Source organism: Lissotriton helveticus, chromosome 7 (assembly GCF_964261635.1).
Source record: "Lissotriton helveticus chromosome 7, aLisHel1.1, whole genome shotgun sequence".
NCBI lineage: Eukaryota > Metazoa > Chordata > Amphibia > Caudata > Salamandridae > Lissotriton > Lissotriton helveticus.
The window spans coordinates 1,929,649,403-1,929,793,581 of NC_136068.1; the positions used below are offsets into that span (position 1 = coordinate 1,929,649,403).

At 46.9% G+C, this 144,179-nt stretch overlaps 2 protein-coding genes across 3 annotated transcripts; one reads left to right on the forward strand and one right to left on the reverse strand.

The window, feature by feature from the left end:
* Window positions 1-19,430: 19,430 nt before the first annotated feature.
* LOC144770914 (uncharacterized) lies at window positions 19,431-92,075 on the reverse strand. Of its 2 annotated transcripts, none has more exons than XM_078655730.1 (9): window positions 92,035-92,075; window positions 88,462-88,588; window positions 66,774-66,884; window positions 62,700-62,810; window positions 58,693-58,803; window positions 54,684-54,794; window positions 36,928-37,050; window positions 35,648-35,746; window positions 19,431-21,293 (listed from the first exon to the last, which is right to left on the reverse strand). In XM_078655730.1, the coding sequence occupies exons 2-9, from the start codon at window positions 88,493-88,495 to the stop codon at window positions 20,599-20,601; spliced, it is 1,395 nt and encodes a 464-aa protein (XP_078511856.1). In that variant the 5' UTR covers window positions 88,496-88,588; window positions 92,035-92,075; the 3' UTR covers window positions 19,431-20,598. The 2 variants fall into 2 exon arrangements, with proteins under 2 accessions (XP_078511856.1, XP_078511855.1); XM_078655729.1 differs by lacking the exon at window positions 92,035-92,075 and adding an exon at window positions 91,861-91,989.
* Window positions 92,076-92,334: 259 nt separating this feature from the next.
* On the forward strand, window positions 92,335-120,125 carry LOC144770916 (uncharacterized). The gene is made up of 2 exons (XM_078655732.1): window positions 92,335-92,499; window positions 116,280-120,125. Exon 2 carries the CDS (start codon window positions 116,518-116,520, stop codon window positions 117,520-117,522), a length of 1,005 nt encoding a protein of 334 aa, XP_078511858.1. The 5' UTR covers window positions 92,335-92,499; window positions 116,280-116,517; the 3' UTR covers window positions 117,523-120,125.
* Window positions 120,126-144,179: the final 24,054 nt, after the last annotated feature.

Here is a 144,179-nt window from a genome sequence, read left to right on the forward strand (position 1 = left end):
GGAAACGGCAGAATCATTGGCTGGGTGACCTCGCGCGCTCTATCAGGCACAGAAGACAGTGAGCCCTGAAAGCTAATCAGAATTGAATATAAACTCTGAGAGAAACTGGGAGCATCAGGGAACAAATATTAATTGTTCGCCACTACAACGTAGGTTATCATTTTTAATTATTAAGGAATACGCCGATGGAGCATAGATTGTTGGAAGGGGTGTGATATGCGCAGTTTTTAGAAACACGTATTTTAAACTGCATGTCGTTTTCAGCGTTCCCCTGGGTAATTTATATAGATGAATATTGATCTTGTTGAAGCAAATCTAATTTTAGCTGATCGCTTTTAAATGTAAAAAATGTCATTCTGTCGATGTTTGTTTTGGTTTACTTGGCTCTAACAGCTGGTGGTTGAATGATGTCAGTCCTCTGGGCGCACACACGGCTGGGGGCAATTGCTGAACGTCTTCGCATGCAGTGACGAACAGCCTACAATATCGCCAGTGTCTGTGGGGAGGTTGCTTGCATTCTCGGGTCTGTGCTGAGCACCCCCACCTGCTCAGAGGCCCCAGCTGACGTGGTGCTATCTACTGTAGTCTGTCAACAGGCAATGTCAGGCCTAGACTGGCTGTAACAAATGAAACCTATTGAGTGCAGTGCAGTGAAGGGTGAGTGATGTCTGTGTGAGTGCAAGTTGAGCAGTGTGCCTGTGTGAGTCCAGGGTGAGTGATGTCTGTGTGAGTGCAGGGTGAGCAGTGTGCCTGTGTGAGTCCAGGGTGAGTGATGCCTGTGTGAGTGCAGGGTGAGCAGTGTGCCTGTGTGAGTCCAGGGTGAGTGATGCCTGTGTGAGTGCAGGGTGAGCAGTGTGCCTTTGTGAGTCCAGGGTGAGTGATGCCTGTGTGAGTGCAGGTTGAGCAGTGTGCCTGTGTGAGTGCAGGTTGAGCAGTGTGCCTGTGTGAGTGCAGGGTGAACAGTGTGCCTGTGTGAGTCCAGGGTGAGTGATGCCTTTGTGAGTGCAGGTTGAGCAGTGTGCCTGTGTGAGTGCAGGGTGAGTGATGTCTGTGTGAGTGCAGGGTGAGAAGTGTGCCTGTGTGAGTCCAGGGTGAGTGATGTCTGTGCGAGTGCAGGGTGAGCAGTGTGCCTGTCTGAGTCCAGGGTGAGTGATGTCTGTGTGAGTGCAGGGTGAGCAGTGTGCCTGTGTGAGTCCAGGGTGAGTGATGCCTGTGTGAGTGCAGGTTGAGCAGTGTGCCTGTGTGAGTGCAGGTTGAGCAGTGTGCCTGTGTGAGTGCAGGGTGAGTGATGTCTGTGTGAGTGCAGGGTGAGCAGTATGCCTGTGTGAGTCCAGGGTGAGTGATGTCTGTGCGAGTGCAGGGTGAGCAGTGTGCCTGTCTGAGTCCAGGGTGAGTGATGTCTGTGTGAGTGCAGGGTGAGCAGTGTGCCTGTGTGAGTCCAGGGTGAGTGATGCCTGTGTGAGTGCAGGTTGAGCAGTGTGCCTGTGTGAGTGCAGGTTGAGCAGTGTGCCTGTGTGAGTCCAGGGTGAGTGATGCCTTTGTGAGTGCAGGTTGAGCAGTGTGCCTGTGTGAGTGCAGGGTGAGTGATGTCTGTGTGAGTGCAGGGTGAGAAGTGTGCCTGTGTGAGTCCAGGGTGAGTGATGTCTGTGCGAGTGTAGGGTGAGCAGTGTGCCTGTCTGAGTCCAGGGTGAGTGATGTCTGTGTGAGTGCAGGGTGAGCAGTGTGCCTGTGTGAGTCCAGGGTGAGTGATGTCTTTGTGAGTGCAGGTTGAGCAGTGTGCCTTTGTGAGTCCAGGGTGAGTGATGCCTGTGTGAGTGCAGGTTGAGCAGTGTGCCTGTGTGAGTGCAGGTTGAGCAGTGTGCCTGTGTGAGTGCAGGGTGAGTGATGTCTGTGTGAGTGCAGGGTGAGCAGTATGCCTGTGTGAGTCCAGGGTGAGTGATGTCTGTGTGAGTGCAGGGTGAGCAGTGTGCCTGTGTGAGTCCAGGGTGAGTGATGTCTGTGTGAGTACAGGTTGAGCAGTGTACCTGTGTGAGTCCAGAGTGAGTGATGTGGATGGGTGAATGTTGGCTTAGTGATGCGTCAGGGAAGGGTGAGTAATGGGTCTATGAGTGCAGGGTGACTGTGCCTATGTGAATACAGGGAGAGAGATGTATCTGTGCAAGTGCAAAGAGACTTGTCTGGCTACTCCCAGAGATGTATTCGCCAAGCCACCTCTTTCTCAAATGTGCTTGAGACTGCACCATTTGCCCACTCTTTTTTCAAAATGTTCTCGTGGGAGAACCCCCCGAATCCCCCATAGGTGGTTCGGCCTCGCTTGCTGCACTCGCTCGCCACAGTGCAGTATTTACGCTCCCCCCACTTTCAAATGTCACGAGCCGCCTGTGGTGGTCACTTCGTTTGGACCCTGAAATGAAGCGGGCTGCTGAATGGAGGACGGATTTGAGGGGGAGATTTGGGAAGGGCAGTCAGAAGACAGTTAAAATATTCTAGTCTAGAGAGAACTTGCGATTGGACCAAGGTTTTTAGGTCATTCTCCGGGAAGAACTGACGAATCCCCCATAAAAGGCGCAGCTGATAACGTGCGCTCTTGGCCATGGAATTGATGTGTGAGATTAGGTTGAGTCTTTTGTCAAGTATGACACCTAAGGATTGAGCGCAGTCCACAATGATGGGTTTACTGTTGAGTAACTTCAACTGATCCATCCAGAATTGAACAGGAGGCGGGGAGAGAGAGCTAGATATGAGGAGGAATTCCGTTTTGGAGGGATTGAGAATGAGTTGGTGAACTAACATCCAGTTGTGAATAGAGTTGAGAGTAGAGTGGAGTAGTGAGAGATCATGAGAGGAAGAGACCTTGAAGTAGATTTGGGTGTCATCCGCATAGAGATGGTAGAGGATTCCAGATTTGCTTAGCAGCTTCCCTAATGGTTCCAGATAGAGATTGAACAGAGTGGGAGCAAGGATAGAACCTTGAGGGATGCCTTGACCAACCACCAGTGGAGACGAGAGACTGTTTGCTATCTTGATCATTTGGGATCTGTCCGAGAGGAATGAGGCAAACCATTTGAGTACTGTGCCTTCCACGCCCATTCTCTGTTGAAGAGTGTTAAGGAGGGTGTTGTGATTAACAGTTTCAAAGGCTGCAGAGAGGTCAAGAAGAATCAGAAGACACGATTCCCCCGAATCAAGTATATGCAGCGCATCATCGATCACTCGCAGCAGGGCTGTTTCGGTGCTGCAATTTTGAATAAAGCCAGACTGGAACATGTCAAGGAGATAATTGTCCATAATGTGTTGGGAAAGTTGTTTTGCAACACATTTTTCTGTGATCTTTGAAAGAAAAGGGAGATTGGTGATGGGGCGGAAGTTATTGAGGTCATTTGCATCTGCAGAGGTTTTTTTTAGAAGGGGGGTAACCTGTCCTGTTTTGAGGACAACTGGAAGGGATCCATGACTGAGGAAGAGATTAACTAGCCTGGTCCAATAGGAGAGAGTGTTGGTATAGAAATCAATGGCGATGACACTGAGTATGGGGTCAGAAGAATGGTTGGAGGGTTTGGTTTTGAGGATGCATTTGAGGAGATCATCTTCCGGGATGGCGGCAACGTTCTACCAAGTGACTAAGGATTTTCGCTCCTCAATGGGGGTGGGGTGGGTGACCTTTTCCACCAGTGATTTTACCTTTTGATCGAAGAATATAGCGAACTCAGTTGCTTTCTTCGCAGCATCCTCAGGTTTGATGGTTTGGGGAGAACGATTTGGGTTTTTGATGAGGTCGAAAAGTTTTTTGGGTCTGTTATTAGCTGAATCGAGGAGCGATCTGAAATGTAATGTTTTTTCCTGGAAGATATGCTTGTGGTATTTGGATCTTGCTGAACATAAAAGGGAGAGGTTGGAGGTGGATGGAGATTGTCTCCAATGTTTCTCCAAGATTCTAAGGTTTTTCCTTTCGTCATAGATAGCTTTATTGAACCACTGAGCTGAAGGGTCTTTTCCTTTTGCTTTGGAGTGGAGCAATCTTGTCGATTTCGACTGCAAGGATTGAGAGGCAATGAAGAGTGAGATCGTTGACACACTTATTGGGGTCTAGACTAGGAAGTGAACGCATTGCAGAATCACAAAGAGACTCAAGATCAATGTTTTTTGTGTTGCGGAACCAAGTAAGGGCTCTTTTAGGTGGCCGAGAGTTATAATGTGCAAGAGGTGAAAACAGAAGGGAATGAGGAAACGGTCTGACCAGTCTACACGGATGGGGGGAGCAGTGGTAAGCTGGTCTGATTTAGAAATAACAAGGTCCAGAATTGAGCGTGTGTAATTTCCGAGCAGTGTTGGACAAGATCGTTAGCTGTAAGAAAGGTTGCAAGCTTGTTGGCAGCCGAGTCTTCCACGGAGCCCCAGTGGAGATTGAAATCACCTAGGAAGATCTATTTGTCGCTTTGTGAATATTGGTCACTAATGTGGTCGATGAGTTCCTCCATGAAGGTAGAGCAATTACCGGGAGGGTGGTAGATGGCATGGAACCTGAAGGGCGAGCCATGATGAACTTGGAGTTCAAGGGAAAGACATTCAAAAGTGCGAAAGAGGATGGTGGGAAAGGCTTTGATTTGAAGGGAGTTTCTGAAGATAATCGCAACACCCCCCCCTATCTTGTCTCTTCTGTCGTTTCTGAGGATAGAATAGTCAGTAAGAATCAAAAGATCAAATGAAGTGTGAGGAGTCATTAAACCAGGTCTCAGTGAGAAAGAGCATGTCGAGATTGTGGTGGGTGATAGTGTCAGAAATTTTCATTTTGTGTTTGGTTGCAGATCTGCACTTATGGAGCATACCTATAGCGCCCAAGCTTTGGAACTCACTTCCTTTTGATATTTGTTCTGAGGGCTGCTATACTCGTTTTCGCAAAGCCATCAAGACCTGGCTTTTTAATCAATAACTGTGCGTTCTCTTACCCCTACTGTTAGTTGTATTTCTCAGCGCCGGGAAACCCTTTTCGGGTAGCTGTCGCGCTTAAGAAGCTCAATAAATAAATAAATGAAGCTATCATGAAACTGTTTTGGTGATGTGAGTGTCTTGACTGATAAGGGGGATATGGATTAGATTCTTGAATGAGGGTGCCCCCTTGAGGGGGAGGCTGGTAAGTTCTGACAGAAGAGATGGTCTGAATGGTAAACTGAGTAGAATTGTTAGGAGAGGCGAGTGGAGGGGAATTGACGTTGGTAGTCTTGTAGCTAGCCAGTAAGTCGGTGATGTCTTTGGAGGACAGACTGTGGTTGGCTTTATTGGGGCGCGGGAGCAAGGAACTCCTCGGGAGGTTGTTCGGGGAGGGGGATATCTTAGCACTTAAGCGTGAAATGGGCGCTTCAAGCTGGGAAATGGAAGAGATGGGAGAATCAAGTTTATTTTCCAAAGAGAGGTGAGCTGAGCACGGAGTGAAGGGTGGCTCAATGGTTAAGGGAGGGGGTGGGCTAGGCGAAGGAGGAAAGGGGGATATGGGGAACAGGGGGGAGTGTTGGGGTGCGAGGGTCGAAGGTGGGGGAAGAAGTGAAGTAGGTGAAGGAGGACAGTGGGCTGTGGGGGACTGGGGAGAGAGATGCGGTGCAAGGGTCTGAGGGGGGAAAGATGGTGACAGAAAGGAGTGGATGGAGTAACAGTGATATTTTTACTGGTGTTGAGCAGAGGTGAAGAATAGAGATCATACATAGGAGGAGTGTGAGGAAGGACTCACCAGTGTGGCATCATGGGCAGATCTACCCGTAGCAAATCAGGGACCCCTCTACCATAGACATCGACAGGATCCGGTGGCAGAAAGAAATCCATGCCGCTGTTCTGTTTCCCTACAGCGAGGAGCCAACAATGACCCGGAAGTAGACGGCAGTGACACAGGAAGCGCCTTCCAGGACTCAATGAAAGGACACGAACAGAGGGAGGAGGAGGGTCATACCGGTGGCGCGAAAGGAGCAGGAACTGTGTCGGAAGACGAAGAACCCTGGCAGCCGAAGACCGAAGGAGAACCCGGGAGTGAGGACGCCGCGGCGGACATCGACCAGGACGAGTAGTGGTGTGAAGATTGATGGAGTCTGCCGGAGGATGCGAGAGAGCCGCCACAACTCAGGAGAGTTGTGGCAGAGCCGGTGAGTGGCAGCGTCTTCGGGGAACCAGAGGGTAGGAGGGCAGAAGGTAGTGAAGCAGAAAGGGTTACGGGTCAGGGCAGAGAGGTCTTGTTAGGTCACAACTCGTGCCCTGTAGATACCGATAGAGTGCTCTAAAAGGGTGGCAGGAACGTATATGTCTGAGTGAGATACTTAAGAATAGCAGTAACTCTTGAAGTCGTGTTTTGATACATTTTCCGAACTAAGGGGACATAAAAGCTATCTTGAACTGTGAAGTTGTGTTTAGTTGTTTATTGGAACAAAGAGGGGGGGGTTTATGAATAACAATAAACTAGAAACCTTTTTGATATGTCCTTTCCCCAATCATCACTATAATAGATTCCCTAGGCACTAAACAAAGACTATTTCCTACACCAAGAGAATCTTCTTAAGCACTTTGTGGTGTGGTGCCGGGCTTACAAACACACAAGTAACTAGAAAAGTAAATTCTGACGGCTCTTTTTTCTCTTCTCTTATGAGCCTCTGGGGTGAACACCTTGACCCACAAGAAGAGGAGCCGGGAACATCATCTTCTATGGTCCCCTTCAGCTCAAACAGGCGTACATCCGAAGAGGAACCGGAAGAGACATTTATTGAGTCACAAACTCTTGTTAGTTCTGACAATAAAAATCGACCTTTTGGCAAATACATACAGCCTCCTCGCCTGTATATCAAACCTGCCCTCCCACAAGGAGAAAATTGAGAAGTAGAAATGGATGGCGAGAGGAGGAGGGGGGGTTATGCAAAGGCCATGGATACGGTGAGATGAGAGGAGAAGGGGCTGTACAGGGAGGGGAGAGAGGTCAAAGGAAGGCCACAGGAATGGGGAGAAGAGAGAGGGTGCAGGTCAGGAACCATGGGTAATGAAAGGTGAGTGTAGGGGTACAGGTACCAGGCAGAGTGGGGGGTGGTTGAGCTAAATGGAAGTTGTGGGAGGAGTGAAGGACTGTGAGGTCCAAGGGGGGAAGTGGGGGGAATTACCAATATTGGAAACAGGGTTGTGAAGCATAGGGGGTATTGTAAATTGTGGAGAGATGGGAGGTGAAAAGTCAGAGGGAGGGAAGAGGATGGAATTACAGGTAGAGGAGGCAGGGACGTGAGGCATAGGGGGAGTGAAGGTTGTAGAGAGATGGAAGGTGTAAGAACAGAATTGAAGGTACGAGGAAAGGGGAAGAGCGGAAAGGGGTGAGGAGAAATGGGGAGGGAGGGGGAGGGTAAGGCGAGTTAATCAGTAGTTCAGATTGTAAGAAAGATGGATCAATTAGGGGAAAATAGGTAGGAATAGGGGAGTTAGGGGGTGGGAGAAGGTAGTGGAATAATGGGGAGATTCAGGATGTAGAGGTGAAGTGGGGTGTAAAGCAGACGAGGTAATGGGGAGGTCCAGTTGGGAAGGGGGCAGAATGGGAGGGGAGGGAACAAGAGAGGGGGGGAATAAAGGGTAGACCTGTGCTCTCTCTCTCTCTCTCTCTCTCTCTCTCTCTCTCTCTCTCTCTCTCTCTCTCTCTCTAGAGAGAGAGAGAGAGAGAGAGAGAGAGGTCTGACGGAATGTGTGGGGGTCAAGGGGGAAGAAAGGGAGAAAGTAGACAAGCTAGAAGAAGAAGAGGAAGAATCTAGGGAGATAGTAGTCGCAGGGGTGGGACGAAGAGTGTGGAAGATTAGGTGATTTGCTCATAATCATAGGATGTGGACGCGACCCCGAGGCACGAACCCTGGTTTCCAGCACCAAAATCGGCCGTCTATGCGAGGGACCACATCCTCTTCCCAAGTGGCATGGAGTGCCATAGAATTGAGCGGCGTAGAGTGGAATGGCAAACAGTGGAGTAAAATGTTGGGGAGTCGGATGGCGTAGAGTGGAGCAGAGTGGAGTAGTGTGTCATAGGACAGAATAGAATGAAGTAAAGTGGCAGAGGGAGTTGCACAGAGCATCGTAGAGTGGAGTCGTGTCGTAGAGTGGAGTGGCATAGAGTACAGTAGAGCGTCAGAGTGCAGTGTCGTAGAAGGCCACGAGTGAAGTGGCGTAAAGTACAGTGGTGCAGAGTAGATTGGCATAGAGAGCTGTGGCATAGAGTGCATTGGTTTTGAGTAAAGTGGTGTAACTTGTATTGGCGGAGAATGCAGTGACATAGAGTAGAGTGGTGCAGAGTCAATCAAACCGGAATTACAAATCGCAATTTATCACCCGCGAGAGCATCCAGGCGCTGAGTTGAGTGGTGTAGACTGGTGCAGCAGCACAGAGTGAAGTGGCTCAGAGTGGTGTAGAGTGCATTGGCATAGAGTGTAGTGGTGTAGAGTAGATTGTTTCAGAGTAGTGCAGGGTAAAGTGCAGCGGCATAAAGTAGAGGCATAGAGTTTTGCAGTGTATATACAGGTGTACAGTGAAGTGATGCAGAGTACATTGGCGTAAAGTGCATTGGTTTTGAGTAAATTGGTGGAGTGCATTGGTGTAGAGTGCAGTGACATGGGACTTCAGATGCATAGAGTAGAGTGGAGTGGGGCAGGGTAGATTGCAATGGCATACAGTGGAGTGCATAGCGTGAAGTGGCATAGAGCAGAGTGTCGTAAAGTGCAGCGCCATAGAGTACAGTGGTGCAGAGTAGATCCGAGTGGCTTAGAGTGGATCGGCATAGAGTCCAGTGGTGTAGAGTGTAGTGGCGTATATTGCATTGGTGTAGAGTGCAATAGAGTGGCGTAGAATGGAAAAGAGTAGAGTGCGGTGTTGCAGAGTAGAGTGGCATTGAGTGATGCGGCATAGAGTGCAGTGGCATAGAGTTGGGAGGAGTAGAGTGCAGTGGCATAGAGTTCAGTGGCAGAGACTGCAGTGTTGCGGAGTAGACTGTTGTGGATTACTGTTGTGTATAGTAGAGTGGTATAGAGCGCATTGGCATGGAGTGCAGTGGCATAGAGTGGTGCAGAGTAGAGTAGCGTGCAGAGTATAATGGCGTACAGAACAATGGCGTGCAGTGCAGTTGGCTTACAGTACAGTGGCATAGAGTGTTGCCGAGTAGAGTATTGTGGCATACGGTAGAGAGATGCAGAGTAGAGTGCCATGGCGCCAAGTGGAGTGACACCCAGGGCAGTGGCATAGAGTAGATTGTTTCAGGGAAGAGTGGAGTGGCACACGGTAGAGTACAGTGGCGTAGAGTGGTGTAGACTGCAGTTGTGCAGAGTAGACTAGGGTGGCATAGAGTGTAGTGGCACAGAGTAGAGTGCATTGCCCTAGAGTGCAGTGTTGCAGAGTACAGTGGCGTCGAGTGGAGTTGTACACAGTGGAGAGGTGTAGGGTGCAGTGGTGCATAATAGAGTAGCACAGAGTAAAGTGGTGAAGAGTAGAGAGGCGTAGAGGGGAGTGGAGCAGACTAAAGTGCAGTGACACAGTATGGAGTGGTGCAGAGGAGAGTGCAGTGGTGAGGAGTGGTGTACAGTACAGCGGAGTAGGGTAAAGTGGAGTATGCATAGTGTAGTAGCGTACAGCTACTGCAGACAATACATCTTCAATTCAAATGACCATTACATTTGCACAGAAATACATTTTTACAGATTAAAGTATACAGCGCACAAACGATAATGTGTGGAAATGTCATCACCTAGTGTATTGATTTGTTTTGTTGTGTTAAATTATTTGTTTCCACCACACTTCAGAATTACCAAAAAAAGTGCTTCATTTGAACTTTCATAATTCTGATATTCTGAAATGTCTGCATAGTTAATTTACAAACATTTACATTTTATGTTCCAGAAACAAATAACACTGTACAGCCTTCTGACAAGCACACCCTCAGCAGCTAGCATAATTGTCACATAAATCCTCTCACTTTGGAGTCAGAGAAAGAAAAGTAAACACCAAAAGTAAACACCAAGCTCCCTGGAAGACAGAGCCTGACATTTGACCTATGCCTTTGACTGCACAGCAAATGTGACAAGATACGAACAAGATTTAAAGGCATGTTTACAGAAACCCAGTACTGGTGGAAGAAGACAGAAAATAAAGTTTGGGCAAGGGAAGGATCAAACTCAAACTGGACAGCCTAAAACAAATAAACCCAGTAAACCGAAACTAAGCAAATGTGAGTAACAAACCACAAAGCCAACGGTAAGCAACAGGCAGAATGCATTCCCTAGGAAGCTTTACAAATGCCCACAAGATGTCATTAGCAAACCAGACAGTAGCTTGAGACCTAAAAGCTTGTTAAACAGGGAAGCAAATTATCCTGTTCTATGTGTGCTAGTCCCGTTGCCATCAATGAGCTGCTGCAAAATATCACGTCTTGCTTTTTAACACCCACAAGATGAGTACGAGCTGACGGACTGCTGGCAGGAGCCCATCTCCAGAGGCCCGATAGGGCGGCCTTCTAGGGTCCCCCGTTTATTTGAGCTGTAAAAAGAGGTGGCAGCAGGTGGGAGGGACCCGAGACACCACAGGGGACAGCAGACTGGACTCCAGGAACAGTTCAGCTTTAGAAATGCAAATTATGGAATGTGAACACAACACTTCAGAGGGCGTGAATGAAAACCACACTGGTTTCCTGTGCTGGGAAATACAACTTTCATGTTGATTTGTTCTACTATGGCTCTTTCAAAGTGATAATATAGTGTCAAATTACTGAACAGAGGCACAGAGAGAGTATGATTTGCCCAAGATCAACCGCTTTGTTAAAGTAGGAGTCCTGAGACTGTAACACATTACTGCTTGCTCTAAGGGCTATACATTAACCATCAGGTTGAACTTTGGTGCATAGGCCCTGAGAGTGGGCACTGCCCCCTCTCCCAGGTAATATCTAGTCCATTCTGTTTTAACTAGACACCTAAAATAGCTTTTGGGTCAATTCTAAAAACTCTCAATATTGTCAAAAAAGGAAACGGAGAAAAGAAATAAGCTCAACAAGTGATTGCCCAAAAACACAACATTTGACCAAACGGGGAGGAGAGGATTAAAAACCATGTCTCATGGTTCCACATTTTCCAAGTAACGCTCTAGGCGACAACAGGGTATTCCAAGGAAAGGTCACTGTCTTGTGGGTGCTGACCAGATTTAGAATACATTATTTCCAGCATATTTAAGTGAGTGTTGAAAGCTGAGATTAGATGCCAAGCCTTCTATTTTCACAGCTTGCCTTAAAAATACTTTTTCGGCCACATTTAGATCTGAATAACTCCCCACCCCCACCCTACTGACTTGCCCACTTTTTTAGGAGTCTTGGCAAAGTTCTTTTTTTATAGCACTCAGTGCCTGTGTTGAGTCTGTGTTTAACCTCCACAACTGTTTTCAGAGAACAGGAAAAAAAGACATAAGTATGTTGCAAAACTATTTCACTGAGTGCTGTGTCAGTAGGTGGTTACTGGACAGTGTCCGCAGGTGGTGACTGGACAGTGTCCATATGTGGTTACTGGACAGTGTCCGTAGGTGGTGACTGGACAGTGTCCGTAGGTGGTGACTGGACAGTGTCCATAGGTGGTGACTGGACAGTGTCCATAGGTGGTGACTGGACAGTGTCCGTAGGTGGTGACTGGACAGTGTCCATAGGTGGTGACTGGACAGTGTCCATGGGTGGTGACTGGACAGTGTCCGTAGGTGGTGACTGGACAGTGTCCGTAGGTGGTTACTGGACAGTGTCCGTAGGTGGTTACTGGACAGTGTCCATATGTGGTTACTGGACAGTGTCCGTAGGTGGTTACTGGACAGTGTCCGTAGGTGGTTACTGGACAGTGTCCGTAGGTGGTTACTGGACAGTGTCCATATGTGGTTACTGGACAGTGTCCGTAGGTGGTGACTGGACAGTGTCCGTAGGTGGTGACTGGACAGTGTCCATAGGTGGTGACTGGACAGTGTCCATAGGTGGTGACTGGACAGTGTCCGTAGGTGGTGACTGGACAGTGTCCATAGGTGGTGACTGGACAGTGTCCGTAGGTGGTGACTGGACAGTGTCCGTAGGTGGTGACTGGACAGTGTCCGTAGGTGGTGACTGGACAGTGTCCGTAGGTGGTGACTGGACAGTGTCCGTAGGTGGTGACTGGACAGTGACCGTAGGTGGTGACTGGACAGTGACCGTAGGTGGTGACTGGACAGTGTCCATAGGTGGTGACTGGACAGTGTCCATAGGTGGTGACTGGACAGTGTCCGTAGGTGGTGACTGGACAGTGTCCGTAGGTGGTGACTGGACAGTGTCCATAGGTGGTGACTGGACAGTGTCCGTAGGTGGTGACTGGACAGTGTCCGTAGGTGGTTACTGGACAGTGTCCGTAGGTGGTTACTGGACAGTGTCCGTAGGTGGTTACTGGACAGTGTCCATAGGTGGTGACTGGACAGTGTCCGTAGGTGGTTACTGGACAGTGTCCGTAGGTGGTTACTGGACAGTGTCCGTAGGTGGTTACTGGACAGTGTCCGTAGGTGGTTACTGGACAGTGTCCGTAGGTGGTTACTGGACAGTGTCCGTAGGTGGTGACTGGACAGTGTCCATAGGTGGTGACTGGACAGTGTCCGTAGGTGGTGACTGGACAGTGTCCGTAGGTGGTTACTGGACAGTGTCCGTAGGTGGTGACTGGACAGTGTCCATAGGTGGTGACTGGACAGTGTCCGTAGGTGGTGACTGGACAGTGTCCATAGGTGGTGACTGGACAGTGTCCATAGGTGGTTACTGGACAGTGTCCGTAGGTGGTTACTGGACAGTGTCCGTAGGTGGTTACTGGACAGTGTCCGTAGGTGGTGACTGGACAGTGTCCGTAGGTGGTGACTGGACAGTGTCCGCAGGTGGTTACTGGACAGTATCCACGGTGGATTCTTATATTTGTCATTGGTGTTTCAAGGTGCAAGACAATTTCATTCTAGTTGTATAACACAATTATTTATTTTGCAAACTGCTTTCTCAAATGTGACAATAATGAACAGTAACGATGACTCCGAGAGGTGGTAAAGAAATAGGAACCTAGATATGAATCACACACGATAAGCGTAATATTGGTCTGAGTTATATATTCTAAGATGGCCTGATTTAGAGCAAAAGCTTATTACATGAACCTTAAAAAACTTACTTAGCAACTTATATTTACCCCCACCACCTCCCCCCATACACACACACGCACTCCCGCACCTCAACAAACATCTTCTGATGTCTGTGCAGGCACACAGTATCCCCAGATGCAGAAAGTGTCCTGCAAACTGATAATGAAATGTTGGCCACCATCCTCATGTACTGTACTTGTTTTCAGTTACAGCAATAAAAACAGTGTTAGAACTTTTATAGCTTCATCTATGCTAGGCCTGCAGAAGGGACATTATGCACCTCAGCCTTTTCAGAGAGATTTCTTTGCTTGTCTATTAAAGTCTTTTGTCAAGGAGCAAATGATAACTAAAAACAGACCAGAAAACCCTGGAACAAGTGTCAACACAGCAGGGCACAAAAAGAGAATGAAGCTATGCATTAGTTCAATATCTCAAAAAATGGATACAAACAACCTGCCAAACACATGAAATAATGGGCAGATTGCTTAAAGGTAAAATTCATTCCTGTTCGTCCTACTTATCCTTGTCCCGCTCATTACCTGTGAGGTGAACCCCCCTCTAGAGACTGGAAATAAACACGAGTGCTGAAGGCAAGCCGTACGCACCCTCAGCTTGCAATTTTTTCAACCACTTTCAAAAGACCAGAGAGGAGGAGTTGATAGGCTCCAAGGACTGGGAAAGGGTGAATAAGCATAATGAATATTACCAGTAAGTAATCGGACCATTACCTCTCCATAACTCATCTTCACCCGTCCCTACTTGTGAGGAATGCCAAAGACAAATAACATTCGCAAGAAAACACATCCATATCATCGGTATGTAAACACCAATCTGTAAACAATACTATGAAATTTAATGTATAACGGTGAATACGAAAGTGATAGCAAAACCAGAATCTCACATTTATCATCTTACATTCCTCAGATCAGAAAAAAAAAAATTAAATAATTATTATAATATACAAATGTTGAATTTTTCTACAAGTAATAGATATATAATTCTAAAAAATAATGTATTTAATAAATAATATTTTTTACAAAATTCTAAACTATCAACATTTAAACAATTTAAATTAAGTAACTACATAATAAAATACATCATAAAAAATTCAAACAAAATATATTTAAAAACTCACATTATCAATAAAAGCATTGTAAAAATGTTAATTAACATAAAGCATTTAACATTTTGTCATTATCAATTGTAAAAATTACATATTTAAAATATTCAGTGATAAATAATATATATAATTTATTCAAACATTACATAAATATTAAAAATAAAAAAGGATCATTACAAAACAAAAGAATTATTTTTTCTAAACATTTCAGCAAATATTGTTTCTCATAAAATATAAAAGATAACATTTTAAATGACAAATTAAATAGAAAAGGTCATATTACTCAAGCAAGACATTTTAGTAAAAATAATTTTAATAAAAAATTAATACAAACGTATTTATACATATCCATAAACCTAACATCCCACTCTGAAAAAATAATAAAAATTACTCTAATCAATACTTTAAAAAACAATCATAATATGTACAAATTACATAAAGTAAATTAGAAACAAAAATTACCTTACAATACTAATTTAATACAACAAAAACGTAATAAAATAACCATAAAAAGGTATAATCTACAATAATTTATAAAACAATGTTTTTTTACCACGATATTAAAAACAACACTTAAAGTGATATTCTTACCTTTGCTATTTCTCTCCACAATACTGTTGATATCACAATATAGTTGCGACAACATTTTTGGTTCCCAGTATTTGTTTGGGAATATTTTGTTAAAATATCCAAAGGGAACCTACCCAGTACTGTTTTTATAAATAGTTTCCTTCTGCTATCTGGTTGTGTGAGGTTACCTTTTCAACTAAATGTGGCATTCTTAATATTTTTGATTTCCTGCCAATTTTCTATATGCGTAGCCACTTCAGTCTCAACATATTATTTGTGAGGTGAAGAGGGTTGTAGGATTGGTTCCCAGGTGAGCTCGAAGTAGGTCAGTTGGTTATCAATTTTGTATAGCACCCGTGCACGAGCTACAATCCTGGCCCTGTCTCAATCTTCACCAAATGTTGGTACTATAGGGCGCCTACGGTGGCTAGCATGGTGGCAAGCGGTTTGTACCTATGAATGGCCTGCAAAACACAGTCCTCCAAATTATAAGAATGGCCAAATATATAGAGGGAATAAGTGTAATATGTTCAATGGTGGGCAACATATTCCAGATGGCAGTCCAATATGGTCTAACATTCGAAGATCCCCACAATATGTAAATGTAAATGTGTTGGACTTGTAAAGCGCACAGCTGCCCGTAAGTGTCCCGGCGCTGGAGACCGCTGGGGAACCCGTCCTGGCTTTCCCTGTGAGATGGTCCCTTCTGGGTATCTCCAAGGTGAAACCAGGCATCCCCGGCGTCTGTGGGGGGCCGTTGTAGAAATGAGGCAAGCTTAATGCCCAGAGTTGCCGAGTGTGATCCCTGGTTAGAGTAGGCACCGAGGCAAGAATTGTCGAGTCCGCTGACCCTGGTTCACGACCCTGCCGCGTCGGGAATTGAACCCTGGTCCCGGGCCGTTCTCTGCTTCCGGGTCTGCCGCCTCTAACCAGTGAGCCATACAACTCCACTATATACAGCAGATAACATTTCTGTTGAGAGCATCACTAACATTCCGAATAGCCAACTAGACCCATCTTATTCAGCCGTTCCACGGTCTAATACCAATTATGGAATAATTTTAAATAAGAACATTTTATCCTAGCCTCAGGCAGGACTTTATCATGTAATTGTAATAAGTCAGACTACGCCTCCGTGGTGTTTTTGTGGTGCAATTCTTTTTTTGCCAACGCACCCATGAAGCTAGGTCCAAGGTGGCAAAGTAAACACAGTTTATAACCATGCCACACAGGTATGATACTAACCCTTTGTGCATACCAAAGTATTCCAGGTAAAGTCCAAAAGGGGATTGTGGGCTGTGTATGGGAGTTGGACTAAACAGGATACACAGGCAATGTGCTAATTGTGTATATTTCCGCTGCTGTGACTTTGGTAGACCACATTCCGTATTCAAGGAGTCCAAAGCCGTCACGCAGTTATTATCAAAGAGGTGATCCAACCTGTCATTTCCCACTTCTCCCCACTTTCCCCAATAAAGCCCTGCATTGTGCCACACCGGATTCGAAGAACAGAGCAGTAGATTTACCTTACAACAGGTTTAGCCCTTTTCTAGATATCTACCATGCACCGTATAACCAGGTTATTAATACTTCTAGTTAGAGACTTATATCTGTAGAATACATCCATGTGCCTTTCTTTCTCCTACCTGTCACATTCGAGAAATTGCCAAAAGTGGTTTTAACTCAAAAGCATTTTATCTGTGAAGCAAAGACGTGGAGATCCCCAAAAACATTGCTGCAGTCAAATCCCAATCACCAAGTTGTCTGGTATCACCAGTAAATAAAACTAACTTTATTTGCCGCTAGGATCAGGCCACAACCACGAAAGAAAAAAAAACCTGTCCCCCTCTCCTCCCAAGTGAAGGTTAACATGTGAGAAGAAAGGAACAGGATTGTTTCTAGGAAATACAACGTTAACGTTTTGAATGGAAACTTGGAGGACAAAAATGGCATGCTAAGAGATACAACGGTCATGTAACGAGATAAAACCGTCACAATACATTTATTTTGAGTCTCCTACTAGACGTGGCAATTTGCAAACAAAATTCCCACAGAGACATTGAAAATTACTTTCAATAATGTGCTAGGGAGTTGGCCTTGTTTAATGTACATTGAAACAACGTTCCAATTTCTACAAGAAAACACCAGCTAGCCACTCTGTTATTCCAGGTTGGTTTAATTGTTAACAAAACTGCATACTGTATAATAGTAACAGGGAATAAAATCTGAATTAAGACATAAATCTGGGAACGAATCAAAACAATGTGGTGCCTGGTGAGAGAAAGCAATGCAGCAAAAACAGAAAATGCATTAACGTGGTCAACATGTCGCTATAAACATTTATAAAATAAAGTGTGGTCAGTTGAAAACTGACGACATGAGTTTGCATGTTACTTATGAGATAACCCACTGTCTGTGGGAACTCTGTTCTGATCTTCCACTTGGCCCACTATTATGAAAATCACCTGTATTAACCTTCATTAATATTTATTATTCATTATCATTACCCTTTTTATGTGTAATTGCTATACATTATCTGTATCTTTATTATACCCCTGCTTGTGTGGTACTGAACACAGCGATCTTGTATATTAATGTCAGTCCTATTTCTATCATCATGTTTTACTAACCCACGTGACCGCAGCACTTCCTGGTTCCCCGTTCAAAATAATCAGGGTCCTTCCCTGTAGTTTAGATTCCCGTAAGCAGGAGACTCTATTTCACCATGTTATCGTGAACTGAACAAACGAGTAAGTAAACCCAGATTACCGTCCCACATACTTGGTCGTAACGAGCCGTTTGTAACCTGTTTAGTTACCATAGCGCATTTTGGCGTACACATTATCTTTGTATCGCTCACCTAGGCTGAATTGGGTCCCACATTTACCTTTTCTAACAATTGCATGAAACAGCTCCTTTATTGCCTTTTTAACCTCGGAATCACACGCCGAATACCCCATAAGACCTTCTTTTGCATTTTTCGTTTCTAAACCGTATTTTTCACATATTGTTTTTTAACCAACTTAACTGCAGTCTGTTAGAATGATGATAATTAACCATATTATTTAAACTTAACTTAGCTTAGACCGTTAGATTTATAAACATTGTTTTCGTATAATTTTTGTTGTATATATGTGATATCATATTTAGAGCATTATATGTCGTTTTTGTTTAGATGCTCCCCGACGAAGGGCAACGCCCGAAATGCATTGGAGCGGAGCTAATCATATATGAAATGGAATTGAATATATGTTTGAAATTGAAAACTTTCTCAACTTTTGAAAACTATATGCGTTATTCAAACAAAAGGAGAGAATAAATACTTTGAACACATTCGTACCGTTTCTTGAATAACAGAGGAGGATTTCACCTATACATTGGAGTGCCCTAAGGGATGTCGTCAGTTTTCAACTGACCACACTTTATTTTACAATGTAACTCATTCGCCCAAGGGTAGAGGGCGATACCATAGGAGCACCCATCTGAATGACCACAACATACTATCGAACTTTATTCGAACACAGGTGTGCACGAGCCAAAAATTATCTTGCTATAAACATTTATACAGCATCGACACTGAATATCAATAACACATCAATTAATGCATTTCAAGTATTGCGGAGGATATTATCTGCCAGCAGGCGTTACCCTCTTCTCCTCTCCCTCTATTACCTTGGTTATCCAACGTAAACACCGAAGCTGGGGGCTTGCGCTGTAGCCCTGGATCGCATTCTAAGGAATCCAGCTGCTCCATTCCCTACGTTCCAATCAATTTACTCCTTTTTGAGCGAACCACAATATGATAGAATGAACCATAAAGTCAATAGGGAAGAAGACGAGGTACTGAGAGAATATTCTAAACAAACAAAAATTGCGAGAAATGTAACTAGTGTACCAGCGAGTGAAATGATCGTAAAGTAAAGTCAGAACTAAGAAAAGGAAAATTGACTGAAAATCAATTGAACGGAGAAGTGACACAGGGAAGACACTGACAATTGGGATACAAATTCAACTTATAGTGATTACCACAGCTTCCTATCTTTTATTCTGTCTAATTTTAAAGATTGTTAATCAGGTCACACTTTCAACCCGCAGTAAATCTATATGCCATCTACATGAGTGTCCATATAAGTCCATAGGAGTGGCCCAAACCTACCACCACCACCTTTAATTAATGGCTATTTTATCTGACATCAAATGCAGTTTTTGGTGTACGTGCAATGTGTTACTTCCTGATGATGAATCTATAAACTACCACACAAGGTAGAAACACCATCAATACTTTCTCTAGATATTTATTATTCATATTCTGAAACGTTCAAAACCTCTCTTAATAGAGTTCTTTGTGTATATACATGGTTCACTTTGATGTTATTTCATGACTGAATTATTGGAGATGCATTATATTTTTGAAAATAAAACCTAGTTATTGTGCAGCGTATGTGGCTGAACTCTATTCTTGAAACGTAGTGAATGTGACTGTGGTAATTAACCCCTTTGATGCTTGTGACGGAACCATTCCGCCATCAGTCACGGTTGAGCTGTGCTGATGACGGAATGGTTCCGTCACGACCGCACCCTGTTCTGGAATGTCCAGCACAGGGGCGGAATCGGCACCGCACGGAAGCGGTTAATGCGACCAACAAACATAGATATGTATATCAAATGAGTCAGTCGTGAACCACTGCATTTTTCAATGCTCTGCATGCCTAGCGGTACGAAAGCAGAGACCCAAAAACCTTGTGGAGACCCTGAAAGAAATGATGAGTTACAGTGAAAATATAAACAGCCACAATGGAAGTTTCTAGGCAAAACAAATACAAACAAATGCAAAGTAAAATTATAGAACTGATTCCGCATCAATGTATGCATTTCAAGTATTATAAATAGAAGACAGTGTCCATCATGTATTGGAATTAGGAGGAAGTCAGTTAGCAAATGTCTCTGCTCCGGTTTCACATTTTTATGGTACTTTCTTCAACACCAATTGAGCTAAGGGTCTGTTGTGCAAGATGTCTTAACCGGAGAGAAGGTACTTCAATAACCACATACTGGTTTGTGTTGTGTTTTTTCACTCCTATGTTTGTTACAACAAACCAGTGTTTCTGCCAGTATTGGTGACTTATGATTTGTATTACAGTGCCAGAGAAAGTTGAGTCCATGTGGCAGACCTAATTTACAACATTTCAGATGTAGAAGACCAGTTTCTGTTTGTTTCCATAAAGAGACACTTTTGGTGCCATGTGTAGAAAAGAACCAGGTGTAGAAAAAAACAATGATGTGTCTTGGTAGCTAATCTATTACTTTGCAGCATCAGGAACAATTATTTCTTCATTTAGATTGTCTTTTTGGGTGGAGACGGTCTTCCAATTTGGGGTTTGCTCCGCTACCATGAACCCGATGACAGATATGAACCTTTGCTTCCATGCTGAGCTGCCGTGGCAGGAGCATGGTGCATACTCATATACGCATTCAACCGCTTGGTATTAGGAACCATAGGACTTGCTTTTTTTACTTTGATTACTGAAGTGAAATCAACACCACACAGGGGAGTTTACAGTCTGCTAGATGGACCCATAACTGGACGTTGACAGCCAACTTTTTAACCTTGAGAATTTTCCTAATGTTGCCTTTCCACAACAAACGAACCACTGTAAGCAATGAGTACCCGCTTGAGAAACAGCTTTGCTTTGACCCCACACACGAGTCTGTGTTCTTCCTCAGGCACCCTTTTTCCTCCGTTCTTGGTCTTCCAGTTGAAGTTTTTAATGCACCTTCTGGTGTCTTACAAGATCTGTCTTTTGAATAAAAGTTTTCCCGCACTGAGCACACTGATAGGGCTTCTCCCCTGTATGTATCATCTTGTGTCTACTGAGAACTTCCTTTCTATTGAAACTTTTCCCGCATTCAGAACATTGAAAAGGCCTCTCCCCCGTGTGTATTCTCTTGTGCCTAACAAGACAGGTGTTTTTATTGAATGTTTTCCCACATTCTACACACTGGTGTTGTGTCTCTCCCGAATAGGTTTTATGTGGTATGAAAAGATCTTTCTTTGAAAAAAAACTTTGCTCATGCTCAGAAAATGGGTGTGTTGGTGTGTCATTGTCTGGAATCTGGGGTGCTGCAGGAACGTCTCTCTGGTAAATACTTAATTCCCTTTCAGTATATGCAAATTGGTTCCAGTGTTTTAGTTTACCCAGACTTGCAAAATATCCGGCATTTTTCACGGCGCTCTCGTATCCAAGGTATGTAGGTGGTCTGTCAGTTAGAGATGTTGCCTGATGTAATTTTGTGTGCGTAGAACAACTAAACACACTTTTGCAAGGATCAGGGTTACGTTGCAACCAAGTTCTGCTTTTAGAAGTAGTTTCTTTCTCAGAGTTCTGGTGTATTTCAACTTGTAGGGATTTGCATGACAATATTTTATTATTAACTGCTGAAGAATTCATGCTTCTATTATCTGTTTAATAAAAAAAAGATTAATTTATTAAAGTAGTCACAAGTGAATTTGGATCTTTAACATATTTTACAAATACTCAACACTAAAGTGTACTGCAGGAGATTTTGTCATCACATACAGGTCAGCTGTATTTTAGTCTCTGTTCAGCACAAATTGACAGTCTGGTTTTAAGCCGAAATATAGCACATAAATCCTTGAGGGTTCAATCCACGCTAGATTTTTATGATACCAACTGGAGAAATAATTAAGCAACACTTTTTAATAGTTATTAAAAATCCAATTAAAGTCAATATTTTAATAAACATTAAGGAAAAGGTCAATTTAGAAAGTTACTTATTCCCTGCCTAAAGCCCCTGAAGACCCATTTGTATTTGCTTTCCCACATCTGCCAGCCAGTAATTAACATTTGAATAGGCGTGAATAGGTGTGAACTGTCTCCCAGGAGCAAATTATAGGTTATTCTGAATGGGCTGAAATGATCCTTCTGAACCGGACAAAATATCCAGGGACTGTGAGCATCCTTCTAACAATACTGTGTCAAAGCCTGCTTGAATGTAAAATCCTGCTTTACAGGGCTGCTGGGGTTTTAAATAGACCACTTGGGACGTACTACAAAAAGAGCTCTCCTGTCACAGGAAAATATTAGCTGACCCCTGGGCAGGGCCCTTTTTTTGTCTGCCTATCCGAGCAGGCTCCAATTACAGGTCTGCAGGGTTTTAAATATAACACATGGGGCATCATTTAACAGGCGAGAACAGAATACAAGGCAATATTTCTTTATCCACAGTCTGGTTGCTGGGAAAAACTGCTTTGTTCCACTAGACTTCTGTCTCTGTGTTTAAGGGTGTAAAGTGACTGCCGAAACTGAAATGTATTGTTAGATATGGGAGAATACTAGGATTACCATAGTACACTCCCCACTCACACCCCAAGTTTAGTATTTCAGAAGACTTCCATCATTTTGAAAATACCCAAAGGGGATAGAGTCGACCCGGCAAACTTTTACCCAAGTGGGTAGGGTGTGGCTAGGAGTCACGTCCTCCCACTAAATTGTGCCGGGCATAAATGTGGCATCTCCAGACACCCACTCCTACACGTGCCGAAGAACAGAAATGGACTATACCTGCTGTCTGCGACCTGAGGGGAGCTTTAGAGGTCTCTGGTGCCTCTGGAGTCCACTTCTTTGTCCTGTGTGCAAGGCTCCCTCTTGTACCCAGGACAAAAAAGTGGACTAAAAGGGTCATAAGGCTGACCATTGAAAGCTATAGGGGTTACAACAATCTTCACGAGGCCTTTTGCTGCAACTACCCAGCTGACCAGTTGCAACTGGATCTGGACCGTACCTTGCTGTTTGGCCTTTGTCTGTTACCCTGTGAGTCCTAAGTGCCTCTGCTGCGGTCCTGAGGGAGCTTTAGAAGTGTACTTCCATGGTGGACTGGGGACAAAGGACTAAAATCAGAAGGTAAAATATTTGACTAGGACGAACCTGGCTGGTGTATCCAGCCAGAGATCCATCATGGTCAGCATCGAATTGAGTCTAGGTCCCAGCCTACTACAAATATTGACTATCATTGGAACTTTATACTTCTTGGTGCTATTCTTGTTTGACACTTTAACAATTCATATCTATGGTTTCACTTGTTGGATTTCAGTTATTTTTGTGTCATTTTCTTTAATACATTTTAATCTATTTTGCTTATTCAGGTTAAGATTTTTATTGTGTTGCATTTCAACTTTATTACTGTTTTGGTACAGCTTAAATACTGAACACATTGTCTTAAGTTAAACTTGTCTGCTATGTGCCATAGCTAACAGGGGGTTGAGCTCAATTTAATTTAGTGACTTTAAGAGTTCACCCTGACAAGGGTTTCTATATTTCCTTGAGGTATGTAGTGACCCACCCCAATTAATAATCCAATTTCTTACATGTTTGTTACCAGATAAGTCTTTACATCAGAAGGTAACTAACATCTGTGTAGGTTATGTGTATATCGAGAACCTTTACACTGCCCTGCAGTTTTTGACTTCCCATTTTTCACAATTATTAAATGGTAAAATAAATCTTTCAAAAATATATTGTACACTATAGCAAAGTGAGAAGCTACTCAGAAAGCTACTAAGAACATACTTTTGCTGATACTTTCAAGGAAATAGATACAAGAAGTGTTATCAGACACTGTCCTCAACTAAAATGGGGGGCTTCCATGTACCAGATGTATTTATGGTTTAAAAAAATGTTTGTATAATTACAAAAAACATAATGGACAGTCACATTAAAACACTAATTACAACTATCCTTTTTTGCAAAAAACAAACAAACAGAAAGACTCCTAAAAACATATATGTCAGCGTCCATCATTTTCTCACAACCTGTGTGGAGGTTATCGTACTGTACAGATGCGTCCCACAAACAAAGCTACTCTTAGTAAACTGTGCGATCTACACATTAAAAATCAATAAGTCCAGTACTTCATGTTTGAGAGAGTTTACAATACATTCTCATATTTGGCAGAAAAATATTATATTTAAAAAAAATTTAAATAATTTTAAAATTCCAGAACCCTGACAATCTTTTCAAGGAAGACAAGGTATTAACGCACAACGAGAGAAGAAGATTATCTCAAAGAACCATCCGGTCAACATTTTCAACAAATACATTGCAATTTAAAAAAGAAAACTATATACTGAGGTGGGAATCTAAAACTCAAACATTTAAAAATGATTACATTTACCCGATAACAATTACTTGCACTTCACAGGTGGTTCTTTAGGGCGTAATAACCTATTTTTCTTTCATTGAGAAATACATTAATACTAGCAATAGTATTTTTTAACAAAACAGAGAATATTTATTCATATACTGAGGTGGGAATCAAACTCAAACATTTAAAAATGATTACAGTTACCAGATAACAATAACTTGCACTTCACATGTGGTTCTTTGGCGTAAAAACCTATTTTTCTTTCATTGAGAAACACATTAATACTAGCAATGGTATTTGTTAACAAAACAGAGAATATATATTCTTTTTTCTTTATCATTTCAACCGAATTTCCTGTCCCATACGAAAGCCTCAATAATCAAAATGGAACAATACGCACACTAAACAAGTTAGTTGTCAAAAAGAACATCTCAAGTAAAAAAAGAGGGCCCAGAATCTTACAAAGAAAGTACAACATTAATCAATTTAAATTGTAATAAAACACAAACATATGCAATCTGCTCAAAGGAAAACAGCCTTGTTGAGTAAGTAATTTTCTTTGTATTTTTTCTCATAATAAATGGAGTGCAGATGTAAAATGGAAAATATGGCTCCAGTCAATTACAGACTATTTAAAAGAAATAATTAAACTGTCGTAAGGGGTAGGTTTATACAGGGAAAGGGCTTACTGGAAATGTGTAAAGTATTTCTGTGGTTGTTGAATGGGCAGGGCGGTTACTCTAGGAGACTCTCGAAAGAACCTTAGAACATAACCACTCTGCCTTGAATATGTCATAGAAACAGTTGAAAAAAATATAACAATTATCAGTGAGCACTCTGGTTCAGTGGTTAAGGAGGCGGCACAGAATATGTCTATGCATGTTGGCAGACTAATGCCTGCTATATCAAATTTGAAAAGGAAAATAAGAACTAAAAGCGGAAAAAGGCTAGCAAATAATTAAATATCTCCCAATATAAAAAAATCCAGACATGAAAATGTAAAAATCACCTTTACTAATGACCCTTTTGCATGATAACTAAGACCATAAAAAATTCATATTTTCAGCTCCCTGTAAATTACTTTCACTCGAAAGAAGTGAAATTTAGATGATGTACGAGACATTTAAAATTACTCCCAATTTATTCACCCAAATGTACACAATTGCATGCAAAGGGCAATGACTCAAGCATGCCATTAGCATATACACTACTACCGGCAAGCAGACCTCCACCGTTTATGAATTTTTTCGAGACTTTAAATTGGATACGATAACTGAAATAAAAACAAGTTTACCCAGATACTCAAATTGAAATGTGGCCTAATATTAAAAAATACACCCCTCTTTAGAGACAGCATGCCAGATAGTAAATGATAATTGGAGATCAAAAAGCTGTCAGCTTTTGTACCTCACAATTTAGAAGACAAGCATTTTTCAGCAATCATTCAGAGTGAATACTTTAGTAATAATGAAGGAAAATTGACACCATTGTTTAATTACTTTGAAGATATCAGGATTGGTCGTCTAAGCAGTTTAGGTCACAGAAGACTTCCATGTTTTAACATTGATTGGTGGAACTGCTACATGACCTGCTAAGGGGAAGGTGTTAAAACTAACAATGACATGGAGGGATGCCATAACTCTTTTTTCTTCTTCCATTGACAAAAGCTCCCCTTGCTTTCTACTACTCCTTGGAAAAAAATTAAAAGCACAACATTTCCAAACATTGAACACACTTTTTTAACAGATAGTCTACAACCTAAAGTTTCAAAAAAGCCCATCAGAGATTAACACACTTGGGGGTAGAACGAGGGGGGGTGCTCGAGGTTACAGTAATTTTCCAAGTTCTGTGGAATGGGAAAGTCTGGCTATGTTGCAAATGCACAACACGAGAAGTGAAATGATTGGTTCCTGGTGATGTAGGTAGAGATATGATTGTTGCTGAAGTTTTTTTGGTTTTAATTAGCGTTCTCACTGTTAGAAGTTACAGCAGATTCAGTTAGAGTTTGAGGGGTACAGATCCTTTCTGCTTCCTTTCTTCTCACAAGTATGAAGCTTAATGCTAAACACTTATTTCAAATATGGAAGACTTCTACTGGGGTCTTTACTATGCTGACCCTGTCTTGCATTTCCGTATTTCCTTTGGACCTTATTCTACGAACCATCCTTACTCTAAACTTAGAACCCTGATTAGATGATTTTAGAACTTATTCATGCTTAGGAGAGAGGATCGGAATTTCATTACGGAACACCTATTTCTATTTCTCGGCTTTTGTATACATGCAGCTATAATTATTTCATATCATATTGCAATGGGTTCTCTGAGACTGAACCCAATGGAATATTACAGCTTGTCAGCTTAATTATGTGTCTTTTTAATATTCTCCTGATATGCATATATACTGGTATGATTATTAATTGGCAATAAAACTAGTTAACTTCAATTATTGATTTCTGGTCCTTATTGGTGGGCCAAATGAGCTTCACAAAAGTTGAAATATTTTACTATTGCTAACTTCCTTTGCGTCTCAATCAACTTAAAAAGGTCCATCAGATGAGAGATTGCAAATGACGCACCTGCCCCCCTCATGCGTCTTCCCAAGTGTAACAATCTAAAACATTTGGAGGTGTAATGTTGTGCGGCTTATACTTTCTCAGTAAAAACTGTGAGTTTGTTGAACAACATAAACGCCAGGATTGTGCAAGACTGATTCTGCACACATCATCAGGATATGTTGCCCTTAGTCTTGCTCATAGTGCACCATGTGTTCCCCAAACCTGTCCCGGTAACAAATGGATTCTGCTACCTCAGAACGTGACAACCCTGACTCCCAAGGAAAACGTGGAAACAGATCTTGAACCTTTTCATTTGGTTACTCATCCATACCCAAAGAGATACACAAGCAATACTCAGCAAGGCGTTTCAATATTTATCGAAGCATTGTGATCCTTGTATAAAAAACATGCACTGCAATAATCAGTAGAAGGAAACAGAATAGCGTGATCAGCATTACGAGAATGGTCAACCATTGTGCTATAACAGAGAATATTTGCTTGCATATAAGTACTGCATTACATTGTACTCCTACCTAGCTCTGCCTATCCTAGTGTACCTAGGGTGGGTGAATGTACCAGAATCCCTGTAGGGTGAACTAACTCTCGTTACATGTGGATTAAAGCTGGGTATTATCCCACACAAGAGGTAAACAGGAATCATCTAGGCTGGAATTCCGGCATGGGACGACCTCTCAGTGCCAGTGAAATGCTCCTCTAACTAAACAAGAAGTGATGCATTTATATAATAAGCATCGCCTTTGTTGCGATTCGGAGGTCCCAGTCAGGCTGCTATTGCAGATTCCATTGCAACAAAATAAACAACTTTTTGCTCAGTGAACGGAGCCCTTGTACAGAATGTACAAGGTAGTTGATAATATGCCTACAAAGTGGAAATGAAAGCAACAGCCATTTCAGAGAATATTATCCCCCACAGCCATGCAATGAAATGTGTCAAATGTCCATGTTCAGTGTTCAAGAAAAGATGTCAAGTTTAAACCTGAATATGCAAACAGGTGGTGTTCTCACTCGACCCGAATGTGACCACATGACAGTAAACTACCTAGAAAACAATGTGCACTACAATGGTTCTACATCATTTCCCACTAAAACAAATAACATTTACATTACTTGCTTGTGTTTTTCTGCATACATAAATTAGCTGTAATCTGATCTCAATCCATATGTAAGATAGTGAACACTGATACATATCATCATACTAACATTAAAATGAGTACAAAATGTGATGATTAAACATATGACTCATTATTGACTCAGGGCCATATGTACGACCTGCGAAAAAGCGCATCGCAAATTGCGAGTTATTTGCAACTCACAATTTGCAAGACGCTATTTTGCATGTACAACAGTGTGTTTACCACTGTTTGCGATTCCCAATAGGGTCGCAAATTGCGAGGCTCATGAATATTAATGGGCCTCTCAGAATTTGGGAGCCCATTGGGAATGACAGGCCCTCCCAGGGATGGTGGCCTGCTGGGCTCAGCAGACCACCATGTCTGGGACTGCTTTTATAATAAAGCATTTTTTTTTTAAATGCAGCCCATTTTCCTTAACAGCATGCACGCTAGCGGTTTTCCCGCTGTGCGCGGCACTTTTAAAACACCCGCGTTATATGACGAGCTGAGCTCGTCATGAGCGTACGAGAGGCGTAACTCATGACGAGCTCAGCTCGTCATGAGTGTCAAAGGTGTTAACCCCATCAGCGCTGATGACAAAGCCAGCTCGTCATGGGCGTTACCTGCGCTACGCGCATGACGAGCTGGCTTTGTCACGTAACGCGGGTTTTTCAAATTTCATCGCACAGCGGGAAAACCCGCTAGCGGAGTAGAGGTTAAAGGAAAACGGGCTGCATTTAAAAAAGAAAAATTAAACTTTTCAGTTTTTTTTTTTTAAGGGCAGGCAGCGGTCTCTAGGACCACTGCCTGCTCTTAAAAAATATTTTCCACATACACACAAATGGGACCCCTTCCTCCTTGTGAGTGGTTTACCACCTACTTGAAGTAGGTGGTAAACTGCAAGTGTTTTGCGTCCGCAAATACGGTAGCAAGAATCATAAATGCTATTATCCTTGTTTGCTGCAGCAAAGGGGAGGTTCTCCCTTTTGCAGCCACAAATAAGGGTCATACATCTCTAACTAAAATACACAAAATGTAAAAGAAAATTCTCAAAATATTTTAAACAAATTATGTATGAACTGAATAAATCAGTGAACCCTGATTCCATTAAAAATTAAACCATTCATAACACCTTACAGTCCTAAACATAATACACTGCCACCCATAACTACTAATCCCTTTTATCCACTCTCTAAAATAAATATCACTGTGTTCAAAATATATTATATCTAAACATCTGCACCTCAAAAAACTGCCCTAATATTTAATACACTACTGACCCAAGTAACCTATAAAGCCTTCATACCAGCCCCTGAATGATTTAAAAAAACACATTTTAAATAAAATGACCCAAATTAAATCCCCCAATAAAATGTCCCAAAAAACAATAGACTTCTCACCCATACCCTGCAACCTGTAGCTTAACTTTAAAATTATAATTATTTGAAACACCCACAAGAAATGTAATACCAATAATAACTGAAGCTCTCAAGAATTGTCCCAAAAATTATTACGCTACCCAAACATTTTCCCCATAACCCTTGCAACCGGTCCCTATATGAATTTAACTAACACCGTGAAAAAAATCCTTCAAACCGTTCCCTATCATAACCCCAGCGTCCTTTGCAATACGTCCCTAAAATTGAATGTTAATGTTATTTAAAAATGCACACACTGTACCAGAAAAAAACTGTCCTAATATTTAACACACTGCCCTAATGCACAAACTATCCCTGTGCCCTGAACCCCACGCCACCCCCTGAGTGAAACCCATCCCTAAACCTTAAAAACTCCTGCTAATACAATACACAATTCATCCTAAAGCACTAAAATCATGACAACCCCATATGTTTAACCTATCCTCGTACACAAAAAAAACCCTGGCTATCCCTATGCATAACCCATCCCTGTGTCCTAAAAACTCCTTGCAATCCCATATGTGCAACCTATCTTTGTGCACTAAAAACGCCTTGCTACCCCTATGCATAACCCATTGCTTTACCCTAAAACCTCCGTGCAACCCCCTACGCATAACCAATCTGTGAAACCTAAAACCTCTATGCTACCTCTATGCATAAAATATCGCTGAGCTCGAAAAACGCGCTGCGACTTATATGCATAGCCGATCCTTGAGCCCAAAAAACTCCTTGCAACCCCCTACGCATAACCAATCTGTAAAACCTAAAACCTCCTTGCTACCTCTATGCATAAACTATCGCTGAGCTCCAAAAACTCCTTGCGACTCAAATGCATAACCGATTCCTGAGCCTAAAAAACTCCTTGCAACCCCTATGCACAACGCATTCTTGAAACCTATAAACTCCTTGCAAACTCTAAGCATAATCCATCACTGAGCCCTAAGAAACCCAGCTACACCCAAAGCATTACCCACCACTGAGCCCTAAAAACTCCTTGCAACCACATGCGTAACCAATTTCTGAGCTCTAAAAATCCAAGCTACCCCTATGCCCAACCCATACACCTACCTGTATGTGATGTAACAACTCCCTAAGAAATACCACACAATGTGAGGGGTTCTGATGCAACACCTACTTCGATGTAAAAACACTGAAGTATATGTGAACCAAAGTAAAATTCTTGGAAGTAATGGTAACACACCAAAAGAGGGGTTTTGCGGTAAAGGAAATTCAGATAAAACAGAAATGAAGAGGGCTAGGACTTTAATACATGCTGTTGTATACAGCCAAGATGTAAGTACTATTCTAGGCCAGAACTCACTTCTTTGAAACCCCAGGGGAGGGTTGGATCTGGACTGCGGAAAGACCCCGCTGTAGGTTGAAGCAAGTTGCGAACGAACAGGATTCTTCAACTGCCCTAGTCACAACGCCTAAAGAACAGCATACTGGACTCAGCGATGGACGTGCCCAAGAGGCCAGACTGAGCAACCGAGCTAATCGCCAAGAATGTGTTTAGAGGAGCTAACTCGACAGATGTGGATGAAGAACTATGCATGCACAGGAAGGAGACGCAATGACAAGAAAGACAGGGAGATAGACTTCAACAAGAAATAGAAAAGGAAGAACCACTGCAGACACCAGTTACAAGCACCCTATTGTGGGATAGATATTGACTAAGGATGGACTGAGGCCAGAATGAAGTGCGAGGCACTCAACCCCTTAACCCTCCCTGGGGGACAGAGAAAGCACAAGTAAATGTTTAAGCATGCTGCAAACAATGTAAATAATACGAAATGCGGGTACACAGTCATGTTTGGCTGAGCTGCTCTCACCCATGGCAGGAAACTAGTGTTGTGACCACTTAAAGGCACTGTGTTTGAGAGTTAGCGTGGTGGGTTCACTTTCAGGTTTTAGGTCAGGTGAAAGATCAAGGGAGGGTGACAGACCTTTCCAAAAGTTAGGGAAACAAGTGGTTCTCATGCTTGGTAAGTACTGGACATGAGTGTGTGGGGGCGTTAAAGAGTTGGACATGTGGTTTTCACAGTTATCATGTAAGATAAAAGAGTGACAGATGCGTACAACCATGCTACTGGGCCAGAAGCAGGACTGTACCAAAAGGATGCAAAAGGAACCTGACAAAGATGGAGCACATAGATTACATCCTAGAACTAACAATACTCTCCTGGAATATCAATCCGCTGGGAAATCAAATCAAATGGGGGTATGGTGGCCCAATGCATAAAGCTACACTCCCCAGACATTGTGCTGCACCAAGAAACACACTTGATGGGGACAGATTGCACATTCCTGGGAAAAGGACCAGATATCACCTTGGCTCACGCTGGGTTTTCCACCGTCTGTAGAGGAGAGCAGTAAAGCAAAGAAACTACCCCCCCCCCGACCCCTTCTAAATAGTAAATAAACGGCTGAACTCCAATGGGTGGGATGCGGGGATACAAGAGATGTGGGGAAGGCGCAGAGTATCACACTAGTTAGCGTATATATAATTCTTGGGGAGATAATTGGGTATATAATACTTTGGGAGAGGAGCTGGCCTAACGGCTAGGGCGGTTGACCTCGAATCTGGGGAACCAGGTTCGGGTCTCGGCAATGAAGCTGAACATCCTGTGATTTTGGGCAAATCACTTAATCTCCTGCCTAACAAAATGAATGTGTCCTCATGTAACGCAACTGGTGCTCATGTAAAGCGCTCTGATATATATAAATATATAATCGGTTCTTGAGAAAGTGAGTGCCTCAATGGTAGAAGCCAATTCTACACTTCACATAAAAGGTGGAGACTTCGACAATGTAATGGTGGACAATACTGACAGAGCGGCCCAATGCCTATCACACACACCCAAGCAGCCACACTTCACTAGAACCATAGGCCTTACAGACATTTGGAGACTAAAATGCTCCAGGGAAAAACAATATTCATATTTCTCCGGAGCACAAAACATTTTTCATACAGGATTGCATATTTATCCCAATGGGAGAAATCCCACCTGTAGGAAGATTAGAACTACTGAAGAGGGGAATCTCAGACCATTTACCCTTGCATATGACTGTAGGGACTGCCAAAATGAGAAGGGATGCATGGAAGCTAAATGCATGGGCATTAGCAGAAACAGAAACTTTAGCAGAAATAAGAGCAGAATCTATAATATACTTTAAGCAAAAGGAGGGGACGATGGAATCCCCTGGAATGGTCTACGAGTCATTTAAGGCAGTATTGTGGCACAGCTCAGAAAATTAATGCTCATAAGAATAGCAGAAAAGGTGAGAGACTAAATTCTCGAGTTAGAAGAGAAATTGATTGTGGGAAAAAATCCAAGTGGAACAGCTAGAGATTCTTAAACACTCCTACTAGACTGAGAAAGATGCTAAGATTCGGGGGACGAGATCCAGCACTGTGGGCCCTGCGCCCTCTCAGAGAGTGCCTTGAGTCCGGAGGCGGTGCTGCTCCTGTGGCAGCAGGCCATGGCTGAGCAACACAGTGCCGCCGGGGTGTTGTTGCCCCTCTACAGGAAAGAATTGATGTCCCACAGCTCTACGCTGCTTCTGCCCCTGGCCTTCTGTATGTGCTGTAACAACTGAGGCACCCGCAGTTGCCCAACAAGAGCCGTTGAGATCCAGATCTAGCTGCTGACCCCCAATGTTGGGAATGGGCGGTGGAGCCCCAGCCAGAGATACGTGTGATTTGCCTTGCACACTGTTTGAGCCAGGGGAGCCCTTATATCGTGACAGTTTCGGCCACAGCGCAGGAGACATGGCCGTCCTTCCCTGATGAACTGCCTTGGTCCAGTACATTGACCACATCTTGAGACGGCCCAGGTGCGTCGATTGATTTCCCACTTATTTAGAGCTCTCCAGGATCAGCTACCATTGGAGGTGTTACTGGTTCAGACCAAATGGGATGGGGTTGTAGGGGAACCATTGTCATCTAAGAACTGGTTGAAGGTCCATGAGGGAGTGAGGACGATCAGCTCCAAAGCACGGTTCGAAACTATACCCTACAACTTTATACACCAGACATACTTTACTACACAAGTTCTCCATGGTATATATGGCTCTCGTCCAGCGAGATGCCTGCTCTGTGGGGCTCTGGTAGCCGACATGACCTATATGGTGGTGTCCTGCCAGTCCCTGTCCTGGTACTGGTGTGAACTGCTACAAAACCTAAATAGGCCTCAGGAAGGTTGTGCAGATAGAGTTCGGTCAAATATTATTGGGCATGCTCCCCTCTCTTCCAAAGAGGAAACCAAGCAGGAGATTTGTTCTTCTTGGGCTGGCACTGGCGAAGAGAAGCATAGCAATAGCATGGCTTAATCCGACGACTCCCACATATGCAGTGTGGTTGAAAGATGTTTCCAAATGGGCGGTTGCACAAGCGGTACGGATGAGACAAGTCTGTAGAGATGATAAACTTGAGGAAGATGTATGTGCTTCGTCTGCAATGCTGACTGACTTGAGAGCCACAGGGGTTGGAGGTAACTGGTGACGAGGCATGGTGCCTATGTACTGGAGAGCGGAGCGACACGGTCGGGGGAGGCCCAAGATGCGGGTCATTACGCTGTGGATAGTAGAAGTGTGTTTGTTCTGATCCTATGGTAAATGCACTGTAGTGGCTTCGTACAAGAGCAGAAGGGAGGGGGTGGGGGATTCATTTGTTGTATATTGGATTCAGGGATCCATGGCAATATGGTTTCTCTTAACGTCACTGTTTCCTAGCGATGCGTGTACAAATATCGATTTCTGTACGTACGACTATGGTGGGTCTACCTAGGACCCCAGACAACCGAGAGAGATAAAATGACATGATCATTAAGGTGAGATTCTTGTAGTGTACTGTCTATGAGATATCCCTGTAAATCAATATGGTTTAAAGGATTTAAAAAGAAGACTGGAAAGGATAGCTGAAGAAAAAGGCAAAGAGAAGCTTGCGCATTACTTGCGTTTCGTAACCCGTACAGTGTGCAGATGTTACTCGAATCAATAGGAAAGCTGCAGATGGGAACACCCTGATCTAGTAAATAAGGGCAAAAGAATTGATAAAAACAAAATGTGTGCCTTGCATTTATAGATGGAAAGGTACCACATGGAATGAAGAGTCTGATGTTGGAAGAACGTGAGGAGGAGCTGGCCTCTCGCAACATATCACTGGATTTAAAACGGAAAAGATGACACGGCTGGAACAGACAATATTGTAGTGTGTCAATTTAGATTCTGTATGAATTTTCCCGATTCATGCCCTTATATACGTACAATTCACATTGCCCTTATATAGGCATAGAAATCCAGTCCATATTTAGGCATAGCCCATGCTACCCAAAATACAGGCATGGCTACTTCCATTCGTTCATCTACGTCAAAACGATTTCTTGGAAAACCAAACTCTTAAGCCGGTAGGGGCATCCCCTTGCTTGAATATTGATTTCTTTAAGAACTTATTATTATGCATGAACATCTATTCCTTAGGGGTTCATTCATGACGTTCATATGCCCGACGCTTACGTCAATACTGGCATTCCTAAACACCTTCAAGGTATAAATATACCTTCACTTGCTATGGCAAAGCAAGGTGAGGTTCAGTGCAGTTCGGCTACCTACTTGCACGACGCAGCTCGCCACTGCAAGTACCGAAGGAAGCCAACTTCCCAGCAGACGCACTGACCAGACGCTGTGATCCTCCTGCCGAAAATCCAGCTCCAGTGTTTCTGACTCCCCTTGTAGGGTGTTGGAAGATCGAGTCCTGAGAAAGAGATACCAACCTCTGTCATTCTAAGGTATGGAGCTGATTAGAACCTGGACAAACTTTTGGCAAATTGTAGGCAAAAACTAAACTTATGCTAAAGCAGCACCTACTTCTTCCTTAGTACTAGACTTAGGTTAGGTACACTGGGGTAGGATTATTTAGAAGCACCAGTTGTGTATTTTAGCCTGTGTTATTTATGTATGTATTTTAATGAATATGTGATAGCCACAAAACCATGATATTACAATATTATTTTATATTACTGCTAACGCTGTGCATATTCTATTTCGCATTCTGTCTTACGATTGTAGCAGTTCATATCTCTAGCATGAGAAAGAAGACTGTTCAGTAAACCTTTTATTGAAACGCCCATCTCTCTATTTCTGTGCAACTTTGTAGAAATGAAGCATGCACGATTGACTGGGGTGAAATAGTTATCTATTGTTTCCACGACTCTGAAGATATTGTTCCCATTCTAGGGGAAACAAAGTTGTCATGTTTATGCGGTTGTCAAAGACTAATCCCTTCTTGTATATTCGAGAACGTTTCTAGTGACCTCTGAGTTAGCTGGCACACACACAATTAAGTTTAAAATACTCGATAGAGACATAATGACCTCAATCCTATGTCAAATCTATAGTGTATGTCATTCCAATGCACAGAGCCTGTTAGGTATGTAGGAACTACACTACATATAAATGACTAGTGCCAGAAAGGGCATAATCACGCTTCTCCACGGATATGAGCAGTATGACTTTTATTTCTATACAGCTAAATATTAGACTCACCTCTAGGTCTGATGAGACGTTCTATATGCGTTTCGTCCGGTGGGTCCGAGCCAAAGGTCTCAATCTCATCTTTTATACGGAATGAACCAACTTCACATTCTGCAACATATAAACAACAGTTACGTATCCTATTACCAGCAACAGAAATTCAAAATCTACTCTACAATCTTATGAAAATGGAGGGGTTCTCTGTGCATTAGGAGACTGAAGGGACAAGTCATTGTCTTTACAATTTTAAGAGAGGGATTTTGGAAGAGCTTGCATGATCGGATACCATAAAAGGGCCATTTTAAGGGATGAGTGGGAGCCTGATGAAATTAGGAAGTGTGCAAAAATAATTAATTCTTTGCACATTTCTAGGCTGGCAGCTAGTTTATGTGAGCGATCTGGGGTCCGATGTATGAAGCATTTTTGAGGTCGAAAGCAGGCCGATTCAAAGGATCAGGTCGTTTGTGAATGCAAAAAATGCTTTTTGGTATGTACAACCACCAAACTTCAATTCTATAGAATTTCAGTTTGGGTTTTTGAATAGGAATTTGTAAGGGGCGTGTTTAGGGCATCCTTTTCAAATACCGATTTGCAGTAATGTATATTAATGTTTTGCAACTGAATTACGGTAAAAAAAGATTAATCTTTTACTGACGACTGAAAGGTAATGGTAATCCTTTGTAAAAGGGACCCCTTCCCCTTTGAGATGTAAAAACAAATATTTTTAAGTGCAGGCAGGAGTCCTTGGGACCACCGCCAACTCTTAAAAAATGAATTGCAAACGTTTTTTATTTTTATTTTTAAAAAGCATCCTGTATTCCCTTCATGCAAATGGGCTGCATTTTAAAGAAAACAAGATTTCTTTACTTAAAAGCAATCACAGACATGATGGTCGCTGACCCCAGCAGGCAACAATCCCTCTGATGGCTATCATTTCTAATAGATCGCAAACTGTAAAATGCCTTATTAATATTCACGAGGTAGGTTGATTTACAACCTACTAGGAATTGCTCGTTTTAATTTAAAATTTCATACATTAGGAATATCGATTTTCTAATTACGATTCGCAGAAAATCGCAATAAGGAAATCCCTATCTCTAATGTTAGTATATCTGGCCTCTGACCACCACGTAGAGTCTGTTAAAGGCCCCTTGACATAAAGGGAACAGTTATTATCAGAAGGGAGTGTGGTCTGTTAGTTCAGGTCAAGATCTGGCTTGCAACTGGCTGGAAGGGCATCCCTTACTGAACAATCCCAGAAGTGGGAGAAATCAGATGTGTTAGTAGCTTACCTGGGCTGCGCTTGATTTCACCTTCACTGGCTCCGGCACCAAGGTGATCACTGAAAACTGAACCTGGATCGCCTTCCGTCAAATGAGTAGCGGTATTGAGAAACGGAAATCCTGCAGAACGAGCTGGAATGTGGAAAATTGGTAAAAAAAGGGGAATATGTGTGAGTTTTACACACTGCAATGGATCAATGTGAAGCAAACAGTACTAATCAGACATTGCATTCACTGTCTGAAGTGTTTGTACTAAGCAGCAATGGTACTGAAGTAATCAACTTCAATACAAGTTTCTCTTAAAGAAACCAGTTTCAAGGAAAGTAATGTGGCACATTGCCCGGCATCGCCCCCTGAAAGTGACAGATACGAGTAGGCAGAGTATTCAACTTTGGAGGTCAAATTCTGGTTAGCAATAAACTTCTTCTCTGAAATTGTCTACAGGTATTTGTAACATTTTGTCTGCATCTATCTGCGCTCCTGTATATCTCTTCTGCTCTCTTCTGCTCACTCTCCCACACCCACCTTTATGCCATCCTAACATGGATCACTGCGGCAAGCACACATATAAAATAATCTACCCACCCGCACTCACAAAAAAAGCCACTAAACGCTTTAAACACAACTTCCTGAGGTCCCACCCTGAAACACCCTTTGCCGACACCTACTTCTCACCGGTAAATGGATACCTGAACACTGATTTTTTTTTTTTTTTTTTTTTAAATATTTTTTTATTGCAGCAATATCAGACAATCAAACAGCAGTTTCCATCATCTCTCCTTGGTTCGCATGTGGTGTGTCGCCCCTCCCTCCAGTATTACACAGCCATTCAGCTCACAACCCATAGGTCGAGCGGCAACAGCACGTTGGGAAGAAAAAGGTAACAGGAGCGTTCAGTTCATGCCCATAGCCACCAATCGGAGGAGGAATAACATGGCTGCTTTTGGTCCTAACATTCTCTACTTCCTGACCCAAGGCCCAATGAACCAAGAGCCTCTTGTCACCCAACCCGAACAAACCCCCCCCCCCCCCTTCCCCACAACATCCCCAACCCCAACAACCCCTCCACCCCCGCCCAAGACCACCCCTAATAGCCCTCCCACCCCTGACCAGTCCCCCCTCCCCCCCAGGCGTGCCAAAGTACCGCCCAATCAGATTCGTAATCCCAACCACAGGACCAGATCCGGGATTTAGCACCAGGAGTCATCAGCTATCATTCGTAAGTCCTCACAGTGGAACTCAAAGGTAGGGAAGCAGCAAATCAGGTCTAGGCCGTCCCCCCGTCTGACGGGCGCTCCGCCGGAGCCGGACTATGTCCCGGGGAGTCCTCCTCCTCCATGTCCACGATAGTGAGTCCCAGGACCATCCCCTCCCACGCCCTGGCCCTCTCCAGTGCTGTGTCGTTGCCTGCCCTGAGCGCGGCTCGTAGGCGAACCTCACCCTCACACCTAGCCCACTTATACAGTTCAGACCTCCAGCGCCCTATCCCAGGGCCCCGGGACGCCTTCCATTGGGACGTGATGGCTCGCTTCGCCAGGATGAGCCCCAAGTCCAGAAACTTGCTAGTGGTTTTGTTTTTTGATGTGTGTGGGAACCAGTGTAGTATGCAATGCGCCATGGTGAGTTGCAGGTCCCTTTCCGTCACCTCCCGTAGAACCTCCACTACTTCCTCCCAAAAGGGCCCCAGCTCGGGACATGACCAGAACATGTGTTGGAAGTCGGCGGGATCTGCCGGGCAACGTGGGCAGGATGCCGGATGGGCCGGGAAGTATGTATGCAATTTATCAGGGGTCAGGTAGGCCCTATGCAGGACATAAAAGTGCACCAGCTGGAACCTTGCGTTGCGTGTGCTATTTCGGGCCCCCTCCAGTATTCCCTTCCATGCCTCCTCGGGGATCTCAGTCGCCAAGTCAGCCTCCCATTTCGCCTTCAAGGCCAGCAGTGGAGCGACAGATTCCGAGATCATGCGACGAGACAGGCACGCGACAGCCTTGACCGTCCCTGTCATCATCACGATGTACTGGCAGCCCAGAGACAATGGTGGCTCCGACATGCCTGTTCCCCAGTGTCTGCGGATCGCCGCCGTTAGGGCCGCATGAAGGAGGAAGTCCCCGCCTGCCAACCCAAAGCGGTCCTGGAGAAGATCAAAGGGTAACATCGCCCCGTTTTCGTACAGGTCACCCATGGATGACAGCCCCCGCTGATCCCATCCTTCTAGCCCGCGCCACGAGCCCCCGTGCGGAAGTGCCCCGCAGAGTCCAAGAGGGATCTCAGGTGCGTACGGAATCGCAATATCACACCTCCGGCGATATCTGTTCCAGCATTTCCGGGCTGTCGCAAACTCCTGTGTGAGGTGGAAATCCCCCATCGGTAGTCCCAGGACGATCCGCGACAGCACCTGGACTGGACCCGCCGGTTCTCCCGATCCGTCTGTCCCTCCCCTGGCCCGTGCTACCCATTGCGTCAGCCATTGCAGCTGTGCCGCCAAGTAGTAGAGCTCGTAGTCCGGCACTGCCAGCCCGCCATCTGCTCTAGGGCGGAGAAGTGTGGCGTGGGCCACCCTGCGCCTGCCTGCCCCCCACAAAAAGCCTATGACCATCGATCGCAGTCGCCGAAAGTAGCTCGCCGGGATCCAGATCGGGAGGGTCCCGAAGAAGTAAAGCAATCGTGGTAAGGTCACCATCTTGAGCAGCGCCACCCTCCCCATGAGTGATAGCGGGAGGGTACCCCAAAAGTCGAAGTTCCCTTTAGCATGCCTGATCGCCGACCCGATATTCCCCTCAAGGATATCGGCCCTGTCGTGGAAGATCGTGGTGCCAAGGTATCGTAGGCCTCTCTCCACCCAGGTCACGCCCTCCGTTCCCTGCGGGCACTCTCCCCGCGGGCGGGTCGGAAATAGGTGGGACTTCGCCCAGTTCACACGAAGACCGGAGACATTGCTCAGCGAGTGCAGGAGAGCCTTAGCACCACGCAGAGAGTCCGCCGAGTCAGCCAGGAACATCAGCAGATCATCTGCGTACAATGCTATGTGGTGTACCTGGCCATAGACGTCCAGTCCCTGGTACGCCCGGCCCAGCCGGGCTCGTGCTGCAAGGGGTTCGACAGCCAAGGCAAATAGTAAGGGGGAGAGAGGGCATCCCTGACGGGTGCCCCTGCCCACCCTGCACATCTCAGAGATAACCCTCCCTGTCCTGACTCTCGCCGTCGCTTCTTGGTAGAGCAGTCCCGTCCACCCCACGAAGCCTTCCCCAAGGCCCAACGCTCGTAAGACATGGAATAAGTAAGGCCATTCCAAGCTGTCAAATGCCTTCTCCATATCGACAGCAAACACCACCGCCTCGTCTCCATCATAAGTGTCGGCCTCCAGTATGTGTAAGAGTCGCCGCACATTAAGCGCCGTATTGCGGGCCGGGATGAAGCCCGACTGGTCCGCATGCACCAGCCTGGACATGTGAGGGAGCAATCTCGTCGCCAAAATCTTACTCAGGATTTTGTAATCCAGGTTAAGCATGGACAGCGGGCGGTAAGCCGATCTGTCCCATGGTTCCTTACCCGGCTTCAGAAGGGGGACAATCAACGCCTCTCTCGTGGTCTCGGGTAGACAGCCCAATCGCCTTGATTCATTGTACAGCCACGTCAGCCGGGGCGCAAGGAGGTCCACGTAGGTGAGGTAGAATTCCGCAGGGAATCCATCAGTGCCCGGCGTCTTATTCCTAGCCATACTCTTAATGGCGACTCGTACCTCTCTCTCCGCGATTTTGTCACCGAGCCGTTTCGCCTCCTCCTCACCTAGGTCCGGCAGGTCCAGGTCCTCCATAAAGGTCTGGAACTCCGCCAACGAAGGGAGGACCCTGCTGCGATATAGCTCAGTATAGTAGTCGTAGAACAACGCGTTGATCCCCTGCTGATCGAATCTCGCCGCTCCCGTGTGATCTCGGAGCTCAAGGATGACCGAGCCCCGGCGGGCCGGGTTGGCCAGCCAGGCCAGGAGGGCCCCCGATTTATCGCGTTCCGAGTGCGTTCGCGTGAGATAGGCTCTGTAGTCAAAGCACCGGAGGCGCTCCACCGATGCCGCCACCGCCTCTCGCGCCCCCAGCAGGTCTCCGTGAGTGTCCGGCCGCTCAGGTCTTGCTCTCTCCAGCCTCCGCAGGGTCGCGTCCCCCTTCCCAATTTCGTCCAGAAGCGTTTTCCGCACTCCCGACGCCGTTGCTATGCATTGGCCTCGCAACACCGATTTGAACGCGTCCCATTCCGTTGCAGCTGAACCCGCCGTGCCCGCATTCACCCGAAAATAGTCCTCTATGCCTGACGCAATTGTGGTCCGGAAGAGCTGGTCGTCCAGCGCCTCAGGACGTAGTTTCCAAGCCGGTATCCTCGGGCGGATCTGCGACCAGCGCAGCCGCACGAGGAGCGGGTTATGGTCCGAGATCGAGCGCGTGAGATACTCACTGTGGCTCACTTCCGCGTGCACGTCCTGGGAGCTCAGGAAGGCGTCAATGCGGACGTGTAGCTCGTGGATGCCGGAGAAGAATGAGTAGTCCCTGTCCAGTGGATGGTTAGCCCTCCAAGAGTCAACCAGTCCCCACTGGCGTTGCCAGGCGGAGCGCGCAAGTGCAAGTCTACCAGCTGGTGCAATCTGTAGGGGGGGGTGGGACCTGTCCAGGGTAATGTCGGCCACGCTGTTAAAATCGCCGCCCAGGAGCAAGGGCTCCACCAAGAACTGAGCTAGTTTGTGGGACAAAAGGGAGAGGAAAGCAGGTTGTTCGACATTCGGGGCGTACAAACAACCCAGGTTAAGGTCCCTCCCGTCCAGCCTGCCCCGCACCATTACGTATCTCCCTTCCGGGTCAATTACCTGTTGTGTGCACAGGAAGGGTACCCCCGCCCGTATCCAGATGGCCACCCCCCGCGCATAGGCAGAGTAGCCAGTGTGAAAGACCTGTCCCCTCCAGCGCCGCTGCAGAGCCCTCCCCTCCTTATCCAGCAGATGTGTTTCTTGAAGGAAGGCGATGTGAATGCCCCGCCTGACCAGATAGGAGTGAATTTTATGACGCCTATGCATCGAGTGCATCCCTCTGACGTTCCATGTGAGACATTTGTAGCCTAAGTCGGATCCCATGGTAGAGTCCACCATGTCCCAATCCCCCTCTCAGCAACCCCTCCAGCACGCCTAGGCCCCCCCCTTGTCCCCCCCCCAACTTGTACGATCAACCTACCCCAACTCCCACTCCCCCGGACAGAGAACCAACATGGAAACCCCATCCAAACACAGTCACCAAAAAAGCGTATCATTACAAAATAGGGCTGGAGTGTCGGCAATGCCGGCTCCAGACAGGCCCGAAGTCCCCCGCCCCCGCCCCACTACCCCCAACAACCAACAGGAGATGTCCCCCGACTCTCCCCGTCCCCAAGGTCTCAGTAAGAAGTCCCAGTGGGCAGCCGCACCCCACAGCACAGCGTCCTGAAGCGGCCCTCTTCCGCCCACGCATCCCGGTACCTTACTCATGCGATCAATGTCCCTCGAACCATCTCAGCCCAGGATACCATCCGCAGTCTGGGGAGTCACAACCGGCAGGTCTGTCTCTGACAACTCATGCCCACTGCTGGAGCCAGGGCTGGGAGCGCTGGCCTTCGACTGCTCCGAAGCACTACTGGAAGGGCTGGCGTCCCCCTGGCTAATGGTCGCCACTGCCTGCACCGCCTTGGCGCGCTCCTGTTGCCAGTCCGATGGGGAGCCAGGTCGTCTCGCCGGCGCCGTTTCCGTTGTGTGTCTCCTGGGGGGGGTCCTCGGCGCGTGGTCCCCTGCCGACTCCCCTCTTGAATCCAGCCAGCTCCAAGCCTCTTGTGGTGTCAGGAAAAAGTGGGTGCGCTCTCCTGCGACCACCCGCAGTCGCGCCGGGAACATCATAGCGTAGGGCAGTTGTAACGACCTCAGTTTCCTCTTGACAGCCAGGAAGGAGGCCCGCTGCTTTTGCACCTCTCTGGTGAAGTCCGGAAAGATCATGATCCGACTGTTGTCGATGCTCAGGTCCGGGATGTCTCTCACTCTCCGCAGGATATGGTCTCTGTCTCTGAAGTGCAGAAGACGCAGTACGATCGGTCGCGGAGGCGCCCCCTGTTTGGGAGGACGGGCTGGGACTCTGTGAGCCCGTTCAATGGCAAAGAACGTCGAAAGTCCCTCCGGGGCCACCTCTGAGCGTAGCCAGCCCTCCAGGTAGGTGACCGCGTCTCGCCCCTCGGCTTTTTCGGGTACCCCCACAAGGCGAAGATTATTGCGCCGAGAGCGCCCTTCACTGTCCTCAGCTCGGAGCTCCAGCACTCGTACCTTCTGCGCCATTTCCGCCAGTGTTGTCTTTAGCTCCGCCACGTCCCCTGGCAAACTTTTCAGGGTACCCTCGGAAGTCGCTACCCGCTCCTTCAGCTTTTTGTGGTCGTCCCTTAGCAGAGACAGGTCCGACCCGATGGTGTCCATGCGTTTCTCGAGGGCCTCCCGCGACGCCACAATCGCCTGCATTATGTCCCCCAGGGAGGGGTCCCGCGGGCGGGATGGACTCCCGGCCCCCGCCCCCGGCGGGACTTCGTCCTCTGGGTGCCCCGGGTCGTCCAGCTTCAGTGCCTCGAAGCCCTTCTTCCTGCTGCCGCGTGTCATCCTGGCTGGCAGGTCGCGTTGCGTGCCCCTTCCAGACCCTGGTCCGCCTCACGACCTTCACCCACTCCGATCTCTGGATCCACGCCCCGTGGGGACCAGCCCTTGTAGTAACCCAAGTGCTGGGGCTCGTTCCACCAGGGCTGCGGGGCACGATAGACCCGGGTCAGGGCACCTGGCGAGGTTCCCGCGTCGAGATTGCTCAGGCCGGATGTGCACCTACGGGCCCCAGTTCTAATGCGGCGCGCTGGTCACGGGCAGGCAGACGCTCCCTCCCGCCTATGCGTCGCGGGGGCGGGCAGCCAGCCTCTCACCCCCTGCACTCCTCTCCGTCGCCACTCGTGTGCTGTACACCCCCCTGCGGTGTAGGTTCCTCGGGAGTCCCCTCAGTAGGGCGGACCAGGTGCTCTGCGCCGACCCCGAGCCCCACACAGACCCAGAGGCTCCGAAGTCAGTTCTTCACGTCGGTCCTCGTGTCCCAGCCGGCGCCATCTTAGGGTCAGGCAGTGAGGCCGTCCTCTGCCCCGCAGCTCCGTGCACGAGGATGTCAGCCAGCTCTCCTCACCTCCGTTTGCGTTCCGGTGGGAACGACGGTAGACTCCAGCCACCACAGCAGTAGGGGAGCTCTCCACCGCTTTGTAGGCTCCGGCGCCAGGCGCGTCAGTTCAGGACGGCGACCGCCATCTTAGGCTCTCTTATCGCCGGGTGCCGCGCTCACCGCTCTGAGTGCGGCGGGGGCAGTCGCAGAGGCCCCCAGACCCCCAAATTCTCACTGTGCGCCTCTGATGCTCTCTTGAGCACTCGTGGGGGGTCAGAACGCGAGTCGGGGCGCAGGATATGTGGCGGTGTGAGGCGGGCACGGAGGAGCTCCGGAGTCCCGCTTCCACCTACATCGGCGCCTAAGCCACGCCCTCATGGATCCCTGAACACTGATATCATCTTTCACACCGCACGCAGAGCTCAATGGAGAAAAGCGTTCCTTACCTTACTCAACGTCCCCACCATCAGGAAATCCACTCATGGACTAACACTCTCCATCGCACCATCCAAACTCTTCCCAGGCAGTACAGCCATCACTATCTACAATAACGGGATTGTCCTAATTCAATCCACAGACAGGAACCTGGAATTACTCGACAACTTGTTCCCCTCTTTCAAAGAGCACCTCTTCAACCGGCGGCCCTCCACACATACTCCAATCCAACTGAACCAGAACTCCTCGCGTCCAACTAACGTCTCAGAACGACCCACTGCCTCTAACCCTCACAACTTGACTCTATGCCATCCAAAATACCCCCCCAATCTCTCCACCCCCGCCACTCCCTACACTCCCGCCGCACCTAGCTCCCCCTCCAGCCGTGACCTCTCTCCCCCCACTCCCGGCTCCCTCCCTCCTGGACCCCACTCCTCCCTCAACATCTCCCCCCCACTCTCTGCACTCAAACGACGCCTGACATACACCCCTCCCTCAACATCTTCCCCCCACTCCCGGCACTCCCGCCACTCCTAGCCCTCACTCCTCCCTCAACAGCGCCCCCCCCATCCTCTGCATTCAACCCATTCCAGACCTACACCCCACACTCATCTCCCCCCCTCCCTGCACCCCCGCCACCCCTAGCCTCCACTCTTCCCTCAACCGTTCACTCCCCACCCTTAGCTCCCCCTCCACTCCTGGTCCCCACTCCCCCTCAACATCTCCCCCCCCATTCTCACTCCCCATTTCTACACTTGCCCCCCCGCAACGACCAGTCTCCACACGTCTCGCATTTGCCTCACCCCTCCTGTCACTGATTACCCTTCCAATAACTCTAACCCCATACACAACGGCATATTGGATACAATCATGACCACCCTCCTCCAAGTGAAAGAAGAACTCCACACGCTCAAAGAGTTACTCCTCACGCACACCGAGCACCCCCCCCTCGCCACCACTTCTCAACGAATCAACAACTCCCCCTCACATCCTAGTCACCCCTTACATGGGACCTCTATCCCCTCTCGCAATACCTCCAACCGGCCTCAGCGCACTATCAAGACACATCCTAATCGCTCCTTGCATTGGACCTCTATCCCCTCTCGCAATACCGCCAACCGCCCCCAGCGCGCAATCAAGACTCTCTCGGACCGCGACATACACACCCTACTCAGCACATATGTACCGGCATCCCAAAACAGCTTAGCCACCACACACATGTCCATTCCCACGATTCTCTCCAAGCCTATCAGGCACCCCAAGCATAGCAACAGAGGCTCTGTTCCCAACAACCTCACTAAAGTCCCTCTCACTATGGACCCCGCCACCTCCCCCTGCACCCCCAGACTCAAATGCACACTTCTCAACTGTAGATCGGCCCAGAAACACTCGACGGAGGTCGCTGACCTCATCTTGTCTAGGAACCTTGACCTGGCCATACTAACTGAAACATGGTTAACTGAATCCTCCAATCCTATCATGGATATCCTAGTCCCCCCCAACTACTGCATCACTAGACTTGACAGGTCCAACAAGATAGGTGGCGGAATCGCCTGCATTTACAAGAGCAACCTCTCTATTAATAAAGTCACCGCCCCTTCTCTTACCTCCTGTGAATACTTCTGCCTTGATGTTATCAGTGAGAACAAACCTGTATGTTCACTACACATCATGTACCACCCCCCGGGGGACAACCTCGTCTTCTCCCAACAACTCATGGACACAATGTCAATCAACGCAGGACGGCAAAACACACAAATCTACCTTGGTGACTACAATCTCCATTGGAATGATTGCAGTGACGCAGTAGTTAATATCCTCAAAAATTTCCTTAACGCTTCTGACCTCACTCAAATTTGCAACACCCCGACACATGACAAAGGCTCTACCCTCGACCTGGTCATCTCCAAAGAAGGCACCACTCAACTTGACTCAATCCAACCTTGTGACTGGTCAGACCACCATATTATCACATTCCTTATCAAGGAAAAAGTAAAACTCATCCCGGTGCAATACTCCATGCCCAAAGTTTGGAAAAGAGACATGAGGAAACTCAATCCAAACTCTCTACCCCCTAACAGCTGCAATCTCCTACTCCCCCCTACCAACGTTACTGACGTTCAGCACCTAACTGACCACTATCTCAACTCCATGGCCTCAATAATCAATGAGGCCACTCCAATGCAACTGAAAAGAGTATCCACTAAGATATACAACCCCTGGTACAACGGGAGTCTTAATGAAGAGAGACGGGCTATGCGAACGGCAGAGCGCACCTGGAGATCAGTTCCTTCGACATTGCATCTTAATACTCAGAGGAAAAAGAGAAATGCATACTTTAGGAAAATAAAACGCTCGAAGTCAGAGTTCTTCAGACTCCAGCTAGACCAAGCAAAAAAACGTCCAAGTAAACTGTTCGAGCTAATCCGATCTCAATCCAAGGAACAACCCGAAGCTGTCGACATTATGAGCACCACTCCTTCCTGTGAAGATTTCGCAGCTTTCTTTAACAAAAAAACTGACAATATAAAGAGCGACCTCCTCAATGATGCAAGCCTTTACTCAATACCCAACTGCATAACACCCAATAAACTAAAAAACAATGTGACATGGTCATCCTTTGACACCTACTCTGAAGAGGAAATTGACAGAATACTCAGCACCCTGAAACCATCCAATCACCTCACTGACCCTCTTCCTGCTAATGCCGTAAAATACTTCATCCCTTTGCTACTCCCACTCTGGACTAAAATTATCAATAGCTCACTACAACAAGGAACCATCCCGGACTCCCTTAAAGTTGGACAAGTTACACCGTTACTGAAGAAACCGACAGCCGACCCCACTGATCTAAACAACTACCGTCCGATTACCAACATTCTCACTCTCGCCAAACTGTTAGAAAAATGCGTCCAACTACAAACGACAAAGCACATAGAACAGTTTGATCTCCTCAACCCACACCAATCAGGCTTCCGAGCAGGGCACAGCACCGAAACAGCTATGACTCACATAATTGACGACGCCATCCAAATCTTAGATCAAAATAATACCTGCCTCCTCATCCTTCTTGATCTCTCTTCAGCATTCGACACAGTGAAACATGAGAACTTACTCGAACTCCTAAAGACAAGAATGGGCTTCTCTGGGACTGTGCTTAGCTGGTTCACTTCCTTTCTACACAACAGGTCTCAAAAATTCAAGAGCAAAAACCTGATGTCTTCACCAGTACCGGTATCGTTAGGTGTCCCTCAAGGATCCTGCCTATCCCCTACTTTGTTCAACCTAGTTATGGAACCTCTCACCACCCTGCTACAAGCATCCAATGTACACTTTCACATGTACGCCGATGACACTCAAATATATCTCAAGTTACAATCCCCCAAAGACATCCTGAGTCTGAATTCAACGATCAGAAGCACCCAATCTTGGCTGGCCGATAACCACCTCAAACTCAATGCTATGAAGACTGAGTTCCTCCTTATCTCACCTCCCACGAAAATATCTTCCGCACAAACATGGCTTAAGCACCTAACAGCACTCAATGTCTAACCGACCATCGTGGACTCAGCAAAATCCTTAGGCATAACACTTGACACCAACCTCAACATGCAGCAGCATATCAGCAAGGCTACTAAGGGGGCGAACTTCCAAATAAATACCTTGAGGAAACTGAAACCCTTCCTCCCAGCAAAAGACTTCCAAACAGCAGTACAAGCACTAGTCATCCCTCGCATAGACTACGGCAGCGTGTCCCTCTGCGGCCTCCCCCTTACGACAACTGCACCCCTCAGAGCGTCACTAAATGCGGCAGCAAGACTCATCACTGGATCAAAAAAACATTCGCATATCTCCCCTGACTTCAAAGCCTTCAACAGGCTGCCCCTTGAAGCCAGAATACAGCTGAAAATTGCCTGCATGACGCACAAGGCTATACACCTGAAATCACCCAGCTACCTCACTCATAAGTTAACAATTTCCGGCGGGTCCAGAACTACCAGGAGCACAAACAATCTTCTGCTGAAACCGCGAAGATTCTGGAAGGAAAAAACTTACAAACGCTCCTTCTCTGGAATGGCGCCCAGGATCTGGAACGCACTTCCTCCTCAAACGAGGCTCATCTCCTCCTCCCTTCTTTTTAAGAAAGAAGTCAAAAATATCCTTATGGCTAAATACACTTGAACAATTCGTTTGATTGACATTGCGTCGAACAGTATTACCAGTATTTTATTATGATATAGCCTTTATATTCCTATGCACGTGTGTTTTGACTTATATTTCTATATTATTTACATCGTTCTGATGACCTACGCTCCAACTATGCCATGCTACCTCATACCTGTACTATACGTAATATTTTTGCTATGTACATGAACTTGATGATCTACCTCCCTACTATGCCCTCTTGTTCCCCTACCCCCCCACTTGCCTGTGTAAAGCGTTCTGTTATCTGCAAAGATCTTGTTCGCGCTATATAAAACTTTCAAAATAAATAAAATAAATAAATAAAATGTTAAGATTTTTACTGTTTGAACAGTACGGTGTAGTATTGCAATTCTTCTATGGAAAACGCTGCGCTCTTAGAGATGGGATAACATAGGTGCTTGCAGAGTATATTTAATCCTACTGGAACGTACATCAAGACCTTTACTGCTCACGGGTGCTGAGACAATCATCGCCACTTCATATCTCATCTTTCTCACAGTCATTATAGTCCATTATAGCTAACTTTGAATCAATGGGGGTGGCGAGGGTACTCTTTAAGGGAGCTGAAAGCCTTCCTTTTTCCGGTATACATGACCAGGAATTTGTATTTTAGTTTTAATGCAAATGGGTGTCTTAACGAACAGTGTAGTTTCACAACCCTGTTCGAGAATCTTCTATTAATGTTCAGTATTATGTTATGTGTATTTGTAAAGCGCAGTATTACTTGCGAGGGTATCCTGGTGCTCAGCAGGTGTTTGGGTCGAGCACAGTTTGGTTAATTTAAAAGTAAAACCTTCAGCTTCTTGCAGAATTCAAGAAAAGAGGAGGAGGCTCTGATGTGGGGTGAAAGGTTGTTCCATGCTTTAGGAGTGATGTTAAAGAACGCACATCCTTCTAATCTGGCTCTGTGAATGCTGGGATGCGTGCAAGTATGAGTCCTGCCGAGTGGAGGTGCCTGGGTGGGATGCGTGCAAGTATGAGTCCTGCCGAGTGGAGGTGCCTGAGTGGGATGCGTGCAAGTATGAGTCCTGCCGAGTGGAGGTGCCTGGGTGGGATGCGTGCAAGTATGAGTCAGCCGAGTGGAGGTGCCTGAGTGGGATGCGTGCAAGTATGAGTCCTGCCGAGTGGAGGTGCCTGGGTGGGATGCATGCAAGTATGAGTCCTGCCGAGTGGAGGTGCCTGGGTGGGATGCGTGCAAGTATGAGTCCTGCCGAGTGGAGGTGCCTGAGTGGGATGCGTGCAAGTATGAGTCCTGCCGAGTGGAGGTGCCTGAATGCGATGCGTGCAAGTATGAGTCCTGCCGAGTGGAGGTGCCTGAGTGGGATGCGTGCAAGTATGAGTCCTGCCGAGTGGAGGTGCCTGGGTGGGATGCGTGCAAGTATGAGTCCTGCCGAGTGGAGGTGCCTGGGTGGGATGCGTGCAAGTATGAGTCCTGCCGAGTGGAGGTGCCTGAGTGGGATGAGTGCAAGTATGAGTCCTGCTGAGTGGAGGTGCCTGGGTGGGATGCGTGCAAGTATGAATCCTGCCGAGTGGAGGTGCCTGGGTGGGATGCGTGCAAGTATGAGTCCTGCCGAGTGGAGGTGCCTGAATGCGATGCGTGCAAGTATGAGTCCTGCCGAGTGGAGGTGCCTGAGTGGGATGCGTGCAAGTATGAGTCCTGCCGAGTGGAGGTGCCTGGGTGGGATGCGTGCAAGTATGAGTCCTGCCGAGTGGAGGTGCCTGGGTGGGATGCGTGCAAGTATGAGTCCTGCCGAGTGGAGGTGCCTGAGTGGGATGAGTGCAAGTATGAGTCCTGCTGAGTGGAGGTGCCTGAGTGGGATGAGTGCAAGTATGAGTCCTGTCGAGTGGAGGTGCCTGAGTGGGATGCGTGCAAGTATGAATCCTGCCGAGTGGAGGTGCCTGGGTGGGATGCGTGCAAGTGGATGTATGATGTTACAACGCATACTTTTACATCGCGTGCCTTTACAACGCGGTATTTATACAACAAATACCATTACAACGCATAGTGCTTTTAGGCGCTGGATAGTGAATTGTTTAATTTACAATTCCAACTCCAGTCCCCGTGGATAGTAGGGAAGGTGTTGGATAGTACATTAAACCCATTCCCTATCCTAGAGCGCCCCCCAGCGCAATGCGTTGTAATGGTTTGCGTTGTAAAAGTTGCGTTGTAAAGGCACTGCGTGGTAAAAGTTGTATTGTAAAGGTTGTTTACCGTGCAAGTTTGAGTCCTGCCGAGTGGAGGTGCCTGAGCGGGATGCGTGCAAGTTTGAGTCCTGTCGAGTGGAGGTGCCTGGGTGGGATGCGTGCAAGTATGAGTCCTGCCAAGTGGAGGTGCCTGGGTGGGATGCATGCAAGTATGAGTCCTGCCAAGTGGAGGTGCCTGAGTGGGATGCGTGCAAGTTTGAGTCCTGCCGAGTGGAGGTGCCCGAGTGGGATGCGTGCAAGTATGAGTCCTGCCGAGTGGAGGTGCCTGGGTGGGATGCGTGCAAGTATGAGTCCTGCTGAGTGGAGGTGCCTGGGTGGGATGCGTGCCAGTTTGAGTCCTGCCGAGTGGAGGTGCCTGGGTGGGATGCGTGCAAGTATGAGTCCTGCTGAGTGGAGGTGCCTGAGTGGGATGCGTGCAAGTATGAGTCCTGCCGAGTGGAGGTGCCTGAGTGGGATGCGTGCAAGTATGAGTCCTGCCGAGTGGAGGTGCCTGAGTGGGATGCGTGCATGTATGAGTCCTGCCGAGTGGAGGTGCCTGGGTGGGATGCGTGCAAGTATGAGTCCTGCCGAGTGGAGGTGCCTGAGTGGGATGCGTGCAAGTATGAGTCCTGCCGAGTGGAGGTGCCTGAATGCGATGCGTGCAAGTATGAATCCTGCCGAGTGGAGGTGCCTGGGTGGGATGCGTGCAAGTATGAGTCCTGCCGAGTGGAGGTGCCTGGGTGGGATGCGTGCAAGTATGAGTCCTGCTGAGTGGAGGTGCCTGGGTGGGATGCGTGCCAGTTTGAGTCCTGCCGAGTGGAGGTGCCTGGGTGGGATGCGTGCAAGTATGAGTCCTGCCGAGTGGAGGTGCCTGGGTGGGATGCGTGCCAGTTTGAGTCCTGCCGAGTGGAGGTGCCTGGGTGGGATGCATGCAAGTATGAGTCCTGCCAAGTGGAGGTGCCGGAGTGGGATGCGTGCATGTATGAGTCCTGCCGAGTGGAGGTGCCTGGGTGGGATGCGTGCAAGTATGAGTCCTGCCGAGTGGAGGTGCCTGAGTGGGATGCGTGCAAGTATGAGTCCTGCCGAGTGGAGGTGCCTGAATGCGATGCGTGCAAGTATGAATCCTGCCGAGTGGAGGTGCCTGAATGCGATGCGTGCAAGTATGAATCCTGCCGAGTGGAGGTGCCTGGGTGGGATGCGTGCAAGTATGAGTCCTGCCGAGTGGAGGTGCCTGGGTGGGATGCGTGCAAGTATGAGTCCTGCTGAGTGGAGGTGCCTGGGTGGGATGCGTGCCAGTTTGAGTCCTGCCGAGTGGAGGTGCCTGGGTGGGATGCATGCAAGTATGAGTCCTGCCAAGTGGAGGTGCCTGAGTGGGATGCGTGCAAGTTTGAGTCCTGCCGAGTGGAGGTGCCCGAGTGGGATGCGTGCAAGTATGAGTTCTGCCGAGTGGAGGTGCCTGGGTGGGATGCGTGCAAGTATGAGTCCTGCCGAGTGGAGGTGCCTGAGTGGGATGCGTGCATGTATGAGTCCTGCCGAGTGGAGGTGCCTGGGTGGTTTGCGGAAGAAGATTAGACTATTCCAGTAGGTCTCGCGCCTTGTTTCTTGTGTTAGGGGTATTGTCCGAGAAGAAAACTACGAGTTGTATTGTAAATTGTTCTTGGACCCTGATTTTAATGGGGTGAGGTATAACCAGGGCGACTGGAATTATGCGATTCTGTGGTGGCAGACTTTTACGCATAACTAAGGATTTGCCACATAGTCCATCATCTCCTTCCTGCACAATCTGTCGATTTTAACCCAAAAAAGTTATTTCTGGCTTAAACGGATCAATAGTTACTAAAAACCTGGCAATATGTGTTTGCACGTGTAAGAAGACCCTTTGCAAAGGTTAACTGGTAATCTTTCAGTTCTTGTAATGGTACGGGGAAGCGACTAAAAACATTAATTAGTTTTTAAGACTAGTCTGTTTACCAAGCGTAATTCAACCCCATAATGCAAGGACTGTGATTATAAACTGTAGGAGTCAGTTTAATGAACATAACCAGAGGTAACTGAACATTTCTTTGCCAGACTCCAGACTGATCAGATACAAGGCTTTTTCTTTACAACCATGTTTGGCTTCAGTGAGGTGTAGCGTGTGCCCTTTTAGTACCACAATCTCTGACGCACATCTGGGGGTACTCCACCAACGTGGGGACACTGACTCAGACAACAGAAAAGTGATAGTTTGAACTTAGTTTTGCCACTCTTCAAACCAATAATGCAGAAACACAAATGGGGGGCTAGTTTTCCCATTCAGAGAGAAAGTGACCCAGAAGTCAGGATGGACTGTTTCTCTTTAGGCGGGGAAAAGACTGATTTGCACATTGTTGGTTGAAATGGCATTGGCAACCTACATAAAAGAAAGGAATAGAATACTGCCCCGGAGGAATTCAGAGTGGTGAAGACTGATTCAAGCATGCCTATCCATCACTTTTCTTCATGCAAAGCTTTATATTATTGTGTTCACTTATCCCTGCTCTATAAATGTGTATTTCTTGGCTGGTAATCTCCTGCCCTTTTTTATCCCCTCCTTCTATCCCACCAATTCCACCCAGTTGTGTGTTTCCGACTTCCAGTTATACGTGGTGGTTGCTGAGTTGCCCCTCTGTCTCCCCATCACCTTCCTCAAGAACGTAAAATTCTCTCACTTCCTTTCACATCTCAGGTATCTCTTACTGCTTTTCTCTGAAAAGCTTCTCCCTCTTGTAGCGGTGTCGTTCAATTGCTTTTAACAAAATCAGTTTTTCATATTTTTCCCTTTGATGATTCTCTCTTGAGCAGTGGTCTCCTCACCTTCATTTCACCTTTGAAGTCTCTCTTCCTGCTCTCGACCTTAGAAGGGTTTTTCTCATGAAGCTATGTCTTTCACTTTCTGTTATCTGTGAAATCTTTTAGCTTTTTCTCGTAGATGTTTCTCTATCAACGCTGCCTTTCACCTTGTAAACTACTCTTACTGATGTCCCGTGGGCTTTCTTTCCTTTGCCTACTTACCTCCAACTTTCCTTCTCTCATGATTACCTCACTGTGCCCTACTGTCAATGTTTCCTGTCATCACTCTGGTCACTGGCAGAGAGAGCAGGCCTTCCTTGATTGGTTAAAAGAGTTCCCATTTCTCACCTACAATTGCTGCTCTTACCCAAAAGGACAAGTGCAGGGAAATGCGATGTTGAACTGAACAAATGCAAAGGTCCACACAGAAGGCAGAACTGGACTTCAATGTGTGGACATTGCCTCGTGGAATCCAGTGGGGTAAGGTACTGTAAATGGACTCAAAAGGTTTTGTGTGATGTACTACTGGGTGACAACATGATTTCATGTTTGCACAGCGCATTCTATGATTAAATTAAGAGAAGGAGAAATGTGGTTAACTTTAGACGATCACAAAAAGTACCCTTGAAAAGCAGGCATCATTGTAGCTGCAGAGGGAGACCTGTCAAATATTGGAATGTGCATACAGTTAAAGACATTCCTCAGACGTTGAGTGGCTGTGGCAGTTGGAGAAGCTTCAGATCCGATGAGTATTTGGAAGCTGACTATTGATTTTACCCATGTACAACAAAGTCAATTGACCACTGCTACGCTCTGTGCACGGCTTGATTCCTTTGAAGTTAGGATCATTCATACATACTATAAACTTGAGTGAATATGTGATGGCTTTTGGGGTGAAAGACAAAGGTATTAATGTCACAAGTAACTAACTAGCCTCTTACTTACATGGGGAACGCTTTATTCTGCATTTTTCCTCAGACTCCCGAGTTTCCACTGGACACAACTCTTCTTGTACTTGAGCTCTCAAAGAATGGACAGTGGTGGCAATAAGGGGACCTATTATTACAAAAACACAATAGATTCAAAACAAAGGACTGATTTGGGATAAAAGAACTGAACTCTTACACAACTTTGTTACTAACAGCTAGTAGCATAAATTGTGGTTTGGGAAATCATTAAATAAAATATTCAGAGACCAACCCAAACATTCTGCAATATTACCAGGGACAGGAATTTCAAGATAGTATTCATGAAAGCAATAACCAATACAACAGGACTAGCAATGAAAACAAAAGCAGACAAGAAATAAGGGAATAAAATCTAAACAGGGTGTTCCATCTAAGGAACGATCTGTATTCAGCCTGCAGCTCAAACCTTACAAATGCTGGTGGAGTGACACAGGTTTTCATCTTTCAAAGGTTGCTAAAATTAGTATTTTGACTTCGCTAAACATGTATTTTTGGCATTGCTCCAATGCCATAAGGCTTTTAAAACAATACAGCGGATGAAAGGTACACCAGAGTATGTTAGATGCAAAAGGAGTCTTACACATGAATTCAGCTGGAAAACAGGGAGATATTAACATGTACAGTAGCAGACAGACTACAATTCATTGCACAGGCGTAGGTAAATCCTTACACAGAATCACATGCCTGTGAAAGAGGCCTGGATGATGGAAGATGCAGAAAAACAGTTGCAGCTTGTGACTCAATAAGCTGTGGCAAATGTCCTTAAAAGACTGAAGTTTCTCATGCATCTTTCTAACTCAGACCCTTTTTCAAATTTCTGGCCCTCTACGTTTCTTTCCCCAGCACCGATGACATCATCAAAATCACTTGAGGTGCTCTACGTTTTACTGTTCGACCACCAATAAAAACTGATGTCTTGGCGTGCAACCTAAATGTGCACAGAGAAGGGCTGCATTGCACCCTTGTCAGGCAAAGGGCGTACTGAAGTTTAAAGGCAGCGGTTGCTTATGGTGGTCTTTTCAATTGTGCCACTGGGAAAAGATCGCCTGATAACATTGGTCAAAATCTTTTAATTCTCCAATCCTTGTGGTCACTTCCCGCTCAACCTATGAGCAGAGACTCTAGACCTGCGCTGCATCAATGGTCTCCGCGGTGAGGATAAAGTTAGTGAAGCCCAAGATGGAGCATCGCTCGTCCTTGGTTCTTCCCCAGAGCTTGCCTGCACCTCAGAAAGTCTAGGCTTGAATATTCAATCCGCCACAACCAGTGCAGCAACAGCACTCACGGAACACCCTTGTGCTGTGGGGAAGTCAGGCACTCCATGCTGCTTGCCAATAGTACAACCCTGCGAAACAAATCTCCCACTGGACAGATTTTATTTTCCCTCTGCCTCTTCCCTGGTCTAGTTGGCCTCTGGGTTTCCGCCAGGGACAGCAATTTGAGATAAGTTCTAGTGCTCTGTGACTTGGAGAAAGATTTCACTAACACTTATTCTGAGGGGACGTAAGGCTTGGTCATAGACAAATTGTCTAAGAAGGAAGTTCCCAAATAACACTAGGAATGCCCTGGGTTTTTCTCGGGATGACCTGCTGCCATTTCATCGTTGTTTCAAGTTAAAGGGGAAACGATGCGCCCGTTGGCCTTCATAGTCCCAGTTCCAGTTTGATTGATCCAGATAAGCTTCACGCAAATGTTTCACGATGTAGCGCCTTGGGTCCTCTCCCTCGACTCCTTCCGGGATGCCTAGCAAGCGGAGATTGCTCCTGCGTTGTCGATTCTCCTGCTCCTCCATTTTCATCCTTATGTCCATCAGGCATGCATCATGAGGCGAACTTTGATCTTTTCAGCCCCTTTATCTGCTCGATTATCGGAGCGAACCTCCTCTTGGAATTCTTTGATTGAAGCTAGAATTGAGGCTAAAGAGGGTTCCCCCATGATTTCTGGTGTTGGTTTTATATTTTCCCAGATTGAAGTCTGTTCTGCTTCTTCCCCAAGGGGATAAGACATTGTGACTCTGAATAGTCCCATTTGAGCTGGTTGCGTCTTTTATATTGATTTCTGATTTTCTTCTGGCGCTACACAGTTCCAGTGACTTTAGAGGAAGCGATACTGGTATCTTCGCTTGAGTTAGTTCCGTCTTCATCAGAGGTCGTCAGAGAGCCATCCGAGACAGAATAGAAGTTTTCACCATTGATCTCCGGAGTCCAGGGAGCTTGCAGGCCAGGATTAGGTTCTAGACCAAGAATATAATCCACAATGCCTGTTGGCAGACGTTTTGTCTCAGTCTCTGATTCGACTTTCTGTATGGCGAAGCCTGAGACTAAGTAGGCGGAATCCGGAAGCGTTGTTAATCCTAAATCCGCTATGGATCTAGTAGCATCTTCAATGGGGGCTAAAATAGAAGGTAGGTTGAAAGATAGGTTCCCAGAGGCCAGCAGTCCTTCTATTTTCTATTTTGATCTTCCAGCCTCTCGCTTGGGGGCTGAATTGTCTCAATTTGTGCAAAGGGGCAGCTTTCTTTTAAAACAATATGCTTTTGATTAAGGTTCAGGCTCCTTTGTGTTTCTGAAAGTGAGCTATCCGGTTCGACGTTGGGGAGCTGGGGGGTTGAATGTAGAGTCTAATGTAGTGTCTGGTATAAGAGGTGGTGCCTTGGGTCCAGAGAACATTTTTACAATAGATGGTTGAAACCCCTCTCTTGCACCGCCACCATCCCCCAAGTCTCCCCATAGCTCTTTTGAGGCTGTTCGCCTCTCGTTTACCTTTAATCTAATCAGGTTGTCCGACGTCGCCGCCTCCCCGAGAACGGTACTGGCTTTAGCGGGTTGGACTGCCTTCGCCTTGTTGACTTTACCGCTTTTGGCGCCTTTGGACGACATATTTGAGCTCCGCTGCCGTGTTCTTGCCGGTAACACAAGCCTAAAAGTTATTGGAGTGAGCATGAAGGCAACAAAGTAGCACAGTATCCAGCATCTAAGGAAATTATGTAGCGCTCTTCCTAGAGCGACGACCCCGCAGAGATTGTCAGCGCCCATAACGCTTCACCTAACTTGAAGGTGGAGGCGAATCACTTGTGTCCTGCTCCCTCCCAGGTTCAGCATTGCTGGTCAGTCCGCATAGCTGATGGTCGATGTGCACGGCGTGCGCGGCGTAGATTCGCGCTGACACCATCTTGCCCCATCCTGGATTCTTCCGCAAATCTAGCGTCAATTTCTCTTCCTGATGTCCGAGTGTCTTTCTTTCCTTTACGTACTTATCTCCAACTTTCATTCTCTCATGATTACCTCACTGTGCCCTACTGTCAATGTTTCCTGTCATCACTCTGGTCACTGGCAGTGGGAGCAAACCTTCCTTTATTGGTTAAAAGTGTTCCCATTTCTCATCTACAACTGCTGCTCTTACCCAAAGGACAAGTACAGGGAAATGTGATGTTGAACTGAACAAATGCAAAGGTCCACACAGAAGGCAGAACTGGATTTCAATGTGTGGACATTGCCTCAGGGAAATCCAGTGGAGTAAGGTACTGTGAATGGACTCAAAAAGGTTTTGTGTAATGTGCTACTGCTACTGGGTGACGACATGAATGAATGTTTGCACAGCGCATTCTTTGATTAAATTAAAAGAGGAGAAATGTGGTTAACTTTAGACGATCACAAAAAGCACCCCTGAAAAGCAGGCATCATTGTAGCTGCAGAGGGAGAACTGGCAAATATTGGAATGTGCATACAGTTAAAGACATTCCTCAGACGTTGAGTGGCTGTGGCAGTTGGAGGCTCTTCAGATCAGATGAGTATTTGGAAGCTGACTATTGATCTTACTCATGTAGAACAAAGTCAATTGCCCACTGCTAAGCTCGGGGCACGGCTTAATTCCTTTGCAGTTAGGAACATACATACATATCATAAACTTGAGTGAATATGTGATGGCTTTTGGGGAGAAAGACAAAGGTATTAGTGACACAAGTAACTAACTAGCCTTTTACTTACATGGGGAACGCTTTATTCTGCATTTTTCCTCAGACTCCCGAGTTTCCACTGGACACAAGTCTTCTGGTTCTTGAGCCTTCAAAGAATAGACAGTGGTGGCAATAAGGGGACCTATTATTACAAAAACACAATAGATTCAAAACAAAGGACTGATTTGGGATAAAAGAACTGAACTCTAACACAACTTTGTTATTAACAGCTAGTAGCATAAATTGTTGTTTGGAAAACCATGAAATAAAATATTCAGAGATCAACCCAAAAGTTTCCGAAATATTACCACGGACAGGAATTTCAAGATAGTATTCATGAAAGCAAAAACCAATACAACAGGACCAGGACTGATCAAAAGTAAGCAATGAAAACAGAAGCAGACAGGAAATGATGGAATAAAAGCTTAATGGGGTGTTCCATCTAAGGAACGGCTGTATGCAGCCTACAGCTCACACCATACGAATGCTGGTAGGGTGACACAGGTTTTCATCTTTCTACGGTTGCTTAAATAAGTATTTTGACTTAGCTAATCATATATTTTTGCCATTGCTCCAGTGTCATAAGGCTTTTATAACAACACAGAAAAAAGGTATACCGTAGTATGTTTCAAACAAAAAGAGTCTTACACATGAATTAAGCTGGAAACAGAGAGATATTAACATGTACATTAGCAGACAGACTACAATTCACAGCACAGGCTTAGGTAAATCCTTACACAGATTCAAATGCCTGTGAAAGAGGCCTGGATGATGGAAGATGCAGCAAAACAGTTGCAGCTTCTGACTCAATCAGCTGTGGCAAATGTCCTTAAAACAATGAAATTCCCCATGAATCTATCGGACTTAGACCCTTTATCAAATTTCTGGCCCTGAACATTTCTGTCCCTAGCACTAATGACATCATCAAAATCACTTGAGGTGCTCTACGTTCGACCACCAATAAAAACTGATGTCATGGCGTGCAACCTAAACGTGCACAGAGAAGGGCTGCATTGCACCGTTGTCCGGCGAGGGGGGGACAGAAGTTTAAAGGCAGCGGTTGCTTATGGTGGTCTTTTCACTCGTGCCACTGGGAAAGGATCGCCTGATAACATTGGTGAAAATCTTTTAATTCTCCAATCCTTGAGGTCACTTCCCGCTCACCCTATGAGCAGAGACTCTAGAGTACCTGTGCTGCATCAATGGTCTCCGCGGTGAGGCTAAAGAGAGTGAAGCACAAGATGGAGCATCGCTCGTCCTTGGTTCGTCCCCAGAGCTTGCCTGCACCTCAGAGAGTCTAGGCTTGAATATTCAATCCGCCACAACCAGTGCAGCAACAGCACCCAAGGAACACCTGTGTGCTGTGGGCAAGTCAGGCACTCCATGCTGCTTGCCAATAGTACTACCAGGCGAAGGAAATCTCCCACTGGACAGCTTTTATTTTCCCTCTGCCTCTTCCCTGGTCTAGTTGGCCTCTGGGTTTCCGCCAGGGACACCAATTTGAGATAAGTACTAGTGCTCTGTGACTTGGAGAAAGATTTATCTAACACTTATTCAGAGGGGACGTAAGGCTTGTCATAGACAAATTGTCTAAGAAGGAACTTCCCAAAGAACACTAGGAATGCCCTGGGTTTTTCTCCGAATGAGCTGCTGCCATTTCGGCGTTGTTTCAAGTTGAAGGGGAAACGATGCGCCCGTTGGACTTCATAGTCCCAGTTCCAGGTCGATTGATCCGGGATATCTTCACGCAAAAGTTTCACAATGTAGTGCCTTGGGTCCTCTGCCTCGACTCCTTCCGGGATGCCTAGCAAGCAGAGATTGTTCCTGCGCTGTCGATTCTCCTGCTCCTCCATTTTCATCCTTATGTCCATCAGGCATGTATCATGAGCCAAACGTTGTACTTTTCAGCCCCTTCAGCTGCTCGATTATCGGAGCAAACCTCCTCTTGGAATTCTTTGATTGAAGCTAGAATTGAGGCTAAAGAGGGTTCTGCCGTGGTTTCTGGTGTTGGTTTTATATTTTTCCAGATTGAAGTCTGTTCTGCTTCTTCCCCAAGGGGATAAGACATTTGTGAATCTGAATTGTCCCATTTGAGCTGGCTGCGTCTTTTAGATTGATTTCTGATTTTCTTCTGGCGCTACACAGTTCCCGTGACTTTAGAGGGATCGATACTGGTATCTTCGCTTGAGTTAGTTCCGTCTTCATCAGAGATCGTCAGAGAGCCGTCCGAGACAAAATAGGAGTTTTCACCATTGATCTCCGGAGTCCAGGGAGCTTGCGGGCCGGCATTAGGTTCTAGACCAAGAATATAATCCGCAATGCCTGTTGCTAGACGTTTTGTCTCAGTCTCTGATTCGACTTTCTGTATGGCAAAGCCTGAGACTAAGGAGGCGGAATCCGGAAGCATTGTTAATCCTAAATCCGCTATGGATCTAGTAGCATCTTCAATGGGGGCTAAAATAGAAGGTAGGTTGAAAGATAGGTTCCCAGAGGCCAGCAGTCCTTCTATTTTCTATTTTGATCTTCCAGCCTCTCGCTTGGGGGCTGAATTGTCTCAATTTGTGCAAAGGGGCAGCTTTCTTTTAAAACAATAGGCTTTTGATTAAGGTTCAGGCTTCTTTGTGTTTCTGAAAGTGAGCTATCCGGTTCGACCTCGGGGGGGAAGGGGGGTGTAGAGTCTAATGTAGCGTCTGGTATAAGAGGTGGTGCCTTGGGTCCAGAGAACATTTTTACAATAGATGGTTGAAACCCCTCTCTTGCACCCCCACCATCCCCCAAGTCTCCCCATAGCTCTTTTGAGGCAGTTAGCCTCTCGTTTACCTTTAATCAGGTTGTCCGACGTCGCCGCCTCCCCGAGAACGGTACTGGCTTTAGCGGGTTGGACTGCCTTCGTCTTGTTGACTTTACCGCTTTTGGCGCCTTTGGACGACATATTTGAGCTCCGCTGCCGTCTTCTTGCCGGTAACACAAGCCTAAAAGTTATTGGAGTGAGCATGAAGGCAACAAAGTAGCACAGTATCCAGCGTCTAAGGAAAGAATGTAGCGCTCTTCCTAGAGCGACGACCCCGCAGAGATTGTCAGCGCCCATAACGCTTCACCTAACTTGAAGGTGGAAGCAAATCACTTGTGTCCTGCTCCCTCCCAGGTCCCAGGTTCAGCATTGCTGGTCAGTCCGCATAGCTGATGGTCGATGTGCACGGCGTAGATTCGTGCTGACACCATCTTGCCCCATCCTGGATTGTTCCGCAAATCTATCGTCAATTTCTCTTCCTGATGTCCCGAGTGTCTTTCTTTCCTTTACGTACTTATCTCCAACTTTCATTCTCTCATGATTACCTCACTGTGCCCTGCTGTCAATATTTCCTGTCATCACTCTGGTCACTGGCAGTGGGAGCAGACCTTCCTTTATTGGTTAAAAGTGTTCCCATTTCTCATCTACAACTGCTGCTCTTACCCAAAGGACAAGTACAGGGAAATGCGATGTTGAACTGAACAAATGCAAAGGTCCACACAGAAGGCAGAACTGGACTTCAATGTGTGGACCTTGCCTCAGGGAAATCCAGTGGAGTAAGGTACTGTGAATGGACTCAAAAAGATTTTGTGTAATGTGCTACTGCTACTGGGTAACGACATGAATGAATGTTTGCACAGCGCATTCTTTGATTAAATTAAAAGAGGAGGAATGTGGTTAACTTTAGACGATCACAAAAAGCACCCCTGAAAAGCAGGCATCATTGTAGCTGCAGAGGGAGACCTGGCAAATATTGGAATGTGCATACAGTTAAAGACATTCCTCAGACGTTGAGTGGCTGTGGCAGTTGGAGGCGCTTCAGATCAGATGAGTATTTGGAAGCTGACTATTGATCTTACTCATGTAGAACAAAGTCAATTGCCCACTGCTACGCTCGGTGCACGGCTTGATTCCTTTGCAGTTAGGAACATTCATACATATCATAAACTTGAGTGAATATGTGATGGCTTTTGGGGAGAAAGACAAAGGTATTAGTGACACAAGTAACTAACTAGCCTTTTACTTACATGGGGAACGCTTTATTCTGCATTTTTCCTCAGCCTCCCGGGTTTCCACTGGACAAGAGTCTTCTGGTTCTTGAGCCTTCAAAGAATGGACAGTGGTGGCAATAAGGGGACCTATTATTACAAAAACACAATAGATTCAAAACAAAGGACTGATTTGGGATAAAAGAAATGAACTCTAACACAACTTGGTTATTAACAGCCAGTAGCATAAATTGTGGTTTGGGAAATCATGAAATAAAATATTCAGAGATCAACCCAAAAGTTCCGAAATATTACCACAGACAGGAATTTCAAGATAGTATCCATGAAAGCAATAACCAATTCAACAGGACCAGGACTGAACAAAAGTAAGCAATGAAAACAGAAGCAGACAGGAAAAGATGGAATAAAAGCTTAATGGGGTGTTCCATCTAAGGAACGGCTGTATGCAGCCTACAGCTCAAACCTTACGAATGCTGGTAGGGTGACACAGGTTTTCATCTTTCTACGGTTGCTTAAATAAGTATTTTGACTTAGCTACTCATATATTTTTGCCATTGCTCCAGTGTCATAAGGCTTTTAGAACAACACAGAAAAAAAAGGTATACCGTAGTATGTTTCATACAAAAAGAGTCTTACTCATGAATTAAGCTGGAAACAGGGAGATATTAACATGTACATTAGCAGACAGACTACAATTCACAGCACAGGCTTAGGTAAATCCTTACACAGATTCAAATGCCTGTGAAAGAGCCTGGATGATGGAAGATGCAGCAAAACAGTAGCAGCTTCTGACTCAATCAGCTGTGGCAAATGTCCTTAAAACAATGAAATTCCCCATGAATCTCTCTGACTTAGACCCTTTTTCAAATTCCTGGCCCTGAACATTTCTGTCCCCAGCGCTAATGACATCATCAAAATCACTTGAGGTGCTCTACGTTTTTACTGTTCGACCACCAATAAAAACTGATGTCTTGGCTTGCAACCTAAACGTGCACAGAGAAGGGCTGCATTGCACCGTTGTCAGGCGAGGGGCGGACTGAAGTTTAAAGGCAGCGGTTGCTTGTGGTGGTCTTTTCACTCGTGCCACTGGGAAAGGATCGCCTGATAACATTGGTGAAAATCTTTTAATCCTCCAATCCTTGTGGTCACTTCCCGCTCACCCTATGAGCAGAGACTCTAGAACTGGGCTGCATCAATGGTCTCTGCGGTGAGGCTAAAGAGAGTGAAGCACAAGATGGAGCATCGCTCATCCTTGGTTCGTCTCCAGAGCCTGCCTGCACCTCAGAAAGTCTAGGCTTGAATATTCAATACGCCACAACCAGTGCAGCAACAGCACCCAAGGAACACCCGTGTGCTGTGGGCAAGTCAGGCACTCTATGCTGCCTGACAATAGTGCAACACTGCGAAGGAAATCTCCCACTGGACAGCTTTTATTTTCCCTCTGCCTCTTCCCTGGTCTAGTTGGCCTCTGGGTTTCCGCCAGGGACACCAATTTGAGATAAGTACTAGTGCTCTGTGACTTGGAGAAAGATTTCACTAACACTTATTCAGAGGAAACGATAGGCAAGGAACAGGGCTCTGTTGCTGGTTGGCCATAGGCTGGGACCAATCCAATAAGAACCAAAGCTGCCCTGAATTGCCAACATGTGGGAAGGAGGGATGGACCACGGTGTAAGGAGAGAGCTAGTACTGACATCCAGAGTGTCAGCCAGGGCTCAGCTGAGCAGCATCCTGAGTGGAGGGCTGACTGAAGGACTGGCACACTAATGGGCTCCTCTGGCAAGTTTGCCCTTTCTCAAATGGCACTTGGCTCCTGGGAGCAGGACTAGGTTACTAATTCTGAGTACAAGTGGACCCCATTAGTGTTCTGCCTTCGCAACCAAGATCCCTGCCGCGCCTTCCAACATGTAGGTCTGGGCGAACGGACCTCATGACAGCCTGAACAATGGCTCTGCAACCGATTGTTCCTGAGTAACTGGAGTTACATTCATGCTAGGGAGGTTACTCTTGTCAGAAATGGGTACCAACTTGTCCTGTTGGTTCTTTTAGATCCAAGGGTGAACCTTAAAAACAGACAATCTTGACAATGACCAAGAAGATTTAAGATAGAGACCGTTGAAATCAAAAACCTGCCTTCAGTGCCAGCTGCTGGTGCTATCCCATTTCCCCACACTTTAAAAACCCTGAACATTGATTGTGACCAACTAATACCTAGAGGCTTAATTGACAATCCCTGTCTAAAACCACCCACCAGCATCCTTTAAACATTGAGTGATGGTTTTTGGATTTAGTTATTCAAGAAGTCCACAGCAGCAACACAATCTGCTGAGGTTTTAACTGGGATACCATGCCAATTGTGAATATAGGGGCACGATCATCAAGGCAGAGAGAAGCTGCAGGAGTAGCACTCACAGACATTTCATTCTTTGGCTGGAGTTCCCTTTGGAAGAGAGAACATTTCCACATGCCTGAGATTACCACAGGTTTCCAAAGTCTTCCGAACATCAGGTCACTGAATAGCTTTTTCCACAGACTCTTTGTATCTAAGCAGTGTACAGACATTTAGGGATGTTACTAAACGTCAGACTTTCTGCTTTCTGGTTTCCTTAGACATCATTACTCTACACTATTTCACTATTCAAACTGCCTTCCATGTATCTTATGTAAATAACAGAAATGTCATAAATGTGGAGAAGAAAGGGCTGCATAATGCTAACTGACTACTGGGACCAGATTGGCAAGACTATCTCTAACGTGGCAGACCAGCATTTAAAGGTAAGCACAGAAATTGTTATTTTTGGGATACAATGTAATGAAATATCTCCGCCACTAATTAAAGACCAAGAAAACATTCTTTTTATTTTGATCCTGCTGGCTAGAAGAGAGATCTGCATAAACTGGGTTAAAATATCACCACCAAAGCATACAGATTGGTTAAACTCTATATTAAGGGTGTATAATCTAGAGAAGCAAAGGAAAAGCACTAATAAAAACAAATTCTGGAATCTGTGGGAAAGGTATAATTTGAGAAATACTAGGGGGTCCAATGATTAAGGCAAAGGATACAACGATCTCAAGTTAATTCTTGACCCAAGTAGTCATAATGACTAGCTCCCTTCCCGCCGAAAATCGTTTCCCTTTTTGGTTTGGACAAAAGAAGGCCCCAAAAGGACAAAGTTAAAAAGTACTCCACTCAGGGTAAATCCGGGCCTCTCACTCCAAAGCTCTGAATTGGATACTGGGACTTTTGACTCCTCCTTACCTCAAGGAAATTTGCTTGATGAGGACTTAAAAAAATAAATAAATAAAATAACAGAACTATTTATTAAATATATATATACACAACTATTCCTCTGACAGAAAGTTGATGTTTATTGGTTACCGTGTCAGACTGACTACAAGTGTCAGCCTTTTACCACACCCTTTTCTATGCCCTGGCTGCTCACCCAAGCTCCGACTAGGAGAGTCGAGCATACAAAAGTAGTCTCATCTGAGCACTTGGAGACAGGCAGTACCCTGAGAGGCCGAAGATAAGTGGCAGTAGCACAGGCGATGGTGCCCAGGAATGACTGTCTACTCCACGGCCTGATGGAAAGGCGTCGTTAAGTGGCTTGTTGAAAATGTTGAGGGTGTGCATTGAAAACGATAAGAGTTCTCAATGACTTTACCTATTTTTTTCATCCCTAAATATTTATGGATATATAAATGTTTTGCCTTTTCATGACTGGTGTACACTCATTCAAAAAGTATTTTAACCTGCTACTGGTGTAACCAAGATAGATCAAAAGATGTGTGTCCTTAAAGAGTTCCCAGCCTGTTTATAGCGTAGGGTTTTAGAAGCACCAAACTCATTCCCCGAACTCCTGGCTCAATCATGAAGAGATTTCATACAGTCAATCATGTACATGAGCACAAATCGGCCACTGACAGACAATGTGCAGTCCTCGATTGCTTCACAGCTAGGATTGAATAAATATACATACATACATACATACATACATACACACATGTTGCCTTCGTAGATGTGTTAATGCTTAGGAGGAGGTATACCAAAATATTTGGCACCGCTGAAATAATCAAGCTCTTACTTACCGGGAGAACAATGTGTCCTGTATTTTCTGCTAGAGTCCTGAGTTTCCGCAGGGCTCAGTTCTGCTTGGCCTTTAGCTCTCAATGAATGAACCGTGGTGGCAATAATTGGACCTGTTATTGTATGAAAATAGTAAAACAGCAATTTAAGAAAGCTACACATACAATAATGTACAAATAAACTAAAAGTAACCAATAAAAACACATGAAGAGATAGAAAATGGTTATCACACCTATCCAAGGATATGTGTGCAATCCGCAGATCAAAGTTCAGAATTCCAATGGAACTGAGATTGTTTTTAATTCTTCTATGGTCGTTCAAATGAGTATTTTGACATATGTAACTATATCATCTGTTTCTTTACAGTACTCTGAAGTCACAAAGCTGTGCCAAGAGAACTGTTAAAAACACTCAACCATTCTCTAGAAAAAATGGGCAAACTGGTACAGTCACGGACAGAGAAAGCGAGCTGCTCTTGTGAATCAATGGAGACAGGGTCCAGCCCAAGCTGCAGACCCCAATGTGAAGCAAATCACGAATATGTGCTGTGTTGTTGTCTATAACAGGAAAAGGTTCCACCCAATCCATTCAGGTGTGATAGTGTGGAAGCGAGTTATTGATAACTCACTGGTGCAGGGTCACCCTTTCGTTCACGGGTTATTAACAAGTAAGGTGGAATCGACACTGGAGCGAAGTACAAACCATAGGTCATTTATTAGCATTCATGAATGGGGCCTCATCCGACAAGCACCATAGAGATACTCAAGGAGAAAGCACACCGAACGATGGTTACATGGGTTATTATAGCAAAAGATCACAAACAAGGCACGCCCAGAGGTAAATAGAGCTTTGGGAAAAACACACAAAGGAGGTAACGGTAAGAATCGACAGGCTTGGTGCCTTGTGCAATTGTCGCGTCCTGAAGCTGCACAACAAGATATGCTATCTGGGCAAATCTTACTTAAGGCTTGACCATTGTCTGAAAATCCTCGAGCAGACGCCAGCTGTTCTTTTGTGCTGACTCTGCATGTTTACACAGCCTACAATGCCCCAATCTAGATTCTTTACTCATGTTTATGCAGATGCAGTGTCAAGGATAGAGCCGGGCTGGAAGCAGGGCAGAGTTGAAAAATGCATGAGGCATAGTTTAATCAAAAAACAAGAGAATCAGATTTTACATTTTAACAATAGGAATCGGACAGCAGAGGGCTCATACAAAGATAATTGACCTCCCTAAAAAAGGCAAACTGAGGCCTCTAGAATGCCTAGAAGTGAGCATATCTGGATTAAACAAAAGGGGGTGATTGAGAAAAGGCAACAGGTTCCTTTGGCAAAGACTGAAAAACAGAATAAAAAGAAAAAGCCTCAGAAAGTAGATTCACGAGAATGACTGCAGCCATGAGGAGATTATGGTAGCATACTGTCCCTTAATATTTTGGTGTACAGTAACTTTTGGCCATCTGACCTCAGCCTTGACACACAGCACATTCAAACAAAAATCAACAAGTATATATTATGTGCAATTTCTAAGACACAGACAAGCTCAGTAACTGTTGCTTTATTTTGAGCATTTGACTCATACTAACCAGGTTCAGCCAAAAACTATGTTTAATGTTCTGCCATCAGAACATTGCAACCTGCCCCTACATGCGGTTTGGATGGTATTTAATGAGGTGCTGAAAGTCAACGCGATACATTTCCTGCATACTGGCCATTCCACAGCCCAATCTATTTATGTTCTGCAGGTATCATTCCATTTGGGAGAATATTTTTGATTAAAATGTCAAAACAGAAAAAGAAAGCATACATGAAAGCTACAGCAGACATATCATTGCTTTCAAGTCGCCCAATTGTATGATACGCCAATGATTAAATAGCGCTCATTAAATAGCCTAAAATAAAAAGTGCTATTCACTTGTTTCGAACAGCAAGCTCTTTATTAGAATACGGCCCTGCAGTTATCTTTGTAGGAGGGTCAACATTTTACCAGAATTCAAAACGGATTTCCCTGAAGCTAAATTGGTGGAATTGTGCTCTCCCAAATCTACAGTTAGGGTGTTGGTCTCCCAGTGTGCTGTGAGCGTTTTCTCGACCCTCCAAGGTGTCTGTTCCTGGGCTCTTTGCATCTCCATGAATTTCCCTTCGCCTCCAAATGTCTCTGAGCGCTTCCTTGTGCCTGTAGGCGTTTCTACATGTGTCTCTTACTGTTTTTTGTGTCCCTCACTGTTTCTTTGTGTCTTTCTGTGTTTCCTCCTTCAGTATACAATTAGCAACAAAGAACAATATTGAGATAGTTAGGACACAGAGTAAAGTGACAGGAAAATGTGCACAGAATCAGACCTTTGCCAGGGATAATCATCCCATAGGGGTGCTGTGTTGGGCATATGTTATAACCCTGTCTTATGGTGGGATTCCATTTGAAACAGGAGTCTAAGAACTCAGATGATTTGAGAACTCAATAAGATTAGGCAGTACAAATTATCTGCATGGATTTTCAGAAGGACAGAAATAGTGGAAAGCAGTAAGGCAACAAGGTAAACAACAGGTTGGTCACACATTAAATAATGATCTTATATTTATATTAAGCATTCAAAATTCATTAAACTTAAAAAAACTTCTAAACAGAATGTACAAAGTTTTTGGGGTAGAGGTAAACTCAATGTCTTCATGACAAAGCATAACAATTTCCTTGTACAAACCTTCAAATTGTATAATCTTATCTCTTCTGACAACTATACCATTGATCAACAAGAATACATTTTTAATTTTACGATATTTCTGCAATCTTCATATGCATATCCTTACACGGGCCTGCCTTTTATTAAGTATTCCTTCACTCAAGTCTGTTAAAAATGTATCTCTCTCCGCCTCTCTTATCGCTCTGCCAGCTGGCAGTTCCAAACTTTGTAAAATATACTCAAACTAGTGACTACTACTTCACACTCTACCTCTTCCAGGATAGCCCTGACAGTACCAAGGTAATCCATTTAATCTTCCAGGTGCATACTCCATGAAGTAGGTGTCAATCTTGCAAAATAGGGTCCAACATTTTTCCACTAACTAAGTGCTAAAATATTCAGCAAGTGCTTGTGAATAGTCCAAACCAAGCACTTAGTCCCCAAAAAGAAACATTCTAAAATGCTCCGCAACCCAAGTACAACCTAAATGTTTTTGCTATCTGACAAAACATTTTTCTCTGCCCCATGTAACACACAAGAACCATAAAGCCACAACCCATTCATCAACATCATCCTTCAGCACTAACACCACACCTATCTCTCACCAACAAGCATCCACTGCAACCACACATTTGTTTCCTGGCATAATGGCTTCAAACAGGTCGCTCAAACTATTCGTCAACATCATCCTTCAGCACTAACAACACACCTATCTCTTACCAACAAGCATCTTCTGCCACCACAAATTTCTTTCGGGCATAATGGTTTCAACCAGGACACTCAAACTCTTTCCTGCTTAGTGTTTTCAAAACAATTGTCTTTCTGCAGCCCCCATAAAAAACAATTATTGGTCATCATTAATCTAAATATTTGTTCTAAATTGCTTGAGTAAATCTCTGTGAATTAAGCAAGTAATTCTGGGAATCCTAGAAAAGATAGTCCATGTTCCTTGAATGTTGGTACTTATGTCTTAACTAACACTTTCATATGCTCATCCTTCGGTTTAACAGTCTTCAGATATTTGGTGCCCAGAGTACTACATGTTACCTTGCCCAAACCTGCATGTGTTGCACCTAATTGTGAAAGCTGCTTTCTACAGAGGTACCAATACTTCCTTCAAATTGTTATCATGTTCTTCATTGTTTTTTTCAAAAGACTAATAGCTCATTCTGAAAAAAATACTCCCTGAAATCATTCCAAGATCTCATTCTTTCATCTGTAAAAAAAAATAGGGGCAGCACTTGCCAGACGAGAAGGTCTACTTAGCTTTAGAAACACACCTCCTAGAGTAATAAATTCTGTAATATGTCTCAGACTTTCCTCCAGTTCAATATGTTGGTAAGTATTAGCCATGGCAATGGTGAAAAAGGCTACATCAACATAAACTGATGCAGCATCTCCTGCAGGCTCTGAAGTGGAAAACTGTCTATTCAAATAGCCTCATCATAGATTAACACAAATCCTTAGCTCACCTGAGCTTTTTAATTAAATAACTATTGAAGACAACCACTTCAAGCTCTGAATGGGCTCAACTATGTCTTTTGCACATAACTCCTTTAAAATCTACTTCAATTTTTCTTTTCATTTTGTAAGTAAACAGTATATTTCTCAAACGTTGCTTAACTGGAATTGCACCTAGTCTGATATCAGCTTCATGTATGAACTCCCTAAATGTTTCCAACTCACTCTTCTCCAAATTGCATGCACACCACTTCAATTTTCCCCATCTATCACATAGACAGGAGCACCTGCTCTTGGATCGAACCTCATTCCTAACTTCTTGTGAAATGCCCAACAATCTTTAAAACATGAGTCTAACCCAAAAAACTCTTCTTGATCAATCTTGTGCCTAGTCCCTAAGCATCGCAAGACCTGAACCCACCTGCTAGTTCAGCCAGATTGGCTTCCTAGACAAAGCCTGCAGCCAATTTTTACTGAGACAGATACCTATGGAAAAGCATTGGGCTACTGGCACTGATTTGCACCCTGCACCTGGCCGCCCTCGTGTCGCTGGTGGTGTACTGAAAGTGCTACCTTGGACCTTGTCCACCACTCACCTTAAGGCCTGGAGATTGGTCCTGTAAGTCGATGTACTGTACCTGTTTGCAGAATGTGTTGTTCCTCCCATAGGATAATATTGTAGAACTCAGAAATTGCACTGCGTCCACTTTTTAAAGTGAATCCAGATATTTAATAACATTCTTACCGGAAAGATTTTTCTCCGATGCCAAATCATATATAAAAAGTACTTGGTATTTTTATAAATTGGTGTGGAGTGCATTCTTTCAGTCTTGTTGTTAGTTATTGATAAATGTGTATATTTTGCAAATGCTTTGCACTCATATGTATTAGGCCTAAGGTGGCTTGACCACACTACCTCTTAATAGAGCATTTGGGACTGCATAGGAAACCCCTGTACACCCGAAGGAAACCCCTGAACTCTTTACAGGGTATATTAACTTACTGATATATCACATAATGAGCCAACATCCTCCAAAGGGTGAAGAAGCAGGCGGGAAAGGGTGAAGAAGCAGGCAAATGAGACTGCGTTGATCAGTCTTTTCAGGATGAGCTTGCTGTCCAGGATGATGCCGAGGTTGCGGATGTGAGTGGTTGTAATCTAGTTCAGGAAGCCACCAGTAGTCGTTCCACATGGGGGTGTTGCTCCCGAGATCAGTACTTCTATATTGTCTGTGTTGAGCTGAAGGCGGTTGTCTTTCATCCAGTTAGCGATGTTTGTCATACATCTACATAAGTTGGTCAGCGAGAGGATGAGTCGTGTGCTGTCGGCATAGGATATGATGTTTAATCCATGCGCTCTGATTGCGTCAACCAAGGGAGTCATGTAGGTGTTGAATAGAGGGCTAAGGAGCAAACCTTGAGGGATGCCGCAGATGGTGTTCTTGGGTTCTGAGGTGGACGGAAGGTAGGCAGATACTCTGGGTTATTCTGATGATGGAGGCAATCCATTTTGCGGGCATCTCCTTGGATACCGATGTCGTGAAGCCTTCTGATGAGGAGGTGGTGAGGTACTACGTTGAACGCTGCTGAGAGTTTGAAGAGGATCAGGGCTGTCGATTTTCCCTGGTAAATTCGGGATCTGATGTTGCCTGTGGCAGCAATCAGGGTGGTTTTGGTGCTGTGGTTGGTAGGGAATTCAGATTGACAGGTGTCCAGAAGATTGGTGTTCTCCTAGTGTTCTGTGAGTTAGTGGTTGATGGCCTTTTGAAAGGGCTTAGGCAGGAAAGGGCAGCAGAGATATGGGGAGGTTGTTCTTGAGTTTGTTCGGTTAGCAGATGGTTTCTTAAGTAGGGGTTTCACTTCTGCATATTTCCATTCTTAGGGAAAGGTGTCTGTCTTGATGAATGCATTGAAAATGGCGATGAGCTTGTTTGCTGATCATTTCGCTACAGAGGTTGAAGATGTGGTGGGGACGGGGGTGTGGTATATAAATAAATAATACCGGATCTAGGTTTTACTAGGCATAGAAATAACAGATAGCTCAATAAATAAGAGTCAAGATTCGAGGTAGTAGGAGTTTGCAGGTTTATTACAGCATAAAGGACAGGAACAGGACAACCTGCACAGGAATAGGATGGCAGCGCTGCCGGGGGCAGGATCGGAATCAGCGTAACATTTAATAACAATACACAAGTATATATACTAAAACAGTTGCATTACAGTACATATGATAGGCGGAGCAGTGGGTGTGGTCAATAGCAGTCGCGAAAGATAAGGGTGAAAGTAGGTGTAACAAGAGGCGTATACATAGACATGTGATGTAAACGTAACAGAATATGTCATAAATGGGGCGGAAACATGGAGGGGGCTACCTAAGGAGCCGGGACCTCTAACCTGATGGTGCGCGCAAACTGGCAATGACGTGTTACTAGGAGAAGCTGGGGGCTACGAACTCTGTGCTAGGAGCAGAGACTGAAGTCTGGAGAGTCAGGGCGACATGTACCTAAACAGTATCTAGTATCTGATGTTTAGAGAACATGTTGATAGAATCCGAAAGTTATCGGGGTAAAGGCTAACAGACCCTAAGACTGGTGCATGCATTATTCTACATGTAGTGGGTGATGAAGAATATTAAATGACCATAAATACAGTATTTCTCTTACATGGAGACGTAGAGGCTAGACAATGACGGAAACTATTGATGCGGTTCAGTAGCTTGGGAATGCAGAGAAGGAGGGCTGGACTGATAACTAGAATCATAACATACTCTTGGCAGACTCAGAGGCAGAGCCAGGCTGAACCGGGCACTGTGAGGCAGGAAGTAAGTGAAGGGTCAGGAATATAGGTGGGGGCTGTATCGCTCCTCAGCGAGGGCTCAGGAGGCAGAAGCTGAATCTGGTGTCCGGGCCATTTTGAGGCCTAGAAACGGGGACTTTACAATGGAATAACGTGCACACTGAGAAACGTGGCAACGTAACTTTACATAGGCCTGATATTCGTAGTATTCACGAGAACTGGAAACAGGCATACTAGAGAGGGACACAACTGTAATTGCGTCATTAATTGAACATGGGGAATACATATGCATATTAATCATGCACACATAACATATGATGGAGGACGCGTAGGGACACAGAACATGGCAGAATTTACTTTTCCACATTCCCTCCTTGTCACTACGTTTCCATCAGGAAACATCAATATTCATGATACCATCTATCATTTCATACAGTATCATTTGCTCGTCTCGAATTTTCTTGGAACGGGATCTAGAACGGGGCTTGGGACTAGGAATACAAGAGGTAGCACAAATGCCGCAAATCGCAGGGCCACATTGTATACAGAGGCAGCAGCTGAATATGATCGCTACTGCAATACCTAGAAAGGACAAGACTTTCCATCCCCAGGCGGAAATTATATTCCAGAACCAACCGGACCATGTCCAGGTGCCTGGATCTTGGTGTAACAGATGGGCAATTTTATGGAGTCTGGTTATAGCTGAATAAACAGACGGCGCGTTATTTGGAATGAAAATGCAGCAACTAGATCCGATGACTCTACAGGCCCCGCCCCTATCGGCCAGTATGACGTCAAGGACGAGACGATTCTGGAGCACGACAAATCTCATAGCAGATTGCTCTTCAGTTAAGTTACCTAGGGCAGAGGCAGTCTCATTCACTACTGCTTCAAGGGTTCTGGTTAACCTACGGATTAGCTTACTATTCTGGATAGGTCCTATAAAGAAGAAGAAACCTCTATTGAAATCTGTATACTGTTCTAGAGCAGTTTCAGTATAATCGACAATTGGGGACTCGATCTCCCTTCTATGTCTAATGTGTACTAGATGTGTGTTTCTATGATAATCAGATGGGGCTAGGAAAACAGGTGGCAGTAGGAAGGCAATGTAACAGGTTCCCTCCCAATCGAGGGGCAGACGAACATATGCGGTCTGACCACAAACAAAATAGGAATGACGTGGGGCTTTGAAAATAGATTTCCTACTGTCACTATACTTGACAATAGTCGTACAATCACTATGTCCTACATGTATGGAACCATAATTTCGGACACATAATTCGCCTTTGACTGGTAATACGGAAATAGCAGGTAAGTCTGGAGTAGTATCAGACTGAACATTCAGGACCATAGAATTCGAAGAATAATTAAATAAGTTGTAAACTTCATTCTCTAGATCTAACCCTGTTCTGTGGGGAAGACCTTGCTTGTCTGGAAAACATGTACTGTTAAGAAAAGACATATCTGTTGAGGATGACGTTAACGTGGACCATGCTCCACACGAACCATTATGTGAAAAGGGATACGGAAAGAGTGGCAGAACTCCCTTCGGTGTCTGGAAAGGGGGGAGTCGACCACACACCCAACAATTAGTGGCATTGCTGGTCTGATGTGAATAATGTAACATGCGGATAAAGGAATTATTACGCATAGCGAGACGATATGAAAGTTCATGAGGAGGCAGATCACTAAACGTGTGCTCTACTGTAACATTAGAAGACATATTTACATGAGAAACTGGAAAATACAAATAAAACGCATAACTGGTGCAGGTGAACATAAGGCTGAAAAATAATATGAAACTTAGAAAAACAATACATCGGATTGAGTTTTGACTAACTCTCTCGCTATGGGGGTCTATTTTATACATGTCAGAAACCGGTCTAACCGTTTCACCTAGGGGAGGACTTAGACAATCAAACTGGCTGACTTATTTTACTAGACCTTAATTTGAGCTTATACTCCTGTTGCGGAGTTTTCTCTAACAGGGAGGGTTCAGTAACAGTGTCTTTTGCGGGACAGTCCTTAAGAATAATACTTTGGCAGTCCTTTAAATCCTCGGAAATGTTCTTTGAAACTGGTTTCAATCCATAAAATTTCTTGATGTGCGAAAGATGCACCCAGCCTTTCCTTCCCTCCAACTTCACAGCTGTACGAGTGGCCAGGAGGACCTGTCGGGGCTCCTTCCAGCGAGGCTCCAGCGGACTTGAACGATCAAAGTTTCTCACTAGGACCATGGATCCGGGAACGATTTCATGCGGTGCCACCTCGGTATTGTCTGGAAATGCGGCGGCAACCTGTGAACGACAAGAGTTGAGGGCAGACATCAAGGAAGCTAGGTAATCTGTCAGCATATTACTTGAAACATCGGTAATACTTCGGGGTCTAGGTGTACCCCACATGTTAGGGGGGCGGCCGAATACGACCTCGTACGGGGACAGACCTGATCTGGAATGTGCGACCATGCGCATGTAAAATAAAGCAACTGGCAGAGCTACTAGCCAGTCCACACCTTTCTCTTGACATACTTTTGCAATGCGAATTTTCAAAGTCTGGTTATGTCTCTCTACGAGACCGGCTGCTTCAGGATGGCGTACACAATGGAACTTCCACTGGTACCCTAACAAAAGGGAAACGTGTTTCATCAACTCAGATGAGAATGGCTGGCCGTTATCAGAATATACGACTCTAGGGAGTCCATAACGGGGGAAGAACTCACGAACCAACTGCTTGGCCGTAGTCGTGGCTGTGTAATCTGGGACTGGATATGCCTCTGTCCACCTGGACAAAGCGCATACAACTACAAGAACATACTTGAAACCTCGACATCGCTCCATCTGAATGTAATCCATCTGGAGGACTTCAAAAGGGTGGTCAGGGGGCTGGAATCCACCTTGTTCCACCGGGACGCTTTTACCTGGATTAAACTGGCAACATATCATACAGGTACGGACTTTCTGCTTGGCTGCAGCTCGTAAATGCTTGTTGAACCAAATGTTCTGGATACTGTCTAACATAGCTTTTTCTCCTAAATGTGCTGGACTATGTGCGGTATTGATAATGACTTGAACCATAGAATCGGGGAGAAACCATGTGGCTCTACCCTTCGTTACCCATCCCTGATCTGTCTGGACCCCTCCTTGTTCGGACCATTTCTTGATTTCATCGGGAGTAGCATGTAACTGTATATCTATGACATCTTGAGTAGGGTCCTTAACTGTCATACAGATAGTCGGATCTGGAGTATGTGTCTGTGTTGGATTAACTGACATGTCTGGAGTCTGTGCTGTAAGCTTGGCTGTGCGATCTGCTAGATCATTACCTTGGGAAATAGTGTCAGTAACTTTCGTATGTGCTTTGCACTTCATGATAGCAATAGATGTCGGTAAGTGTATGGCATCTAACAGAGCCTGAATAAGGAGACCATGCTGAATCTTGGTTCCATGAGAAGTCATGAAACCTCTCTCCTGCCAGAGCACTCCGAAGTCGTGTACAACTCCAAATGCGTAACGTGAATCTGTGTAAACATTAACTTTCAGGTTCTTGGCGTGTATGCAGGCTTGTGTCAGAGCAACTAGCTCTGCTGCTTGAGCAGACAGGGTGTCAATACGGTGTGTTTCAATAACTTCAGTGTCAGTAGTCACTGCATACGCGGCTACTAGTTCTCCTGTACTCGTTCTCATGCATGAACCATCCACATAAAGTGTCAGGTCGGGATCTGGTAATGGAATATCTGTCAGATCTTGTCTTGGCTTTGTCATAATGTTAACTACTTCCACACAATCGTGTGTGGCAGGATTCGAAGTAACTGACGGTAACAGTGTAGCAGGATTTAGAACGTTGCAGCGTCTGATCTCTATGTGTGGCTGGAACAGTGTCAATTCATAACCTGTTAAACGTGCAATTGTCAAGTGCTGGGTTTGTGTTCGGTTTAAAAGAACTTCCACGGAGTGTGGAACCTGTACTGTCAGGGAGTGTCCTAACACTATGGAATCACTTTGTCTGATAGCTAGTGCTGTGGCTGCAACTGACTTGAGGCATGCAGGCAGAGCCTGGGCTACAGGATCTAATGTGCTCGAAAAATAAGCACAAGGCTTGTATTGTCCTGCTTGATCTTGTGTGAGAACAGATAATGCTGTACCTTCGCGTTCTGTGACGAAAAGTGTAAAAGGCTTACTGTAGTTCGGTGTAGCTAGAACTGGAGCTTGGCATAGAGCTTTCTTTAATTCATTAAAACTAAGTGTATGTTCAGATGTCCAAGGGAGGACAGTCGATACGGCTGCCTCCTGTGTCGTTAACTGTATCAGTGGTTTAGCTAGAAATGCATACTGAGGAATCCATTGTCTGCAATAAGAAGTAAGGCCGATAAAAGCACGTACCTCCTTCTGGGTCTTGGGCTGAGGAAGACTCGCTATTAACTGGATACGGTCTGGTGTCAACTGCCTACCCCACTTGGACAGTAAGTGGCCTAAGTAGATCACTTGCTGTACACAGAATTGAAGCTTAGAAGGGGACACTTTGTGCCCCATCTCGGCTAAGAAATACAAAACTGTAAGTGATGCTCGCTCGCAAGCACGTTCAGAACGGGCTGTGATCAGTAGATCATCGACATACTGGAGCAGGGCAGTGTCAGTTGGCATGTGAATGTTGTCTAGTTGTCTCTTGAGTGCTTGACTGTAAATACTAGGACTTTCTGTGAAACCTTGAGGAGCTCGTGTAAACATATAGCTCCTTCCATTTAAACAAAATCCGAAAAGAAACTGGCTGTCCGGATGAATGGGGACACTGAAAAACGCGTTCTTGAGGTCTATGACTGTGAAAAATGAGGCTTCGGAATCAATGGCTGTCAATAGGGAAGAGATATCTGGAACAACTGGGTACTGGGGAATAATACATTTATTGAGTTCTCGAAGGTCAATCACTAATCGATATACTGGAGGTGCATTCGGATCAGTACGTTTCATGACAGGAATGATCGGAGAATTACATACGTTGGAGTCAGTTTCTACAACCACTCCTTGAGCCATGAGCTCGTCGATAATTTTGGATAAGGCTGCTACAGCCTCAGGTGGCAATCTGTACTGTCTGATTCGTGGCAGGACTACACCTGGCTTGAGAGTCACACGATGGGGTGTAATTTGCATAAAGCCAACATCAGTTGGACCTTGCGCCCATAGATGCTGCGCAACATTAGACAATCTTGGATCAAAATCTCGTAATACATAGTGACCCTTGAAGTCACGTAGGAACAATCGTATTCCCTCGGGGGAACAGCATATAACTGCACCTAACTCTTTCAGTGTTTTAATGCCTAATAAATTCTCTGGACATGACTTCGTAAGTAACAGATCAGTAGTGCGGGACAATGGACCTACTTCTAGAGTAACTGGCTTTGATATCTCGTTTACAATAGGCTTTCCTGAAAATCCAAGGGAAACATTTCTAGAGCCTGAGAGTGGAGCCCCTGGAACTTCGGCGTGACTAATGGTGGTCCTACTTGCCCCTGTATCAATCAGAAACTTTCTGTCTTTCCCTAGTACTTGACTATGAACATAGGGACCTTCTTGATCTACAGGTATCTCGATGAGAGGCAAGCCTACCTCCCTCTCTAGGCTGTTTCATGAATACGGCTGATACTCTGGATACTCGGACTGTGCATACTGGTACATCTGCTGTGTAACATGCTGTGTTGCAGCAATAGGCTGCGGTACTGTAACTGTCTGTTGTGCATTCTGTGGCTGAGAAGTCTGTGAAACTTGTTCTTGTCTAGGCGGACGTGGTCTTTCTTTAGTCTTACCAGTAGCTATATTATGTTTCAGAACTGCACACTCGTTTATGAAATGACCTGGCTGTTTACAATAATTGCATGTCCCTTTAACGGGAGCTGCAGGATGACTGGCTTGATTCGGACCCCTCTTCTGACTGTCTTGTGGAACAGATTGTGCAACTAGTACTTTCATTTTCGTGTCTTTCATACGTTTTCTCTCGTGTTCTTGCTCTTCTCTGATTCTATTCTGGTGGTACTGGAGCATCTGCAACATCTGGGACGGGGTATTAGCTTGCCAGGTACTTTCGACTTTCAAAACTCGATTCTTAACTTGTGGACTTGAATTCTCGACTAATTTTGTAACAAACAGATGAGGGTATGACTCGCTACTTGTCTTGAGGCCACTGTTGATACTAAAACATTTCTCAAATCTAGAGTAAAAATCACTAGTATCTTCATCTTGTTTCTGTTTACAGGCTGAGATTGCATCCCAGTCTTCTTTTCTAGTTGCTAATAATCTGGGCAAAACTTGTATCAACAATTCTGGTAATTCTTTACATTTATCTCCAAGACCGGTACCTGGTACTCGTGCCTTATCTTCAGCTTCTAGGACTGCCCAATCGATCTTTTTCTCTCCCACCTCCCAATCTTTTTCCTTGAGTTTCTCATATACCCCTGCGGGCAACAAGACCTTTAGCATTTTAATAATATCTGGATACGTGTATTCTCCCATACGGAGCATGTCCTTTAATTCTCGGTGAAACCCTGCTGGATCTTTATCATGGCAGGGAATTAATTTCTTCATCTCTAAGAGTTCCATCTTTGTAATCGGGGTGTAAACAAACACTCTTTGCATTTCACCATCTGTTGTCCTGACTGGGTGTACTTCTCGTAACGGATTCTGTCTGTCTATGTAAAAGGGCTTACTTTCTGGGGGTGAGACATGAACAAAATGCGGGTTCAAAAACGTTCTATATTTGTGGCGCTGTTCTAGAATGACACTAATTAAATCGGTACCTAAACCTTTCCATTTATACTGGAGTAACTCGTTCAGGACATCGTGTAACGGACCTGGATCAGAATGTTGACCCTCATACAGAGTAATGAGGTGCTGGATCATATACATACCCACCGGTCGCTGCTCGGCTGGGGGCAATTTCAGAAACATTTGTGCCACTATTTCGTCTGGAAAAGTGGTAGAATCAGTAATCCATCGGACTGCTGATCGGACTAGTTCTTGTTCATGCATAGTACTAAGTTCATTATAACCGATTCGTGATTTCAGAATGTGATCGGTAGCTTGAAATACTTGTTCTAGAGAACCTTGTTCTAGTGCTGGATGATGAAAAGTTGACTTATGTTCTGGGCGAGAATGATGGTCTGGAAATCTAGATTTTCCTACATACGCTATTCTGGCGGGATTCTCGTCCTCTACCTCTTCAGTAGGAGAGTCATTTTCTTTCTCGCTTACTTGTGCTGCCTTACGTTGATCGTGTAACCTTATTATTTCCTTACGAATTTTCTTGTACATACTCTCTATACTACCGATAGTTCTGTGCTTACCGTCGGCTATATTATCACTCCACCTTGTCAGGGTTCTTATTTCGGCTTGATCTTTGGTCGGATAATCTTGTTCTCTTATTAGACAATTAATCAGAAACTTTAATATCATGAGCTGGATCTCAACTTTTCTTTGGTACATGGCGTCACTAATACTTTCTGGATCATTCCCTGTACGGATGAAACGATATATTCTGTCTAGATCTCCTTTCATATCTGGTAGGGTGTCTAAAAACCCGAGCACCCGTCTTACACGTATGGAATATAGAATCATACTATCATCACCTGTGACTGGATCATAGCGACATTCAGTAAGGACTCGTCGGATATCTGCAGCGGACTGATATTTGGGCGTACGCTGTGACGCACATTCATGTAACTCGGCCAACGTTTTTCGTTGGTGTGGTGGCGGGGTACCAGGAGGACCTCCTCCTGCGGCCCCTAAACTGGAATCGTCGACTGATACTCTTCGTGCTGGCAGAGTGGGAAATTGAAATGCTGGCTGGATCTGGGGTACCGTAGCAGGTACTGCAAGGGGTGCCCCGGTGTCTGGAGGAGCAGGAAGTGCCTGATTTACAGGGACTGGCGGAGCGGGATTTGCATATTCCGGGACTGTGTCGTCCAAATAGGACGAGATGAAAATATCAGCTGCGGTCGGTTTGTGACGTAGCTTGAGCGGAACTAATGGCGGCGGGAAATTACTGGATGCCTCCGGGGTCGCTTTTGGCAAGCCGTCGGCAAGAAGAGGATACATACCCTTAATGAGGGCGTTCCTCTGTCTGTCTGACTGTTCGGTTTTAACTCGTTCACCTATCTCGATTAATTCTTTTTCTTGGGCTCGCTCTAAGGATTCTCTACTTAATTCAGACTTTCTGATTTCTTTTTCGGTTCTTTTATGAGATTCCTTGCGCCATAACTCGATGGCGTCTTTCTGTGACTGTCTGGCCTTCTTTTTCCATAATGCCTCTTCTACTCTCATGATGCACTCGGCATCCCACGTACCTGATACGGGCCATCTATACTTTTCTTCCAACTCTTTGGTATACTCTACCCATAAATCTAGATACAATATGGCGCTTATGCCATGTTTCTGATACATAAAATGACCTGGACTGTCCCTAGGCGGGACAGGAACTGCTGCTTCTAACAGACCTTTTCTGGTTTTTAACTGACGTAGTTTCGAGAATAACGGCATAACTGAACTGTAGTCTGGACACAATACAATACACAATGAACACGATAATTACTCCACATTCATACCACGACATTAAAATACATGAAGAACATTTAAAATAACAGTTCGAACAGAATACTACCTGGAATACGGAAAACAGAATACATGAATTTTCTCGAGAACAGAACTGACTAGAACAGATACTAGATGCACTGCTGAAACAGTACGAAACTTACCCGTCTCATAAAGAGACACGTCAGGACCCGCATCCACCGAAGTGGACACTTCGTTTGGGGATATGTGTACCACCAAACCCCACGGACCAGAGACAATTAGATTGACCCTGTCTAGATACTACCCCAGCAACGGTACTCACCGGGCAGCAAGAACGGAAGGCCTCGGACTGGACTGGACTGCTTCGACGCCGGACGGACGAACTTCGGACTTCTGTTACGGGTGGGCCTCCGGATACCTCGGACCTTGGACTCTCGGCTTGGGCTCTGGTCGGGACTCGCCGCGTTCCTCCACCGCCTCGTCTGGATGCTGGACCGCAACCTCCGTCTCCTCCGTGGGCCTGAGGGATACTTGAAGCAGAAATATCTGCACGTGCACGGTATGGTTCCGTCACGGCTGCAGAGGATCAGGGGGCACGCGTGGCTTCACCGGCGCGTGGGGAAAGGGCAAGTCCCTATTCGGGCGCCATTATGTGGTATATAAATAAATAATACCGGATCTAGGTTTTACTAGGCATAGAAATAACAGATAGCTCAATAAATAAGAGTCAAGATTCGAGGTAGTAGGAGTTTGCAGGTTTATTACAGCATAAAGGACAGGAACAGGACAACCTGCACAGGAATAGGATGGCAGCGCTGCCGGGGGCAGGATCGGAATCAGCGTAACATTTAATAACAATACACAAGTATATATACTAAAACAGTTGCATTACAGTACATATGATAGGCGGAGCAGTGGGTGTGGTCAATAGCAGTCGCGAAAGATAAGGGTGAAAGTAGGTGTAACAAGAGGCGTATACATAGACATGTGATGTAAACGTAACAGAATATGTCATAAATGGGGCGGAAACATGGAGGGGGCTACCTAAGGAGCCGGGACCTCTAACCTGATGGTGCGCGCAAACTGGCAATGACGTGTTACTAGGAGAAGCTGGGGGCTACGAACTCTGTGCTAGGAGCAGAGACTGAAGTCTGGAGAGTCAGGGCGACATGTACCTAAACAGTATCTAGTATCTGATGTTTAGAGAACATGTTGATAGAATCCGAAAGTTATCGGGGTAAAGGCTAACAGACCCTAAGACTGGTGCATGCATTATTCTACATGTAGTGGGTGATGAAGAATATTAAATGACCATAAATACAGTATTTCTCTTACATGGAGACGTAGAGGCTAGACAATGACGGAAACTATTGATGCGGTTCAGTAGCTTAGGAATGCAGAGAAGGAGGGCTGGACTGATAACTAGAATCATAACATACTCTTGGCAGACTCAGAGGCAGAGCCAGGCTGAACCGGGCACTGTGAGGCAGGAAGTAAGTGAAGGGTCAGGAATACAGGTGGGGGCTGTATCGCTCCTCAGCGAGGGCTCAGGAGGCAGAAGCTGAATCTGGTGTCCGGGCCCTTTTGAGGCCTAGAAACGGGGACTTTACAATGGAATAACGTGCACACTGAGAAACGTGGCAACGTAACTTTACATAGGCCTGATATTCGTAGTATTCACGAGAACTGGAAACAGGCATACTAGAGAGGGACACAACTGTAATTGCGTCATTAATTGAACATGGGGAATACATATGCATATTAATCATGCACACATAACATATGATGGAGGACGCGTAGGGACACAGAACATGGCAGAATTTACTTTTCCACAGGGGTCTGGGGCTCTCCTGAGTAGACAGAGTTCCTGATGGTTGCGGTGTCTTGTGTGTTGAGCTGGCCCCAGGTGGTTAGCAGGGTTTCATGTTTTTGGGCTCAAGTTGGCTGAGGATATCGGTGGTAGTGGGTTGGGGTACGAAGTTTCAGTAACATGAGCCAACACTTGAATAAGTACCTCAAATGTAAAAGGTGCTGCAGTGGTAAAGACAGCAGCCTTAACAAGCACAGAAAGTTACATGTCCTGCTAATCATCCAGCCCCTCTCTTCACAATCTGGAAGTGTTTCATTTAGTAAAATCTATCAAAACGCAGTGGCGGACACCTAAAACGATGAATCCAGGAACGTACGAGCCAATACAGGACACTTGGGCACTCAGATTAAGAGGGGGCTCTCTTTACTATGACCCACATTTTTAAAAATATGTTATGTTATGTTATAAATTTTGTAGAGCGCTCAGCTGCCACAGCGAAGTGGCGTCCCGGCGCTATGTTGGAAAATAACACAACCAGATAGAAAGACCAGATAAGCGAGGGGACAGAATTAAAGTGATGGGAACAAAAAGGTCTTGATAGCTCTTCTAAAAGACAATAGATCCGGTAGGGCACGAATGTCAACGGGCAGAGTGTTCCAGAGACTCGCTGCCAGGATGCCGAAGGAGCGTCCACCAATTCTGGTTTTCCTGAAGCGGGGGACACAGGCCAGGAATTGACCCGTTGAACGTAGAACTCTGGAAGGAATATAGTAGGAGATTACCTGTGCGAGAATGGGGGGGAAGAAGCCTTTAAGATCTTAAAAACCAGGCACAGGGCTTTGAACTTAATCCTCTGTCCGACGGGCAGCCAATGTAGGTCATAGATGGTACGTCTGGCAGAACAGAATTTAGGCAAGCCTACCAACATTCTGGCAGCCGCGTTTTGCACGCGCTGGAGGCGTGTCAGTTCAGCTTGGTTAACGCCCAAAAGAAGCGAGCTGGCGTAGTCCAATCTAGAGAGCACTGTAGCTTGGACGATGAGTTGCCCTGTAGGAGCATCAAAAAATTTAAAAATGGGTCTAAGGCTCTGAAGGACACCAAAACAGGTGCCGGCCACTTTTTTCGTGTGGGGGATGAAGGTCAGGTTGGAATAGAGCCACACCCCGAGGTTCTTTGCTTCTGTCACAGGGATAGGGGCTTGACCTAGCTTCGGTGGCCACCAGTGGTCTCCCCCAGAGATGAGCCTGCTTGCCCAGAACTAAGACCTCTGTCTTCGCCGCATTAGGTTGGAGACAGTTTTCCGTCATCCAACTTGCCACCTCCTTGAGGGCGGTCTGGAAATTGGGGGCATCAACCGCAGGGTCCCCATTTAGTGCAACCGCTAGCTGGGTGTCATCAGCGTATGACACCATAGTTAGACCCCATCTCTTAGCGACAGTGGCTAGCGGCTGCACGTACAGATTAAAAAGGGTCGGGCTGAGTGCCGAACCTTGCGGGACCCCTTGGAAAATATTGCGTGGGGCAGATTCAAAAGGAGGGGTGGATACTTTGAAGGTGCGTCCTGATAAAAAGGAGCGGAACCATTCAAATGCTGTATTCTCCACACCGGCCTCTCGCAGCCGTTGAAGAAGGATGGAGTGGGAGACAGTGTCGAAAGCGGCACTGAGATCCAAAAGGATCAGTGCCGCCGTCTGTCCTGAGTCCATCATCCTCCGCAGATGCTCCACCATCGCCAACAAGGCCGTCTCCGTGCTATGACCTGCACGGAAACCATTCTGGGATGGATCTAGGATGCCTGAGCTTTGGAGATGGCAAGACAGGATTTTGTTTGCATGTGCCTCCGCAAGTTTGGATACCCATGGGAGGAGAGAGATTGGTCGATAATGTTCAGGTTTCGATGGGTCCATAGTAGGCTTCTTTAAAATTGGGATGACCGTAGCCTGCTTCCATTTACTGGGAACAGTCCCGGACTCAAAGGATAACCCAATAAGATCATACACTGAGGAAAAGCAGACCCCAGCGGATTCTTTGAATTGTGCAGGTCTTAGTGGATCGGCGGGCGAGCCTGATTTAATTTTTATAGCAAGAGATTTAAACTCTTCCTGAGATGGTTTAGGTATTGATGAGAGAGACCTAAAGGTCATAGGGATGCATTCTAAGTTGTTAGCAGGCACAGTTTGCGGGGGAAATGTACGGTAGATCGCTTCGACTTTCTCCACAAAGAAGGCCGCCAACTCTTCAAAGTGAGTCAGGGAGCGTTTTTCCATAACCGCAGTTTTTTTGCTGGTGAGATCTTTGCAGACCTTAAAAATGAGTTTTATGGGGTTGGGACTGTTCTTAAACTCAGCAGAGTAAAAAGTAGCTCGAGCTTTGCAGATGGCTCGATGGTATACTTTAATACTGGCCAAGTAGGTCTGCTTAAGATCGGGCTCGTAAGTCTTACGCCAGGTTCTTTCAGCCTTTTTACATGCCGTTTTAAGAAGCCTGAGGGAGTCGTTATACCACGGGCTAGAGGGGCCAGATCGAACTTTACTCCATCCTGCAGGGATTAAGGTGTCAAGGGCTTGGGTCAACCACTCACAGAAATGGTCATAACCCAACGAGACATCCTTAGGAGGATTTAGAGGGTGTGATGACAGAAGCTGATGGAAGTCGACCAGTCTCAGTTTCCTCCAGGGGCGCTTAAAAATCGGCGGAGTAGAACTTTTAAAAGGAGAGATATTAGACATAAGCCGAACTTCGATCAGGTGATGATCTGTCCAGGCCATGGGTTTAGATGGAAAAGTAATAACATTATGGAGGTTCGTTAGAAAGGGATCCAGGATATGGCCACCCACATGAGTCTGATGGTTAATAAGCTGCTGTAGCTGTAGGGCTTCAAGGTCCGCGAGGAAGCTACTAACTGTAGAAGAAAGTGGGGCGTCCATATGGAGATTGAGGTCACCTACAATACTAAAATTCGCTGATCTAAGGGCCAGTGAAGAAATAACTTCAGGAAGGGCGAGCCGGAAGGCGGCGTCAGGGCCAGGGGGTCTGTAAATGAGAAGTCCGGAGATGGTAAGGTGGGGGTTAATAGAAATAGCAAAATGGGCGCTTTCACAGCCGGCTATAACAATAGCCTTCCATGAACATGGATAGCATGCCTTAATCACAGCCGCTATTCCGCCGCCTCTTGAATTACGATTTAGAGTGTACATGACGTAATCATCCGGTAGCGCAAGATCAATGGTTGCTGTGGCTGCGTCATGAAGCCAAGTTTCCGTTAAAAAGAAAATGTCAGGTTTTTCGTCTGTAAGTATTGTAAAAACATCTAAGTGGTGACAGACCAGTGATCTGACATTAAGGTGTAGTATTTTAATTGTCCTCTGACCATAAGTAGCATCAGGGGGGTCTGCTCCATTGAGGACCGTCTGTGGAGGCTGAGAGTCGGCGATAGGGAGGGGCAGTGGAAGCTTAAGAGAACACGTAGGACATTTAAAAGGTCCACAAAGGGGGTCAAGCGCGCCATGAGTGCAAGAACTTGTCTTATGACGGAGACCAGTTAGGATGTCTCGGGAAAGCATAGTACAGATGGCCAGAGAGCCCTGCCCTAGCCCTGCCTTAGCGCTGACGGGCGCAGACGGGCAGGACTCTGGCTTGACTCCGGCGCGACTGAGGCGCGCTCGCTGTGCGCGTCCGCTGCGCGGAGCTACGGCCGTTTATTTTTATACTCTAGCCTCTCGCCACCAGGGAGGCTAACCCTATCAAAAATGGCCGCCGCCGTCTCTCCGACCGTGTCCCCGATGAGTCAGCCCTGATTCGGCCGGTCACTCGGGGGGGAGGCAGAGGAGCAGAAATGCAGCGCTCAGTACAGTGAGTCACGTAAAGTTTTTTAAAAGGGACAATGCGGAAATGCCTCCATCCTCAATCGGTGGAGACAGACAGCGCGATAAATCCACGCGTGAAGGCGGGGGGGGGGGATAGGACACAAAGGAGCAACACAAGAGCAAGATAAAAATCAGCTAAAAGAAATTAAAAGAATGACTGCCCGGCTCAAGCCTCAGGCATCAATGGTAGTGTACTTCTTATTTATTTTGGCAAGTCCCCAAAATCAAGAACACATATTTATAAACTGGCACATTAGTACCAGGAGAAGCATAACATTCTAAATGAAGCACATCGATTACTCAGAGGAACACTAATTTGCTCACACAAACGCTTTAATCTGTCAAAAAAAGCACTGAATTCATACAAAATTGTCCACGACAAGTCCGAAAATTATATAGGCACTGCAGGTAAACTATCAGACTGATATCCAATTTTACAGTTCATTAAGACAATACATAATTTGAGAGTCAAACCCCTTTTTAGAATCGTGAAACAAGAAAACTGAAAAATAATGTAACATTACCTAATGAGACAAGAGCCTGGTGAATTTCGTTCATCACATTCTTGTAAAGTTCCTTCTGCCATTCTTGTAAAAGCTTCCACTCCTCTTTTGAGAAACAGGTAGAAACATCTTCAAATATAGCCTTTGCCTTTAGAAAAAAATACATAAAGGTGTACTCAGCAACTCAAGTTAGATAAATATTACAAATGTAGAACATAAAAACATGTAAAATAGAATTTTAGACCTAAGCATGTTTTGGGTTGAGTAGGACCATCCAGAGAGCATGAGTTTGTATATCATATCATTGCAGCTCTAAATACTCCATAGTGCGTTACCTTTCATATGTCAGGAACTGGAAACAATTTTGGCATTGTATTGCTAAAGTAATTACATCAAAACAATCATATATGGCATTGTGCTGTTTGTTCCTTTGAGGTATCCGGACACGCGACAGGTCAGAAAAATAAGATTATCACTTTTGGGAAAATTGAATAATCCAATAATGAAATAAAGGTGGACCTACACCTCTAACTCCATTCGCAAAGGGTTGTCTTGCGATTGACTGAGGAAAAAACCCAGCACTAAATGACCGGCATTTTAATCAAGAGAAGATCAGTAATTTTAAACTAAGGAGTAGACCTAAATGTACTCACATCTCCCTTCGAAAATTATGAAACAAAGAGAGGGATTAATAGATTTTAAAAAATCGTTCTCCCAGATTGAATGAGGGAGGAGTTAATACTATCATTCAAGATTATTGTGGTTTTAAAATTGTCCTGAGGAATGTGGTGCATAATAAGCAAGACCCACCAAAACGCGGCAACATATTTCTGGTTTTTGCATCGAATGTTTACATACAATATAAAAAAAAGTGTTAATAATTCAGTGTTGTATTTGTCCTATGGATTTTTCAAATGATCACGATTTAGATAATATTTGTTAGTGGTATTGTGAAATTTTATTATATGATACGAATTATGAATCCAGTGTTTTTAACATAGGAAATGAGTGATATATGGTTTTAATAAAAGACAGTAAAATTGTGAATAACATTGTCAGGGTTAATTATTGAGTATTTATGATTATTATAGCACAGTGCTTTTGTGGTTCTACTTTCTGAACTCTGAAGGTATATTTTGATAAAGATTGTGATTCTCTCTTAGGAAACAGGTGTATGAATGTGGAGTGAATTAGAGTAAACACACTATGAGACACCACAGGGTAAGAATTATTTCACAAAGGGAATAATTTTCTTTGTTTCTTATTGTGCTCTTGGGGCCAAATGTACGACCGTTGTATACTGTGCCTCGCAATTTGCGCTCGATTGTGAGGTGCAAATTGCGAGGACCAACTTACAATGTACTACAGTGTCAGAGACACTGATCGCGATTCCCAATGGGGTCGCAAAATGCGAGGCTCATGAATATTAATGAGCCACTCGCAATTAACGACCCCTTTGGGAATGCTAAGGACGGGTAGTGGTCCATTGGACCACTGCCTCCCTTAAAAAATATTTCAGAGCCAGTCACAAAGGGGAAGGGGTTTCTTGGGGACCTCTTCCCATTTGCGACTGCATTACCACCCTCTTGAAGAGGGTGGTAATTTGTGAGTGTTTTGTGACCGCAATTGCGGTCGCAAAACATTGGTATATGGCATGTAACTCGCTATTATGAAGGGAACGCCCCTTTCTAATAGTGAATTGCAAAACACTATTTTGCTAGTTGCTAATTATTTGCGAGTCACAAAATAGTGTTTGTACATGGCCTATCTCGTAGTACATCAGGCCCTTAGTTGTGTGTTTTATCAGAAGTCACTGTTTGTGAATATATCTTGACTTTCAGTGTAGCACGGTAAGAAGATCCATGCTTTATTGCCAAGTGACCATATGACATGTATTACACTTTCAGAAAATTCTTATTTTAGCCACCAGCGCCTTGCATGCGTGGGCATTAAGGGCCATACTTATTACACTACATGTTCCAGAATCCAACGTGAGTTTGCCTAGCAAACTAGGCAACCATAAAAGTGGTGTATGGAAATCTAGAATTAATCTCAGCTACTAGTAATTTCTGGGGCTGCCTTTTAATTGTGGTTGCCATCCCGACTTGGCTGGTAAGAATATTGGCAATAGCATTGAAATCTGGTATTTTTCCTAGGCCTGGGCGGTATGTTCCATCCCATTCCGGAATTTGCGGAATATGGGTAATTTCGCATTCCGCGGAGAATGCAATATTGGCAAAAATGTTTTGCTTGTTCCTGCTTTCAAAATGTGTGTTTGCAAGATATTTTTCCCCGCGCGCACAAACAGCGTTTGCAAACAGCAATTACGCGTGTTCGCAGAACTTTTGCATGCTCATTGAGATTTTTTACCGTTTTGCGGAGCTTTGCATAGCACGACTACGCAAATTCCGGCCACCCCTAATTTTTCCCTCCTGAAACATAAACCTAAAATAGCAAACTCATAAAGAAATGAGTTAAAAAGTGAGATAGCTAAATCTTTTCAGAATGATTATTCAAGAAAACAGGAATAATTGCTGTTTTAAAAGCATCCCGACTATTTTTAACAAATTGCTTTTCATCTACCAGTTCTCGGCTGTTTCACAATACCAAAACATAAACAAATGGAAGGTATTTTTTATCTAAAAGTGTCAATCTTAATTGCACTCCAGATCCCAGCCATATGCAAATCAGACTTGGTCCAGCTCCAATTTCCTAAGAGCCCAGGACAGGGTGAAGGTGTCACATGCGACACTTTGAGCACTTTTCTGTGAGAGGCTGTGCCAGTGAACAAACAAGCATTGCTAAATGTAGCATTAAGGGAATAAGTTGCAGGGATGTGCACCTGGGCAGGTGGGGGTGTCCCTCACTGCAGCTCCCAGGAGAAGCAGCAAGGTCAGCTCCAGGTGTCACTCTTGACACCTCAATGGCTCAATGGTTAGAGCGGCAGACCCTGATGCAGAGATCTAGCCCGGGACCAGGGTTCAATTCCCGCCTCATCCGGTCTTGGGCTCAATTTCTTCGGACCTGATAATTCTCGCCTCGGTGCCTATTCTAATCATGGAGTCCCACTCTGCAACTCTGGGCAATAGCTTGCTTAATCTCTACAACGGCCCCCACAACGCTAAGGATGCCTGGCTTCACCTTGGGGGTGCCCAGGAGTGGACATTTCACAGGGCAAAGCCAGGAAGGGTTCCTAAGCGGTATGAGTACAGCGCCAAGAGGCCTCCGGGTAGTCGTGCGCTACACAAGTATCAATTTATAACAATATAAAACAAATCATCTACATTTACATTTTACATTTACTCTTCCCCTCTGCTGCTCTATGTGGGGCCTGGGCAGAGGTGCTGGAGGAGGGGGCAGACATGCAGACCCCATGTCCCTCCTGCTGGGGGAGCCCAGCCCCCCCAGCGGCGGCTGTACCTCATCAGAAGCCTTGAGAGACATCCCTCCGGTGCTGAGGACCCTCCCGTGCCGCACAAACAAGCGATGGGGGCGAGGAGGCAGGGGGGAGCGAGGAATGGACTCCTTCCCTGTGACCTGTGTGCAGGAGCCTGGGATCTTCTACTGCGCATGCGCAGAGCACAAGACACCTACACGTGCGCATGCTCAGAGAGAACTCGTTGGCTTTTTTGACCTGCGCCTTCAAGACAGCACTGTTTGGAACCCATTTCTAACACACTGAGCATGCGCACTGGTGAGACACCCCTTACGCACTGGGTCTGTATCTCTACCGTAGTGACATGCGCTATGTTGAGACACTGCCCACGCGCACATTCTCATCGTGTCCACTGCAGTGACATGCGCATTTCGGGACACTTCTCGTGTGCGCATGCTCATTATGTCTAGTGCGGTATCGCGTGCTGCAGAAGCGCGCTGCGTGAACACTACTGTTCTGCGCATGCGCAGTGCGAGTCAGGAACACTGCCATTCTTCCTGGTTGACGTTACCGGGAGGGAAGGCCCGGACCGAGGCGGAGAGGGAAGGCGCGGCCGGGGCCAGAGCCGTGGAAGGAGGGCCCGGACCCCTCGGCGCCTGCGGGCCCTGCGGGGCTGCTCTGCGGTGGGTGACAGCCTCCCTTCCTTGTAGTACCTCAGGTCCTCTCTCTGCCCCGGGCGTTGGCAGTGACTCGGCCCGAACCCTTCCAGCCTCTCCTCTTTCACTCCTTCCCAGCTGCCCCCCCACAGCACGGGCGATCAGATCCTCGTCGCCAATGTGTTAACCCTGACCATCCAACGCTGCCAAGGGTTTTAGATTGCAATGTGTGACATTTTTCATAATTTCAGTAAAATTATGAGTGACATTTCAACGACGAGTGACACTTCCTGGCAGCAAAATCAAGCAATGAAGTGAAACATATAAATACAGGGATGTGGAATTTAATACAATATTTACCTGTCCAAGGGGCAGCTGGCGTCATAAATTCACTTGTCCTGTAAAAACATCTACTTGTCCATTGGGCCATGTAATGCGGCAACAAATTATGGCAGCAATTTTAATATGTAGGAGCTCTGATAATAGCCTCTCTGATTATGCCAGGGCTAATACTATAGTAGGGCTTGAATACTAGCAATTTCTTTATTTTACCACCTTTCCGCAGATCTACATCTGGAGAAAGCAGTAAGCAATAGTTCCGGGGATGAAATGCCCTTTTGCGTCTGTGCAATACTAACTTGCATGTTGTAAGGTTTTCCATCAGCTCTTCTCTCATATTTTTTCATGCTGAGAAAGGATTGGACATTTACTCCTGACAAGGGCAGAAGTAAAACTTCTTCCAGGGTTGGAAAAAAAGTAAGCTTGTAAACGCTAAACATATTTTTGCATGAGAAAATCACAGATGCATATTTGCTAGTGGTAAAATACAGTTCACAAATATTTTCTAGGAGTACGATTTCCTGGTCTACTTCTGTAAATTCTTATGAATTCATTTAATACATAAATCTGCATTAATGCTAAGACATATACCATGGGTGCAGTTTTATGACTTTCTTGAAGAACTGGGCCCCTAATTAGGTCTGGTGTTTATTTTTATTAAAATTCTCTCTCTCGATACATCTATCGCCTGGCTTCACTTTGAGTGACAGCATTCTGCTCTTTCGCAAGGAACATATCGGCTCACAAAGTAGTTTTGTTCAGTGCCAGGAACTATCGTGGCAATGTGTGCTTTTTCAGACCAGAAAATATTCTTGCTTTTTGCAAATGTTTGTTACAATAGTGAGGGCCTGGTAGCTTCAACAATAATAAAGTTTTACAAGGGCCATGTCTAAACAAGACATGCTTTAACAAAACCAAAAACATAATGACCACCAATGTCGGACCTATTGGCTTTTCCTATTCTTCTTTAATTTCATATTTCCCATTATCTTGTTGAAATTGGTTACACTGAATAGTTTTTGAAAATACTAGCATCCATCATTAGATTTTACTATATGATGCTTCAAAGAAATGGTACCTAAAACTTTACAGTTGTTTAGCAAAACATTTTTTTACCTAGTTGCATTTTTTATGAACATTTTATTTTGAAAGCAAAAAATCATCAATCTTGCTTTCAAGCTTCTGCAAATATTTGCATGTAATCAGAGAGCATTCTGCGGGCATTATTGCTAGCCTCGTATTGCTAAACTCTGCAAATGTATGTACACATTTTTACTAGAACCACTGTCAGTAGTGGTTCCAGGGGCCTGTGTTTGACCTCATGGTCACAGGTCCTGGTGGGTCCATTCAACCTTTTATCCGAGGTCGATAAAATGAGTACCATTGAGTTTGGTAACAATACACATTTGTTATTCAGCGCCAAGATGCCTCCGGATGAACGTGCGCTTTACAAATACATGTTATGTTATGTTAGTAGTGCTGTCCCAGCTTACAACCTTTAGATACTTGCACAGGTGCCACCATTGCCTATGTAACGTTTGTTCTTGTGTTTGAGTGTCTGCCATTTATTGCAGTACTATACCTCTACTTGTACTTTGTATGCTTTTGTAACCTGCACACATGTCACTTTTTCCTCCTGTAATGTACCGTTTGCTACCTCTTGTATTTTGTTTCCTCGCAATTGTCACTTTTGCCTCATGTAACTTAACGTTTGCTTTTGTAATTTGTTCACTTGTAATTTTCTCCTCATGTATCAGTACTGTTCCCATTGTGAAACGCTCTGACACCTTCGGGGAAAGTCCGCGCTATATAAAAACGCATAAATACATTTGGACTCGCCCTAATAATAAAGGCTTTGCATTAATGAACCAAAAATAAAAAGTTTGAACAGCATTAACATATGGACACAAAGATTAACTCATCTGCAGACAATTTCCTACCCTTCTCCATAATGTGGTACTGTAAACTGGGAACCAAAGGGTTTGTGCTTCAGGGGGTTAGGACAACTTGTCCCAGGGACAAAATAAACTTAAAAACCTGGTGTCCTTGACCTCCAAAAAATGGCCTGGGTGTCGGGCTATAGGAATTCCACACCCCTGATAAATATCAGAAATTATACTATAAATATCAGAAATTACACCTATTTGAACAATGAGAAACTCTAATAAGATCTCAAAACTGTGGCAAAGCATCAGAAATGGAAGGACACTAACCGGAGACAGACTGCGTGACTGCAGTTCTCAGTAACAGAGGACAGGCAGGCACTGCAGCTGCTCAGAAGATGATCTCATCGATCTGATCATCCATGTGCTAGCTAAAAAAGCACATTTTATAGCAAAGCAAGTGCAACTCTGAGATTATGCCGTCACCTAGTCTCATTATGCTCTTATTTCTTTGTGACCTGGAAAGCCAGCGCTGCCACAAGATAGCTGTTAAGGTTTCAGATTGCTTATGTGTGACAATTCCTTGGTTGAGTGTGCTTGTTGTGACAATTCATAGCCTTTGAGTGACACTATAGAAACCAGCAGTTATGTCTTGTGCCATTCTGCACACATAGCGAGTATAAACTGTGTAGAAATAACTGAGTGCTACCACTTGTTTGCTTGGCAATTAGGAGTTGCATCACGCTGCTTAAGTAATCAAGAACATTATCACATGAACGTGCAGCTGCATTATATCACTGTGTGCTTTGACTTCAGGCATTTAATACATCAGTCCCAATTAGCAGTAGCCTGACATGATTAACAGCCAATCTGTCAGTGAGAAAGTGAAAATACAGGCCCCAGAATGTACTGTGCTGTTGGCTGTAAAGCTAGGACTGATATACAGTTTTCACCTCACTGCCACATAGCAGCTATCTTATGGCCACACTCACACTGCATTACAAATAAGAATTCTGATTGAATGACATCCCCCATCGTCAAAGGAATTTGCAATATGCATATGCAAATAACTTTTGGAACAAATATATATAGAACCCCAAATATCAAATGCATTGTCCTGCTTCTGTGAAGTTTGCTTTTACTTTCAGATGGTTGTACCAGTCATGCCCCATGCTACTGACTAACGAATTGAAACTTTTGACTGATGTCTTTGCTTTAGCATCATGTCATGATATGCCATAAAGTTGATAACTCAAGTATCATCATTATGAATTAGAACTTTAGTAATCCATGGCTCTTATAGACAACCCCTGAGGGCACTCTGTGATTTATAGCTTTCTTTTTTTATTTGCTATTGCCTGTTGCCTAAAAATTAATAACTAGCTCAAAGAGCACTACGTTCATTCGTCTCATCCTACATAATTGTTACTAAGCTTCAAGACCAACAAATAGTTGAACGAATGTTCGATGGGACTGTTTCACCACCAATAGACCTTTAAAATAAAAAAAAACATAGCTACGTTATTCCATTCCTGATTTGCTATTTGATGTAATGCGCTTAAAAACACGTCTACAACTGCATGGCTTATATTTGAAGGTTTGAACAATGAAAAGTAAAGACATGCATGATTTTGTTGGTTTGTCTTTTAATTTGCCTTTTTCTATTTATGCAAACTGTTCCTTTGGCTGGAGGCTTGCTTTCCAGTCCCCAAAAGCAACTTCTTAGGGTGATATTCTCAATTTACAGCAGTGGTGGCAAAAATACAGTCAGTGCAGAGCCAGACATCAAACAGCTGCGGTACGCAGAACACCTTATTAATAATAAGGTCTTGTCTTACCTTGTTCTGTCCATGCCACACTCTGTCCTCGCCAAGCGGATGCAGGGGTCCTTTCAGGTCCCAATATGCCCCTGCGCGGGGCGCCCCAACCTGCTAAACAAATATGTTTAGGCTTCTGAAGCAGACGTCACTCCACCCATTTGGGTGGGGGGGCAGGGAGAGGCCCGAGCAGGTGCTGTGTCGCTGTCACAGCTGATCATGACCCCCTCAAGTGCAGAGAAACTTTCCCATCAGGGATTCCAACTCTGACACCTTTGTCAAAACTGGCCGATCTGTGGCTTGCTGATTTAGTGTTCGGCTCCGCTCTGCTCACATTGTAAGCCACTGATTTAATAGCCAGTGGCAGGCCGTGGTTAAAATGGAGATCATAAGGGACACAGACAGTTCAGTGATCTGATGTTGCCTAATAATCCTTAATCATCAAATGGTTTACCTTCTTCCTTTTCCTTGAGCTGCAACGTTACAAGCCGTGGAAGTTTTGCAACCACGCTGGGCCGGAGTTCAGAAATGGACTGCAGCAGAGGAGCATTTATATGGGTTTTTTCAAGTGCGCACAGAGTCACATTCCGCTCTTCTTCTGGAGTGTCTTACTCAAGAAGGCGGAAGTGCCACTAACAATATTTGAATATTTTAAGTGTGAACAGTAAGCACACTTAACCCGTTTGTTGCTTCGAACGTTCTGCGCCAGTGGTGAACGTTCGAAGAAACGGGTGCAGCCGCGTCGGTCAACGGACGTGCGCAGCACTGGCAAGGTAGTGCTCGCGACGACCGTTTGGCAAGGTAGTGCTTGCGACGACCGTTGGCCGACGGCAGCACTAAATGGGTTAACATCTCATTCCTTTTTTCGCGCTCAGGGATATGCTCCTGCCAAAGACGAGACCAGAGGAAACACAGCCTCATTCAATTACTTTCTTAATTTAGCAGCCCTGCCCGCGCTGAAGATCCGCAACTACATCTGTTTCAGGGAGGATGGGTGGGTCGTCAGAGGGAGCAGTAGGAAAAGAAACAATATATTTACCCTGGTTAACAATAACAACGGGTGTTCAAAGCCCAGCGCCGGCAGCATTGATTTATTCACTGGCACTGCAGAGTGGCAGTGGGGAGATTAATTGCTGTGCAAAAGCAGTTTTCTTGAAGTGCTGCATGAGCCCTCTACCGTATCTGGGAGCTATGTATGCACGACAAATGCAATTTAATGTGGTAATGCGGACACCAGCATTAAAATGCATTAGTCTAACGCCTGATGCGTGGTACTTGGCAGGGCTGACCATCCAAGATCGTAAGGAATGAACAATTGAAGTGTAATCATCAAGCGAGGAGCTTTGGAAAACAGCCCTCTCCATGAAAGTCCCAGATTAACTGACCAAAGGAACCGTTGAGTAGAATCTCTCATGATTAAGGTCCAGAATGCCCAACAACCAACATTCTTACACTGACATGTCTAATGCTCTATGTGTATGTAACAGGCAGTCATGAGGGAAAGGGTGAGTAGTGCTTTGAAGACAGCTGTCTTCCAACTTCTGAGGGGCGTACCTAAATGACCCACCAGTCGCAATAATGGTTGGTAATAAACGCTGGCACTTTGGGTGTCCATGTATATGTATTAGCTGAAACTCATCCCACGACATGGTATAATTTGAAAGTGATTATGGTAATTTTATATATATATAGTTTTTGATGAATTTCGGAAAACATTTTTTCAAAACGAACTTTATAATGTCTTTTTTACTGTAGTACAAGTTCATGTAAGTTCATACTTTGGAATTTTAAAATTCTCCATGTTTGAGATCTTAACAGCACTATTTTGCACTTATTCTTTGAGCTGCTATGCATTGCTTTGCACATCCTACGATATATGTAAAATCATGTAAATATCATTTTTAACCAAGTGGAAAATTTAGTCTACCTGAATTTTGGTTAACGGATTTATCCGGATATAATTCTAACTGCTAGTTTAGGCATTGTAAGTTGATGACATTTATGATTCAACAGTATCCTCATGATTCGATTGTAGATGAATCAGAGGATAATAACTAAATACAATTTAATGCATGACGCAGTAATTTTGGTTTCCAGGTAGAATTGGATAAAATTTGTTTTTAACATCTACAATGTCCACATTGTATCTAAGAAATCTTATAATGTACAGCCGCCAATTTTGTAAAGATAATGAAATTGCAATTGTAACATATGATCATATACAATGAGACTGCTAAGTCTTTTTTCCAGCTTGGTTATAGCTGATTAGACCATGTAGTAAGTAATTTATTTAGCATAGTTACTTAAAACCACTGCAGTACAAAACAGTTTAAAAGAAAAATTTGTTAAAACTACATGTTTGATAAAATCAGCATATCACAGTCACTTTTCCTCAATTCAATTTTGCGCAGGATGTCTTCCTGGTGCGTTTTTTTTTTATTTTTGAGAGATTTGATTCTGTTTTCTGTTATAAAATATATATATATTTTTTTGCTATCCCGGTATCCTCATGTTCTTATGAAATCAGCAATGACAGTGGGTGATGTAATGTTTGGTCAACTATATCGCACCCCTTAGAAATTAGTTTTTTGGCATCTTACTTTCCACTGCCTTCATAAATTTAACAAAACTGCAGTATCAGCTGGGGATCATGGGATGAAAGCAGGCGAGAACTGCGTTCCTTCGTGTACCTACCTCCCTTTGGTTAAAGTGATGTTTCAGCAGATATTTCCGTTCGTCCAGCAATTTCTCGCAGGAGCAAATCAGGTGCAGCATGTCCTCTTGCGCTGAGCTGCATAACCGACAAAGGGAGCCAGCTTTGGTTTTTATCCAGAGTGGGAAGTTTTGAATGCACGGTAGCAAGTCTAACCTATACTTTAAGAAGCACATTTTGACGGATTTTGCATAGCCCACGCCAAAGTAGCTCTGTGGTGCAATCGTTGAGTAAGAGTTCAGGGTCATCCAGCCGTGCGTTCTTTTTGAAAGGGCAGCCTTGTCTTGGACCCACGATTGTTGTTTGATTAGACCATGTGACGTGGGCGGGATGTCAAGCAGCATTTAAAATGACAAAAACAACATTCAGTGTTTATGTGAACAAGGGCTTTTGAGCCCGAAAAGCGTCATCTGTTTATGCTGCATTGGATGGAAAAGGTTAAATAAATCATCTTGCCTACAGAAGTGGTCCGTTTCTCTGTCTTCGCCGCCGTGCTTTGGTGGAAGTAGCCGGAGTTGTTGTTATATATATATATATATATATATCTTCATACCCTAAAGAAGAACATTGTGGGGGTAGCACTCCCTTCTGTTGGATGTTATGTTGATCTGTATAGCACACTAATCACCCGAGAAGGTATCCAGGTTCTTGCATCGGTGTGTTGTCCCCAAGGTGCTCATACGAAGAGCCAGATCTTCAGCTTCTTATAGAACTCCAGGAGTAAAGAGGAGGCTTTGATGTGTTGAGGGAGGTCATTCCATGCTTGGGTGCAATGTAAGAGAATGAGCGACCTCAAGTTTTGATTTTGCGGATGCGGGGAGTGGGTGCAAGTGAGGACGAGGCAGAGCATAGGTGTCTGGTGGGTTGGTGAAAATGTATGCTGTGGTTCAGGTATTCTAGTCCTGTGTTGTGTAGGGCTTTGTATATGTGCGTAAGAAGTTTGAATTGGCTGCACCTAAGAATGGGGAGCCAGTGAAGCTTCCTGATTTGGCTGTGACATGGGAGGTTGAGTATGAGTCTTGCTGAGGTGTTCTGGATGGTCTGGAGTCCGTGTAGGAGTTGTTTGGAGATACTGGCATGTGAGTGTTGCTGTACTCCACCAAGCTGGTGATGAGTGCTTGCGTGATAGTCCTTCTGGTGTCCTGAGGCAACCATTTGAGGATCTGTTGCAGCATTCATAGGATATGGAAGCAGGATGTGATGTGCACATTGCGCTGATGTAAGCCATCATGTTGAGCTAGATTTCTTGCATGGTCTGTGGGTGTGAGTATTGCTCCTAGCTCTGACAGTCATCAGATGAAGTACTGTGGGAAGGTTTTGTAGCCAAAGACCAGTGCTTCAATCTTGTTGGAGTTGAGCTTCTGGCAGTTGGTTTGCATCCAGTCTGCCATGGTCATGCAGTTGATAAAGTTAGTTCTGGTGCTGGTTTTCTTGTCACTCGAACGAGTTTGATGTCATCGGCGTAGGTGATAATGGTGATGTCTCGTGATTGGATGATATTGGTAAGCAGTGTCATGTATATGTTAAAAAGGGTGGGGCTGAGGGATGAACCCAGTGAAACTCTGCATATCAGTTTCTTGGTTTCTGATGTGAAGTGTGGCAGTCTGACCCTTTGATTCTTCCTTTGAGGAAGGAAGAGATGCATTTGAGAGCGGATCCTTGTATGCCAATGTTCTGGAGTTTCCTGATGAGGCGTTTATGGGGGACAGTGTTGAAGGCCATGGAGAGGTCGAACAGGATGAGGGCTGCTGTTTCTCCTTGATTCAGGATGATTCAAATGTCGTCAGTGGCTGTGAAGAGTGCTGTTTCAATGCTCTGGTTCTTACTGAATCCTGATTGAGTGTTGTCTAGAAGGTGGTGAAGTTAGAGTTGGATTGTGGCTGGATAGGGGAGCAGGGATATGGGTTGGAAGTTGCTCAGTTGATTCAGGTCATCTGTGGGCTTCTTGAGGAGGGCATTGATTTCTGCAAGTTTCCATTCATCAAGGAAAGTGACAAAGGAAAGTGGTGGAGGTGGATATGATGTGGGTCAGGGTGATGCTGATTGGTGATGTTCCCAGATTGTAGAAGTAGTGGGGACATGGGTCCATTGGTGCCCCATGGTGGATGGTCAGCATGGTTGATGCTGTGTCGTTTTTGGTGAAGGATGTCCATTCGGCCAGGTAGCCATCTTTGTTGGTGGTGGGTAGGTTTGTGATGACGTCTCTGGATTGGTGTGCGAAGTAGCTGTAGATGTGTGTGATTTTGTTGTGGAACTAGTTGGATAGGTTGTTGCAGAGTTGCTGGGAGGCATTGATGTTGGTGACAGTGTCTGAGGGCGAGGTGAAATTCTTAACGATCGAGAAGATCTCCTTGCAGCTGTTGGAGCTTTCCTCAATGCGGTCCACTAGTACTCTTTTTTTGGTGTCTCTTATTTGCTGCTGATAGCGTCTGAGTGCAGCATTGTAGGCAGTTATGTCGGCGGTGACGTGGCTGGCTCTCCATTTCCTTTCTAGCTGTTTACAGTGTCATTTGGTGTCTCAGAGGTCTTTTGTGTACCAGCTGACCTGTTTGTTTGATCTATTATTCTTGATGGGTGCATAAATACTTAACATTAACAGATTAATAAAGTGGACATAAAAAAGTTATTTAATTTTCTAAGCAGTCGCAGACCTCCTGAGTAGGCCTTGCGGACCCTCAGAGGCTCCTGGACCACAGGTTAAGAAGTTCTGCTATAGAATGTCTGTGAGGACACCTATTAGCTATCAGCTACAGTGCTGGTCTTTCATGACAAAATGCTGTAATTTGTCACGCTCCATCATTGAGATTTATGATGTAATAGGGTCTTCTATTTGTGATGTTGTCTGAGACATTGTGAAAGGTACACAGATGGCATTATGGCTGCATATCTTTTGGTGAAGTCAATTTTATAGGCTTTGGAACACAACCACAACATGCAGTCATCTGTTTTTTGTATGGATTTTTTTGTTGTAATAGTTTGTGTTTTTAGAATCCATCTATAACATCTTTTCCACCTGTAGTTTTATGGATTTGTAATTATTAATTATAAATACAAAGTGAAAACAATATTAATGTACTTAAAGAATCCCCAAAGGGAGCTGTGCAAAGTTTTGGCACAACTGGATGTTGTCAAAGGTGGTCTTATCAGTGATGTTAGCAATTATGTCATTTAACATGCTGTTCTGCCTGGTTTCTCAGATTAGATAGGACCAGCTCATCAGAGCATTACTAACTCAGCCAGAACGTTACCCTCTCCCCCTCCCTAGGACCTATTTACAACAGGTAACAACATACATCTACCACCTAAGGACAGGGAATTCCTAAGATGCATACCATGTACCTCCTATAATATCAGCAATCGGCGGCCTCGCGGTCCCATACGAACCCAGACCTCTCTACCCAGACGGCAGTATCAGAATCGGCGGCCTCGCGGTCCCCTACGAACCCAGACCTCTCTACCCAGACGGCAGTATCAGAATCGGCGGCCTCGCGGTCCCATACGAACCCAGACCTCTCTACCCAGACGGCAGTATCAGAATCGGCGGCCTCGCGGTCCCATACGAACCCAGACCTCTCTACCCAGACGGCAGTATCAGAATCGGCGGCCTCGCGGTCCCATACGGACCCAGACCTCTCTACCCAGACGGCAGTATCAGAATCGGCGGCCTCGCGGTCCCATACGAACCCAGACCTCTCTACCCAGACGGCAGTATCAGAATCGGCGGCCTCGCGGTCCCATACGAACCCAGACCTCTCTACCCAGACGGCAGTATCAGAATCGGCGGCCTCGCGGTCCCATACGAACCCAGACCTCTCTACCCAGACGGCAGTATCAGAATCGGCGGCCTCGCGGTCCCATACGAACCCAGACCTCTCTACCCAGACGGCAGTATCAGAATCGGCGGCCTCGCGGTCCCATACGAACCCAGACCTCTCTACCCAGACGGCAGTATCAGAATCGGCGGCCTCGCGGTCCCATACGAACCCAGACCTCTCTACCCAGACGGCAGTATCAGAATCGGCGGCCTCGCGGTCCCATACGAACCCAGACCTCTCTACCCAGACGGCAGTATCAGAATCGGCGGCCTCGCGGTCCCATACGAACCCAGACCTCTCTACTCAGCGGCAGTTTATCCTATGATTACCATTACATAAAGGGATCAGTCTTACTATTCATCAGGGGTATAGAACTACAGTATTACCGATCACACAACGGTTGCCAATTTGGATAATGTACAACTTATTCTCTAATTCAAGGGGCTCCTCTCTCCCTTATTCAGTTACCACTTACCTGATCAGGGTTGGCATCTGTTCAGTGCCTTTTGTGATCTCACCACTGAAAACAGGCATTATCAACAATTGAGCAATCCGGTCAGTTTTATGTATCGGTAAATCAACCTCACTGCTATTCAGCAGGAGCACCTTAATCTCTCCCTGATAGTCACTGTCAATGACTCCTCCGAGTACTTGAACACCTTTCACAGCCAGCCCCGATCTAGGGGCGATTAATCCAAAATTCCCAGTGGGTATACAGACACCAACACCGGTTTCAATGATGACTCGATCTTTACTTTTTATAATAGTATCATTCATGGCATGCAGGTCTAGGCCTGCCGACCCTGGGGTCGCTCTACATGGAGCCAGTGCTCCGGGGGTAATTTCCCAGTACATCACAGTGTCACCAATAGAATTGGGCTTTGCATCAACATTCGGAGGAAATAAACGCATCAATGGAGATTCAGCATTTAGAAAGGGCCGATTATTCAAAATTAACAGTGCCTGGAACAAATAATCCCTCCAATTTTTATACTTGTCATCAGTCAATTTTCGCAATTGATTTTTCAGCAAACCGTTCAATCTTTCAATCAGGCCCGAGGCCTGCGGGTAATATGGTATATGAAACACCCATTCAATATTATTTTCCACACAAAATTCCTGCACCAATCTTCCACGAAAATGGGATGCATTATCAGATTGAATTTGGAATGGGACACCATAATAAAGCATAATCAATTCCAATGTTTTAATGGTATTCACTTGGGTAGCTTGTTTACAGGGGAAGGCCACTAACAGGCCACTGTATGTATCAACAATGGTGCAAATGTATTGACAATTTTTACTCATAGGAAGTGGACCAATATACTCAACTTGCCAAATTTGAGCGGGCAATTTCCCGCGATGTAAATGACCTTTAACAATTTGAGGCACTTTCCGCTGTCTAGCATGCTGACAAATGGGACAATGCAAAATAATGTCTTTGATTAAATCTAAAGGAATATATATTCCTCGATCAGCGGCCCACCTGCTAGTGGCTTTCTCTCCATAATGTCCTGCTTTCTGGTGGGCCCATTTCGCCAATCCTTCCATATCAGAATCCTGCATGTCCACCAGTGCCTCAGCAATTTTAGATTTTTCATCTGCAATATTATGAAAGAATTTGTCAAGGGAATCTATTGGGGTATAAGCATCCACATGAAAGATTGTAACAGTACTTTGCGGGAGCATTTCCCAAATCTCTTGCCATAATTCTTTTCCCCACAGTTCTTTTGAATGCAATTCCCAATTATGGGAATGCCAAGTCGGTAACCAAACTGCCAATCCATTGGCAGTAGACCAGGAATCAGTAAAAATATGACATGTGCCAGGTAACTCTTGTTTCAAAACTTGATAGACAGCATAAAGCTCAGCGAATTGGCTGCTCTTTCCCTCACCAGTTGTACTCAGCAATTTTTGTGTGATCGGATTATAGGACACTGCCTTCCAATGTCGTTTTGTACCTATGAACCATGCCGAACCATCCGTAAACCAAACATGGTTTCTGTCCTCCGCAGATAGATCATCAAATGGTTTACCCCACTTAACGGGGGATTCCTGTACTAAAGGTACGGAACATTCACTCTCCGTCTCAACCGATGGCGCCCGCGCCACCTGCTCATGCAAGGATGCAACTCCTTTTGGTCCCACACGTGCCCTGTCTTGTATGTACCATTTCCACTTAATCACACTCGCCTCCTGAGCGTGTCCAATTCGGTGAGTTTTCGGCGAACTCAAAACCCACTGCATGATAGGAATTTCAGGTCGCAGGACCACATCATGTCCCAAAGTTAATTGCTCGGTATCCACCAGAGCCCAGTAACATGCAAGCAACTGTTTCTCAAAAGGTGTATAACGCTCACCAGCATCAGGTAACTTTTTGGTCCAAAAACCTAACGGTACTTTACTTTTTCCTTGTTTCTGCCACAAACTCCAATTTGCATAAAGGCCTTGTACAGACACATTCAAATCCACATCACCATCGCACACAGGCCATAAATCCAAGGCATACTGAATCGCTTCTTTTGCCAAACTAAACGCATCTTGCTGTGGTTTACCCCATTCAAACGCATTCTTTTTACGAGTGACACGATACAAAGGGGCCAATATTTGACTCAAATGTGGAATATGCTGGCGCCAAAAACCAAACAAGCCGATGAAGCTTTGGGCTTCTTTCCTACTCCTCGGAACTGCAAACTCAAGAATCTTCTGTTTTACCTGTGGGATCACTTCTCGGTGACCTTCATGCCAATTAATGCCCAAAAATTTTACAGTCTGGGATGGACCTTGTAACTTATCCGGGTTGATTTCCCAACCTTTCTCACGCAGACACTCAAGGATTTTATCTAATTGGGTCTGAACTTCATCTTGTGTTTCACCTTGAATCAGAACATCATCAATATAATGACATATCTGAATTCTCGAATGTACAGGTACCTCAGCTAAATGCTCTGCCACCAGCCGGTGACATATCGTAGGACTATGCACATAGCCCTGGGGAAGACTTCTAAACGTCATTTGACGTCCGTTCCATGTAAAACTGAATTGTTCCTGGCATTCAGGGGCAATCGGGATTGAAAAGAAAGCATTAGCAATATCAATGGACGCATACCATGTACCTGGATGCTTTTGGATTCTTTCAATTAAAGTCATAATATCCGGTACTGCAACAGTCAAAGAGGGTGTGTACCTATTCAATTCTCGATAATCAACAGTCATACGCCAAGAATTATCACTCTTACGCACGGGCCAAACGGGATTATTCCAAGCAGAAGTAACCGAAGTTATAACTCCTGCATCCACCAAATCCTGAATAGTGGTACTAATCTCTTCATGACCACCTGGAATACGATACTGCTTCTGGCAAACCACTTTTGTCGCCTGGGGAATCTTTATGGGGGGCATTCTTAAACGACCAACCCGTACGGGTCTGGATGATATATAATGTTTAGTTCCAAATTGATAACATCCATCATCCAAATGCAAAGTCATTCCTTTCAGAATGTCAATTCCAATTATGTACTCTAAGAGTGGCACGACTAATACAGAATATTCTTTTCTAGGAATTCTGCCTATTCTCATTTCAAGTGTAGTTTGTACTGCGGGAGTTTCCTTTCCACCTAAACCAGTAATTGTAAAAAATTGGCCTTTAAATTTCTTTGATTTTCCATGAATAAGAGTGGCCTCCGCTCCTGTATCTACCAATGCTCGGGCCCTTTGGATATTACGATGTCTCCAAAAAATTTCAATATCTACATAGGGTCTATTATCTCGGTGAGCCCATCTGTGTACGGGAGCTTGACCTACTTCCTAGTCATTTTTACTGCGTTCTGTCAGCCAGGACAAATCAGGATAAATGTTCTCACGTTTCTCAGGTATCAATATATTATGTTCATATCCATCTCCATTACGAAATGGATTCCTGTCCTCTGTATTGTACTGCGAATTTCGATCGGAAAATCTGTGTCGATCCTCCCTCCTCCTCAACTCAGGGGACTGATCCCTTTCATCTCTACGTCTGCTGTTAACATAATCATCTCTCCCCCTTTCTCTTTCCCCCTATCGCTCTCTCTCTCTTCCACGTCGAGGGGACGCATCACGTACATATCGTCGATCATCACGACGATCAGAACGCACACGACGGTTGTCATCACCGCTGTCATCAGAATAATCACGATCGCACTCATTTGTCCGCACACGCCGGGCACCCTCCTTTCGGTCTAAACCGCGTTTGCGAAACAAGTCCCACAAACGAGTAGTAGTTTCACCATCAATATCCTCCTTCCTCACACCATCAGCCAAGTCACATGTCACGTCTAGTAAGCTTATTGTCTCCAGGAGTACGAGTGTCAGACCGGGACTGTCGTTCAGGTTTAAACCAATCACCCAACTCACCGAGCTGGCGTACAGATTCCAGTACCATAGACAACGCGTTACCAGTCTGATTGATCAATAAAGTCATCATGACTTGCTTATAAGCAACCGGGGAAGAACGAATAATACGATTCCGCACAGAAGACGTCAACAAACCATCAAGCAATCTGTCAGCAGTACTCAGAAAAATCGAAGTTTTCATCACCTCCTCTTTGAGACGTTGTGCGGCATCGCGCAATGTATACCACGGCTTGTCATTCACAGGCCAGTCAGATTCAGTAGGGTACTTTTGATTACAACCCTCAGTCGCCAACTGAAGCAAACTGATTTGACCAGCACCATTATAATTACGAAAATGATCTTGAACAGTAGAATCCGAACTCAAGGAACAAAATTTCAAAGAATCGCCAGCATCCAACATAATGCCAGCAGCGCCCAGTTCATAAAGGCGCACCATCCACGTAAGCAAGGTCTCACCTGCTCGCTGTCGAAATCGCTGCAAAATATCACTAATTTCCTGTTGAGTAAAATCCTCCAAAGAGTCCAAAGGAAGACCGTTCGGATTACCGGGAGCCTGCTGCAACTTCCTACGAAAAACAGGATGTACAGAGACCGCAGGAAGAGCATCACAAGGAGCCCGATTAGGGGAATAATCTGTATGAGAAGTATCAACACAATGCAAAGAGCGATCGTAGTCGCGGGACTCAACATCTGTAGCACAAGAAGCAGATTTAAAAGCCTGTCCGGAGCGAGAAGACTCGCGAATGTTAGATTCCTCATCCGAGGAACGAGAATCACTCGAATGCCAGATATTACCATCCCATTCATCAGGATTCCAATCCAGTCCGGCTTTCGCCACGACCAGTCGCACTTTCCGTTTAGAAACGCGACCACGACGATTCTTGTATTTATATCGTGCAATCCGAACAGCCGCCCTTTCAGCGATAGTCTGATACGTTTCAAGTTTGTCGGCAAGCAATTTATTTTGACACCGCAACAAAGTATGAGCATTTTGAATTTCAACAAACTTCCGTTCCATTTCCACATGCTCTTTCTGCAATTTCAACAACCTCTCATGTACAAGCCTGTACGCAGACAAAACAATCCAACCTCTGCACCCTAAAATAGGAAGCTCCTCACCCTTCGCTACTGGCGCCTTCTGCAAACAGGAAATCACATCAGCCGGCTCCGCCAGCTCCAGACAAGAATTCCAATTTTCACTCAAACCAGTAGAATCAGCCCACTCGCGGGCCAAGGCCTCATAAGGCGTTGAATCCCAGCCGGGAATATCAACAGGCAACTTAAAAACAGATTTGGACTTTCTCAAAAACATCCTGACAAAACAAAAACTATACACACAATTATATACAAATAATATACAAATGAAACCACGTACGCGCCGAGTACAAACTCAAAAACAACCACAACGCACACAGGTTTCGTAAACGGTTCGTGACGCCAAATGTTCTGCCTGGTTTCTCAGATTAGATAGGACAAGCTCATCAGAGCATTACTAACTCAGCCAGAACGTTACCCTCTCCCCCTCCCTAGGACCTATTTACAACAGGTAACAACATACATCTACCACCTAAGGACAGGGAATTCCTAAGATGCATACCATGTACCTCCTATAATATCAGCAATCGGCGGCCTCGCGGTCCCATACGAACCCAGACCTCTCTACCCAGACGGCAGTATCAGAATCGGCGGCCTCGCGGTCCCCTACGAACCCAGACCTCTCTACCCAGACGGCAGTATCAGAATCGGCGGCCTCGCGGTCCCATACGAACCCAGACCTCTCTACCCAGACGGCAGTATCAGAATCGGCGGCCTCGCGGTCCCATACGAACCCAGACCTCTCTACCCAGACGGCAGTATCAGAATCGGCGGCCTCGCGGTCCCATACGGACCCAGACCTCTCTACCCAGACGGCAGTATCAGAATCGGCGGCCTCGCGGTCCCATACGAACCCAGACCTCTCTACCCAGACGGCAGTATCAGAATCGGCGGCCTCGCGGTCCCATACGAACCCAGACCTCTCTACCCAGACGGCAGTATCAGAATCGGCGGCCTCGCGGTCCCATACGAACCCAGACCTCTCTACCCAGACGGCAGTATCAGAATCGGCGGCCTCGCGGTCCCATACGAACCCAGACCTCTCTACCCAGACGGCAGTATCAGAATCGGCGGCCTCGCGGTCCCATACGAACCCAGACCTCTCTACCCAGACGGCAGTATCAAAATCGGCGGCCTCGCGGTCCCATACGAACCCAGACCTCTCTACTCAGACGGCAGTATCAGAATCGGCGGCCTCGCGGTCCCATACGAACCCAGACCTCTCTACCCAGACGGCAGTATCAGAATCGGCGGCCTCGCGGTCCCATACGAACCCAGACCTCTCTACTCAGCGGCAGTTTATCCTATGATTACCATTACATAAAGGGATCAGTCTTACTATTCATCAGGGGTATAGAACTACAGTATTACCGATCACACAACGGTTGCCAATTTGGATAATGTACAACTTATTCTCTAATTCAAGGGGCTCCTCTCTCCCTTATTCAGTTACCACTTACCTGATCAGGGTTAGCATCTGTTCACATAGCAGCATCTGACTAGAAGAACAGGTTACCCTCTCATACAAGAACACGCAGCACATGTCGGTTCACTAAGAACTGGGGTACTTTATTTCTCATTACAATAAATAATCATATAACACCACACTACAACACATAACCTGCAAAGAGAAGTGAAAGATTAGGTTGTGCACTCTAATAAGAAAGGGTCGACATCACCTTATTAATATGAAGTCTGCACTCAGCAGTCATCTAGATTCCCTTCTCGTCTGTTCCTTGGCTCGTCTTGAAGTCACACCTCCGCAATCACGGGTACACGGCTGCACCGCTATGCGCTGTTCCCTTCACCCTTCTCCAAGTCACTGGAACCTTCCTCTCATCGGCTACTCTCTTTTCCCTGGCTGTTCTGCTAAGAGAGTATCTGTTTCTCGATTCTTCTCCGCCTTTGGAATGGCGCCTGTCTTCCCTGGAATAAGTAATAGCTTTGCTGCTAACGGCTAGATGCCGCCTACGGACTGACCCTACAACTGTCTCGGGCTTTCACTAATATAGAAGCGTGTTTCTTCATGGAAAATTCCGGCCAGTAACCTGCCGCCCACCAAATTCTTGTACCTCCCCGTACCAAGGACACGTTCCCAGCCGGCCGGCCTGATGTTGTGTCTTCGGCATGAAGAAAAATACAATCCTTCGACAAGGGGATGAGAAATGAGAATGAGAAATAAAGCCTGAACCTGTTCTCTCCAAGCGAACAACACCTCATAACTAAATCATTACACTTGACCTAGAAGCATCCCAAGCTGCCGGAGCAGAAAGAAAGATGGAGTCTCTCCCGTTTGAGGCCTACCAGGCCCGAATTCAGCATAACTCCATGGAAAGTATAATAATACCCTAACTGAAGGACGGATTATCCCTAATACTAACTAATCTATCCCCTAGCCTATGTGTATAAGCCCTAATCTAAGGAGGAGAATACAGAATTATATCAAAGTGCCTTGTAAATAGGCTCTATTCACTACTCTAACCCTTGCACTGGAATGATAAGAGACTGAAGTCACCTTCAATCACCTTTCCTCAAAAGAGGGCCGGGAAAATCGAGCAGAACACATGCCGTGAATCATATGTGATGTCATAAGCAATGCATGACAAGGACACATATTATTGGTCATCTTACCCAGCCACAACTGGCGAATTTCATTTTAATATTTTAAAATGTATTTATGATGTGGTTGTTACAATGAATTTCTAACATTTTTTAAAAACATACGTTGAGGTCAAACCAACGTCTTTTTAACCTTTGCTTGTGCATCTTGGGTTCTTTAATTATAGGCCACCTCCAGCGGTTCCTTACATTAACCTCTTATTTGCAGCCAAACCCCACTGTGCGTGACCTTTGCCATGCACATACACCGCTAAGGATCTGTGTTTGCTCTCCTATACTCACATGTTCACTTGTTTGATTCCACATGAGTTTACATGGCTTTTCATCCTTCTAAAGTCGATAAAATGAGTACCATTGAACAGAGGATCTTTGACCATTCAATAGCACAACTAAACTTTTCAGTGAGCTTACAGAGAGCCCCCTTTTCGGTCACAGGCTGCTCTGAAGACAGGCAGTAGCAGTAAAACACACTACTGTGTGTGTCACTACACTGTCCGAACACCGCTATCTTACTGGGACATGTGGTATGGTAACAGTTATGTATTACACTGGTGGCCAAAGGAGCTAATGTGCCTACACCAAGGATCTGTGTTTGCTCTCCTATACTCACATGTTCACTTGTTTGATTCCACATGAGTTTACATGGCTTTTCATCCTTCTAAGGTCGATAAAATGAGTACCATTGAACAGAGGATCTTTGACCATTCAATAGCACAACTAAACTTTTCAGTGAGCTTACAGAGAGCGCAGAGTAGTGAATGCAGAGTAGTGAATGGAGAGTAGTGAGTGCCGAGTAGTGAGTAGTGAGTGCAGAGTAGTGAGTAGTGAGTGCAGAGTTGTGAGTAGTGAGTGCAGAGTAGTGAGTGCAGAGTAGTGAGTGCAGAGTAGTGAGTGCAGAGTAGTGAGTAGTGAGTGCAGAGTAGTGAGCAGTGAGTGCAGAGTAGTGAGTAGTGAGTGCAGAGTAGTGAGCAGTGAGTGCAGAGTAGTGAGCAGTGAGTGCAGAGTAGTGAGCAGTGAGTGCAGAGTAGTGAGTGCAGAGTAGTGAGTGCAGAGTAGTGAGCTGCCTCAAGTGAAGTACTCTGGTACCCAAGGATGACTAGCAAACAATATTATTCACAACGTTGCTTACTATTCAGCAACATTTGACAGTTTGCAAATCATCTTTATACAACAATTCAGAGTTTGATAACAAGTTAATGTAACACATTGTAATATACAATGCCAATAGCTCAAACTTTAAAGCTGGGAGACCTATTGCATTGTAAATGCTTGTCTTTAATGTTGTTCTTCAGGGGATCCTTTTGGTACACTTCAACTTGTGCCGGGGACAGAGGATTCACCCTCTGCCCCCTTTTGTCTCTTTTCTGTTATATTCAGACTCTGGGACACAACACAGAGTCCTGAAATGCATCAGCAACAGATGTGTTATTGTTCCTCCAGCCAGTCAAAGAACTTCGAGTCAGAAGTTGGCTGTGGATGATACAGAATCAAAATGACTATCGGGAGAGAAGGCTCTGACTCTGCACTCACTACTCTGCACTCACTACTCTGCAGGTCCAGTCAGGTTTGAACTTTTTTTCAAAGTGTTGGGCTCACAGGAGGGGGAAAACCTCGGTTCACTGACGTTCCCTGATTAACAGTCCAGATATTTCTAGAATTTAACCCGTCTCTGCCCAGAATAAAACACTTTTTAAATGCTAATTTCTCAAAAACAACTCTAGGGATTTACACTAAGCAAATAAAAGCACTTCCTTGAGTAAAAATCTACCTGCATGCCAGATTTAGTATAGTTCCATTTTTCTGTATCAGGAGAAAAGACTATTATGGGGAGTAAAATAGGAAATGCTACTTTTGGGACCAGCTCTGTTTTTCTGGCACATGCTTGACAGATCTACATAAAACATGGGCATAACTTTGTCATCAAACAAAAGATTTGTCGTACATTTTGCGAGTTATTAAGAAAACACAACATACCTTTCCATTGGAAACTTCACTAGCTATAATTACACTGGGCGATCACCACATTTGTACTATATATAGATTTGCTTATAACTTTCGAGCCGTTGGATAAATATGCACAAAATTTGCCACACTTTTATCATGTTCAGCTCACTCAGTAGTTTCACATACATAATGCATCAAGGGGACACAGTTGGGAATGTGTCAAAACGTATTAATTTACTAATTATCGTGATACAGTTTCACGAATCCTCAAGAAATTTGGCAGAGATTTAGCTTGTTAAGACTTCTCTTGGTGTGCTGAGTTTTATGCAGCTCAAGAAGGATGGAGTCAAGATATATTTTGTATGCTAATAACCTTGGTGCCCCTTTACAGGTCTGCATTGACAGATCCTTATCATGTTTATCTGACTCTTGATATATTGAAGTTCATGCAAATCCAACAAGGAGGGCAGAGTTAACTCCTTGCATGCTCATGACGAGCTCAGCTCGTCATGAGCGACGGCGCTCCGGTGCTCATGACAAGCTGAGCTCGTCATGACCGCGCCCGTTCTGTGGAACGCTCGCACGCTGGGCGGATTCCCCTGCTGTGCTGAACGTTCCATTGGAACGGGCGCGGTCATGACGAGCTCAGCTCGTCATGAGCACCGGAGCGCCGTGGCTCATGACGAGCTGACCTCGTCATGAGCATGGGGGCGCTGTACGCGCCGCCCCCCAGCACAGCGGGGAAATACCCCGAGCAGCGAAGGGGTTAAATGAGGCGGGTTAAAAAAGGTGTCGATTTGCTAATACTTTTGGCACTGGTTAACAAATGGACATGATATTTGACAGGCTGTAAGCAGGTTGAGCCCAATGAAGCAATCTCAGGTTCCAGCCAGATCTGACCAAGATGGCAAATTTAAAAGAGGACACCATTAATTGATTGCTAATATCTGTGGTACTGTATCAAGGGCCTGTATCAAATTTGGCAGGCACTTAGCATGTTTAGCCCACTCTTAGTAATTAGAGTCGCATGCAAATCAGTCAAGGGGGGGGGCACAGTTAATGGGGGCATACATTGTTAATTCTCTTGTTAATGAATCCGCATGGTATTTGAATGGCTGTAAGCAAGTTAAGCCTGGTGCCGGGATATTAGATTTCAACAAGAACCGATAAGCGAGACAAAATTAAAAGGACGGGCAAAGGTAAAGGGGCCATTGACAGCTGTGATTGGCCAGGCCCTTTTGGGCTCCTGTGAGGCAGCGGCTGTGTGTTTTAGGTGTGGGCTAGAATGCCTGTGGGTCTGGAGGGTGTGCCACAGGGTTTTGGGGCTAGATCTAGCTTAGGCCAGGCTTTGTGGCCAACCTGCTACAGGCCCTGGGGCACAGTTTTCAGCTGCACATATCACCGGTACTTCCTGGTATGTGCTAATAACCTGAGCAGTGGTTAATGAATCAGCATGCTATTTGACAGGCTGCTAATTAGGCCCACTGAAGAAATCTTAGGTTTCCGATAGGTCAGCGCAGGTTTTCTATCTTTAGCAGGAGCTAAGATTCCTATGGGAGTTAAAATGGGAAATACGGCTTGTTTAACCACCCCATTGTGACCTCTCTTTTATGATTTTCATGAAATCCACAATATCTAGAATAAGCTGGATGTGGTAAATACCTACCTAGTGGGGTGCAGATCTGTAAAACGGCCCCAGTCATTAGCAAATTATTTTGATCTTTTGACACTTAACTGCGCCGCTACTTTTCCGACCTGCATGAAACCGAACATTCCTACCCTGGATTTAAGAGACTGCCACATTAAATACATCTTCATTAAAGAGAACCAAAGTTATTAGCACATGATTTCATTTTTCTCCCCTTTTAGCTTTGCCCCCCAATCGATCTGCACAAAAGTGCTGTACCCACAGGAGATTAAACACCCTAAATGCCAAATTTCGTCTGGATATTTCAAATGACGCCACGGTTATTAGCTCAAGAGCACTTTTTTTTAACCCTACCATTACATATGTCCCCCTCCACCTTGACAGATCTGCACAGATTTTAAAATATGAAGAGTAATGTAAACATTGAAAAATAATCTTTAACATTTTCTTCAATTCAATAGTAATACAATTAACTTGTGCAGGTAATGTGTAACCTAAACATTTTAAGCATCTACAGGATTTTTACCAAAATGATTTAAAGAATGCTAAAGTTATAAACAAAACACAATGACAGCACCATAGACACTTTCGATTGAATCCTGAAGAGTCAAAGTGGAGCTCTGAAGTGAGGCTTACATTTGAGCATTCCCTGGGTGCAGTCACCAGTGAGTGGGGAATATCCCTGAGCACGTTACAAGGAAGAGGGAGGGGCAGGGATTTGCCACAACTACTAGAGCCCCTGCTTCAAGGGGATTGTGTTATTGCTCATGAATGTCATTTCTACTTTGGATGTGTAGTTAGAAATAAAAGACTTCCTTTTCTTATTGAACTGGACATTGATGTATTGTTAGTACTGTGTGCACTTTGTGAATGAGTATTATTCACTCGCCTGTATCTACACGTACCATGGCCCACACCAAGGGAGCCTTTGACTGCTCGTCCACAGCTATCACTGTGAGTCAAGTGCAGAAGGGGTTCTTGGCCTAGCTGCTCAGGATCTATAGTAGGTTGGGCCCCAGGCCATCAGAAGTAAAAGGCCTCAACCACATGGTTGGGCCCAATAGCCCCTGCATGCCCCTTAGCCCAACAGATATGCACAAATCTTGTCATGTGGATGTACATTTTCTTGCAAAGTTTCATCCTGAATTTCCTTACCTGTGCTAAAGTTTTAGAAATTCTGATCTAACCATAACTACACAATTGCTATTGCTGGGCAGAGGTTACATATTGTTAGTACAAGAATAACATCAAAATACAGCAATAGGCAACTGAAAGGTAACCAATGAACCTTTGAGAAGGGCCTTCCATTGTGAGGCAAAACATGCCGCTGTGTTTTTAGTAACTTTTGATTTGTTGGTGCTACAAACAACATTAAATCTGCAGGCTTTGTGGCAGATCCATGGTTGTGCAGAAAATGCAGCAGCAGCAGAATGACATAATTACAGAGGCTCTGAGTATGATGTGAAAATATAAAAATACCGTTTGCATATACTGCACAAAGAATTGTAAAGTAATACCTGAATTTCTGTTTCGATTTCACAGATGGTTCAACAATGGACAGAGACACCAAAGATGGATATTTTGAAAATTGCGCTGTTTTGACAATGGAGACGCCCTCCATTGTCATGACATGAGACCAGATTCGAGAAGATGGATGTGAACAGCAAACCGGAGCAAATGACATTTTTTAAATGTCAAAGTTGTTTCAGTCATTTAACGCACTCTACTATAAATGAAGATTTGCTGAAAGCAGTTGTAGCGAATAACCTCTAAATTGAAAATGAGCAAAGAACCCGAGCTGAGGGGTGTGAAACTCATAAAATATCATCAAAGCACACATCAAAACAGAACTGAGTATGCCTGCTCTGAGTGCAAGAGATCCTTCCTTTTGAGGGCAAACCTTAGGAAGCATCTAAGAAAACACCTGGGTTTGAAACCACACCCGTGTACTGAATGCGAAAAGACGTTCAATTTAAAGAAAGAACTTCTTCAACATTTGAGAACACATTTGGTTCAGGAGCCTTTTCAGTGTACTGAATGTGAAAAACGGTTCCACCGAAGAGGACATCTGACGGTGCACTGGCGAATGCATTCTGGGGAAAGGCCTTTTCAGTGCACAGAATGCGACAGAAGCTTCATTCAGAAAGTGCATCTAAAGCGGCATCTGAGGGTACATTCCGGAGAGAGGCCATATCGTTGCAATAAGTGTGGGAAAACGTACACTCGTAAGGAATATCTTATTCGCCATCAGCGACTGCACGCAGATAAGAGTACGAAAACAAAAAGAAAAGGTTTGCGAGGGAGGCAGTTTAGATATCTTAAATTTGGACATAGTTTTACCAAAAAGAACTATTTTGTTAGTCAGCAGAGAAAATACAAACAAAAAAGTGCATTGACCATGAGGGGAAGACTGTATCACTGTGACAAATATAAGAATGGCATCCAGGTGCAAAGTAATTTCAGTGAGCCCCTGAAAGCACCAAATCAAGACAGAGAGGATCGTTGCACTTATTGTAAGAAAACCATGAGACAAATCAGCAACCACATGAGAAATCACAGATTCTGGAAAGGAGTGCAACCACACCAATGTACAGAGTGTGAGAAAAGCTTCACTCAAAACATGCATCATCTCCTTGAGGAGAAAAAACACACAGGAGAGAAAACTCGAAAAAAACATATGATAATAGCCAGGCTGTTAGAAGTGTCAGTCACCAATGAGTACTTCACCCTGCACAATAGAAATGACAGTAACTTTCACATCACAGATGCATTTGGAGATAAGTGATATACTAGAAAGTCTTACACCTGAGAGAGAGACCCACCCACCCACCACCACCCACCCACCACCACCGCCACCACCACCACCACCACCACCACCACCTACCTACCTACCTCCCCCTCTCCTTCCCTCTTTGTCCCCATTCCGCACTCCAGAGGTGAGGGTTCAGTTGGAGTTCTGCGATGAACTAAAATAGAAAGAACCCTACGTGATCCAAATCATGAGAGGAATTGTTTTTTTATATATACAGTTAATGTTTGTTTTGTAGGACAGATTAGCCCACCGTGGGCATTTGAGCACTTTTACATTACAGACTCTACATTTAGGCAAAGATTGGGATACTGAGAACATTTTTTTTAAAAAAGGGTGAAAATTATCGTTAATTTCAGATAGTTCCTTTGTGAGTGGCCAACCATTGCCCTTAAAAGGAGGCGGCGTCAGGTTCCTATGCTTGTTAATGTATGTTCTTTGACTTTGACAAAGGGTATATCCCCTCCAGGGCCTTTAAGGGCACTATACCTTTAATCATCAGAGTCTTAGAGTATGTTCAGGAGGGCTGGGGTTGAGGGCTAGCAGATAGGGAAGGATATCAAGACTACAATATGCGTGGGGGTATTTTAGAAAAGAATGTGGTTTATTTTGTAATAGACAAGACAAGGAGGAAAAGGGGAAAACCATACTACTTCAATGGGTGAGGTCCAGGTAAAGGAACCATTTTATTAGTATTTGGAATTGGGCTAATTTATTTATGCATTTAAGGATACTGGAAGCAGCACTTAGGGCCTGATTTAGAACTCAGCGGACAAGTTATAATGTCACTACGGTGACAGATATCCCGTCTGCCGAAATATAAATTCCATAGGATGTTGTGGGATTTATATATTGGCAGATGCCATATCCGTCACCGTTATGACAGAGTAATCGTCCGCGGAGATCATAATCAGGCCCTTCGTTTTTAAGTGTATCTGAGAGCCAGTGAGCAACTCCAGTTTGAGAAGGGACGTGCAGCCTACAGCGTGCCACATGAATGATATAGTTTCAGTTCCTACACAGCTGAAACAGATCACGCCTGTCTGATTCTGCAGTGCAGAGACTGAGAACAAAGAGGGCGGAGCTGGCCTTGTTCGAGTAGGAGATCATGACCTACAGACAGAGCACAACAGCGTTCACCAGTGACCGTTACCTCACTGAGCCTTCTTGTGCAAATCTGATGGTGTATGGATTCCCATAGAATGAATTAACTCCTTGCATGCTCATGACGAGCTCAGCTCGTCATGAGCGACGGCGCTCCGGTGCTCATGACAAGCTGAGCTCGTCATGACCGCGCCCGTCCCGTGGAACTCTCGCACGCTGGGCTGATTCCCCTGCTGTGCTGAACGTTCCATTGGAACGGGCGTGGTCATGACGAGCTTAGCTCATCATGAGCACCGGAGCGCCGTAAAAAACTTGTAAAAAACACCTGTGTTTTTTACGAGTATAAAGTTTCAGTTCCTACACAGCCGAAACAGATCATGCCTGTCTGATTCTGCAGTGTAGAAACTGAGAACAAATAATGTTATTACCCTAGCACCTGTACACCAGGTGTTTTTACCAGTGCAGTGACTTGGGAATATCTCCAAAGCAGAAGATGCTGTCAAACTACCCAACATTCCAGCGAATCTCAAGGGGTGTGTCGTGGGCCCTAAGGGTCCCCATCAAAGTCTGAAAAAGAAAATGCTATACACAACAAGCCACAGGATTTAACCACTTTTAGTACGTGTAGAAATTAAATACTAAATATAGCTTTATTCAATATTTCTGGACCTTATCAAAGTATCAGACATAATAAGAAATAAAGATAGAGGAACCCTAAAGAGATCATAGATGTAAGGAGCTGCAAATGTAAAGCCATGTCATATTAGAAACCAGGGCAGGGACCTTTCAATCCAAGGAAGGAAAGAGAACTTGTCAGGTGTGACTCACCAGTCTAGATACTGAGGTCAAGGAAGACAGTACACCTTGAGTAAACCCAGCTTCCGTTTACATCTCGCCTTCAATCTGCCATCGATGTGATGAATGCAAAAAGAACAATTGCTGGACAGAATGCAGAACAATGTCATAAATTCACCCCAATACAGAGATCTGGGCCTAAATCCATGTTTTTTTTGCTCCCCATGCCATTCCAGTTTGGACCCAGCCATATGTAAATCAGTCTTGACCCTGTGCCCCATGGGAACAGTCCAGCCCGGACTGCCAGGCCAGGTCCTCCCTGGACTGGAAACAAGCATAAATCGATGTGATGATCAACATTGATCTATTTCAGCCTTTTAAGGAATTGCACTCGCTTGAAGTGTCTTTCTCGATTCTTCGTGTCACACATTTTAACCCAGTTACAGCAGTGTCACGAGTTTCATAGAAATCCGTTGCACAAGATAACCTTGGAATAAGACATTTCCTGCACATTTGCACCTATGGATAAACTCCTTTGCATGGTCACAGCTGACGCAGTCCTGCAGTGCATCATTTGTATCAGCACGTGGTTAGATGCACTCTGCATTTTGTCTGAAGCTAACTCTAAATGTTGTATGGTAAAGCCACTGTGTTGATAATAAAATGACTATTTCTGGCAAGCAGATGGATCACTCATTATACGACAGTTGTCGATTTATTAGCAGTGGGTGGAGGCTACGTTAAATACAGATATGTTTGTTAGATGTTATTTTTTTCTCAGTTGCTGAATAATTGTGTAAGGCTGGATTCGCCTTTTTCTTGCCCGCCTGTGATTCTTTTAATCTGTGGCACAGCTGCACCACCCGGCTATGGAGGAGACACTGGTTTGTTACATTTACAGTGATTTTTTTCTTTTTCCATATGAGTATGGAAAATGTTTGAAGCCGTAAGAAGGAAGGATTCTGGAACATTCCAGAAGAAATTAAGTCTCCCGGATTGTGTGGCCAGAGCTAAGAGATGTCAACTCAAAGAAGAAGGGACACAGGGTCGAATGAAGGGAGTGTTCAGACCTGGGGCCCTGTCAGGCTCAATGTGGTAGGTTACACACAGGCCTAGTCAGGACCGGCATTAGGGCGGTGCAACCGGTGTGGTCGCACTGGGTTCTGACTTGGGGGGGGGGGGGGCACTGACCTCAGCGGTGGTGCAGTGTTTAGCAATATCATACGATTTAAAATCACCTGCTGCAGAGTTCCTTGTGGTACAAATGGGGGTGGTGATGGACAGAGCATCTGAACCAATCAAACACTCACACCCAGTCAAAAGATCTGGGTTTAACCCACCACCGTTCTTTAGCCCACTCTGCCACCCCAGTTCGGACATGGCTATATGCAAATCAGTCTGACCCTGTGCCTCATGGGAACAGTCCAGACCGAACTGCCAAGCCATGCCTTCCCTGGACCGGAAACAAGCTTCCCAGGACCAGTTTCTGGCATTCCAGCCGTCTTCAGCCCGGCTTGCTTGAATCCAGTGGCAAAGTGAGCAAGGGACTCACATCTGAGCATACCCTGCCACACTTATGGCGGCCAAAGCGGTACAAAAGGGGGTGGTGATGGACGGAGCATCTGAACCAATCAAACACTCCTTGTGCACAGCTTTCAGGAAGCAATAAAAATGTCAAGATAACTCTTGTGATTAATTATCCTGCTGCAGAGAGACAGTAGGGTTGTCTAGTGGCAGCTTTGACTCACCATTAAGTAGTGCAGAGGGTTAATCTGACTGCTGCAAAGATCAGATCTGTATTTTATGTGGATAGCTGAGTGGATTAGTAGAGCCAGCCTTCAGCAGCGTTTTAAAACAAATGAAGTAAATGTATGTGAGAGAGGGGCTATGGAGATATATGTGGTTATGAGGGAATCCAAGGAGGAGTTATTGCAGGGGGCTGTTGTCAAAAAGATTGTCACACCAAGCACCACCAAAGAACAAAAAGTAGGGGGGAGCCCTTATAGCCCTCTTGAGCTTGGGCTACACTTTAAAGAAAAGAAACAAGAGAAAATAAGTCTAGCAGAATGAATGCAGTAAAAATTCGAGAGGAAGAGGACTTGTTATTTGTCACCTGCCTGGGACTGAGATCACCCATTAGGATTAAATCGTGTATATTCAGTAGAGTAAAGATACGATAATTATTAGTGGCATTGCTGTGCTACAAACAAGAAGAACACCGACCCCAAAATACAGTTCACAACATAATGTTTACTTGTTCCACGTGACATACATATTTCACAAACACAATACGAAATTTGTAAACATCATACATGACGTAAAATATTAACAAACAACATTTCTGTGCAGGTGAACATTAGCACCATAATGAGGGACAATACACCATTATTGCAGGTGACGAGAGAGTGCCGTCTCCAGATGACGCCATGGTATAGTAAACCAGCTCATATAGTTCACAGGTCAGTTGCATATAGTTGTAGTTTTAACAATGGTTTACAACAAAGTTTTAATTATTTATAATATATTCTTGTATGGCGTGGGTTCTGGGAAATAAGCGGCAACACATTTCGGCCTTGTAATTTGTGGCCTTTTCAGGTCTATGCGGGGCAAATGTCACCCCAGCAGTTGTTACAGCTAGTGTAACAAACGACGGATCTCTGTAAGCGAAACTGAGTATGGGATGAGAAGTGTCCTCGTTAAGAGACTTGGTTGTCCATTGTATGGTGTCCGAACCTGTGTTAAGGCGATGGATGGTGAAATGGCAACGGGTGGGTGGGCGGCCGGCCTTGTGAAAAGGGCCTCAGTTGAACAGGCTTCTGAATTCCGGGTCAGAGAGGGGATGTCAAGAAGTCAATGCTTTGGGTCAGGAAGCGATCTACAAGTCGGCGTGTGGCCAAGCTCACACCTGCCACCACCAGCGGTAAAGCTGGCCCTAGACCCAGTATTTTGGGACTTATAGTAAGTAGCTCAGGTTTGTCCTGAGTGCAGTTCATAGGTCCTGTACCGTGGATCAGTGCTATCTCTAAGCCAGATACATGCCCGGAGAGTTGAGGGTTTAAGAGTACTGTATACCAAGGAGGGTGCTGTTATGTTATGTTATTTTAATTTGTACAGCGCACAGCTACTCGGAAGTGTCCCGGAGCTAACCACAATAAGGAAAAAAATGCACAATTAACCAATTAAAACAGCAGGGTTTTTAAGGTTTTCCTGAACAGCAGAGGATCCTGGATGGCCCTCAATGCTAAGGGCAGCATATTCCAGGCCAAACAAGTTTTGCGTACAAAAGAATTTCCCCCAGTCGCTGACACTTAAACTTCGGAGTTTGCAACAGCAGCTGAGAAGACGAACGCAACTGTCTCCCTGGAATGTAGAAAGCAAGTCTCTTCTGCAAATAGATAGGGCCGAGACCGTAAAGGGCCTGTTGTACAATTGACAGCATTTTGAATTTCAAGCGAGTTTCAACGGGAAGCCAATGTAGTGACCGTAACTGAGCCCGCACACTGTGCCTGGATGACAGCCCTCCAAGAAGTCTAGCGGCCGGGTTTTGAACCACTTGTAATTTCTTCACAAGGAAACCCGGGCTGCCAACTAGGAGGGCATTGGCGTAATCCAAACGGAAAAGAATAAGTGCCCGAACCACTGTCTCTCTGGCCGTACTCTGCAAAAAGGGAAGAAACTTCATCAAACTTTTCAGCACACCAAAGCAGGTGCCAGCCAGTTTTTTTACATGCGTCGCAAAGTTCAAATTCTCCAAATTCTCGAACCAGATGCCAAGGTTTTTGGCGACACCGTTATTTTTAGTCGGGCGAGGAAAACCCGAAGGCCAGAGTCTCTCTCTGAAAGCCATTGAAAAAGAACCAAACAGCAGTACTTCCGACTTTCCTTCGTTACATTTTAGCTGCGCCTTAGCCAGCCAATGAAAGATCGAAGACAGGCACTGATGGGGTCTCATCACCGAATCATCCTCCTTGTTCCAGGTGAACAGTAACTGGGTATCATCGGCATAGGCCATCACCTTAGCCCCCAGTGACTCCACCAGAAAAATCAACGGAGTCACGTAGATGTTAAATAAAAGAGGGCTAAGTGATGACCCCAGTGGTGACCCTCATGGGCACAGAGGCACTCGGAGGGAGCCAGACCTGCTGCAGCCTTCCTTCCAAGAAGGAGTTGATCCATTGTAAAGCCATCCCAGAGATTTATATTTCAGAAAGGCGATCAAGGAGCATGGCATGAGGCACCGCATCGAACGCCGCCGAGAGATCGAGCATTACCAATGCAGCTCTTCCGCCGGCGTCCAAACACTCCTGAATCAATTCCGTGACCTCTAACAAAGCAGATTCCGTGCTATAAGTCGCACGGAAACCAAATTGGGCCGGATGAAGAAAACCAGCCCCCTCAACAAAGTTGGTAAGTTGGAATGTGACCGCCTTCTCGCATACTTTAGCAAAACTTGGCAGAAGCGAGATAGGACGATAGTTTTCTGGGAGCAATGGATCGAGTGACGGCTTTTTAAGTAGGGGAAGAATCAAGGCATGTTCCCATGCTTTTGGCACAAATGCTTCCCGCAATGATTTATTAACCATATAATTCGCCTCTAAATTAATGGTGTCTGCCACGTCAGATAATAGTCTGGCCACACAAGGATCGTTGGGAGAGCCGGACTTAAGGGCTTTGAGGATTCTGAGAGAACTACCGAAATCAATGGGACTGAAATCTGAAAAGACGGGGACCGGTTCAGCCCTAGGCAGATGTAGCGTCAACACAGGGCCGCAGTTCCTGGGAGAGGATAAAAATGTCTCCTGGATACTGATTATTTTATCCCTGAAGAATGACGCCAAGGTGTTACACAGGACTCCGTAGCAGGAGCGGCCGCCACCTGGGCACTAGGGGACAGAAAGCTCTGCACAATTGCGAAGATTTCTTTGGAGTTGTTGTTGGCCCGCTCAATACGAGCGGCATAATACTGTCCTTTGGCCTCTCCTATCGCCACATAATAAAGTTTTCGTTTGGATCTAAGGATATCTTTGTCAGAGTGGTGGTAGCCACCAGAGCGCCAAGCCCTCTCTGCAACTTTACAAGCATGTTTTAAAGACCTCAACGCGGGAGTGAACCATGGCTTAGACGGGGATTCTCGCCTCAGCCTTGAGTGACACGGCGCCGACACATTGGCCACTGAGCCTGCAATCCCATCTGCAAATTGAGTAACATTCTCTTTCAAACCTCCCAAAAAAGAAGGCCGGGAGGCGGCAAGAGAGGCGCCTAGCTGGCCAGGGTCCATTTTCCTAGAGGCGTGGGAACGATGACAGTTAGCCTGCCGAGGAGAGTTTTCCAAATCCCATGAAAAGAAAATGGGAAAGTGATCTGACCAGGCCGCGGCTTCATCACTAATATGGGGAAGGTATTATTATTATTATTATTATTATTATTTTGAAGCTTGTAAAGCGCACAGCTACCCCCAACGGGGGTGTCCCGGCGCTGCAGACGAACGGCAACCAGAGGGATTCAGTGAGGGCTAGATCATGGAGAAGAACCAGGTCTTGAGTTTCCTCCGAAACAGAGGCTCTGATGTAGTGAATCTAAGTTCCAACGGTAGTTGATTCCAAAGTTTGGATGTGACTATAGCAAAGGCCAAGATGATTTGATCTGAGGTCACGTGCAGATTGTGTCATTTTAAGTCTATGCCTCAAGTATGCAGGGCCTCGTCCGTTGAGAGCCCTGTAGGCAAGGACCAGGGCCTTGAACTGTATGCGGAACCTCACTGGTAGCCAGTGCAGTTTTGCCAGATAAGGTGTAATGGAGTGGCGATAAGCAATATTACAGATCAGCCTGGCCGTGGAATTCTGCACTGTCTGAAGACGGTGAATGAGATATGCCGGTGCACCTACATACAGACTATTTGCGTAGTCCAAGTGGGACGTGATTAGAGCATGAACCACCGTCCTCCGTGCGTCCAATGGGAGAAAGGGAACGATTTTTTTAATCATTCGAAGCTTTCCAAAGCAAGATGCCGAAACTTTATTGATTTGGGTTTTACAGGATAAAGCTGTATCAAATTGAAAGCCCAAATTGCGGGCAGCTTGGACTGGTTCCGGGGGGGGGGGGTTAAGCTCAGACGGCCACCAAACATTGGCTGGAATTGGTGATTTATGATTAAAAAATAAGACCTCCGTTTTATCTGTATTCAGTTTGAGATTTTTGGAGGACATCCAGGAGGCGATGTTCACCAGGCATTGTCGGAAATTAACCATGGAGCTATCAGAGTGGTCTTTAAAAGAAAACACAAGCTGAGTATCATCAGCATAGAAGACCACTCTGACGCCCCAGGATTTTTAGCACAGATGATTTTTTTTAAAATATGTTTTTATTGCAGATTCACAAAAAATAATCATCGAAATTGGTCAACCTACATACTCATGACTTCTCAAGATACTGCAACAGCCATAGGTTTGCACACAGCCTTTCAGCCCACATCCCGGAGGTTGGGCGGCGTAGTATTACCTTCTATCAAGACGTCACAGTGATCATCTCAGAGAGATGTCAGGTCAACAACACAATGCGAAATCCGCTTTTATTTCTCCCCAAACTCCCATCCCCACCTCACCGTTGATAACAGCCCGTTCCCTCACATGTGCCCTATCGGCCCCAGCAGTGATTGTTGCACTAGGCCTACCTTCGCGCCCACCCATGGGTGTAGTTCTCCATAGCCTCCAAGAAATCCGCTATGTGTGCCCGGGGCGTGTGGCCCAGTAACTGCTGTCCATTGTACTTCAATCTCGGGGCACTACTGCTGACTCCTCATTCGTTCCTACAGTGATCCTCTAATACCCCCCCCCCTTCCCTCCCCCCGACTGCTACTGCTGCTGATGTGGGTGGAAATCGCGGTCTCTAAACAAGGGATCGCTGCTAATCGGGTGAATGCAATTATACCTCAGGTCCTCCAGGGATACCACATGCCGTACTCCCCTATTCCGTTTCCCCAGTCATATAGTCTCTCAAAGCCTGCACAGTCATCTCCCAGGCCCTTGCCATCTCCAAGCTTCTTTCGTTGCCCGTTCTGGCAGCCTGTCGCATTCTAATCACACTTTCACACCTGGACCATTTCAGCATCTCATTCATCCATCTCCTAACCGAAGGACCCTCCTTGGATTTCCAATGTCAGGTAATCTCTCTCTGGGCTAGAATGAGCCCCAGGTCAATGAATTTGCTCGTGACCTTCGTCCTGGCCGTATGAGGGAACCAGAGCAACAAGCAGGCCGTCATATCGAACTCCACCTCTCTATCCGTGACCACATTCAACAATTCTCCCACTGCAGGCCAATACGACCCCAGTTTCGGGCTGCCCCATAGCAAGTGGTCCAACTCAACCTCTGGCTCTAAACACCTCGGGCAGACCGCCTCCTGTACCTGAAAGTACCGTCTAATCTTCGCCGGGGTCAGATATGCCCTATGTAGTACAAAGAAATGTACCTGTTGGAAGCGCGCATTCCTGCAGCCCTTCCACGTCCGCTCTAGTACCTGGCTCCACACCGCGTCCGGGATGGATTTGCCTATGCTACCCTCCCATTTAGCCTTCAATGCTGTCAGGGGTTCCAGTCCCTCACGAAGCATGCGGGATTGGAGGCAGGTCACCGCTTTGATTGTACCCGCTGCCATCACCACATATTGACAGGCCATTCTCGTGTTCGGTTCCGTCAGCCCCCCCTGCCAGTGTTTACGAATTGCTGCAACCACCGCCGCATGTAAGAGGTAGCTCCCATCCGGGAGACCAAATTGATCTTGCAACACCCTAAAGGGGACCAACGTCCCATCCCGGTATAAGTCCCTCATCATGTGTAAGCCCGATTCTTCCCATTCCAGCAGTGGGGACCAGTCGCCTCCATGCGGTAGCGCTGTCAACATCCCTATGGGGATCTCCGGGGCATATGGTTTTGCAGCCCTCGCCCTTTTCAAGCTCCTGTGCCAGCATAACCTGAGAGTCCTCTCCTCCATGGTTAGTTCTTTCAACTCCAACCTCTGTTGTAGAACTATAAATGATAAGATGTGTCTCCGGATATCCTGTCCACGTTCCTGGTCCGGGCCCCGGAATTCTTTGGCAATGTTTTGCGTCAATATTTGCAGTTGTGCCGCTAAGTAATACAACTCAAAATCCGGGACCGCCATCCCTCCTTCCTGTTTGGGTCTCATCAGAGTGTCTAAAGCTACCCTCCGTCTCCCGGTTCCCCAAAGGAAGTCGATAATCATAGTTTTCAGTTCCTTGAAGATCCGTTGTGTTATCCATATCGGGAGGGTACGGAAATAATAGAGCAGCCTTGGTAGAGCCACCATCTTCAACAGCGCTATCCGGCCTAGTACCGACAGCGGGAGGGAGGACCAGAAAGACATACAGCCCCTCAGAGCTCGTATACAGCGTCCCACATTGCCATCCACTAGGTTCGCAGCATCGTGGTACACGCGGACTCCTAGATAGGTGAAGCAGGCACTCTCCCAAACCACATCTACTGTGAGAGGGGGGCATGGCGTGTCCGCCCGTAGCGGGTAAACGCAAGTTTTAGTCCAGTTCACTTTGAGGCCAGATAACTTACCAAAGCGTGACAACAGTTCTACCTCTCCCTCTAATGCCCCTTCAGTATCTTCCAGGTACAGCAACAGATCATCGGCATATAGCGAGATATGATGGTCAAGCCCTCCATGCCCAATCCCAGAGTACCAAACCCCTGTCCTTGCCTGGACCGCCAGCGGCTCCATTGCTAAGGCAAACAGGGGGGAGAGCGAGCAACCCTGTCTCGTCCCTCTATGCACCGGATAAGCCGGAGATATAACAGTCCCCAACCGCACCCTTGCCGTTGCAGAGGAGTAAAGGAGCCTCGTCCATCGCCCAAAGTTGTCCCCCAGGCCGAACTTCTCCAACACCCTATCTAGGTATTGCCACTCGAGGCTATCGAAGGCCTTCTCAATGTCCACCGATAGCACTGCCGATCTCTGCTCCGAATCTCGTGCACTATCCAGTAAGCGGATCAAGCGCCGGATGTTCATGGATGTGCTCCTGGTGGGAATAAACCCGGCTTGGTCTCTGTGTATCAGCTTAGTCATGTGCGGCAGCAACCTAGTCGCTAATATACAGCTCAGGATCTTATAATCCACCGTCAGGATGGACAGTGGCCTGTACGACTTCACACCAGAGGACTCTTTACCCGGCTTCAGCAGCGGTACCACCAGGGCCTCCCTCATTGACTGGGGCAGCTGCCCCAGCGATACGGCCTCCGAGTACACCTTCAAGAGCCTGGGCGCTAGCGTGTCTACATACTTTACATAAAATTCGATCGGCAGGCCATCCACCCCCGGTGTCTTATTCTTGGCCATCTGTTTGATGGCCACCCGTATCTCTGACAGCGTTATGGGGCCACCCAAACCCTTAGCTACACCTTCCTCCAGCCCTGGGAGAATAACAGTGTCTAGGTAGTCGCCTATCGCAGCGCTCGCCTCTCCCAGCTGCCTCGCATACAGGCTCGCGTAGTACGATTCAAAACGCCGCAAGACCGCCGCCTGTGAGTAGACCAGTTCCCCGGTCTCCGTCGCAATACTCAGGATCGGGCATCCCCTAGGTTCTGGCGAAGCGAGCCTAGCGAGCAGTGTGCCCACCTTGTCCCTCTCTGCGTGTACCTTGGTGAGATAGAGCCTATGGTCGTAACACCGTAGACGCTCCATTTCAGTCGCCACCAACTCCTTCGCCTCCAGCAGTTGCTCCTGCAGGGCAGGACTCTCCGGCCTACGTAACTCTAAATCTCTCAGCGCACTTTCTGCCCTCTCTAGATCGGACAGTACCGACGTCCTTTCATTCGGGAATCTGCCCACGCATATGCCCCTCACCACCACCTTCATTGCATCCCATTCAATCGCCCTAGTGGCAGCCGTCCTCACATTCTCAGCAAAGTAATTCTCCATGCCCCGGAGGACCGTGTCACTGAACGCCGGGTCTTCTAATGTGTCCGGCCTCAATCGCCATGTCGGGATCGCTGACCTCGGCCTCTGCCATTGCACCGACATCAGTAAGGGATTATGATCGGAAATGGTTTGAGTAAGGTATTCCGTGTGGGTGATCATGGCAGCCAAGGGGCCGCTACAGAGGAAGGAGTCTATCCTAACATGTAATGCATGCATAGCCGAGAAGAAGGAATAGTCCCTAAAGTCCGGGTGCTGCTCTCTCCACACATCAAGAAGGCCCCATCTCTCCTGCCAGTCTTTCCTGTGGGTGGCTAGCCTACGCACCGGCGAGTCTACCAATGGGGGGTGCGACCTATCTAATGACACATCAGTAATCGAATTAAAGTCCCCTCCCAGTATGATGGGGCCTGCCAGAAAGTGTGCCAGCGAACCCGTTAAGCCGTCCAGAAATCGGGCCTGGTCAGTATTGGGAGCATAGACACTGCACAGAACCACATCCCGGCCATAAAGCCTCCCCTCCACTGCTACATACCGCCCCTCTGGGTCCACCAGCTGATTCGTGGCCTGGAACGGGATCCCCGCTCTAACCCATATCAATACCCCCCGGGCAAACCCCGAGTACGTAGTGCCGAACACCTGACCATGCCATCTCCTCTGCAGTGCTGTACATTCTTGCTTGGTTAAATGGGTTTCCTGCAGTAGTGCAATCTGTACGTCCCGCCGTACTAGATGAGCGTGTACCTTGTATCTCCTAGACATTGTGCGGAGTCCCCGGACATTCCACGTGAGGCATTTCAAATCAGGTAGCGACCCCATTGCAGTCAACTCCCCAACCCCTCCACAGTGCCAACCGGCCACCCACATCAGTGCAGTAAAACCCCCCGCTCAAAACAGCCCCAGAAACTCCCTCAACCCCACTCCCCAAAACAGGACCTAACAACTCGTCATCAGTCCCCATCCAAACGTTTAACACAACACACATGATACTACTCTGCAGTCGTCACTGCAGAAAGCCTTAAGGGCAACGAGAGGGTGGAACAGAGCCAACCAGGGGCAGACAAGGGCCCTGCCCTGCTCCCTTGATCCCATACTATAGTTCAACACAACACCCGCCGGCGAGCCGGGCATCAGGGCAGTCTATCCCATCAGGAATAACTTACATGGCTCTCGCATTGATCGTTATTCGTTGAACAGTCCATCTGCCGTCTGCGGTGTGACTGTCGGCCCTCCAGCGCTATCAACATCTGAAAGCTCACCCCCAGACTTCCCTCCTTCTGCTCCAGAGTCCGTACCCACGGATAACCTGTCCTGTTGCGAGCCCGTGATGGTCGCTGTTGCGGCCAAAGCACCTCTCCTGTCCTCCGCCATCTGGTCGTCCCGCAGGGCCCTCTTGAGTTGGTTCCTCTTGCGGATACGCTGTGATTTTCACGTCTGGACCCTTTTCTGTCTCTCTCTCGTACCCGTTCCTTTGCGGTCCGTACCAGCCCGATACAGCTCGAGCCATGACCACGCTTCGTCCGGGGTCTGGAAGAATTGGGTCGTTCCGTCCATTATCACTCTTAGTTTGGCCGGGAAGAGCAACGAATATTGTATACCTTCGTCCCGCAGTTCCTTTTTCACAGCCAGATACGAGGCCCGGCGTCTCTGGACCTCCTGCGTGTAGTCGGGGAAGACCGTGACTGAGCTGTTGTCCACCTGGAAGGGCCCCGCCGAACGTGCTCTCTGTATCAGCAGGTCCCGATCCTTAAAATGCAGCAGTCGGACCACCATTGGTCTGGGTGGGCGGCCCAGCAAGGGCGGGTGCGCCGGGACCCTGTGGGCTCGTTCCAGGGAGAAGTAGGGGGACAACCCCTCCGGGGCCACAACCGTCTTAAACCAGTTCTCCATGAAGGCGACTGCGTCCTCTCCCTCAACATTTTCCGGCAGACCTACTACCCGAACGTTGTTCCTCCTATTGCGGCCCTCGGAGTCTTCCGCTCGCTTCTCCAGCCTCGCCAATCGATCGAGGATATCGGTCAGTTTGTGTTCCGCAGTCACTACCGCCGGTTTAAGTTCCTGGAGCAGCGCCTCATTGTCTTTCACTCTATCGGTAAGCTTAGCGTGGTCCGCTCTCAGGAGGCCCAGTCCTGTGGTCACCTGCGCGATATCCTGGTGTAGGGACTCCTTGGTCGCAGTTATCGCCTCCAGTATCCCATCCAACCGTCTATTCAACCTTTGTTCCTGGGTCGAGCTCTCCGGGTCAGTTAGGGTTCCGCCATCCGATTCTGAAATCGTCGCCTGGTTCGTGGTCAAGTCCCCACCACCGGCAGCCATCTTGCGTTCCGTGAGCGCTATCACAGGATCGCCCCAGAGGGTGTACCTGGCCCTAGTCCCCTTCGCTGATCAAGGGTAGCTTCTCGGTCCTGTCCGTCGACTAGGCGACCCAACCGCGTCCCCGGGGTTCAGTCCTCAGTCATCTGTGCCAAGCCGGTTGTTGCACCCGATCCACCTCCTGTACTCAAAATGGCCGCCTGCACCCCAGCTCGCCCCACTTCAGTTCGGACGGTGTCCGCAGCTGGCTGGCCGCTGATATTGACCCCAGGGGTCCCGGGCCGCTCCCCCGGTATGCTCCCGCTGCCCCTAAGGTGTGCTCTCCTGGGCCAAATCAGGGGGGTGTGCAGGTCACGAAATCGACAGAGACACCAGGAAGCACCAGTCTATGCAGGGCAGTGCAGGGCAGTGCCGGGCGACACCAGGCGTGCAGTCTCCACAGGTGGTGGCAGTTCGTATCCTACTGGGACTTATCACCATGTGCCACCTTTGCAATTCCTGGCTGTCCCCTGTACACGCGCGCAGAGCCAGCACGTCGGTGTCCGCCCGCGCACCCTCGCTGCCCCTGCCGACTCCCGGCGTCCGCCCAGGTCCGCTCCTCCCGGCACTCCGCGAGCGCCTCCGAGGATCTTCTCCTCACTCGAGGGCAGTCATGCAGGGCTGCCTGTCGCGCTCGGGGCCAGGCGCAGGATCCAGCAGGCCTCCGTACGTCTCTCCCCCGATGTGCCCCTGTCGTCCGCTCCTAGCCATGCTGGGCTGCGCGGTCCCTTCTCCCGGGGTCAGTGGATGGCGGTTGGCTCCTCCCTCAGACGGCCGCCATCGCCATCTGCGGGGGAGCGGTTCCCTGCCCGCCGAGCATCCTCACAGCAACGTGCGCTCCCCTCCTCTTTTCCTACCGATAGCCCAGGAGTCCCAGCGGCAGCGCTTCACTCGTCACCGCCGCCAGCCGTCCTCGCTATGTCCCTCGTCGCGCAGCTCTTCTATGCCAGGGTCGCCACCATCTTGCGCTTCACCCTCCAGCGTCTCCGGGCTCCGGGATCGGCTCCTAGAGTGTTTCTCGGCGCTCGTAGTCTCACCGCTGCACTCTGTCGTCGCCCCGGTGGTCCGCCCAGTACACCCGCACCAGCAACAGCGGGTGTGCGGAGATTTCAGGATGTCTTGCGGGATCGGTTGCGGAGCAACAGGCTCACGCCGCCATCCCAATCGGCGTCCAGACCACGCCCCTTAGCACAGATGATGCCCAAAGTATGCCCACCAACATGTATGGGGAACAGCACCCTTTGAGAGAGATTCGCTAGATGAAGGCAATCCAGCAAAACCATAGACTCCACCTCCTCAGTGTGGTCAAGGTGGATATTGATATCTCCAAGCACAAACTTCGAGAAAAATAGGGCTCGCTCGGCCAAAGCATCTCCACAAGCAGCCAGAAAGTTCCTTGCAGGCCCAGGGGGCCGATAAAGCAAGGAGCTGCCCAGAGTAAAATGGGCTGATAATTGAAGACTAAAGTTCAAGGCTTCACAGTCACCCCAAAGTGTGGATATTTCATTCCGGAAGATCCAGTCTTCCCTATACCAAATGGCTATGCCGCCGCCTCTGCCCACACTACGATCAACCGATGTACTTTGAATCCAGTGGGAGTAGCCAAGGTCACTGTCGGATTCGAGAAGGCGTCAAGCCAAGTCTCCGTAACAAACAGTATATCTAAATTGTTATCCGTAATCAGATCAGCTACATCGACGAAATGCTTCTTCACAGATCTCGCATTGATTAGGCAAACGCTGATATTCCCTGAGCTCGATGTTGCGGCAGACCGACCCGATAACAGGGGCTCCGGAGTAAAGCTAAACCCAGAATCCCCACAAATAAAGTCCCTGGAAGGCCCACTGGACCAAACTCTATGAGATGGACAGGGAAGGGATTTCAAAGATTTCAGCCGCACAGCTGAAAAGTGAATGTGACTGTAGTTCTCCGAGCCATTTGAGGCAGAGTGACATGCCTTGAGCCCTGACTTAGCTCTGACGGGCGCAGACGGGCTTGCCTTAGGCGCGCCTTCGTCGAGCCATCGGCGCGCCTGTTGCGCTCGTCCACTGCGCTTCCTGTCATGCATCTTATTTAAGGGTGTGGCTGGGACTGGCGTTCAGCGTGCATCATCTGGAACGCTGACCGCGAACAATGCGAGCCGCGTCCAAGATGGCCGCTGTCCTCAAGTAACCCCCCAGAAGAGCCGCCCGATAATCAAGGATAGTAGTGCACTCTAATAGGCAGAAATATCCGGAGAAAGTCAGTAAAACAATGCCCCTAGAGAATTGGGTGTGAGGTCCTGAGAGCACCCGACTGGCCGGATGTCGGGTCTGGGATATTCCAAGCCATCTTAAATTGGCAATCTGAATATCAAGACACCAAATTTAAAGCTTGGCTTCTATTTCTCATTGACTGCGACTGCCTGGTTGTGGTGAATGTTACGCGTTCTGTCTTTTGTTGACTAGTTCACAGTTTTAACCACTGTTTTCTCTCCATGCACCCCTTTCGGGTCAGTCGCCCTCTGAGGTAGCTAGCAAGTGAAACCACTGGCAGGTTAGATCACTCGACTGGCCGCCAAGGGAGGAGGTATGGAGGCTGGTTCCTGAGCAGCGAACACACTAGGTCAACCTATGTCTAGCCCTGTAGACAATCTCCAGAGTGTATCTAGGGAGCCATGCAGCATCTAAACTGTATTGCTTATTATTTCAGCATGATTTCAAAATGATGCCAGGTTTTGAGTTAGGAGGGAAAATGCCTGCATCCTTAAAAACAATAATTTGTTTTTACATAGCACCTCAGACATATCTTGTTTCTAAGGGGTGTCGGGCACATTTTACAATTAGGCAATTCAATAATATTCCATTTATCGACCTCGGATGGGTGGAAAGCGCTGTTGGCCTCCTTGGAATTGGGACCTCCTTAGCATGGTTTTGAGCATTGAACGCGTTGTCTGAAGGAGATGGGCTGCCCCTCTAGATTTCAGGGGGCCGGATATATTACCAAATAACATCTTTGTTGCCCTTATCCTCCCCTCCTCTCCTCCACGTGCACCCTTTAGATTCTATGTGCACGAAAGTATTTTCCTTTTCAATGGGGATTTATATCAAATACAACATTTATAAAGCAGCATTCATCAGATAAAATGCTTCTCTCTTTAAAAACGATGCAATATCAACTGTAGCATGTCATAGATTAGTACTATATAGTTCTTCCTTGTCCTTTGAAAGACGGGAGCTTCTCCAGCTCAGTCTTTCTGCCTTTGGGATTCTGTGTACTCCGGGAAGGGGCCAGTATGAAACGGATTGGGCTCGCGAGATCCTGTCAAGAAGCTGTAACTCCTACGCGATATCCGTAACTCTTGACTGGCAAAGAACATGTTACAACTGTGGTATATTTGTGTGTTCTCTTTGTGAGATCTTACAGCCTGTGCCCTGCACTCAGGAGCTCCTATAGCCTGTGCCCTGAACTCATGAGTTCCTACAGCCAGTGCCCTGCACTCATGAGTTCCTACAGCCAGTGCCCTGCACTCATGAGTTCCTACAGCCAGTGCCTGCACTCAGGAGCTCCTACAGCCTGTGCCCTGCACTCAGGAGCTCCTACAGCCTGTGCCCTGCACTCAGGAGGTCCTATAGCAGTGCCCTGCACTTATGAGTTCCTACAGCCAGGGTCCTGCACTCATGAGGTCCGTCCTACAGCCTGTGTCTGCACTCATGAGCTCCTACAGCCAGCGCCCTGCACTCTGGATGTCCTATAGCCAGTGCCCTGAACTCAGGAGGTCCCACAGCCAGCGCCCTGCACTCTGGATGTCCTATAGCCAGTGCCCTGAACTCAGGAGGTCCCACAGCCAGTGCCCTGCACTCTGAAGGTCCTATAGCCAGTGTACTGCACTCTGGATGTCCTACAGCCAGTGTCTGCACTCAGGAGGTCCTACAGCCAGTGCCCTGCACTTATGAGGTCCTTCAGCCAGTGCCCTGAACTCATGAGTTCTTACAGCCACTGCCCTGCACCCTGGAGGTCCTATAGCAAGTGCCATGCACTCATGAGGTCCTACAACCAGTGCCCTGCACTCAGGAGACCCTACAGACGTGCCCTGAACTCAGGAGCTCCTACAGCCAGTGCCTGCACTCTGGAGGTCCTACAGCCAGTACCCTGCACTCAGGAGCTCCTACAGCCAGTGCCCTGCACCCAGGAGCTCCTACAGCCAGTGCCCTGCACTCCGGAGCTCCTACAGCCAGTGCCCTGCACTCAGGAGGTCCCACAGCCAGTGCCCTGCACTCTGGAGGTCCTACAGCCAGTGCCCTGCACTCTGGAGGTCCTACAGCCAGTACCCTGCACTCAGGAGCTCCTACAGCCAGTGCCCTGCACCCAGGAGCTCCTACAGCCAGTGCCCTGCACTCCGGAGCTCCTACAGCCAGTGCCCTGCACTCAGGAGCTCCTACAGCCAGTGCCCTGCACTCAGGAGCTCCTACAGCCAGTACCCTGCACTCAGGAGCTCCTACAGCCAGTGCCCTGCACTCCGGAGCTCCTACAGCCAGTGCCCTGCACTCAGGAGCTCCTACAGCCAGTGCCCTGCACTCAGGAGCTCCTACAGCCAGTGCCCTGCACTCTGGAGCTCCTACAGCCAGTGCCCTGCACTCAGGAGCTCCTACAGCCAGTGCCCTGCACTCTGGAGCTCCTACAGCCAGGGCCCTGCACCCAGGAGCTCCTACAGCCAGTGCCTGCACTCTGGAGCTCCTACAGCCAGGGCCCTGCACCCAGGAGCTCCTACAGCCAGTGCCCTTCACTTATGAGCTCCTACAGCCAGTGCCCTTCACTTATGAGCTCCTACAGCCAGGGCCCTGCACCCAGGAGCTCCTACAGCCAGTGCCCTGCACTCTGGAGCTCCTACAGCCAGTGCCCTGCACTCTGGAGCTCCTACAGCCAGTGCCCTGCACTCTGGAGCTCCTACAGCCAGCGCCCTGCACTCAGGAGGTCCTAAAGCCAGTGCCCTGCACCCTGGAGGTCCTACAGCCAGTACCCTGCACTCAGGAGCTCCTACAGCCAGTGCCCTGCACTCCGGAGCCCCTACAGCCAGTGCCCTGCACTCAGGAGCTCCTACAGCCAGTGCCCTGCACTCAGGAGCTCCTACAGCCAGTGCCCTGCACTCTGGAGCTCCTACAGCCAGTGCCCTGCACTCTGGAGCTCCTACAGCCAGCGCCCTGAACTCTGGATGTCCTACAGCCAGTGCCCTGCACTCTGGAGCTCCTACAGCCAGTGCCCTGCACTCAGGAGGTCCTACAGCCAGTGCCTGCACTCTGGAGCTCCTACAGCCAGCGCCCTGCACTCAGGAGCTCCTACAGCCAGTGCCCTGCACTCTGGAGGTCCTACAGCCAGTACCCTGCACTCAGGAGCTCCTACAGCCAGTGCCCTGCACCCTGGAGGTCCTACAGCCAGTACCCTGCACTCAGGAGCTCCTACAGCCAGTGCCCTGCACTCCGGAGCTCCTACAGCCAGTGCCCTGCACTCAGGAGCTCCTACAGCCAGTGCCCTGCACTCTGGAGCTCCTACAGCCAGTGCCCTGCACTCTGGAGCTCCTACAGCCAGCGCCCTGAACTCTGGATGTCCTACAGCCAGTGCCCTGCACTCTGGAGCTCCTACAGCCAGTGCCCTGCACTCAGGAGCTCCTACAGCCAGTGCCCTGCACTCTGGAGCTCCTACAGCCAGTGCCCTGCACTCTGGAGCTCCTAAAGCCAGTGCCCTGCACTCAGGAGGTCCTACAGCCAGTGCCCTGCACTCTGGAGCTCCTACAGCCAGCGCCCTGAACTCTGGATGTCCTACAGCCAGTGCCCTGCACTCTGGATGTTCTACAGCCAGTGCCCTGAACTCAGGAGCTCCTACAGCCAGTGCCCTGCACTCAGGAGGTCCTACAGCCAGTGCCCTGAACTCAGGAGCTCCTACTGCCAGTGCCCTGAACTCAGGAGCTCCTACAGCCAGTGCCTGCACTCTGGAGCTCCTACAGCCAGTGCCTGCACTCTGGAGCTCCTACAGCCAGTGCCCTGCACTCTGGAGCTCCTACAGCCAGTGCCCTGCACTCAGGAGCTCCTACAGCCAGCGCCCTGCACTCAGGAGCTCCTACAGCCAGTGCCCTGCACTCTGGAGCTCCTACAGCCAGTGCCCTGCACTCAGGAGCTCCTACAGCCAGTGCCCTGAACTCAGGAGGTCCCACAGCCAGTGCCCTGCACTCTGGAGCTCCTACAGCCAGTGCCTGCACTCTGGAGCTCCTACAGCCAGTGCCCTGCACTCTGGAGCTCCTACAGCCAGCGCCCTGCACTCAGGAGCTCCTACAGCCAGTGCCCTGCACTCTGGAGCTCCTACAGCCAGTGCCCTGCACTCAGGAGCTCCTACAGCCAGTGCCCTGCACTCTGGAGCTCCTACAGCCAGTGCCCTGCACTCTGGAGCTCCTACAGCCAGTGCCCTGAACTCAGGAGCTCCTACAGCCAGTGCCCTGAACTCAGGAGGTCCCACAGCCAGTGCCCTGCACTCTGGAGCTCCTACAGCCAGTGCCTGCACTCTGGAGCTCCTACAGCCAGTGCCCTGCACTCTGGAGCTCCTACAGCCAGCGCCCTGCACTCAGGAGCTCCTACAGCCAGTGCCTGCACTCTGGAGCTCCTACAGCCAGTGCCTGCACTCTGGAGCTCCTACAGCCAGTGCCCTGCACTCTGGAGCTCCTACAGCCAGCGCCCTGCACTCAGGAGCTCCTACAGCCAGTGCCCTGCACTCTGGAGCTCCTACAGCCAGTGCCCTGCACTCAGGAGCTCCTACAGCCAGTGCCCTGAACTCAGGAGGTCCCACAGCCAGTGCCCTGCACTCTGGAGCTCCTACAGCCAGTGCCTGCACTCTGGAGCTCCTACAGCCAGTGCCCTGCACTCTGGAGCTCCTACAGCCAGCGCCCTGCACTCAGGAGCTCCTACAGCCAGTGCCCTGCACTCTGGAGCTCCTACAGCCAGTGCCCTGCACTCAGGAGCTCCTACAGCCAGTGCCCTGCACTCTGGAGCTCCTACAGCCAGTGCCCTGCACTCAGGAGCTCCTACAGCCAGTGCCCTGCACTCAGGAGCTCCTACAGCCAGTGCCCTGCACTCTGGAGCTCCTACAGCCAGTGCCCTGAACTCAGGAGCTCCTACAGCCAGTGCCCTGAACTCAGGAGGTCCCACAGCCAGTGCCCTGCACTCTGGAGCTCCTACAGCCAGTGCCTGCACTCTGGAGCTCCTACAGCCAGTGCCCTGCACTCTGGAGCTCCTACAGCCAGCGCCCTGCACTCAGGAGCTCCTACAGCCAGTGCCCTGCACTCTGGAGCTCCTACAGCCAGTGCCCTGAACTCAGGAGCTCCTACAGCCAGTGCCCTGCACTCTGGAGCTCCTACAGCCAGTGCCCTGCACTCAGGAGCTCCTACAGCCAGTGCCCTGCACTCTGGAGCTCCTACAGCCAGGGCCCTGCACCCAGGAGCTCCTACAGCCAGTGCCCTTCACTTATGAGCTCCTACAGCCAGTGCCCTTCACTTATGAGCTCCTACAGCCAGGGCCCTGCACCCAGGAGCTCCTACAGCCAGTGCCCTGCACTCAGGAGCTCCTACAGCCAGTGCCCTGCACTCTGGAGCTCCTACAGCCAGTGCCCTGCACTCAGGAGCTCCTACAGCCAGTGCCCTGAACTCAGGAGGTCCCACAGCCAGTGCCCTGCACTCTGGAGCTCCTACAGCCAGTGCCTGCACTCTGGAGCTCCTACAGCCAGTGCCCTGCACTCTGGAGCTCCTACAGCCAGCGCCCTGCACTCAGGAGCTCCTACAGCCAGTGCCCTGCACTCTGGAGCTCCTACAGCCAGTGCCCTGCACTCAGGAGCTCCTACAGCCAGTGCCCTGCACTCTGGAGCTCCTACAGCCAGTGCCCTGCACTCAGGAGCTCCTACAGCCAGTGCCCTGCACTCAGGAGCTCCTACAGCCAGTGCCCTGCACTCTGGAGCTCCTACAGCCAGTGCCCTGAACTCAGGAGCTCCTACAGCCAGTGCCCTGAACTCAGGAGGTCCCACAGCCAGTGCCCTGCACTCTGGAGCTCCTACAGCCAGTGCCTGCACTCTGGAGCTCCTACAGCCAGTGCCCTGCACTCTGGAGCTCCTACAGCCAGCGCCCTGCACTCAGGAGCTCCTACAGCCAGTGCCCTGCACTCTGGAGCTCCTACAGCCAGTGCCCTGAACTCAGGAGCTCCTACAGCCAGTGCCCTGCACTCTGGAGCTCCTACAGCCAGTGCCCTGCACTCAGGAGCTCCTACAGCCAGTGCCCTGCACTCTGGAGCTCCTACAGCCAGGGCCCTGCACCCAGGAGCTCCTACAGCCAGTGCCCTTCACTTATGAGCTCCTACAGCCAGTGCCCTTCACTTATGAGCTCCTACAGCCAGGGCCCTGCACCCAGGAGCTCCTACAGCCAGTGCCCTGCACTCAGGAGCTCCTACAGCCAGTGCCCTGCACTCTGGAGCTCCTATAGCCAGTGCCCTGCACTCTGGAGCTCCTACAGCCAGTGCCCTGCACTCTGGAGCTCCTACAGCCAGCGCCCTGAACTCTGGATGTCCTACAGCCAGTGCCCTGCACTCTGGAGCTCCTACAGCCAGCGCCCTGAACTCTGGATGTCCTACAGCCAGTGCCTGCCCTCAGGAGGTCCTACAGCCAGTGCCCTGCACTCTGGAGCTCCTACAGCCAGTGCCCTGCACTCAGGAGCTCCTACAGCCAGTGCCCTGCACTCTGGAGCTCCTACAGCCAGTGCCCTGCACTCTGGAGCTCCTACAGCCAGCGCCCTGCACTCAGGAGGTCCTACAGCCAGTGCCCTGAACTCAGGAGCTCCTACTGCCAGTGCCCTGAACTCAGGAGGTCCTACAGCCAGTGCCCTGCACTCTGGATGTTCTACAGCCAGTGCCCTGCACTCAGGAGCTCCTACAGCCAGTGCCTGCACTCTGGAGCTCCTACAGCCAGTGCCCTGCACTCTGGAGCTCCTACAGCCAGCGCCCTGCACTCAGGAGCTCCTACAGCCAGTGCCCTGCACTCTGGAGCTCCTACAGCCAGTGCCCTGCACTCAGGAGCTCCTACAGCCAGTGCCCTGAACTCAGGAGCTCCTACGCCAGTGCCCTGAACTCAGGAGCTCCTACAGCCAGTGCCCTGAACTCAGGAGCTCCTACAGCCAGTGCCCTGAACTCAGGAGGTCCCACAGCCAGTGCCCTGCACTCTGGAGCTCCTACAGCCAGTGCCTGCACTCTGGAGCTCCTACAGCCAGTGCCCTGCACTCTGGAGCTCCTACAGCCAGCGCCCTGCACTCAGGAGCTCCTACAGCCAGTGCCCTGCACTCTGGAGCTCCTACAGCCAGTGCCCTGCACTCAGGAGCTCCTACAGCCAGTGCCCTGCACTCTGGAGCTCCTACAGCCAGTGCCCTGCACTCTGGAGCTCCTACAGCCAGTGCCCTGCACTCAGGAGCTCCTAAAGCCAGTGCCCTGCACTCTGGAGCTCCTACAGCCAGCGCCCTGCACTCAGGAGCTCCTACAGCCAGTGCCCTGCACTCTGGAGCTCCTACAGCCAGCGCCCTGCACTCAGGAGCTCCTACAGCCAGTGCCCTGCACTCTGGAGCTCCTACAGCCAGTGCCCTGCACTCAGGAGCTCCTACAGCCAGTGCCCTGCACTCAGGAGCTCCTAAAGCCAGTGCCCTGCACTCTGGAGCTCCTACAGCCAGCGCCCTGCACTCAGGAGCTCCTACAGCCAGTGCCCTGCACTCTGGAGCTCCTACAGCCAGTGCCCTGCACTCAGGAGGTCCTACAGCCAGTGCCCTGAACTCAGGAGCTCCTACTGCCAGTGCCCTGAACTCAGGAGGTCCTACAGCCAGTGCCCTGCACTCTGGATGTTCTACAGCCAGTGCCCTGCACTCAGGAGCTCCTACAGCCAGTGCCTGCACTCTGGAGCTCCTACAGCCAGTGCCCTGCACTCTGGAGCTCCTACAGCCAGCGCCCTGCACTCAGGAGCTCCTACAGCCAGTGCCCTGCACTCTGGAGCTCCTACAGCCAGTGCCCTGCACTCAGGAGCTCCTAAAGCCAGTGCCCTGCACTCAGGAGGTCCTACAGCCAGTGCCCTGCACTCTGGAGCTCCTACAGCCAGCGCCCTGCACTCTGGAGCTCCTACAGCCAGTGCCCTGCACTCCGGAGCTCCTACAGCCAGTGCCCTGAACTCAGGAGCTCCTACAGCCAGTGCCCTGAACTCAGGAGCTCCTACAGCCAGTGCCCTGAACTCAGGAGCTCCTACAGCCAGTGCCCTGAACTCAGGAGGTCCCACAGCCAGTGCCCTGCACTCTGGAGCTCCTACAGCCAGTGCCTGCACTCTGGAGCTCCTACAGCCAGTGCCCTCCACTCTGGAGCTCCTACAGCCAGCGCCCTGCACTCAGGAGCTCCTACAGCCAGCGCCCTGAACTCTGGATGTCCTACAGCCAGTGCCCTGCACTCTGGAGCTCCTACAGCCAGCGCCCTGCACTCAGGAGCTCCTACAGCCAGTGCCCTGCACTCTGGAGCTCCTACAGCCAGTGCCCTGCACTCAGGAGCTCCTACAGCCAGTGTCTGCACTCAGGAGGTCCTACAGCCAGTGCCCTGCACCCTGGAGGTCCTATAGCCAGTGCCCTGAACTCAGGAGGTCCCACAGCCAGTGCCCTGCACTCTGAAGGTCCTATAGCCAGTGTACTGCACTCTGGATGTCCTACAGCCAGTGTCTGCACTCAGGAGGTCCTACAGCCAGTGCCCTGCACTTATGAGGTCCTTCAGCCAGTGCCCTGAACTCATGAGTTCTTACAGCCACTGCCCTGCACTCATGAGGTCCTACAACCAGTGCCCTGCACTCAGGAGACCCTACAGACGTGCCCTGAACTCAGGAGCTCCTACAGCCAGTGCCTGCACTCTGGAGGTCCTACAGCCAGTACCCTGCACTCAGGAGCTCCTACAGCCAGTGCCCTGCACCCTGGAGGTCCTACAGCCAGTACCCTGCACTCAGGAGCTCCTACAGCCAGTGCCCTGCACTCCGGAGCTCCTACAGCCAGTGCCCTGCACTCAGGAGCTCCTACAGCCAGTGCCCTGCACTCAGGAGCTCCTACAGCCAGTGCCCTGCACTCTGGAGCTCCTACAGCCAGTGCCCTGCACTCTGGAGCTCCTACAGCCAGCGCCCTGAACTCTGGATGTCCTACAGCCAGTGCCCTGCACTCTGGAGCTCCTACAGCCAGTGCCCTGCACTCAGGAGGTCCTACAGCCAGTGCCCTGCACTCTGGAGCTCCTACAGCCAGTGCCCTGCACTCTGGAGCTCCTACAGCCAGCGCCCTGCACTCAGGAGCTCCTACAGCCAGTGCCCTGCACTCTGGAGGTCCTACAGCCAGTACCCTGCACTCAGGAGCTCCTACAGCCAGTGCCCTGCACCCTGGAGGTCCTACAGCCAGTACCCTGCACTCAGGAGCTCCTACAGCCAGTGCCCTGCACTCCGGAGCTCCTACAGCCAGTGCCCTGCACTCAGGAGCTCCTACAGCCAGTGCCCTGCACTCTGGAGCTCCTACAGCCAGTGCCCTGCACTCTGGAGCTCCTACAGCCAGCGCCCTGAACTCTGGATGTCCTACAGCCAGTGCCCTGCACTCTGGAGCTCCTACAGCCAGTGCCCTGCACTCAGGAGCTCCTACAGCCAGTGCCCTGCACTCTGGAGCTCCTACAGCCAGTGCCCTGCACTCTGGAGCTCCTAAAGCCAGTGCCCTGCACTCAGGAGGTCCTACAGCCAGTGCCCTGCACTCTGGAGCTCCTACAGCCAGCGCCCTGCACTCAGGAGCTCCTACAGCCAGTGCCCTGCACTCAGGAGCTCCTACAGCCAGTGCCTGCACTCAGGAGATCCTCCAGCCAGTGCCCTGCACTCAGGAGACCCTACAGACGTGCCCTGCACTCAGGAGCTCCCACAGCCAGTGCCCTGAACTCAGGAGCTCCTACAGCCAGTGCCCTGCACTCCGGAGCTCCTACAGCCAGCGCCCTGCACTCTGGAGCTCCTACAGCCAGTGCCCTGCACTCCGGAGCTCCTACAGCCAGTGCCCTGAAGTCAGGAGCTCCTACTGCCAGTGCCCTGCACTCCGGAGCTCCTACAGCCAGTGCCCTGCACTCAGGAGCTCCTACAGCCAGTGCCCTGCACTCTGGAGCTCCTAAAGCCAGTGCCCTGCACTCAGGAGGTCCTACAGCCAGTGCCCTGCACTCTGGAGCTCCTACAGCCAGTGCCTGCACTCAGGAGACCCTACAGACGTGCCCTGCACTCAGGAGATCCTCCAGCCAGGGCCCTGCACCCAGGAGCTCCTACAGCCAGTGCCCTTCACTTATGAGCTCCTACAGCCAGTGCCCTTCACTTATGAGCTCCTACAGCCAGGGCCCTGCACCCAGGAGCTCCTACAGCTAGTG

What these genes read in the sequence shown, in the direction of transcription:
- LOC144770914 (XM_078655729.1), bottom strand. Translation starts at nt 91,884, where the DNA reads ATGTCTCTCAAGGCTTCTGATGAG. An exon ending in CTCTCAAGGCTTCTGATGAG is followed by an intron (nt 88,589 to 91,860) that starts GTACAGCCGCCG and finishes TTTTTTCTAAAG; the next exon opens with GCAAAGGCTATATTTGAAGA. An exon ending in CAGGACACATTGTTCTCCCG is followed by an intron (nt 62,811 to 66,773) that starts GTAAGTAAGAGC and finishes TTGTAATAATAG; the next exon opens with GTCCCCTTATTGCCACCACT.
- LOC144770916 (XM_078655732.1), top strand. Translation starts at nt 116,518, where the DNA reads ATGAGCAAAGAACCCGAGCTGAGGGGTGTGAAACTCATAAAATATCAT.